Source organism: Apis mellifera, linkage group LG13 (genome assembly GCF_003254395.2).
Source record: "Apis mellifera strain DH4 linkage group LG13, Amel_HAv3.1, whole genome shotgun sequence".
Classification (NCBI taxonomy): domain Eukaryota; kingdom Metazoa; phylum Arthropoda; class Insecta; order Hymenoptera; family Apidae; genus Apis; species Apis mellifera.
Genome location: NC_037650.1, coordinates 5,805,192 through 5,949,370, shown reverse-complemented (window position 1 = coordinate 5,949,370; position 144,179 = coordinate 5,805,192). Strand labels below are relative to the sequence as shown.

The following is a 144,179-nucleotide window of genomic DNA, read 5'->3' as shown; positions in this document are numbered from 1 at the left end:
GGATAACTCGGATCGTGTAGTTTTTCATAAAGCAATTAGAACGTTGATTTTCCGTGGCGATTTTTCGTCTTTCGTCACGTTCACGGGAACAAACGCATCGTTTCCGCTCCGTGTCTAATTGATTTCCAGCCCGTGAACCGGGGGGGAGGGAGGGAGCTGCGCCACGACCGTGTCGGGGGTGACCGTTTCGGGCGAACCACCCCTTTGCATTATGGATGCACCTGATTTCACACTTGTTCGTTCGCAAACTCCTCCGCCTCCGTCGTAACGTCTCCATCCGATATAAACGGTCCGCAATTTGCCGGCCCATTGTAAACCATCCCCTTCTCGATTCATGGGTGTAATAAATCCTGGTTCCGGGATATACGGCGAATTTATGTTTACGAAAGCGGAGGGAGAAACGCCAGCGGCTACCACCACTGTATAGTCTGTCGTAATCGTCCACGGGATATTTTTATGGATTTTTCGGATCGGATTTAAACGAGGAAAACGAAAGAAAAAGAAAAAAAAGAAAGGAAACAATTACGTTTTTAAAATTTCGATTACTTTTTTCGAAAGGAAGTTTACGATAATAATAATAATAATGGAGGGTTTGATTTTTAACGATTACGCGTGTCGCGTTTTGACGTTGGATCGAACATCGATCGAAATTGCGACGTGTAATCCGTGACACGTGTCGCGAGCGATTGATGCGAGGCCAGAAGCTTCTACAACCCTCGAATCTACGACCCTACGCGTCTTTTCCGCTCCCGCAAAAGGAAAAAAAGAAGTCCACTTGAACAACTGGTTAGATCATCTACATTCGCTCGTTACTAATCATTCAAACGTTCAATTTGTCCAGTTACCGAGATTAGAAAGCGACTTGAAAGCGATGCTAATTCCGCCCCGCCGCTTTCTAATTTCGAATTCACCCTCCTCTCGACCCCGAACTTATTATTCCTCTATATCCCGCTTTATACAACGAGCACGATTATACATCGATCTCGATTTTCCTCGGAGATCGGAACGATGGAAGGAGGAGAATCGCGAAATCTTGATGTCGCGCTCGGTGAATCTGCTCGCCTCTGAAATCCCCGCCGAGGCGAAGCGGAGAGCAAGTGGTTGGCAGAGGGAGGGGGCAAGGCGAAAACGGTGAAAAAGACATCCGTGGTCTGACATATGGCTGGCGAAATTGCCGGCGGGGTGGCGGTAACAATATTTACAGAAGGCTCGGCTAACCCTCCCTCCCTCCCTTCCACCCCCGTGTTTTGTTAAGACTGCCACGCTGCCGCAGCCCCGGGGGCAACGGTGTCACTTTACCCCGATAATCCGCCGTAATACTCTTTAGCGATCCACGGTCGCGGAGAGTAATATTAAGTCCCTTACATCCAATTTCTATGGACTTACACCTTGTTCGGGGGCGGCGATTAGCATTTTGATTGCGACCTCCTCCTCGGAATCTCCCTCTTAACCTTTGCGCGTGTTTTCTCGCCCTCTTTAAAAACTTGAGGAAGGAAAAATCAACTCCTACTCCTACTCTACGTATTTATTCTCAAAAAAGGAAAGGAAACTACCATGAAATTGTGTACAATTGATCGATGTTAATCAACGATGAACGACATTCGGAAAATGGAAGAAACGAATATTACAGAGGATGATAGAGCGATGATTTAAAGCACGACCATTTCGAAACACGCACGAACGTCCACTATGACCAACGAGTTTTTCGAATGTTACTCGTCGAAATGGCCGGGATTTTCGTTTCGTTTCGTCGTGGTATACGGGTATACCCAGTGGAATCGCGTGTAATCGGCATACGTGGTGCACGCGTGCACGAAAATTGGGGTCGCGTTCAACGTGCGACTCGCGAAACACGGAACGATCCAGGGGTGGCTGGACTGCCTCCCTCTCTCCCTCCCTCCCTCTCTCTCTCTCTCCACGTATTTGCTTTAGAGCTCGACAATCACGTCGAGGGTGGTCCAAGCCCGCCAACCCGATCCGGATTACCGAGATCATAATCAGCCGATCACTGGTACGTTGCCCGTCGAGGTGTCAAATGTCAACTCCTGCGGGACACGGATTGATTTCTTTCGTTCGATCCTTGGCGAGGGGTCGATCTCGACGAGGTATGTATATATATATATGTATTCGACAATCGATTCTAATAAGATTCCATTCGTTCGAAAGGGAAACGGATAGATTGAATTTGCCTCGGCACGCTCGAAGCTGTCGAGAAGGAGGAAGTTGGACCTTCTAATGCGGCATTAAGTCTGCGGAAGCGGATGCGGAGACAAAGTGGCTCCGCGAGTTACCATTACACCGCCGCAATACCCAGAGTGCCGAGAGTTGGTGGGCATAAAGGAGGCATTCCCTGCACCTGCGAAATCTCTATTTACCTCCCCCTCTAAAAAGACGGATGATGGAAACAAGATTCGCGAGAACGAATTACTATCATTTATTCGCGATATATAAATTCGATGATGACATTCTGTGTGAATATTTCGTCACCATCCATTCCATGGAAACAGCCTGTCAAATTCATTTCTCTCTCTCTCTCTTCTCTCCATCAGCCGCAAAGTTTCATCAAGATCAATGTATAGTCCGCTCGTAAAGTTGCAATTAAGGGCATATAAAACTCCATCCCCCGATCCAAGGACAGCAGATCGTCTCGCGACGACGGTGGTCCGCGCCTCGAGCGAGAGGCTGCAGAAAGAAGGACGATCCGGAGGCGGCGTCGGAGGAAAGTACGCTTGAGATTTGCGCGAAGCGTGAATGGACGAGGGCGTGGGAAACGGCGAACGCGGATAGTGTGGTGACTTGCGACCGGCCCGGTAATTGTCGTAATTGTGCCGAGTGATTCACACATGAGGATCGGCGCGGCCGGCCGCTCCTGTGCTTGCGTGCTCGCGGCGTCACTCGCACGGTATTCGCGCACTCACACAAACCGCTCGCGGGAGGGAGCGAGCGCGAGCGCATCTGCGCGGGATTTCGGAAACAATTGCCGACAATTCTCGCCACTTGACTCGCGGCCAGCGATTGACGTGAGAATCCGCTTAGACGCTCGTACAAACTCCGCTGCGGAGAGTATGAGGTCATCTTCATTAAATCGTTCTCCGCTTAATGACTGATCTAATTTTTTCTTTCTTTCCGTCCCTCGTCGACGGACGGAGGAGTCGTGTCGTCGTGCCGAGTCGGGAGCAGCGCCATCGTCCTCACCTTTTCTCTCTCTCTCTCTCTCTTCTTTTTCTCTTCCCTCCCCCGATCTTCGAGGAACGAAGAATCTCTCATCCCCCGTTCCTTTTCTCTTCCCACGTTCTCGCCACCGTTGGAGAGACGAGATCGTGCAGTATTATACTCTTAATTATCCGTATCCTCTCTCTCTCTCTCTCTCGTGAATATGGTGAAATGGTCGTGCAAATTGGATCGCTGTGTTACGTACGTGCGTTACAATTTCAAGGATATCGATTCGTAACACCTTTTAGGTAGGGCGCATTTCCATTTGGAAGAGGAGAGGGAGAAAAACGGGTTAGAATTAACGAGGTGTCCATGTTATCCCGCGGTGGGATGTGTTCCATCTCCGCGGAATATCGATGGTTCCGGTTTATATGTACGAGGAGAGGGCGGTTGCATACAGGTATTGCGGCGTGCCACCGTAAAATACACGCACGCTGAGAGAGAACGCGGCGCGGCGCGGGGCTCGTAAGCGAGGATGGCTCGTAAGAGGGTTGATAAGGCTATCGCGTACATCGCTCCGCGCGTTTAGCATACATTTGAATAATGGGCAGGCCGGTAATCCTTTAAACCGTTGGGCCCTCATCCCGTAACTAGGTATCCTTTCATCTCTCTGCCTCGAAGCTCGTCCGAGGCCAACCATCCTCCTACTCCTTCTCGACCGCCCCGCACAACCGCGCCGACCAACCTCCCTCCCTCCCTCTCTCGCGTTCGCTTCCCTCCAGGCTTCGAGGGCATGAGGGGATGAGGGGAGGGGAGGGGACGAGAGGAAGGGAAGCGAAAGGGGGGGATTCTCATCCTCCATTTCTCTCTTTCTCCTCGGGGCCGCCGTTTAAAGATATTTCGTTAAAATAACAGTCTCGGCTCGACTGAGTGCCACCCTCCCTCCTCTCTCCCTCGGCTACCCTTATACAGACCGATGGCCGTGGTAAAAAGGGGGTGGCATTTGCAATGCAGAGGTTAAATGGCTGCGGGGGTCGGTCCAGCTCCGGGTACGGGGATGGCACGTTAGGGGGAGGGGGAGGGGGAGGGGGGAGGATAGCACGCAGCCACTGCACAGACTCGATTGGTTTTTTACTTGAGCTCTCGAGCTCCGCTCGTCTCTTTCCCTCCTCCCTTCTCTTCTTCTTGCTCTCGACCCCGTGTTTCGTCCTTCCCCCCTTCTTCTTCAATCCTCCTCCTCCCCTTCTCTACTTCTATATATACACACACACACACACACACATTTTACTAACATCTTTCTCTGTTCCAGTTCTATTCGACCGCCACCTCTTTTTCCACTTCATCGGCCACGCGTTTTCGTGAAGCCACCACGGGCAGAGAGGACGGGGGAGGAGGAGGAGGAGGGGATGGAAAAGCTGAAAAAGAAAGGAGCAGAGGAACAGAGAGAATATTACCCGGGGTGGAGAGAGGGGAGGGGAGGGGTGCGACAAGAGGTGGGCGAGATTAAACATTTATTTAAATGGCAGGCGTGCTTCGGTGCTTCGCGACTAGCACGCATACCGTCAAGTACGTACACGCATTTAATATATGTTCTCTTCTCTGCGGTCTTTCGCGCGCGCGTGTGCGTATACACCGCGTATACACACGTATAGACACGTAGACGCGCGTACACGTCGTTTACGTGTGTGTGTGGAAAAATACAGAGGAGAGGGGGGACGATCGTGCAGGTGGACGATCGCGGATCGCGCGCGTGTACGCGCGTTGAGGGAGGGCGTGGGAGGGTGTAGATATTACGACTACGCGCCGGAGGAAGGAGATTAGTCTGGTGGTTTTCAATCCCATTTTCATCGCGCCTCTACCACCACCCTTTTCCGCGGTGGAACGATATCGTTTGAAGCTTCATTGTGATTGTTCGCCAGCACGCGTGCAAATGGTTCGAGGATAAATCAAAGGTGAATGCGAAATGCGGGGAGGGTGGACCTTCCAATCTTCGTTGGAGAAAAAAAAGGAAAGAAAAAAAAAAAAGAGAGAGAAAAATATGATTCGAGAAACGTGACGAGACATTTTCCGTACTCGCGAATTAATTTTTTCGCGTGTTTCGTCGTAGGTCGAATTACGATCGATCCACGCGTTGTTGTCGTCTTGGACGACAAATGAATTGAAAGTCGGTGGTTGGTTGATCGTTAGCCAGATCGGATTTCGTTAGGCGTTATGGCGGATTTAATGCATGCCAGAAGAAGGAGAGGTCGGGTTAGGTTCCTTTCGATTGAGCTGAACAATCTCTGTCGACCTCGATGAACCCGTGAACGATTGATACTCGTATCGATGTATTTATTGAAGTAGGTCGGGCAATGACCAACAACGGGCAGATATTTGGCATCTCTCAATCACGATGCACCGCGTGACAATAATATACCGCATTGCCGATACGACGGGGATAGTGAAATGCTATCGTGTAAATCTTTATTAACATCATCGTCTATTTGCGTCTTCGTGATCGATGAGACAGCGTTGCAGGTTCTTGAACCTCGTGAACTAGTGTGGTTACAATGTATCAATTCCGAGTAATATAAATGCATCTATTAATGCATACCGATACCCGTCGAATCCTATCCTGTATGATTTCCAACGAGAAATTGATCCGAGAAATTAAAATCCTCGCGCGAAAGGAATAATCTGGATGGATGGTAAAAAAAAAGAAAAAGAAAAAATATGAGGATATACTCGAAATATAATTACACGATATTGCTACGATAGCGAGCTAAGAAGACGATAGCGTGACGGTAATTTAATTTTTCCACCGGACTTTTAATTAATCACGAGGAGAAGAGAAGAAAAAAAGAAGAGAGAAGAAACTATGTCAGTGCTGATCGATGACCACCTCGAGTAAATCACACATCCAGGGGCAACGAGTTACGTCACCGTTTAATTAGCCCTACCGCTTCTGCACGATCAGATTTTAAACAATTAGCCAAGCGTGGGTGTGTTGCCGAGCTTCTCCAGGGACGGGTCGCACCCATATCCAGGTTCGTGTCTCGCGGGACGAGCGTGACTTTCCACGTGGACTTAATACTCGCATGCACCACGTGCCTCGTCCCGATCCGGTGCTTTATATCCTCGTCCTTCGTTCTCGTTACACCCAACCGAGGCAGAGTCTCCAAAGGTCCCGTATATATATATATATATATATATATATATATATATATGTACGTACATACGTATGCGGAACAAATATCCTTGGACGAACTGCCTGCGAACACGCCACACTACGCTGTTGGTCCAATTCGATTCAATTCCACCGCTTCTCTCCCTCTTTGTCTCTCCTTCCCTCCTTCGTCCACCGTACTTTCTTTCTTTCTTTTTTTTTTTTTCACCCGGTCTCCATCTCCGACCTGCACGATCCACTTACTCCCTGGAGAACGATAGATCCTCGGTTGACTTTACTCGGGGTGGTTTCTCTCTCGACGCGGCCTCTATCCTCCCGCTCTCTCCGCTACTCCCCTTTTTCCCCCCCTTTGCTTTTATGCAGCCTGATGAGGGGTCGCGATCATCTCGAATACAATTTCGCCTCCTTTCGAATTATCATTGATTTCGTTTCGCGTTCCTCTTTTCCTTTTTTTTCTCACCGAATATTTTTCAATTCCTCCTCCCTCCTTCTTTCGAATAATCATCGTTTAATTTGATTATTATTATGCCTGGAAGTCGTCGCAAAGTATCCAAGAATTGAAAGGGAAGCAAAATGGTCGATAATTCAATTTCACCAGGCAAGGTTGTTTGTCCAGTGGTCGGTCCAGGTTGCAGGAGAGGTAGGAACGCGCATCGGCCACTCTCTCATCAATCCTTTCGGCAACAGAATTCGGAAGAGGCCGCGTCCGTATCCGGCAGTTTGCGTTCCACCCATCCTGTCCCCCGTGTCTCGTTCATCCTGGTCAGTTAATAACCGTGGTTTGGATCCACCTCGTCCACCGACCACCGTTGCTGACCACCGTTGTCTGGTTTTCGCCCGAATTATGGAAACACGCCGTTATACGATGCGATGATAACAAGAGCGAACCGGCTCGTTCCTCGTTTTAATTAAGCTCCCCTCCCACTCCCATCCCTGTTTCACATTCTCCGCTCCAAGATATCGCGTTGATTCCCTTTTGCAACGAAGGACGCAAGGATGCGAAAACCTCCGACAGCCATGAATTCCAACTTGGGGTTCCACCAACGGTTTACGAGGGGATGAATCCTTTCTGGTTTCCCGTGTCTTCCACAGGAGAACCACAATCGTCCACGAGAAATAGATACGTACATATATATATATATTCGTTCTTTCTCCTCTTGCTCCTCTTGTTCAATTCCTTTCAACCGCGTTTTCCGGGATGCGCGGAATTGAGACACGAGGTTTTTACATGATCCAACAGCGTGGACATGCAACGTCTGGTCAACTCAGAATCCCCCACTAGCTTGGTTTAATTAAGCGTCGTCGTCTAGCTCGACGGGACAAGATATCGGACTCGGACCGGTTTTAATGAAATTTTATCAAGAGAAAGAAATTTTATCCACTCGTGTTATCTTGTTATCTTACTCGAGGAGGAAAGTGCTTTTTTTTTATTACATCATCGATAATCATCGTTCTTGTTAACGCGCGTGAAAATTCGACTCGAGTCGATTCTTCCGATCTGGCATCGAATCATCCTCTTTCACTTTCTTCTTCCACTTGCTCGTATCTCTTACAACGATACAACGGAGACGATATCGATGATACTTTAATACTACAATCGTTCCAATCGATTCCATAATTCTTCCACCGGAAATCGAATCACTATTTTCGGTTCTCAAAAAAGGTATCGATTCGGTGATAAGGGAAATTTGACACAGAAGAGATTAAGCGAGAAAGGGAAAAAAGCGATCTCTCGCGATATTTTCACAAGACAACGTTCTTCTTTTTTTTCCCATTACGATCCCTCTTCCACCGAGTAAGGGAGAAGTAATTAGCCGGTCGAGGCACGGTCGAGTATGGCCGACCAGTAGTAGTCGCGGCAGGATTCATTTACGAAACATCTGGAGCGACGGGATGCATGCAGTTCCGTTTATTCCGGCAATTTCGTTTAAATTAGCTGAACGCGAGCGTTTTTTACGTCGACGCCGACCGGTTCACACGTACCCCTCTTCCCCCTCTTCCTTCTGTTCCCGCGAGTAATCATCCAGATTCGTAAATTACTCGCCCGCCCCCCTCTCCCCCGCGATTCGTGTATCGTTCGTATCCTACAAATCCACTTTGTTTCCGCGCGTTTTGTCCAATTGAAATTAAAAAAAAAGGGCGATACGATTAACCGGATGTTGCGCGCCAGAGGGATCGCGTATACATTTCCGTTCGCTCCTCCGACCAAGCTTTCCTCGAACTCGAATTGTGTCCGCGTTTCAATCTTTCCAACGAATTTTTTAACTAACTTTCGACAAGGAAAATTTAATCGAGCGCGATTGATTTTTTTCTTTTCTTTTGTACAAATAGGACTCGATTCTTCTCTTCCTTTCTTTTTTCTTCCTAATTTTTTTCCCCTCGAGGACAATGAGAAACGGATGAGAGAGAGGGAGGGAGAGGTCAATTTGCGTTAAGTGGTCCATCAAGCGATAATCAGTGCCACGATTTTTCTTCCCTTTTCGCCCCTCCCTTTGCACCCTCCCTTGTCCAGGTGCTCGCTTTTTAATCGACGAGAGCACGCTGGGGAGACATCGTTGTGTGGCGGACGACGAAGTGGAAAACTCGAAAAAGTTAAGTCGTGGTGGGTCGCGTAAGGGCTCGTCAAACTGCGAATTACCAGCCTTATTATTATCGTCCGCGGTCTAACCCCGCCACTTTTTCTTCCTTTTTTCGTTTCTCCCTTCCCTTTGCGCGATGAAAAAAGGATGGAGAGAAGAAGAAGAAGAAGAAGAAGGGGTGAGGGAAGGGAAAGAGGAAACCCTCCCCGAGGATAATAACTCGCGCCCTTTCCATTTATCCAACGGAAGCCAGCAGTTATGAAACGTCTGTATTATTTATCGCGAGCGGGTTTTCGGGAAACGATCGTTTCCCGTTTACCTCGTCCCTTCTTCCTCTTCTTCTTCCTTTTCTTTTTCTTTCCACGAATAAGAGGAGAGAGAGAGGAATTAATTGTTGGCATCGTTAAATGCAAGTAGTTCCCTTTCATAAATTACGCGGACGATTCTATTCTTCGACGAGAAGAACCTCGAAGATTTATATACATATATATATATATATATATATATATATATATATATTCCTCGAGGATTTCTTTATTCTTCCAGTTTATCACGCGAGGCCAGCTAGAACCTGGGGACAAAAAAATTTAATTAAAACCAAAGCTGGAAGAAGGGTGGGATAGAGGAAGGTGGAAATGGATTTGCGAGCTGATGACGAGGAGATGAAGAGTGTACCTTTTTATCTATCTCTAGATAGGATCTTCTCTCTCTCTCTCCCTCTAGATTAATCAGGGACTAATTAAATTAATCAATCGTAACCGAGTGGCGGTGCCCTTCCTATCTTCTTCGTCTTGGACAAAGTATCGCGTCGTCGACGATTCGTCCTCGAATCCCTGGTGTGCTGCACTACGTACCCCCGTCGGGCATAACCGCACCCCTGTTTGCCACTCACTACCCCTGATTAGCTGGACTTCCTGTCCACGAGCCGTCGCAACGATTCTACCACGCGTTTATTCCACGTGTTATATATATATACGTGTATATATACGCGCGTGTACAACGTGACGAACCGGCGTGTAGTGGCGGCGGGTTTATTCATATAACGTGTGCGTTCGTTCGATCCGACCAAGCTTCCAGGGGTTAATGATTGGGCTTGATTGCTCGGCAAACATAGGCGAGCCTCAGGATCACCTCCTCCCTCCTCCTCCTCCTCCCACCCTCGCCCCCCTTTAACGTTCGTTTACGACTTTGCCCGTTTATTCTGTGTGTTCCACGTATCATCTCGGGAGCGTAAAGAGCGTCCCTATTGCGGGCAGTTAATAATGTCGTCTTTCTTCGATCGTACTTTCTGCTCGATCATTTTAACGAATTATACGTATGTGGTCGAGCGACAAGGAATCGGGATTTTAATATTGGTTTCGAATAAACGTCGCTTCTAAAGGTGGATCTATTCTCGTAACTTCATCATTTAGAGAGAGAGAGAGAGAAGAGAAGTATGAAAATTGATAGGATATATGAGTGAATCGTGTTCAAGAAACACGATTGTCCATTTTTAATGAATTTTACAATCGTTATGAGGGTGGGATACGGATGGAAGGATGGATGAAGACATTAATATACCTTGCTACGCCTGGCACGAAAAGTAGCAGGGTCAGTTTAGAGAAATACATTACATCATGGTGACGTTACACGCGCCTTCTTTTCTTCGCGCCGCGTTCGCCTCGCTAAGGCAAAGGCACGACGAAGAGGGAGAGGCGGAACGAAACGAAGTCAACAACAACGACGACGACGACGAAGACGATGACGAGGATGAGTCAGAGTCGAGATTGAGAATAGCGTCGGGGTTAACTGGCGAAGGAAGTCCGACTTGACCGGCGTCGTTTGACCCTCGAGATTAGTCGATCGTCCGGCGGCAACGACCCATTGATCTGCGATCAATCGGATTCATTGACGCGATGTTTCGACCGTCGCCATTTTCGCGGCTCCTAAACATCGACTATCTCTCGAGAGAAATCGAATTCCTTTCATCCAGAGATCCAATCCTGTGTTCGCAGAATCTTGATAATCAGCTGTTTCGAAAGAGAAAAAATAAAATAAAATAAAATATTGCAAGTTACGAGGCAGATTCGTCGTCGGTAAAACTGTTTGGCAAGTCAGAAACTGTAGCAAAGCGGAGCGAATCTTGCAATTAAAGATGGATTTGTCAAAGCGATATATATATAATAATCGATCGATGAAATCTTGGCCGAACAGGTTGGTCCAGTTGGCAATTTTACGCGGCAAGTAAATCTCGAATCCTCCTCGAGGTCATGTTATGAGCGTGTCGGGAGCGGCGCTTTTAGCGGCTCAGGTGGCATCGTCGCTGGATAATATAACGTTATTTTAGTGGAAGCGTTCTGCCAGCTAGACGGCAGAGATTGTAACGTCCGATTCTGGGCGAAACTTGGATAAACAACAACCCTCTTACAGCCACCACCGAGCTCCTTGTCGCATCGAGAGGTCATGAATTTTTTATCGCGATTACGATAAATCATACGTAGCGTGCTGTTGTTGGCGTATACAAGACTGGAACTCTCGTCGCGAATATTTCAAACTAGCCTATCGAATTCGAGGCCTGCTCTCTCTCTCTCTCTTCGAGGAAGATGATCCCTTTTTGGAAATTTTATCTCCCAGATGCGATAAAATTCCGTAAAATTTTTATCAAAGAAGGAAGGAAGAGATGAAATAACAGCGGTTCATCATCGATTTACAACATTTCGATTCCGACAGAGTTGTTCAAGCTGTTGACGCTCGGTTGTGAAATCGTTGGGAAGGAAATTTTCGGCTGTGCGCCCCGCGGGCGAACGGGATGTCAGCTTTCCCACAAGCTCCGCGTATCTCCTCGCGACGGTGATCTTATTTGAATCTAGCCAATCCTCTCCGCCGCTCTTTACCGTTGTCTTTCACTTTAAATACGGGGCTTCCGCCCTCTCTCTCTTGCGGAATAGGTGCAGAGAAGAAGACGTGCGGAGGAGGAGGAGGAGATGGGGGGATGTTAGGAGGGGTGGTGTCTTTGATATGCTGACGTCGATATTATCAATTCAGATGAGGCGCAGGGAGGCAGGAGTCGTTTGGTAAAACTGTGCGTTTGATCTGGTTCACTCTGTGCCACGTGTACGTTCACGGACGGTTTAGTTATATAGATATGTGGTGGGTGTAGCGTAAGACAGCCGTGGGCATTTTGCGCGTCGATTCCGCGACGATTCGAAACTTGCCTGAACCTTTCCTCAGTCTCTTTCGAGCTCATGATCTCGATACTCGTCGCTGAACTTCACTTCTTTACATCCCTTCGAAATTCTTTAACTTTACTCGTAGGTAAAAAGAAATGAAAAAATATACGTGGAGATTCAAATATTACGAATAATTTTTCCCTGAACCTTTCCTCAGTCTCTTTCGAGCTCATGATCTCGATACTCGTCGCTGAACTTCACTTCTTTACATCCCTTCGAAATTCTTTAACTTTACTCGTAGGTAAAAAGAAATAAAAAAATATACGTGGAGATTCAAAATTATGTTATAATTTTTAACTTTAAGAGGACGATAGATTTAGATTTCCAAAGTTTCATAAAAAAAAAAAGAAAACGATCCATGGAATCTATTCATTCATTCGAAAAACTATTTCCAAAATATCGCGTTAATAAAATACTTTGTTCATTCCGTCCTCGCTAAATTCGGCTCGTTTACTTTCGATTATTAGTTTTTCCGGAGGAGGGAGCGAAGTTTCCACGAACGCAGAACGGCCGTGTCGCGACGCTTGCGCTTATAAAAATTAATCGTTTTGCCCGGTTTCCTAATTCCTGCCTCTGCGGGGGTCGGCTCGCGTTCAATTAGTTTGTATGGGCATTGCTCGAGGCTGAGCGGTCCAACGGTCAAAGTGGGTCTTTAGGTGACAGAGGGACTCATGCGGGTTTTTTCTCTTTTCTTTTTTTTCTTTCCACTTGGAGCTTCCTACCGAGCAAGACCTAACCTCCGAGTTGGTTATATATGCTTGGCAACCAATGTACGCTCTCCCCTCCTCTTTGTCCCTCCCTTGTTGGTCGGCCCGCTCCTTCTCTTTCTCCGTTAGTAGTTCATCCCGACTGCCCGTGTATAACCTAATAATCATTTAATTCCGGCAGTCGTACGCGCAGCGCTTGGCGCCAAGTCAATCTAAGCCAACCGGATATGCCTCTCTCGTCTGCCTCGTTGAGCCACTGACGTAATCCCGAAGTTTAGGAGCGTTTTAGGACGACGGATCCCTTTCGCCAATTGTGAACCGTTGTCCCCTTGTCGAAATTTTCGGACTGAGTTGAAATAAATCGAGGAATAGAAGCGATATCTCGCCATCTCGTAACGTCGTCGATCCATAAATTCGGATAAAAATCATAGGAGTTTTTGCACAAGATTTTACGAGCATCGAAAGAGTCGATATAGAAAAAAAAAGAAGAAGAAGAACATCGGATTGATCTCGATTTTAATAAATCTCGAAACGAAGTCTCACGATTAATACTAGGAAATATCTCAATCTGGATCCTCTCTCGGAGAGACGAAATCGTAGATCACCGTATAGGGTGAGCAACGTTTACGGGGGTATTGTGCCACCCCTTTTGAACAGTTATCATCGAGAACGTCAGCCGAACCGTCCCTCTTCATCTTGCAACGCCTCTCCTTCCCTCTTTCGTATCCTGGCGTGAAACTGCTAATGAATATCGGCCCTAAATATCAGTCCGCCGGGGATCGACGACGAGGGGGATGTACTCGCCGGTGCATATGTCTGTATATTACAGGGGATTACATAGCCCGTCGAAATTTACCGTGAAAGTCCCCATACGCGCCCTGCCCCCGCCGACCCTGGTCACGCTCGTTTGTCCCGCGTTAAACGTTCCCCTCTCTCTCTTCCACTCATCATCGATGATCGTTTCCTCGTCCTTTGGATGGATGGATGGAAACAGCGCGCCATTCCGTATACACCATATGCCACGCTCCCATCGTAGTCGTGAGTCAAGGCGCGCCTTCGAAAAGCCCTCTTCCAACGAGAATCTAATCGACCCGCGACTTCGTGGCTCCACGACTTCCTATATCCGTGCAATCGAAAATATGTATGCAATCGCAAGTCTAATCAGTGCAACTTTCCAATGTCGAGAAAAAAGAAAAAAGGGGGGAAACGAACGAGAATAATTGCGCGTGAAATCATTCGATAGATAGTCGATCGTTCGATTGGATTTATCAGGTGGAATAAACTCGTTTGTTTATGCGTTTAACCGGCTAGACGATTGATATGATGATTTTTCGCGTAAAAAAAAGCGGGATGACGCACAAGTTTTGTTCAAACGCGTATCTCGTTTCACAAAGGAAACGAAAAAGCTCGGATCGGTCGAAAGCTCGACGGACTCAGACAGACGCGAGACTGTTTTCGTCTGGGAGGAAGAGAAGAACGGCCTTGCCGTGATCAATGACTCCATCGTTTAATTGATCCCCGTACACGGCTTGTCTGCTCGAGAATGCTCGATCCGCTCGAGGATCCATCGATCCATCTTCGTGGATTTAAATCGCGCCCGTTCTTCATGCTCGAAGATTAGATAAGAGGATTCGAGGAAGCGTCGAGCGCGTTGATACAGTTACTCGTAACGTTGTTAACACTCGTTTCCCTCGTTACGCGCTTACCCTCGATTCGACCATTCGTTAATCGACGATTTCGAGATTACGACGAGTCGATTTTGTCGAGTAATCTAATTACGAAATTTCCACGCGTAAATTTCTCGAAAGATTTAACTTGAACACACACATACCCTTTTATATATTCGAAGGAAGCGAAGGAAGTTTAATCGCGAGGATCCGATTTTCCTTCCTTTTCGAAGGAAACGGAGAAAATTAGACGAAAAAAATATCGAGAGATAATGAGACGGAACGAAATCACCGGCCCGTTCGATCCACGCGCGCGCAAGATTCGTCAAGATCCGGATTAATCGGTTTCAATTAGACCAATTCTTCCCAATTACACCGTATCTGTTTCCAGATAGCGAACAGGCTTACTGTAAAACGATCGTTCGCCTACCCGCAGGGGTATATCGCATCTGCGTGTTTCCATATACCGTTCTCGTCTACGGCTGTGTGCACCGTCCGTCTGCCCACATGCCGGCTCGTGGATGCCTTCTTTTACGAACGAGCATATAATATATCCACGAATTATATATCGTTCGCCGCGCGCTCCACCGCGTATAGTTTTCTGCCCCCGCCGTGGCGATAACCATCACCCACATCCCCCAATTGGTAAAGACAATCGCTAATATGTTTTCTCCTCGATTGAGGAGTGAGTCATTCCTACTGGTACATCATCTCTTTCTTCCTCTCTCTCTTTCTCTCTCCCAGTGTCTGACTCGAGGAGACACGACTTGCTTGCTATAATACCGGCGAAACAATTGTTCGACGGGGACAATCAAGTGTTAAATTCGTGGCGCCAGCCACTACTCGTCTCCTGTATCCGGCGCGTTGAACCACTTTGTCAAGGTAGAAATGCTCGATTCGTTGACAATATTCTTGACTCAGGCTTTTTGAAGAGAGAGAGAATCATCTGAATCGCGCTTCGAAATTTTTTGGAACGGATTCTTTGATAGAAATCGTATCTGGGAATTGAAAAAAGAATCGAAAACCGTGCATGAATTTTTAGAAAAGAAGTGATTGATCACTACGAAATGTTATGGAATACAATGGATGCGTTCGAATTCATTTTTCTTTCATTTCGATTGATTTTGTATGTTGCATATTCTCTACGCATGTAACAAGTATATACTGCGAATCAATTTGATAGATTCAAGGCTGCGCTCGTCTAAAGAGACAAATACATAAATACTTGACGCGATTCGACGGGAGGAGGACGTGACAGTGGTGGACGAGGCGTGTAAGTAAGTAGTGAAAGCTCGTCTCACCGTTGAACCGTTCGTGGATGCCCATTTGTGTGTTGACGGATTAAGTTATCTTACAGCCTGTAAATCACGTCCGGTATATACTTGTACAAACAAACGTATAGGCAGGTTCGGATTGATAGCTATGTGTGTGAAGCGATGAATAAGAAAATCGATAAAGTATCTCGAAACCGATCGATGTTTAATATTCCCTGATATCGAGTACATTTTCGAGTAATACAAATTTAATATCCTCAAATCGTTCTTCAAAATTTCATCACACCTTGTCTCCCTTCGATAAATGTTATATTATGATTATTATTCTTTTTTTTTAATTCGAAACGAAATAGGGGTAAACGAGACGAGGGGTAAAAATTCAATATTAATTTTTAATTAGTTTCATTCAAATTCGATGATCTTTCTTATAAATATCTTCAAAATCATTTTTATAATCTTCCACCTCACTTACAAGACAAGGATACATTTTTCTTTTGAAATCATTCGCGAAATTTTCTTCACGACATCTCTCTTTCTCTTTCTCGTTTTAAATTTTTGAAGACAATTCGTAACTCGCGTGTTCTTTAAGAAACGATTTCCACTTTTACCCATCGCCGACATCCAAGCCTGGCAATTTCGTTTCCGGGGGAACATTTTTACCCCATTTTCCCCTCGTCTCCATTCCATTCCTCGCCCGATTCCTCGAGGCGTGCTGCTCGAGAGGACATGGCTCGTTCTCTCGTCCCGAGGTCGAGAGTTTTCCTATTTTTCGCGGAAAGAGAGTAAGCAATTTTCTTTTCTTGGGCGAAGATAGAACGAGGCTGGGACCACCGTTCGGGGGTGAGGGCGAGATGCGAGTGAGTGAGTGAGTATGATTGATGCGATTTGTCGTTCTCTCTTGACGGTGAACATCTCGTCCCGGCATGATAGCTACGCCCCTGACGATACTTCTTTCGTCTACGTGCGTATCTTGCTTGGTTGGAACGAGCATGGTTTTCACTATGCTAGTTTTCCACGACAATTCGTGGATCGAGTCGAAACAACGTCGAGAATTGGAGATTGTCTTCTTGGCGTCAATGTTGATCTCGTCAGCCAGTTCAGATTCCTCCTGAATAAATTTTAAACAATTTGCCAAATGATAAAAGAAGGAATCTTTCTTTCTTTCTTTTCTTCTTTCGATTATTTGGAAGGATCTTTAATTTCAATCAGGAAATATTTGACGTTTCGTGGAAAAAATTGATTATTCGTGAACGTGAAAAATTCTTTTCTCTCGGATAATTCGTTTTGTAATAATAAAACGCAATAAAAGATGAACGTAATCGCTTAAGCTAAATAATGGATCGTCTCGAAACGGATGAACGTACATTGTGAATCGATGAAATTTTGATAAAAAATGATTTTGCAACTTGTTATGAGAGAGAGAGAGAAAGGAGGGATTTATCAGACAGATCGGTCAAAATTATTTTCCCGAGAAAATCAAATCGCTCGAAATCCTCGGAATCATCGATAATCTTCTTCTTAATGTGTTTTTTTCATTTGTTTGTTTTTCTTTTTTTCTTTTTTCTTTTTTTTTTTTTTTCTCTTATCGAATCGGCCGAAAAATTAATGCGGTGTGATTGATGCAATCGCAACAACGTAGTTTCGTACACGCATTGTTCTCGTTATATCGATGCACCTAAGCACTGATAATACTCGCCTCGTTTAAGAATTCTTTTTTTCACTCTACTTTTAGAAGCTTAAAAAATAAAATACTAAATCTATCGTGCATTCCTTATCAATGACAAAATCCAAGTAAATTATACTCGCATTAAAGTTTTATGCCCTTGTTTATCTCGGAGATAATACAACTGTAAGAAAAAAAAAAAAAAAAAGGAAAAAAAGAAACGAACGAAGATTCCACGAAATCTGCTTTTCGAACAACCTCCCCCTGCACAACTTTATATACAACTATATCGTCTCGCATGTTGTACAATTCGAGAAAAAGGAAATATATAACGAGTCACGAGTCACGATTGGTTGGATGGAGCATCCTGGAAATAAACCTCCTCCTGAATTATCTGTCGTGTTTCGCTTCTGGTCCGATCTTCCCAAGAAAAATACGGCGAAAAATACACACGAGCATTCAGCAAGCGTGTATAGAGGAAACGGACCGTCTACGCGGCGTGCATTCACTTCCGGTTGTGCAGGAACAGGGCGCGCAAATATCAATCAGTAGAGTCAAGAGTGGAATCAGGGTGGCCGAGTGGTTCCACATAATGCTGCAACCGGAGAGGTGAGAGAGCGTTGCACACCTTGTCTCGTGTCCGTTTCCATGCTTCTCTCCACGCACGCACAAGCACACGTACACGCGCGCACGCGCCACCCTTATTCATACGTACAATCGTGGAGATGCATCGTGCACGCAACAGCATCACCATCACACGCGATCACCTGGGAAACGAATAAACGTATCCACCGGTGCTCACGCACCCACACACTCGGCGGAGAATAACGTGTGTTGGTGGTCGGTAGCGTGGCTCGGCATCAGCTCTTGGGAATCGTCGGCTCGCTTATGCGTGTACGCCTCGCGCTGTATCCAAAGCGTGGCTCTGTATTGGTATCAGGGCCATGGTGAGCGGTTTCGTGGGGGTGGAGTAGGGACGTTGGAAGGCGTGCCTCGGAGGCGGAGTCTCCATCGAAAATCCCGGCATGCATCCAACATCTGTGTGGGTGTTCCTTGCTCCGAGTCTCTCTCTCTCTCTCTCTTTCTCTCCCTCTCTCTCCTTCTCTCTCTCTCTTCCTCCACCCGATGGTAGATGATCAAGCCCGTGCGCGCTCTCCCCTCCTCTCTTTCTCTCAGTCTGACTCGCGACTTTCGTCCGTCATCGCATGGGAGTTCCTCCACTATCAGACCCGTTAACAGCAGTCGGCGTCGAGGCACCCGCTATAACGTCTCTCGCATCCCCGGGTGCTGGTGCTCGCCGTTCCTGACCTGTCCGGCCGATGGGCCGCACGGAAATCAGTGTGCCCGACCGATCCAGTTTCCACGCGTAAATATCGTTGTTAAAACCAGGGATCGGCGTTTTAATTGACATTTAAATTCGACAACTTCTCCGAAGATTGAATCTGGAGGAGAGGTGACCGCGCGCGCGCTCTGATCGTGCCTCGAATCAATTTTTTTTCCGAACGGCAGCCGTTGTTGTTAGCCGAGCTTCGTGAAGGATGGAGGAGGGGATGATTCTCGAAGAGGATCGCAGTTGAAGAGGAGTTGAAGGAAGTGAGATTTTTCTAAAAATCCCGAGGGGATTTATTTATAAATCCTGGCGTGTATTGTATTGTTGTTGGTTGGTAATCGACGGCTTCGTGTATGATAAAAAGTAATCGGAGGGTGAACACAACCGGTTGGTTGACACCGTGGTGGTGGAACGGGCTCCTTGAACGAGGGGCGGATGTCGTGTACAGTGGGGGGAGGAGGATTGTTGTAAGAGGAAAGTGATCGAAATTGTTCCGAGCACGATGATGGAAGTGCAGCAGCAACACTCCCCCGTAGGGGTGGGTCCTCTCGACTTTTCGCGCAGAGGTGTCGCGGAGGCGTCCGCTTTCCGCGTCGTCAAACCGAAGCAATCGGCCTCGTCGCTGGTGCACCAGCAAGCGTTGTCACCGGAAACGAATAACAACGAGAATTCGCTTCAAGAGAACCCGCAGATTCCCGTGGAAACCGAAGGTAAGAAGATGATCCGACGAGAGAATTATTCGGAGACTTCTTCGATTTTACGTTATCGATTCGCCCGTATTCGAACAGTGTTATTCGAAAATTGATGATTTTGAACATTGATTGCATTGACAAATAATCGGAAGACCGCGCGGAATAATAATGTCTATCGCGGCTACTGTTTCAATGGACATCAAACCGAATTAGAATTATCGTTTGCGGTTTCAAATCGCAGTTACGTCACAGTTTCCGTCAGACCCCCCGTTCAAATTGGAATTTCTGTTTCTAATCTAGTAACAAACGAGCCTCGTTACACTCTCGTTATCTGTCATCCCCCATGAACTCACAAAGGGTATAATTATCATCGATTCCCAAACGCGAGTTCAATTTCAATTCCAATTCCTATCGCGTTCAAAATTATATCCGATATTATATTCGAGCGAAAATCTACATTTAATCCATTCCACGTGAAAAAAGAAGAAAGAAAGAGAAAAACGAAATTGCATGGAAAAAAAAAGGGAGAAAACGATCCTATCCTGTTTATAGTAATTGGAGAATGGATCGCGAAATTGCATTTCCCTCGTGGAGACGCGTCAAACTCGATCGTTTCTCCATTCCTCTCGCGGATTCGCGCCTCACCCTCTGACATTCATCCCGTTGTCGCCTGTCATCATGCTATCTATTACCTGCCCATTATCCCTGCACCGCGCCGTTTACGCCCTTGAATTCGCGCCGACACCTGAGCTGCCTCCCCGGCGCGTGTGCACGCGTGTGCGAACGTGCGTGCATCGATCCTCGCCATTGGTGAGATGAGATGCACGTACACGCGCACACTCGACTCAAGTCCCGTGTAACCGATCAACAGCTGGTTTCGTGTGTGCGGCTCGCTCGCTCGCTCGCGTGCGTGCGTGCGTGCGTGCGTGCGTGCGTGGGTGCGTGCAGGTGCGTAAAGGGCACGCAAGAACGGTCGTTCAACAGGTGAGAGGGGATGAACGGGCATTAGACGACTACCTATACTAATACCGCTAATCGGGCTAACAGCTAACGCAATAATATCAACCCGGTAGCGCGTAGGAATCGGCTTAAACGGTTTATGCGATAATTGCCAGGTGATGGGCAGGAGAGAGGGTTCCTCCTTGGGGGTGGCTCGGGGTTTCCAAAACTTGGAAGAGATTTGTGAAGATTCGTTCGTTGAATTTATCATTTAAATTTTCATCTCGATCGTGCCGCGGTCGAGAATCTATAGTTCAAGAATATCGTTGTTTCAAACTATTATATTATACTAGTTCGAGTATGATTAGTATAATCGTAGCTTTGATAATGAAACGAGTATCACAAACAGATTCTTCTTGAAAGATGCATCGATGATAGGATGACTTATTATCTCGGGATATTTATTAATTATACTATACGAATACGCATTTTTCTACGAGCGATAAGTCGAAGAATTCCCATTTTCTATCGAACGGATTCCCAAAGAAAAAAAATCCATACCATGCCCTTTTAAGCCAATTTCACGCAAGTTTGCACGCAGGTGGCCCCCGCAAATCTATCGTCCTCGGGATAGGATTTTCGTCCTTCGGAAATCACGCTATAGGATTTACCGTTTATAGATTTACGAGCGAACGATATCGCGAAAGAGGCAACACGCAGGATAAGCGTCGTCGCACTGGCAAACGACGCGATATCGCCGATGCTCACGGGCAACAAACACGCATTACCTGCACCGTGTGTACACACGCCGGTATCGATGCTGGTCTGTACACTTAAAATGTGCGGTCATCTTATCTCGGCCGCGTGGTATGCTCGCTTTATAGGAAAATATGATTTATTTCTGATAATCCTGCGAGAATGAGATAGCCTTTGCGGCATGGCACGCTAATCTCTCGTTGCTATCTCAGATTATCCCGACCAATGCTATATTGCCCGGATTACGGATCTTTCGTTCTTTCTTTCCTCTTTATTTTTTTCTTTCTTCTTTTTTTTTTCCCTCCTCTCTCTCTCTCCCTTCTCGAACATTCTCAATACGCCGACTATCGATCACCATTCATTCCCCTTTTTTAATCAATGGCTATCCGGTTCCAAGAAGACGCGATATAACGGAATCCGAATTTTGATAAAATCGGTCGATCGAAATAACGTTGGATCATCGAATCGATTTCACAGGATTATCCGCGTCGTGTTCGTCGATTGTTTTCTCCTTCCTTCTTTGAAGAGACTCTTTTGACGAATTTCAGATCGAGCTCTGATTCGATCTGATGAGTCTATGAGTCGATAACTCTGCGAGATTGCAGAGTTGTCGCGGGGCGAAATTCGAATTCCGGCGCGCTAGCGATGTCGATCAAAGAGGGCGGAGGGAGAGAACGAATGGCGGACGTTGGTGGATAGGAATGCAGCCACGGAGAAAAGAGAGCGAATAATGGACGGGGCAACGTTGATAAATAGAGGAGGGTCTCCCTTCGTTTCTAATAAAGACGCTCTTGTCGAGGGGTTGATCTTTCGTACGAACAGGGAATACCAAATTTGTCAGGCGGCTCGAGACCTCTCCTCTCTCTCTCTTTTTCTCTCTTCGTGCTGGTCCAAGCGGCAGGCGACGAAGATAATGATGCATGATCGATTCGAAAAAAATATCCTCTCCTCTCCGATATTTTCCTTAGGATTTCACGCAACGTTGGATTTACACGTTTCGAGGACGGATATTTCACACCGATTCTTTCTGCTTTCAGGAGGATGCAACGTTCGTCTAATGTTCCCCAGACTGTGGGCCCCCTTCGGAAACCCTACCGAGGTCACCAGTCTACCACCCTTGCCGAAAAGTCACTCAGGTACTGATCGTTTTTTAATTTCAATTTTCTTTATTTTTCTAAAACGTTTCGTCGAAGAAAATTAGAATATCGAAAGGGATCGAATTGAAATATTTTATCCGAGCAATTTTTAGGCAATTAATTAAAACGCGTATCACTACAACAACGAAACCGAGATAACGAGATTAAACGTTTAAACCTTCTCGATATCGCAACGCGGTCAATAAAACTCGATAATCGTTACTCGAATGCGCTTCAATCCGTAAAAAAAAGAAAGAAAGAAAAGGAAAAAAATAAGTGGTCTCATATTTTATACGGAAATTGAAGAGTTAATGACGTTTTAATGCGCGAAAGAGCGGGGGGCCCGAGGTGGAAGGTGTGGAATGGGCGGCGTGTTGCCCCGCTTCAGCTTCCTCCTCAGCCCGGATGACGAGTAGTTTTTATTTGTCGATCGTTAAGAACGACCGGTCGTCCGATGATTGGGATAAATGGTAGCACGCGTCATACACCGCGGAGAGACATCGGCCCTTCTAACTCCTGCCGTCCCAATTGGAGCAGATTAGAGGCGAAGCACAGGGATTCGGACCGTCGGCTCCTTTGTACTCGTACGTCGGTCGGCGTCTCAGTTCTACCTACCCTGAATTAGTTACATCTTGTCATGTTAAACGCTCGTGCATATAGCTCGCCCTCTCCTCCTCCTCCTCCTCGGCTCCTTGGTGCACGTGGCCATTCATTACGTTGCGTCCACCTAGATAATCTTCGGAGATCTCCTCGTCGATCGTCGTCGTTGATTATTCGGTGTAGAAAGAATCATAATTCTTCTCTTAATTCGTGGATGGAATTTTTTTTTTTTTTTTTTTTTCCTTTAAAGGAGTGGAAATCGAGGGATTTTTCGATCGAAATATCAATCAGATATCATTTCTACGATAACGCGAAATAAATTGTTTTTGACTATGTATTATGGATAAGACATTCGGAATCTTTTATCGAGATATTTCTGCTCGGTTATTAATTCTACATATCGAGAAAAAGATAGATGATTTGATCGATAGAGAAGATCGTGGACGATTACGATGCATGATTAATATTGCGGTCGAACAAGTTCGATGATTTATATCTTACAATCTGAGGCATTTCCTCATTGCATCTTTCATCTCGTTTGTCAGAGATTTTAATCGATTACCCTTATGTATATATATATATATTTTTCTTCACGCGATATATCAAAGTTAAAAGATCTTGGCCACCGAAGATTAGGAGATTATTAAATTTAAATAGATAGTGACACGAGGATGAGAGATCCGTTTTTGAAAACCCACATCTTTCTTTCGGTGTCGTTGATGGCGGCCTTTTTTCTTTTCGCCTCACAAAAGTCGTAGTTTCTTTCGATTCGGCGGCAGGGCAGGACGGAAGGGGTCTGAAAACGGTGAAGTGTGTAACGGCTTTAATAGCGGCAGATCGCTACGCAGTAAACGACTGACGGACGACAGAAGATTAAAGTTGGCCGTTAACTCGATCTAATTGTTCCCCCGGCTTGGCCTTCCTTTATTAATCCACGTCCACAAGCATCTTCGGCATCGCCATCATTGTCATCCCTTGTCACGAGCCTCCTTCTCGATGCTACTTGCGGATCCATCGTTGCGTCTTCTCTAAATTGTCTTGCAACTTCGAGGCAAATCGTGACCGCGGCTAGTACTAACCGGCATCTCAGACGAGGATTGAATTCCTTCCTATAAAATTCGCGATCTTCGTAATAATCGTCATGATTTATCCTCGTGGAACTCGAATTGAACAGAGGAACTCGGTCTTTTCAACAGGCGGTCTGTCTTTTCCATTTGTTCCGAATTTAAAGAAGAATTAAAAGAAAGAAGAAGAAGAAGAAGAAAAAGAAACTGCATATAAAATTATCTCTTTTTTTTAAATTCAAAAGAGAAAAACATTGATCGAAAAAGACTCGTAGATATAGAAATGGATCTCTTCTCGCCGCTATTTGTACATATTCACTATTGTATCATCATCGAACAGAGGATGAAAATTTCAAGAAAATTCCTCGCCAAGCATCCTCTATTCTTTTCTTGAGGCGCGTTATAAAATTGCATATAATTGCATATAAAATTATCTCTTTTTTTTAAATTCAAAAGAGAGAAACATTGATCGAAAAAGATTCGTAGATACAGAAATGGATCTCTGTTCTCATCTCGTCGCTATTTGTACATATTCACTATTGTATCATCATCGAACAGAGGATGAAAATTCTAAGAAAATTCCTCATCATCCTCTATTCTTTCCTTGGGCGCGTTATAAAATTGCATATAACTGCATATAAAATTATCTTTTTAAATTCAAAAGAGAGAAACATTGATCGAAAAAGATATAGAAATGGATCTCTTCTCGCCGCTATTTGTACATATTCATTATTATATCATTATCGAACAGAGGATGAAAATTCCAAGAAAATTCCTCGCCAACCATCCTCTATTCTTTCCTTGGGGGCGCGTTATAAAATTTCGATCAGATAGGCCCTCGTAAAAAAATAATTTCGGGGGACGCGTTTGCAGAATTTTTTCAAGTCTCGCGCGCCGCCCTCGCTCTCGAATAGAAACGTTGCTCTCGGTGGAAACGTGAAGCGAATCCTCCATGACCTCCTCCAGATGTATACGCTCGCGCGGACACGCGTGTACGGGAGCGCATGCAAGTGTATGCAAGCAGTGCCGAACCCGGACCAAAGTAACCCATCTGCCGGACGGTTAGCCCGGTTGGTGACGCTTTTTCTCGCCGGTTTGCACCGTCGGTTTTTACCGCATTCCACCAGGGCCAGACGGTGGCATTTGCGTAAGCAGTTCTTCCTATCTTGGCCGGAGTGTCACATCTGTCCGGACTTCCTCTATCTCCTCTTTCTTTTCGCTTTTGCCCTTCCCTCCTCATCCTCTTCCCCTCCTCTCCTCCTCCTCCGACTCGTGTTCCACCTTTTGCTCGATTATTGCCATCCTCCCTTTCTCGCTTTCCTTTTTTTCTCTCTTTCTTTCTTTTTTTCTCCCCCTCCCCACTTTTTTCCTCCCGTTTTTTCCTCCCCTTTCGTATATCCCGTTGAGATACCGTTCAGACGGATTTTATATATAGATGTAGTCTTGTCTTCGCTCGTGATGATTAGTCCGTTAGTCCGTTACTTGAATTAATATACCGCATCCGAACCGAAGAATTCTTAAACGCGAGTAGTTTCATTCAAGCAAGGAAATTTAATAAATTGATCCGATAATTTAATCTGATTTTGCCAACCGCAACTTCGGCTTTATCGATAAAACAGGATATATTGGATAATCCCTTAAAATAATTGATTTATTTATCATCCGACTCTTATCTAAAACGATGAACTAGCTAAATATCTAGTAATAATCGACAAGTTTTGTCTTTTTTTTTCTTTTTAATATTATCACGTATTTTATATATATATATATACTCGTTCCAATAAAAATTATTATTCGACGCGTATTCGTTCCAACTTTTTCCCGTAGGATCGTGCTATATATTCTACTTCTTCTTCTTCTTCTCTCTCTCTGTTTTTTTTTTTTTTTTTTTTTTTATACCACGACAGACTCGCACGCGTTTCTCATTACATTAGGCTACTCTACCGAGACTCCTGACGTATTTTGATTCGATTGCAACACCATCGGGAGACGCGATAATAATCGGCTGTTGGAGAAGAGGGTGGAGGGTGAGGTTTAAATGCGATTAACCGACACCGGTGTATTATATACCCAGGCACGTGACCGCGTGTCACGCGCACGGATTATAAATATAATATACCGTAGGATGTGCATCGTGCATCCTGCGAGAGTTGGATTGATATTGTTCCCTCGAACTGGTGGAAGGGTGGCGAGAAGGCATGGCTCTCTCCCTCCCCTCCCTCTCGTTCCCCCCTCACAGAAGCAAGCGGTTCACCCGATTTTCTGACCGATGTACCTCGTAAATCACTGCCTTGGAAGATCGTTCACGATTATTAGAAATACCAGACGCTAGGCACCGTTCGATGTTGAAAGCGTCGTGGCTCGATGACTCGATTTCACGCATTGATTTGATTCATGATTCGATGAAACACTCCGCTGATTGACTCCGTTTCGATGATCGATCGGCCATTGTGTTGTGATTTGTAAATTTTCGACCGAGTTGATAATTTATCTCGAGTGCGATCACGAGTATCGATGTATCACGATATCGAATGTATCGCTTTTTATTTCACTTATTTTCACGTTTTTCGATTAATTTCCGGGATTTTTGTAATCCGGAAAAAGTCAAGGTTCGATCAGATAATACTTCGATACGAAGAAAGGAATTAGAAGAATCTAATTCGTTAGATAGGAATCTATGAGGTACAAGGTCTCTTCTAATCCCCCACTTCTCCTATTATATATATCTTCTTTCGATAAGAAAGTAGAGATTTAGAGTATGACTCGAATCACTTTTATCCCATATAGACGATCAGTTGTACGCGGCGATCCTTTCTTTCCTTCGATTCTTCGAAAACGGTAAAAAAAAAAAAAAAAAAAAAAGAAGAAGAATAATCCAAAACGCAAAGAATTCGCTCGTTTTTTCTTTTCCAGAACGACTGTCCTTCGGAGTGGGCCGCCTGGTGGGTTCTCCAGCGACGAGGAGTCCCTCCCCGTCTCACTCGCCCTGTCCCGACTCTCCCCCGTCGGATCGGCGAGACGGCGAGGTGGACGTGGACGTGGAAGAGGAGGAAGTGGACGTAGACGTGGAGGAGGTCGGCGACGAGGACGATCGCGACGCCACGTCGAGCCCACCCCGTTCCTCGACCACCCCCTCGCCGACGAGCGTCGCGATATCGCCCACGTTGAACCCACCCAAGAAATCGGGCGACAGTTTCAGCGTCTCGGCCCTTCTCAGGCCGGATCCACCCTCTGCCCACCTGCAAAACGCGTCCCCCCACAGGGACGCGGCGTCGATCGGCGCCCATCCACCTCCGCCCGGATCCTCCATGCTCTACCCACCCCTTCACCTTCAAGGTGGGCTGTTGCCACCCCATCCTCACCATCCCTTGTCGTACCTGCACCCTCAATTGCTCCCCCATCATTTGTTACCTCCACACTTGCTGCTACGTGGCGTCCATCCGGCCCACCCTGGACTCCACTCCACCCACACGGCGCACGGCCTCCATCATCATCCTCTGGGCGATGTCTACAGTTGCGTCAAGTGCGACAAGATGTTCAGCACGCCTCACGGTCTCGAGGTAGATTAATCAGATAAGAGACAATTTTTTTCTCTCGAATAACTCGTAGATAGAAAGAGAGAGAGAGAGAGAGATAACAGATTTCTTTTTACGAGATAACGGGTTGTCGTAGATCAAGCAGTGAATGAATTGCAAAGATTATATCGTTATCTGTGTCGTCAATTAAAAAACAATTTCGATTTTGTAATTTTTTTCGCTTGCATATTCATGATGACTCGATGAAAATTAATTTTTATTCGTTTATTGTGTAGAGATGCACTTGAGATTTTTCAATTTTGGTCTGTTCGTTCGACGGGGTGTTTCTCACGGGGTGAATATATATATATATATGGTTTTTATAGGTGCACGCGAGGAGATCCCACAATGGGAAGAGACCGTTCGCCTGCGAGCTGTGCAATAAAACGTTCGGCCATGAAATTAGCCTTACGCAACACAGAGCCGTGCATTCCGCGGAGAAGGTGTTCGAGTGCAAGCAGTGTGGCAAGGCATTTAAACGTTCCAGCACTTTAAGCACTCATCTTTTAATCCACTCGGACACGAGACCGTATCCCTGTCAGTTCTGCGGGAAGAGATTCCATCAGAAGAGCGACATGAAGAAGCACACCTACATACACACCGGTGAGCCATCTTTTTTTAAAAGTGATTTTCTTAACAATTAGCAGAATTCGTTGTTGCTACGAATACGAAATTTCCTTTCTTCGGGATTTTTTTCCTTTTTTTTTTTCAATTTGATTGGCCGCGAGATATCGATTCGAAATTCTGAAGAACGAAGCGTAAAACGAAATCTTGATTTCGAGAGCACAAAGCGTGAAAGAAGTTATTCGTATTCGTATTCATCTCTGATATTTATAATCGTGCCACGAGAAATTTCTCGTTTTGGTTGATCGCCAAATGGGGATGCCAGGGATCAATTAGCAGAGCAACTTCGTACGATAAATAATGCAGTTAACCGTCTGGACTGAGTCTTGTCGTAAGCAAGAGGATCCACTCGGATCGTGGCACATGTGGCCAGTGCATTTTAGGGGTGGCCAGCCCCTCATTGCGAGCTTCGCTCGGTAATAATCGTAATGTCTTTCGGGGGTGGCCGTCGTTCTGTCTTCCTCTTTTCTTCCACGACCTACGACCGACACGCTAGATCCCCAATCTTCGAATGGAATTTTTCTATGAACGAAAATTGTTCGTGAAAAATGGGCGAGTTGGTGACGCAACCGCTGATTCTCGAATTCCGTTGGAAAATTAATAATGCCGTTGCGACGATCGAAATAATTTATATTTATGGAAAATTCTTTTAAAAAAGATATCAGAGGTTTGTGTTCACCTTCGTTCGTTTCTCTCCAAAACTTGAGAGGATTCATCGTGAAAGGAGCGTCCCTCAGACGATCTTGGATGGAGTGGACGATGGTGTTGGGACACTCGCCACTTAGGTGTCTCGCTGCTGATGGAGCGATACTCCTTGACGAGAGGAAGGAGCTTCTTCGAAGGAAGCGAGCTGGAGGAACAGGCGTTCCACGGGGTCTTGTATCGTCTCCATGGCAACCCTCCCAATGTCTTATCAAATTATCACCTTGTCCTCCCCCATGCTCCTCCGTCTCCACCTTCTTGTCGCTCCAACTGTCGCCCGCCATTCCTCTCGTTCACCCTCGTCCACCCGACGAAACAACCGAACAAGGACTCGGCGAAAGAGGGTACAAAGCGGTTGGTCACTTCCTGTTCTCTTTCTAACAACCTATGGGACCTCCATGCGCCCATGTGCCGGCCACCTTCACGCACTAGGACTCCTCGAGGGTCGCCACGGAACATTTAATTCATTATTCAAAGGGATGAAAAATTCAGGGGAGGAAAAAGAGAGAGCCGCTGCCCTGTGGCAATTTCCCTCCTCCCTTTACTTTCCTTTACAATTGTTTCATCGTCTTATCTATATCTCCCTCGTGGGAGATGTCCCGATACGAAATTATCGATACACAATCGTCGAACACCCTCGCCAAAAATTCCATTGTTAAACTAATTCGATCTAAATCAATCCCCTTCTTTCTTCAATTCCGTACAATTCTCAAAACAAAATTTCTCACCTCTCTCAGCACGATCTCCACACCACAGAATCTTCCTTCATCAGAATGTTACCGTCGAAATAGTATTCGAAATATTTTTTTTCTTTTTTTTTAAATTCCACGCTCAAGGAAAATTCAATACCGTTAATTCTATGCTCCAATTAAAATTCCATCCCCACGTTTCAATCCTTAAAACGCGAAATCCCTCACGGACATGACCCCGAGGTGGCGTGCGTACGTGCGTCAAACCAGTAAACCGAGGGTGTTCTGGGACTCTGTTGCTAATGATAATCAGTCCTCTCTTTTCCAGTTGCCCCCCCCCTCCCCTCTTCCACTCCTCCACCACCACGTCTATATTCCCTTGGCCGGGCCATGTGCAATAAGGGTGCGGCACCGTCGGATTCCCAGGGGACCGGCATGGCGTAACGTAAAATCATTATTAGGTAGGTAGGTAGGTAGGTGGTTGCTGGTGCACACGAGGGGTGGCGAGAGAAACGCGGGGAGGCTTGGCGGAGCGCGTACACCGAGGGCGAGGGGAGGGTTGAAGGGGCGCTTACGGGGTCGGCAAGTGCGGGAATAAGAGCTCTGCAAATATTGTTGGTGCGCGAGCCAGCGAGCGGAATAGGTGGCGAGGGGGCGCGTTACTTGGCTAGCGTTATCTTCGATGTTGGCTCGTCGCGCCTTTCGGGCCTAGCCGGGTCGAGTGCACCCCGCGAAAGGGGTTGGCGGGAGGCCGATTTGATGGACGAGCCGGTGACAGAACGACAAGTGGCCGCACAGGCGGCAGCCACCGATGAGAAAACATTGAACTTGTCTATTTCTGATCATCCGCCTGAGCTCGGGAAAATATTGCTCTTTTGAAGTTGGCGCCCTCGACGATTTCGCCACGAGTTAGAGAAGCCAATTCGATGTTTTCGAGTCCTCCGGCTCGATATTTCTTTTTTTTCATTTCCTTCAATTTTTTTTCACTTTGGCTACGTTCTCTCAATGACGAGTAATAATGGATTCCGGTGAAAAAAGATTGGAGGAAATTTAGAAAGAATCTAAAGAAAAAGCAAGATTATATATTTTCTTCTTCCTTTTCTTTTTTACTTATTTAAGAAGAAGATTGGATAGTTCGGAAGATCGGTTACAAAAGATGGAAAGTTGGCGAGAGCACGGCTTGTGATTACAGCGAGGAACGTTATCGATCAAAACGTCGCGTCTTTCTGGCATCGGTACAATCAAGTTGCAGAGTGCATGCGCGCTTAAGCACACATGCTTGCCGCCTACGATCGAACCCACAACACAGGGTGGGTGGTCTTGGTGTTTTCACAATAAACACAACCTGTTCATCGTTGGTGCGAAGTCGATGGGGGATGAAGATCGGCGAGGGTTACCGTGACCGCCTGTATACTTTTCGATCTCATCACGTAGACGGGTCGGTATAGACGGATCTCGCGGATGTTTATGCTTCTCGAGATGGTGCGCGCATCGATTCGCAAAGAGATGGCTCCCGTTTTTAGTGGTTCAATCACGCTCCTCGTAAATCGTCATCGATTCCCTTGGACGTTACGTTCCTCCATTTTCATCTCGAGGACCGATTTGATCGATCACGTTCCTCGAAACAAACGACGACGAGACGACCTTCCTCCATTTGAAGAATGGAAAGATGTTAAAAACTTTTCGTATATTCGTAATTCGCCATAAAAATTGTTTATTGGAGGAAAATTTAGAAAAGAATGAAGAATCCTCGCGTATATCGATACTCGATAAAGTTGCTCAATTCTCCCGGAAGTTCGAAAACAGGAGAGTTTGCCGGTTCGCGGTTGGAGGGACGGGCCGGTAACTAAACGAGACAACTCTATAAACATGAAAGAGATACGGACGCGTTATTATGAATTTAGCGGTGGCTCTAATGTAGGGATACCTGGCCGAGCGTCTCCCTCAAACTCACCTCGAGGGTGCGGTTATCGTATACCCGAGGAGATACAATCGAGCGTGTGCGCAATACAACCACACCATAACCCACCTTTTGCGGCCGCCGTTTCGCCTGTGCGCCTGCCGCCTGCGGACTCTATCCCAGACCTTGTCCCCGCGGCTCATCCCTCTCCCCACCTCCCCTCTATGTAGACGAGACAGGGCTATTAGAGGTTTCCGGCTGACTTGCCGCCCCAAGCAAGTCGGGGGGCGCCGCAACATCCCTCTAAGCTGTTTAAACTTCGCGACATGCTCCTGGAGGACCGGCCCTGCCCCCTGCTTCCACGCCTTTCGCTCCATCTTTCCACCCGTTTTCGTCTTTACGCCTCGTTAGCGATCGTATCCCACCCCTCGCGAAATAATAGTTCACGTATACGAGTCGCTGCATTTTTTCCTTTTTCCTTTCCTTTCCTTTTCTTTTTCTTCTTTCTCTTTTTTCTGTCAAAAAAATGGCGTGTTCGGAAAAAAGAAGGGAAAGAGAAATCGGGATTTCTTTTATAGAAACGTATTTCGCCAGGGGGACGAGTCTTTTCTTTTTTGTCAAATATTCGAAGAAAGGGTGAAACGTTTCAACTTCGACGTCTTTCCTGAGACGTGTGAGAATAGAAATAACCTTAAGGTTCGTTAGATCGGGGAGGGGAGGGGTTATACTTAATGTCATGTCGGGGAGGCGGCATAAGCAACCGATACCGCATTAAACATGCAAATTCGCCGGTATAACGTTCCAGGGATCCAAGGCATCATCCATATAGCGGCAAGTGGCGCATAGTGTTCATAGTGAAGCGGCATGATTAAATTTCCAGGGATATCGACATGCCAGAACCGCGTCAACCCCTTCCACTCCCCGCCCCGCCATATCTCGCCACTCATATCCCTCCGCATCTCCTCCTTTTTCGCTTCTCCACCTATCCTAACCCCCCCCCCCCCATCCCCGCGGCTCGAATCCACCAATTCTAGCTTCTGGCCTCGAAATTAACTGAGCCCGGAATGTAGCAGAGTTGCATTCGTACGTATTCCATCATTCCTTTCATCCCTTAAATAATTTTCTTCCCCATCTCGAAAAATGGGAGGATATTCAAATTTCAATCGAAGAACACAAGTTACAGTGAACAAGTTTCAATTTGGTATCCACGATTCGATAATTGATCAGTTATTTCTTCTTTTCTTCTTTCTTTCTTCCTCTACTTTTCGAAACGGAATCTCTTATCTCCACTTTGTTCATCGTGGACGATATAATACCTTTTTATAATACCGATAATTCAAATATATATATATATATATATATATATATATATGTATACGTGATTTGCGACGATAAGGGATCTATTATTAGCTGGTTTCAAAGCCAGAGCGATCTCAATGGGCGGATAAAAGAAAGTCTGTCGTGAGTCACAATTGTCAATTAAGGTGCGCGCATACGGAAACGAGGCCGGTGAAGGGCCTTCGCGCGGCAGATCGGATTTGTCACGATTCCTAATGTTGATCGACGCTGTAATAATTTAATAGCCATACATCCGCCGTGATCGTCCGGGAGAGAGGATTATTATTGCGGATCCCTGCGGTATACCGAAAGCACTAAGGAGCTAACAGACTTAGTAGCTCTCGTATCGTGTTTCTTCCTTCCTCTCCCCCTTCTTGAATCATCGCGATCAACCACCATTGCTGCCGATCAAAACTACCCGATATATTCGTAGTACAATTTCTCCTTTTTACGAGAGAAAAATGAACATTTCAGTTTATTCCTTCCTCGAGTCATTAAAATTCCTTCAACGATCTTCTTGTTCTAATTAACGATTGTAATTATAATATTCTTCATTCTCAATTATAATATTCGAGAAAATTAATTTTATCAAGTAAAAACGTACCGTTATCGTAAACATTTTTCATCGTTCCCTCATCCTCGAGAAATTAAAACGCGGCGATATCGTCTCCGCTCGAATCGACGATATTTTTCATCATTCAGCCGGGAAACCGTGGGCGGCGACGATTTTTTCGTGTTTACCAGGCATTTCGTCGTCAGGCCGGAATATCAGTACCGTGCAAAACATTTCCAGCTGCAGCCCGACAGCCGCAAATTCCCAGGGCTGTGCTCTTGTCATTGGGCGGCCCTGCGTCCACCCACACCCGCCCTGTATCCGTATCGGCCGTGGAAACGATGTAGCCTCGCCGTTAACCGTGGCGGCATGTAAAACGCGCCGCGCACAGCCCTCCACCGATGCCTCCTCGGTTGTAGTTGCGTCGACAACGCGTCCTGTATCGTGTTGCCGTTTTAGCCGGCCACTTCATCCGCTCCCATAGAGTACTCGTGTACCCGTGAAATAGTAAATACAACCGGGTTGTATTTGGATCCCCCGCTGTTGGACCCATGGGACTGCTAACAGTCGTTGACCGAACGCTGTTGGATCAAGCTGTAAAATTGTCGATAAGGAATTTTCCCCGATAAATAGGATTAGGATTAATTTCCTTTAGAAATCATCATCACGAGTCATCACGAGTCATCTCTCAATAACGAACTCGTACACGATCTTTTAATTTCCATATTTTAATATCGCGCCCTTTCGTCGATCCGTATGCGAAGCTTTGAATAAAAAAATCAAAGGAGGATCTTTGGAAGAGAATTTTTAAGTACAGTCCAAAGTACAATCGTAAGGAAAACCGAATATGCGTATATAGAAAATATATCGACGTGGAAAATTCATTTTCAAGAAATAATCGTCGAAATAATATTTTTTGGTCTCGATTAAATCGTGGGAGAAACAAGTTTCAGTCGATGAAGAAAAGAGCAATCAAGTTTGGAGAAAATTTTTATTCAAATTCAATTACATAATATCGTTGCATTTCCGTTGCAATATGGCTCGCTTCGTAATTGAAATTGTATTTGCACCGTACTCGAGATTTATCGGGATAATTTTTTTTCTCCGAGGGCGATCATGGAGGATTCTCGAGCGAGAAATCCCCATTGTTCGGCTCGAGATAAAAGGAGGACGGCGAGGATTCCGATTGAGAGCAGCTGGATTCGATCCCCTGTTTTTCGCGCGACGAAAGAAGCCGGGCCCCGGCTCTGGATGGAAAGAAAGATTCGGTCGCCGGGTAACGCTTACGCGAAGCTTTGCAGACGCGCAAGAAAATCCATGCCGCCCCACCGATATGAAATATGAGATATGGTACTTTCCTTCGATTTTCCTTCTCCCATCTCTCGCGAGGATTTCAGTTAGAGGGTAGGGACGCCCCTAGAGGGTCGGGACGTGGTCGATGAAGACGAGAGGAAATCAATGCCTCGGCCAGAGTCCGGCTCACCTTCGTCTTCTCTCTTCTCCGATTATTCCCTCTTGAAATTCAAACAGGAAAATCGTTGAAATATAAATAGCAACCTGGTCGATAACATTTTTCCAACGTTTTTTGCCAATTTACAAATTCTTCGATCCATCCCCGATATCATATACTTTTAACAGCATCGAGGAGAGGAGATGGATATTTTGCAGAGAGAGCAGTATCGAAGGAATTCTTTCTTCTTTTTCTTCTTCGATCGTTGTTGAATGTAAAATATCGCGGGAAACTTCGTTTTAAAAAGTTCGACAATTCCCTGGAATATCTTCTCCATCATCCTCCATCGTGGCCAATCAAGAAGCAAACAATCTTAACGATCTCGTAATTTTGAAAAACTTTTCTCCACCGTCCATAACGATAAATACGAAAAGAGAAGAGGGAGAGATATCGAGCTGAAACTTCGGTCGAACGCATCGTCGAAAACAAGACTATTCACGAACGAGAGGACGAAGAAAAGTTGCTCGTCCCGATGGAGGAAACGATCAAACTATCGTCTTGGTTTTCCGCTCTCGAGAGTTCCTCGGGGCGAAACGCGGAGGAGGGTCGAAGGATCACGGGGAGGGTGGCAGGGGGAGGGGAATGATGTGGGCACCGTTGGCTAGGGGTAGGCGGAAGGAACGCGAAGAAGGGAGGGAATTAGCGAAGGAGAGAGGACCCTCGCAAGATTTCCGGGAGTTTAATATAGTTTTAGGGGCGTCGGCCGACAGCCTAGGGGTGTAATGGCGTCTTAAACCTCAGGGGCTCTCAGTTTCGACTTGTATCCCTTTTTCCTCCACCTCGTTTCCCGATCCTCCCCGTTTGAAAAATTGAGAGCAAATTGGAATCTCTACCAGCCAGGCAGCCAGTTTAAATCTTTGACCAGATCTCCCTTCGCCTCGCTTCGGGAACACATTTCTCGATTTCTTCGAGAAATTTTCGCCAACGTGTATGTGTGTGTATTCGGTGTACACACATGCTCGATGGTTACACGTTCCTAAGGTAAGAGGATTCGAGTTGCTTGCTGGAGTTGATGTCACGTTGTGAAGCGTGTATCTGTGTGCGAGAAAAAAGCGACGAGCAAAGGGGAACGTAGGATTCACCGTTGCGCATTTACGTTGTAGATACGTTGTGGAGCGACCAGTGGCTGGGTTTTCTCCTCCTCCCTCCTCGCCCTCCCCCTCCCCTTAGATGAAGACGAAAAGGGCAACCTCGGTGCAAAAGCTCCGGCGGTTCTTGATTTTTACGAGCACGTAAATTCCGGAAGACGTCCCTGCTCTCCTAACTTCCTTCCTCCTCTTCTTCCTTTTTCCTTTCCGTGCCGTTCGAGAATTCTTCCGTTCGATGTCCTTCATGCAGAATTGAAATTCGCTCGAGCGAATGATATTTACGGGATTGAAATTTTCTACAGAAACGAAATTTTTATAGTTCGAAATAATTTACGTTTCTTCTTTTTTTTTTTTCGTGTCGTCAATGTTCGTTTCGTTCTTTTATTTTTTTTTCTTCTCTTTTATTTCAATGTGAAATCATATTCTTTTTTTTTTTGGATCTAAGGATAAAGGTATTTAGAAGCGCGGATACTGGTATTTGGAAAGATTTTTCGAAAGAAACCGATTTATATCGAATAGGCAACCTCGGTACGGAAAGTTTTTGATTTTACGACCGCGTAAATTCCAAACGGTACTCCAGACTTCGTTCTCCGCTCTCATTTCTCTCCGGTTTTCCAAGCTGCTCGCTTAACGCCGTGAAAATTCTATTCATCGTGGCGGAGAACTCGGTGGAATTTCATCGAGCGAGGGCCTCGGCGAATTCCAACAGCGTACCCTTGACGATTCACCCTTAACCCTGAATCCTCCCCCTGAATCCCGATTTTAAGTACATCGGAATAATTGCGATCCTTCTTTTTCGGACAACAATCTGGTTATTAACGATTCTCTCGTTTAATGGATTTTCATTTCAATACTTTTCATACTTTACAAATATCATTTCTCCTCTTCAAATTCTCATATCAGATCTATCTAAATTTGTCCCTTCTTTGCTCTCTCGATATTCGATTATTTCATCGATTTTATTTAATCCTATAAAATTTCCATTCCTCGTGATGAATCTCATCTCTCAGCTCGTTAATCGCCATCTTACCAAATCCTTCTCGGGAATATTCGGGTTCTTTACTTTACTTATTTACGGGCCCCGTTGTAAGTAAGAGAAGAGAAATCAAAACTGGTGGCAATTTATCCGAAAAGAAATCAAGATAACGATCGGGTATAATCGCAAAGGTGATCGACGGGTCGGTCGTATCGGCGGGGCGAGATTGAAGGCTCGGCTAACGAGTTGTTTATGGATCCACCCACCACCGCCTCACGGTGATCTCTCGATCGTTGTGTGTGCGTGTATCCACCGGACAAACGTGGTGGAGTGGACGTATGAGCGGATAGGGGTAGTCCATTAACGGGGCTCTCTCTACTGCTCTCTCCTGCCAGGATAGTTCGCATTGCTGGCATCTTCCACCCCTCCTTCCTCTCCTCCGCCTCTGTATTATCCTCTGTCTCCGTCTCGTTCACCAAATTCTTCCTCCTCTCCTCCCTTTCTTCCTTTCTTTTTTTTCTCCTCTCCAACTATCCGATCGAACGTCTCTCTCTCTCTCTCTCTCTCCTCCCTTCCGGCTAAAATCACTCCCTCTTCCTCTTTCCACCGCTCTACCCTCCCTTCCTCCATTGGACGGGCTCTTTCTCGTTCTCCACCACCCTCGTTTGATCTCTCTTTCTCGTTCTTTCACGATCCAACGCCGGGTTATCCCCCGGTAGTCATGGTAACACGGGGGTTGGAGCCGCCCCCGGCCGCCAATCAGAACTCGCGGCCACCACGAGAGAAACGAACCTTCCACCCCACTCCCCCCCTCCCCCCTCCACCGCTTTCATCCACCGCCTGTTCACCGCCTGTTCACCCCCACTCTGCCCACGGTTAACCGAGAGACCCGGCTGCACCCTCCACCACCCCCGAACCACCCTGTCTGCCGCGATCTCTTCCCTCTGCCTCGCCGCCGGGGAGGCTGAGATTCTCGCTTGGGAGGAAATCTTGACCGGGCGTGCCCCGCATCCGTGATACCACCCCCTCCCCTCCGTGGAACACCTCCACAATTTCTCCAGGAATATCCGTCGGCCTTCGTCCCTTCGTCGCCCCTACTGCTCTATCGGCCGGCCAAGGATGCCCGATAGTTTAAGGATCAGTCTCTGTCTAAGAATTAAAAAAACCGCGAGGAATTTCGTTCGATTCGGTCGGAGAGAGCACGAATGGGATTGCACGGTCGCGTAAGTCGAAAAGATCTCGAAAAGATCTCGAGAAGATTCGCGTCGCTGAGTTAGAGTTCGGAGTTGTGGAGTACGATGGGATGGGGTTGGATAGGATGGGAAGTGTAAGCTGTTTTATATTTTATTATGAATTTTATGGGGGATTGTTTACGACGATACTTTTAAATATCTCGTAAAGAGTAGAGATAGAAGAGATATAGATAGAAGGATGCAACGTGTTTTCAGTGATTGGTAATATTTGAATAGCAAGATGTAAATTATTTTTATTTGCGTAAAAAAGATTGGATAAAGATGGCTGTTTTCTCTAACAAGTTTTCGAAATTTGCGTTTCCAGGCGAGAAACCGCACAAGTGTCAAGTATGCGGCAAAGCGTTCTCACAGAGCAGTAACCTGATCACGCATTCGAGGAAGCACACGGGCTTCAAACCGTTTGCCTGCGAGCTTTGCGGCCGGGCATTCCAGCGGAAGGTCGACCTGAGAAGGCATCGAGAGACCCAGCACGCCGATCTGAACACGTCTCAAAGACCGTCGATCGGCTCGATCCCCGGCCAAAACTCTTTGCCTAACGGCAATCCGCCGATGATGCAATGAATAATTCTCAAACGATAATCAAACGGACTGTAAAACTTTTAAATCCTCTGGGAGGAAACGAGGTTGATAACGTTAATCGAAAAAATTCTTTCCGAATGGTGCAATCGAGGGGGGAATCTTGGACGACGCGACGAAACGTTTCTTTTTTTTTTTTTTTTTTTTTTACTTTCCTTCGTCGTCCAAGCAAATGGATCGAAAACTTTTTACATTTTAAGGGAGTATGCACGTTTAACTTGTATATTTAACGGACTATTTATTATTTAATAATTCGAAATGATGATTGACGCGTTTTTTTTTCTTCCTTTTCTTTTCTTTTTTTTTTTTTTTATTTTATTCTTCGAGTGTGAGGGTTTCACCGTGGATTTTAGAATTCACGTGGACTGGAATTCAACCGTGCATTCCGATACGTTATTCCGGGACCGTGGTTGGACACGAACGTGTGTGTGTGTGTATGTGTGTATGTGTGTATGTGCGTGCGTATGTGCAAAGTGATATAACGCGCATTATTGTTACCAAAGCTGTACATTCCATACCGTGGCTCGAACAAGAAAGTACTATTAATAAGAGGTATCGATTTAAATCGATTTTTCTTTTCTTTTCTTTTTTTTTCAAACGAAAAACACTCGATTACTGGAACCGTTTTTTTTTTTTTTAACAGATTCTATCTAGAGATGAAAGGTATCCGGAGAAATCCAGTGAGGTTATTTCTTTGTTTCCAGTCTCGCTACACTCCGTGTGTCGAATCGTTAAGTATTGAGATAATCGTTCACTCTACTTCTCTTATTACGTAGACATTTACACGGCGTTCGTTGCGGCAATTAAACGAGTTTTATTCGATCGACAGTTTAATTTCTGTTTCTGTTTTAATTTCTGTTTCTGATTATTTCTTTAGGATTTAGCATTACCTAAGGAGTAGGTAAATCGCTTGACACCGTGTGCACCTTAATTATTTTAATCCTTTTTTTAAATATAATTTTAACGATAACGCACAATTTTTCTTTTACAGCAATTCACTACGTTAATTTCGACAGAACGAAATTTTGTTTAATAATTATTAACGAAATCAAAATTAATTCTCGTTGATTCGTGTTGTACGTGTATGAAAATAAGAATGGAATGAAATTTATTGCAAAATAAAATTTTCATCCTTCTCGTTTAATCGTCGACAATAGACAACGTATATAAGAAAGTACGAGCAGCGTACTGTATTTTGCATATCTTCAGCACCTATCGTTCAAGGAAGGGCATCACCCACACCCAAAGTTGCAACTGTGACCAAAAAAAGAAGAACTTGTAAATAGCACATAGATCGTATCTCGCCTAGCCTATAAGCGTATAAATATATATAGATATTATAAATACGAGTATAAATAAGGGAAAGAAAAAAAAAGGAAAAAAAGAAGAACACAAAACGAATCGAGGCTATAAATATTATAAATACGAAAAACAGAAAAATGGAACCGATTTATTCCGATCTAGGAGAGGGATGAAACTATCCCTTTATATCCGGGATTTCTCGCCGAGAAAAATAATCGTATTCTTTCTCTCTTCTTCACGCTATTGAAGTTTTTATTAATTGTTGTACCATTCCTATCATTATGTAATTATTGTAATTAGAGAACTCGCTATTAATATTATTGCCATTATTATTATTATTATTATTATTATTATTATTATTATTATTATTATTATTATTAATATTATTATTATTATTATTATTATTATTATTAACAATAAATGCTGTTACCATTTGTAACTTTTTCTCAGTGACACGATCAATCCTTCTCACTCTCTCAAGATATTTCCACGATCGTTCGGCGTACCACTTTCATCGTCAACTTTATATTTCGTCGTTTTACTCGAGAAATAAAAGGGAAGATTTATTTCAAATCCTTAAACACTTTTTCTTCTTTCTTCCCCAGTTTGAATTATCCCTCATCGAAATTTATCGTTCTCTTTTTTTCTTTTTTTTTTTAGAATATAGAAACGAGCGATAGAATACGTCGACGTCGATTGATACGACAAATTCGATCGAAGACAACGAAGAAGAGGAGAATAATGAAAAATCCGTCCGAATTGTAATCATTGGCCGAGGAATCTGGCCAATGATCGTACGAACTTCGTCCGTTTCAACCCGATCCATGGTGTAATTCAGGGTTAAACGGGCCGTGCGCCAATTAGGCGAACTAATCCCCCTTAACGGCGAACCCCTTAACGGCCCAATATGTTTTCCGTCGAGTTTCGTTCGTCGAATATCCGTCCCTTTCCTCCTCCTCCTCCTCCTCCTCCTCCTTCTTCCTTCCGTGCATCCTTCCTCTCGTTATTTCGCAAACCCCTGAAAAACGGGGTATACAACAAGAGGGATGCCGGGTTTCGGACGTGAGATTTTCCCGAAATTCCCTCGTTTTCGAGAGGCCTTTCCACGGGGAGGAGAAGGGGTGGTTCGCGATGGTATTCACGATGGATAAGGAAAGGAGAAGGAAAAACGAGCACGAGAGGAACCGAGACGAGAGAAATACCGAACCCGACGAGGGAGAAGGGGGAGGGGAGGGGTTGAAAGGGGTGGCGGGAGAAAGGAGAGCGTTACAGCAGTGACTGCGCGACACCATGACGCAGCCACGGGGGCAGATTGGACAGTTATTGCATTCTGGGTAAGATTAATTGATATGGGGACTCGCGGGGGTGGCTGGGACACGCCGCCCGCTTAAATCGTGTCTCAGAAATGGGGATGAGAGAGAGCGGTGATTAACCGATTGCAACCGTGAACCGAGCGGAGTGAACCGAAAGCTAAACCCTCCCCTTCCCCTTCCCCTTCTCTCTCTCTCTCTCTCTCATCCCTGTCTGCAACCGTTTCATCCCCGCTTTAATAGCCATTGAGTAATAGAGAGCCCTCTCATTATTAAATAGCGCTAGATGCTGGCCCGTGGGCACATTCGTTCGCCTGTTCCCATAATGACGTGATTACCGGGAGCACCGTGTCGTTGGCCAGATTTATGAAGCCTGTTCATTTCCTCCGGACAGATAGGACCGGGGAATCTTCCTCCGTTCCTCTCTCTCTCTCTCGATCAGTGATGTTAACGAGCGGTTTTCGATGGCGTTTGTCGAGGTATCGTAGATTCATACGTAGTTTGTTGTATGGGTTTTGAGAAGATATCATGACGAATTTACATTTATATTTTATTTATAGGATAGGAAATTCTTTATTTAGAATCTTTTACAAAGTTGTTAACATTACGTGCACGTAACATTTAAATATCTTTCAGAGTTGGTGTACATCGAATCTTTATCGAACTCGGGAGGAAACAATTTAACAGTAAAATTTAACACGCGAAATTTTCACGCTCTTCCCTCGATTGCCTCCGTTCCCTTTCCCGCCGTTTTCACACATCCGAAGTGCGGACGATTCGCGTCGAGCATCAGGAAGATTGCCCGACAAAACCAGACAATTCCGGTGCGAGCACGAGCTGCACCAATTCCCGCTGCATGCGACCTCCACACCGCCACTGCGCCAATTTTCGAGTATCCCTCCCCCCGTATCCCGCAATTTTCCCCGGCATAACCGGGGGGAATACGGCAGGCGAAGGACCTTGTTCGAGGTCCTCGTCATATCCCAACCGGAAAACGGCTGTCCAGGGCCGTATCGTTCCGCGATGAAGATGACTGCGGAAATACGTTCGAATACGTTTAAGAGGCGGGGGAGAAGGGGAGGAGGGGGAGAGGAAGGCGACAACCGGTGTATACCGGCCTCGGTACGGATACATCTTATGACTATTAAGGTATTCACGGCTCCTCGGAGGACGACCCACTTTGAGATATGACATCTCTCGAGTTATCCTCTGCAATCACCCTTTTCCCCCTCCTCTTCTCCCTCTTCAACCACTTTCTACCATCCACGGTTTTACCACCCTCTTTCTCTCTCTCTCTCTGTCTGTCTCTCACCACGCCTGATACTTTTATTTCAGCGTATCTCGGTCTACAGGAATCGTATTCGGAATGCTCGAGGCCTCTTCCCCTCCCTCCTCCCTCCCTCCTCTTATTCCAGCCTGGTTCTCCATATTATTTACAGCCTCGTTCCGCCCGTTATTTCGCAATAACTCGGGAAAAGAGGAGCAGAACGCGACAGTGTCGGCAAATTGGTGGGAACGACAGTAACCTGTCGGGCTTCTGACATCTCTGAGTGATGTACCATCGAGTCGAATCGACATCGCTGCCTATACCGTCTAACGTGGACGAGACGACAATGATAATAATTTTTCGAGTTGATCCGTACGAACGATAGACAGGAGAAATTCTAAAATTTCTCCGATCTAATTTTTGAGAGAAAGACCTACGCAGAGGATTGGATACATGTTAGTCAGTACGAAGAGGTACGAAGAGGTTCGAAAGTTATTCTAAGATATTCTGAGAGAAAAAAAGAATTTGAATGGTTTGATGAAATTTGATGGTCCGGGTGAAATCCCATTTTTCACGAAGCGGGTGTATAATCCATAGCCCACGTAGGAGGATTTTCGCGTCAGTCAAGCGGCCGTACTTCGTTCCCAATTAAAAAACGTCAATTCGTAATTATCGTCCGCGTTACGTTGTTCGAGCAGCACGGTTAATGGAATTTTTGAGAAGGAGATTACACCTCGCGTTTTATCCAATTTGCCACTGTTGCATGCCACCCGCTAATTCCGCGCTTGCCTTCTCCCATAGACTCTCCCTGACATCGTGCTGTATCCTCCTTCGACCGACGCTCCCCGTCCTTTTTATCACATTCGACTTCCACCGTCATCCTCCGATCGAGCAAGCTCCGATATTTATTTAACAACAAGTTGTTTCGCGTTATTACGTTATTTCCATAATTTATATTTTTTTTCCCGAGAAAAAGCTACTATTTTTCTCTTTTCTTTCTTTCTTTCGAGAAAACCTACGACTGACTAGTGGCGACAGACCTGTCAGTAAGCCAGCTCCATTTGTCAGTATAGCTTTTCTAATAACGTTCGACTTTGACTCGGACATGAAGTTTAAACAAATAGGCCAGCAACAGGGCACGAAGAATAAAATAAATGGTGGCAGGGAGAGGAAGAAAGGAGCCGTGTCGCACGCCCCAACGCGATCCATCAGGCGTCTTCGCCTCTCGACTGACTCAATAGACTCGAAGATCGATCGAATTCTTACTTGGCTCGGCTTGAATTTAAAGAAACACGGAACAGTTCCCTCTTCCCCGGTTCCTTCTTTTTCAATCTCGATTAAGACGTGCTCGATAAATAATTCTATCTAATATCAAGAATGTTTCGTAATACACAATCTTCTCACAGATAAATCAAATTTTATTTATAACGAATCTTTTCGAATTCTAAAATCGTAATTGCATTTAACAGAAGAAAATTATTGCATTTTTTGAGGAAGGGGAGAAGGGGAGAAGAAGTATATTTCAAAAAGAATCGTTAGCACGTTCTAAGGTCCCCGAGAGATAAAAGTGGTAAAAGAAGCGAGAAATAGAAGCCACCTATGGATGCCGGTATACGTGGGCGATGACGACGTTCCCAAGAGAGCTCGATTCATTACCGATCTTGAATAAATGATCGCGCGGCATTGCGGGCGATTGGCCGACTCTATATAGGATAGGATAGTGACTTTTCGAAAAGTGATTATTCGTTCGCCGATGTCCCGGCGTTCACGATGAAATCGACCCCCGAGGACAAGCATCGTGGCCGTCATGTATCTCCTTTAGTTGCATCATTGATGATAGAACAGAGATCCTTTGCCGCTACTCTTCTCCACATTTTCACGTCGATACGGTTTAACCTTCGCCTCGGCTGATTAATCCGTAAGCTCACGCGATTCTCAATTTACCAAATTTACGATTAATTCGCGTGTAATTAATTTCTCCAATTTCTCTTTGCTCGACAAAAAAAATAAGAATTTTCTATTTTCCTTTTATTCGACGATCGTAATTTTTTTAAAAACAAATTTTGCAATATCGAAACGGGATTATATTTAACATTCACGAAATATCTTTTCCTTTCATTCGAAATTTCTAAAAAATTCCCGGTTAATATATACGGATAATTCGTCGAAAAAAAAATATATATATAAGGAAGAATGATATCTCGAGATATCTTGGATCGCGTTTCCTTACACCGCGGGATAAAAAAATTGGAAATGGAATCAGCCGATATCATGCCTGTCCCCGTGCATAATTTCGCGAGCGCACTCGCGGACGTATCGAGTGCCTACCTGGACCACGTAGCAGCCGTAACTCAGTTTCGAAATGGATCGCCTCCTAGGAATACTTTATGCGTGCTACACGTCATTCCGATCCGATGGCTGCATGGAGATAGGAGGACAAGGATCTTAGGTATTCCGCGCGTCGTTCAGGCCGAAGCTGCATCTCGAGCTCTCGCACACTTTCGAACCTCTTTCGCGGGAGGAGGAGGATCGGAGCGAGGGAGGGAAAAGTCCAACCCCTGGTTCGCGACCCGTCGACGGGAGAAACTGCGAGCAGGGGGTCTACGGATAATCGTATAAGGATGAGTAGAAGCCGTGGAAGGTGGATGGGTATCAACTTTTGATCCTTCGGTATCTCGTACGATGGCCCCCCTCCCCACCCCTTTTCCCGACGAGATCGTCTCGCTATTCAAACGGATCTAACTCGATATAAGCGGTGCTCCCCAAGGCACCCTTCCACGACACCGACGACGGAGGACACCACCTACTATCCATCCACCCACACCTCCACCTTTCCCTTCAACCGCTCGATTCTTCGGCGAAATAAGAGTATCCTCGCCGCTCGATCGGCGAATTCAATTTGCATCTCGGCTTCTATTTACCGCCTACCTTTATTGTCGTTCGGTCTTGTTGAAGTGGGTGGGGTGGTCTTCGATTTCGATAAAATGCTAAGGTACGCGTTTGGTGTCGTGGGATGGGGAATTAGTTGAGGGAAAATATCTTTTCTACGATAACGGGTTAGTAAGGTAATTATTGTACACGTGATTAAATAAATTTTGATAGTGTAAAATATAATGTAAAATAAATTTTTAAAATTAAAATTACGATTGATTGCGTAAGTATAAGTTTTACGCTATCTACTTTTTTAAAGATAGATTATTGTGGATATTAGATATAAATTAATTAATATTAATTAATATAAATTAATGAATATTTATTAAATTTTATCTTTTTATAAATTTTAGATTTGCTGTATAAAAATATTCTCTATTTTTAACTTATTACGTTCGAAATTGGGGAGACGAAGATTTCTTTTTAACCGATAATCGAATAGGTAAGCATTTAAATTATTAATAGTCGATATTATTTAAATTAATATATTCGATAATTTTTATAAAATAAATATTTTATAAATAAATCTATTTAATTAATGTAATTATTGATATTAGAAAATAGAAATTAATATGGAAAAGAAAAAATACGATCGATAAATTTATTAAATAAATTTTAATATTAATTAATTATTTAATTATTACATTATAATATAAATAAATTAATATATTACATTTATTTCGAAATTCATAGGTACGCAATGTTTACTTATCGATACGGTCGAAGCGCGCGACCTACTATTGCCCGCTGAGCTACGGTTACCGAGTGGGGATGAGTTAATCCAGTTTTGTTTCGACTCTTGTACTCGTCGGACGCGTAGTGATTTACGCATTTTAATTTCGTTTATAATTTAAAATTGTGCGTGAATTTTGCATCCAAGATACGCGCGTATTATTTTTAAGTCTTTATAGTGTATATACGTTCTATTTTTAATACGTTTATTCGCGAAGTGATAGTTTTTTTACATATTTTTCGCGTTTAAAGTATATATCGTTTATCGCGAGTGTTTCGATCGAACGTACGTTTTATTCGAAAGTGTTTTTTCGCGACAATTTCGTGTTTTTTATTCGCGAGTGTTGGTAAATTTCGCCAATTACGATGGATCTATTGATGGATAGAAGGAAAACGTTGAATAAAAGCCACGAACAAGCTGGATAAATGCGTGAAAGCTACGAACGGTAAGTTGCATGTTTTTTTACTGGTGGTGGTATTTTTTATAACATTAGTTTGTACAGAAAGTATAATAATTTCGAATATTTCGATATTCGTGTACATTGATATTTATTTATTACTTATTTCGTAGTTTGATATACGAAATACATTTTTATTTCGCATTTTATAACTACGTATTACAACTATTTCGTATTTAACAACTTCAAAATTTTTTTCTTTCATCCGTTTCTTATATCTTATATTATTCTGCGTATTCTTATATCTGCGTAGAATTTCGTGACTCAGATATAAGCTGGTCCGGCCTTCTATATGTAAACACAACATATCGCGAGGAAAAAATTATTTTTCAACAATACGGAGAATCATCTTGCGAATGTTAAAAACATCTTCCTAAAGATGCTCAAGAGATGGCGCTAAGAGTCAATTTTTCACTCCCTCTATCCTTTTCCTATTGTTTTTTATCCTTTCTTTACGTGTTTCATTTGCGGCACTCTGGAGATGGCGCTGATTTCATCATTTTTACCATATCTCTATCCTTCTCCTCCATTTCTTTTCCTTGTCTATCCTTTAAAAATACCCTAATATCTAATTACAATTAATAATAATTGTATCGTTGTCCAAGATATTGATTAAAAATTAACAAAATTTATCTTAAAATTTGCGTTAAAATTCCTTTCTTATATTTTTAAATATTAAAAATTATTTATTAGATTCTTTAGTGATATCGAAGCTTTAAATATTAGAATCAAATTTTCTTTAGATACAAATTCTTGGGCAACGTATCGGTAATTTCGTCCCCTTTCTTTTAAAAAATCGTGGAATCGTCTTAGGAGATTTAGGAGATTTAGGAATTTAGGAATGTTGTAATAAATGAAACGACGTTGATTTATATTTTATCGTGTTTTAATAGTAGTCATATTCAAGATCATTGCAAGAATCATTCTCCTCGATTACGCCTTAGATTATTATAAAACGATTAGAAGCCACGTATTTATTTTCCCTTCTTTTTTTTTCTCATTTCGAATCGTTACATCTTCCTTGCTAGGGTTTACGCGTTTCTCTCGATCACTCGGAAAAAAAAGATTAATTAATTAATTGCGCTTTTACTTTCGTCGATGAGAGAAAGCCAATTCGACGCGACGATCGCGCAAAACGAACGACCTAGATATCGAATCTGGCTAATTGATATTCAACCGGAAGAGAGGCAGAAATGCGAGGTCTCTCAAATAACAGTATGAAGGAAATAGAACGGGTCTTAATAATTTTTAAATGTAATTATTTTAAGTATATCTCGCGATATAGATAACAGGTTGTTCGTTATAAACGTTTCATTTTCGTAATTACCAGAGATCAGGGATCGTCGATCTTTTTCTCTCCTTTATCTATTATTTACGTATGTAATGTTGAAATGAAAATGCGAACGCGAAAATAAAATCTCGTCGTAAATTCTATTCTATCCGATGAACAGTATCAAACAATTTACAATGCATTTGATGAAAACTTTGACAAAAAATGGCAGCGATAAAAAAGTTCGCAATCCTCCAGAAACTTGGCGGAATCATGGATCAGTAAAATGTGACAGGCTTTCGTCCCTGTTTCGACAGCTTGTCTCGTTGTAAAAAGAGAGCAATCGTGAAACTTTTCCATTTCAACTTGCACACGTTTACAGTAACGTAATAAAAGACGTGAAGGTATAGACTCGTCGTTGGAAGTGTATAAAACTCGATCAGAATCTCTGAAGTTTACGAGAATACTATTACGAGAATGCATTAAATTATTCCATTTTCCATAATTTATTTTATTTCGATATATATTTTTTTAATTGGAAATGAATTAACGAAAATTTTGTTTCGTAAATTTTTTCAAATTTCTTCCGTTTCTCTTGTTAAAAAAAAAAATTTCCATCGCGAATATAATTTCGACGGTATTATTAAATTCAACAGAGAGAAAATTCATTATTTGTGGAATAATTTAATGATTTGATTTTTTTTTTCTTTTTTTTTTTGTTTCCCTTTTATTCGATCGATCTTTATCCCATCGAAAATTCGACAACGCGCCTTGTTTCTTTTTTTTTTTCTTTTTTCTTTTTTTGTTCTTTTTGTAAAAAGGGAAGCACGATGTATTTAATTTTATAGATTTAAAGGATTCGTTCGATAAGACTTATGTGAATATTCAGCCCTATCACCGTATTTTTTAAATCGTATTATAATCTATCGGATAATTTTTAAGAAGAGATTTCGATAGCGAACCACTAAACTTACGAGCGTCGCGAGATTAAACTTTAGTTTGGCACTTGCATTCGTGAACTTGATTTATTTTTCTTTCATTTGTTCTATTTATTTATTTTTTTATTATTTTTTTTTTTTTTTTTTTTTTTACGCGGATTCCGACACACCATAATCACACCTTCATCCTGTTTCTTTTCATTTTTTTTTCTTTTTTTTTTTTCTTTTAATTATAATCACTCGAGGAAATATCCAACTCACTTTTATACTTTCTTACATATATTCATTCTCACTTTTTTTAATCTCTTTCAACCGGTCCACAATTTTACGTAACTCAGGCCTAGCTTCGTTTATCGTCATTTTATATTCACGATTCGTGTGGATCACACATCGACTGTCGCGAATTTTTTCTTTTCTTTTCTCTTTAAGTTTTTTTTTTCTCTTCTAAATTTAAATTTAGAAAATTCGAAATTTAAATTTTTGACGAAATCTCGTCGGAAGTCCAATTTCTTTTCTTTTTTTTTTTTCTTTTTCTTTTTTTTTTTTTTTTCTATATACTAGTTGATTCACGGATTCGTGGAATTTTAATAACGTTTTCGACATTAGGGAAGGCAGGCAGAAGAAATAGTAATTACGTTATAGTTGAAGAAATTTCGAAACGTCATTAAAATTAACGATGCTCTCATCGGCGAGAATTAGAAACGGCAGTCGACGTGTTAATAATTTAACATTTAACAAAAAGGATTATATAAAAAAACTTAATCGGACATAAATATTCGATTTATACGTATTGATCTTGCACGTATAAATTCTACGCATTGCGCTCATTTATATATATTATATATATATATATTTTCGTTTTCATTAATTTTTTTTTTTTTTTCTCAATTCTTTTCAACTATTCCCTGGTTTTTTCATGTTTTTTCTTTTTTTTTTCCTTTTTTTTTTTTGCTTTTCCTCATTTTGGTTTAATTCGTCGAGCTCATAAACGCTTCAACAACGTATCCTACTATACTTAATCGAATTAATGTAATAATAAAACGTGTAGTAAATATAATATATATATATATATAATTCTTACATATCGTGTACGTCGACAAACCATTGAAGTTTTTACCTAATTAACATCTTAATCGTGTTACATCTTCCGACTAGATCGATCATGTCATTATCGTAATTATTATTATTATTATTATTAGGGTTATCGTTTATTAAATGTTAATTATTATTATTATTATTATTATCGTTATCGCTAATTACATTAGAAATTTGGCGCATTTATTTTATTTAATTTAATTTTATTTTATTTTATTTTATTTTACTTTATTTTATTTAATTTAATTTTATTTTACTTTATTTTATTTTATTTTATTTTATTTTTTTCATTTGGCATTTGTTCATTTCGCATCGATAAATAAATTCGTCCAATTTGAGCCAGACGAACGCATTGTAATTATATTTTTTTCGTTTCTCGATACATCATTCATTATATTATTTTATTTCTTTTTCTTTTCTCGAAATTTTAAATGTCGCGTTGAATTTTTCTCTCGTATCAATGATAATATACATATATATATATATATATATAGAAATATTTAATAATGAAAACGTGAAACGATGAGCTTTTTTTTCTGCTTTAATCTTCCTTTTTTTTTTCCTTTTCTTTTTATTTCGTTATCTCGATAATTTTAATTAATTTCGTAACCAGTGCGATTACCGGCAGATTGTTGTACATACAGGGAGCATTTTGTACATAAATATTCCTAGGTACGTAAGCTTGCGTTTTTTTGTTTTTTTTGTTTTTTTTTTTTTTTTCGTTTCATACAAAAAGAGAAGAAACAATCGGAGCAGTGACTTATTCCGTTACATATGTATTGTCCACAAATTATATATTTTATTCTTTCGTTTAATTATCGTTAAATGTTAACCGGTGATCCATCGAGAGGAGGGAACGATGAATTGAACGAACGAATGAATTCTTTGCCGTTCGTTCCTATTCAAAAATAGAAAATTCGCGTTTACATTAATATTGGCAAAACGAAATTCACGCTCAAATAATTTTATCATTTGAAATCAAAATTTGAATACACAAAATTTAATACACGGGTTTTCAACGTTATCATTTCATCGATTCTTATTCACGTGTCGCTCTGTTACATCCTTTAACTAAAAAACTTTTAACAAAGTTGACGAAACTCAATTACAAAGTTTGGAAGAAGAATATTTCGACGCGAAATATCAAGACCTTTGTGCAGATTTTCGGTGCAGCGAATTTCGATTGTTTCGAGTTCCATGAAATAATAAGAATAATATTCGGTAAAAATCAACCGGCGAATTGTTGTCTCGATTCACACGATCTTCTTCTTTAGGATTACGGAGTTTATCGAGATCAAAGTGCACGCCTCGAATATCCCGCACTTGGTCCTTGGATTCCTCGACACCTCGATGACTTCCGGTTCATCAGGTGGCGGTGGTGCAGGAGCCAATGAGACCCAATCGTGCTCGAAACGAGATATTCGGCTGCTACTGTATGGAACACGTCAATGGATGTGTCAAAGCATGGTCCAGTAGAATAGGTGTCCCCGCAGCCAATTCCGTCCTCGCGTCGCCGAAATCGTCATCGCAGTCGAAATAATTACTCTGGAAAAAAGGTGAATGGACAAAGTTAATCAAGTTTGCGCGATATAATTTCCTTTCGTCGATTCATTTTATGAACGATAAAGTACGATTCGAAAATGGGAAAATAATTTGAAATACGAGAGGACGAGAAAAAAGGACGAAACACTTTGCAATTGGAAACTTTGGCATCAAATAAATTTGGGACAGGATAATCGATAATTAATTCGAAAGAATTATTTTTTGAAGTTTCAATCAAGTTAGCTGATTGTTGCAACATTTTAGCGTTGAAAATTTCTCGATGAATTGACATATGAATCCCTTTGACGATTAATTTCCGAGATCAAAGCTTTTTGACATTCAATTTCTCGGATCAAAGTTTTTTTCCACCATCGAACCTCTAATGTCAAAGCTTTTTTGTTATCGGCCTCTCAAGGTCGGGGCTATTAAACACCCTCACAGATACGTGGACCGTTTTCTCTAACGGCCATCCGTTAAAAGGTCGAAGGTTCGAAAGTCGGCGCAAAGGAAAATGCTAACCTTGGGAATTCTATGTCAGCCTTGGGAATGTCGGCCGGCCAGATGTGAAAATCCCGTGACCGTAAACGGGGGCGAGAACGGCCGCTTTTGTCAGAAACACGAGTGACGATACGCGAGTGAATGGAAAACCAAAAGTCTCATTTAACGAGAATTTCGTGGGAAGGAAGAGAGGATAGAGAGAGAGAGAGAGAGAGAGATTTTCTATTCCGTCGTTAATACGGAATACGCCTCTATCCCAGACGATCTCTATTCCACACGCCGTGGACTCGAGAAATCTGTTACTCGATATAAAATTTTTAATTAAATTCCGAGCCGAGTTTCATCCCACCATCGGCTCCATTGGAACCAGCCAGCCCCGCGATCCGGGGCCAAAAACTGGGGCAAAGAAATATTTACGCGCTTGGCCGAGAAAATGGGCAATCAATGGAAACCGCCCCGCCATAATTGGTATACAGGGGGTTGGGCAATTATTCCCGAAATCGAGACAATATCCCTTTAATTTCCAAGATTATTCTCGCCGATTCGAGCTAATTACACGAGACCGTGAATAGATGCAATTACGCCGCTCTATCTTAATCGCGATTACAAAAGGGAAACTGAATTTCTATTTGAAATTTCCCTCCTCGCTCCGAGGATTCATTCCGAGGATCTTCCTTGAATAATTCGGAAAACAACTTTTTTATTAACCGTGGGTTATTTCATCGTAAGTGAATTACTTTTTGACGAGTCATCTAGTTTTTTTAAAGAAACGTGAAAAAGAATTTTCGGTTGTTCAAATCTTTAATTTGCATATTACGTATTACGTATTACGTATTATCGGTATACACGTGGTCATTTCGAATTTTGATCAATTTTTTCGGTATACATGTTAAAATGTTGAAAAACGAGATCAGGAAATCGCAACAAGATTTTTTTTATTAACCGCGGATTATTTCATCGTAAGTGAATTACTTTTTGACGAGTCATCTCATTTTTTTAAAGAAACGTGAAACGTGAAAAAGAATTTTCCGCTTTAATTTGCATATTCGGTATTACGTATTATTGGTATACATAATATACGTGGTCATTTTGAATTTTGATCAATTTTTTTCGGTATAACACGTTAAAAATATATGTTGAAGAACGAGACCAGGAAATCGCAACAAAATTTTTTTTATTAACCGCGGGATATTTCACCGTACGTGAATTACTTTTTGACGAGTCATCTCGTTTTTTTAAAGAAACATGAAACGTGAAAAAGAATTTTCGGCTGTTCGAACCTTTAATTTGCATATTACGTATTACGTATTACGTATTATCGGTATACACGTGGTCATTTTGAATTTTGATTAATTTTTTCGGTATAACATATATTAAAAATACATATTGAAGAACGAGACTAGAAGAATTCGCAACAAGATTTTTATCAACTTTTTTTATTAACCACGAGATATTTCACCGTGCGCAAACTAGTTTTGACGAGTGATTTCTTTTTTTTCAAAGAAACGTGAAACGAACAATTTTAATTTGCATATTTCGGTATCATAGATATACACGTGGCTATCTCGAATTTTGATCAATTTTTTCGGTATAATATCGAATATATTAAAAAAAGGAGAAGGAATTCGCAACGAGACTTTTATACCTGGCAATCGATGCATCGGCAGCTATCGGTCAACGAACAGGTGAGGCCGAGGATCTCGGCGGCTTCTTTGTACAGCTCCGCGCTCGATTTCCGTTGCCTTGGAGGTGTCGCGGGCGCGCTGACTGTACCCGATAGTCTTCTACCTCTCTTCAGCCTCGAAGAGGACTCTCGAGACAAGGAGGAGGTCGACGTCGATCCTCTCCGCCGATTGTCACTGGTAAGTAACGCTCGACCAGCCGGCGAGGCGAACAATTGCAACATGTCCATATCCTGTAACCACACGTTAAATCCACCCTTTTAAACCCTAGAACTAATTGATCCCCATTCTGAATTCTTATTTACACAGATTCACGAACATTTCATTCTCTCTCGTTTAATTTCGTTTATCCCCGCTACGTTCAACTAATTAAATAATAATTTGTATTGTTATAATTAAATAATTTACGGTGAAAATCTTGATGGTCGATTTCCAAGATCAAAATTAATTTCCTCGCGAAGCGTAAGATTAATTCGATTATTATCCGATTATTATTTTGAACCAGGGTGTAAAAATAATTCATGGGAGGAAGGGGGGGAGGGAGTAAATTCGTTATTCGTTCCCATCTCGTTCAAATTCCTCGAATTATCGTTTTAATCGGCCCGCCATCGTCCATCGTTTAATTACAGCTTTATCAAAATATTCGCGCGAGTTATTAAATTATTATCGCGCGGGCGCGTCTACAAAGAGTCCGCTTCAACAAACAATCCCTCCGGAGGGGTTGATTGGCTTTTGTTAAGGGTGTCGGTGGTTGTTTTTTGCGCGTCTGCATCGTTGATACTCGTTAGTCCAGAGTAGTACTCGCCCCCTCCTCTCCCTCCCCCCGGAAAGGGCATTATTCTCTTAACGAGGTAAGACGTACCGTAGGCGGCTAGAGCGCTCTTGTCTCGTTCGTTTCCGTATCGGAAGCCTCCTCCTCTCTTTGAGACTTTTTCACCGCGAGCGCGCCCAAGGCGAAAAAAGAGAGAGAGAGAGAGAAAAAAAGGATTTTTCCAACTATGCGCAGTATCCAAATGTCCGTGCACTCTTTCTTTTTACCACCGACAGAAAAGGAACGGCCGAAAAGAATTCTTTATTCGTTGGTGCATTGTCAAAGGAGGGCGAGACGAGAAGAATACTTGGCTTCTCTTTTAATCCTTTGACACGTCGCATGTTTCGAGGCGATTAATACTGGACAAAAAATAGAGTAATTTTTAATTTTCTTTCTCTCTCTCTCTCTTTCTCTTTTATCTCATTTCTTCATGCGTCACGATAAATTAATTTCGCGAGAGATTCGTGGAATTGTTATTTGCAAAGAAGAGAATTTGCGGAATCTTTTTAAAGAGGTTATGAGATTTAAATAGAACGTTGATTGTTGCAGCGAAAAATCAAGTTCGGTTCGGGCGATATAGATATAAAAAAAAAAAAAATTTACGACTCGTTTAGAGGGATGGAAAAAAAGGAGGAAAGAGAGAAGGAATAGAAAGTTGGTTTTGAAACTCGAAGTGGAAAGGTTGGATTCAAGAATGGGGTAACTTAATCCTCGACTCCTCCTGTTCACTCCGTTAATTAGCAAGCCTCAAAAGGGTGCTCGCGTAATTCTTTGCGCTAATTTGCATAATACCGTACAACAAGCAACCACGGATTTTACCATGGAAATTAGAAATTACAGCCGCTTTAAACCCGTTCTTCTGATGAAAGGGATCCGTGTGATTTTCCGCGCCAACGAAAAATTGAACTTCCAAGAGCCTCGCCTCCTACGGGATACACGAGCCCGCTTTTAAACAAAAGCGCCCTCCACAACCCTCGACAACACAACGAAAACTTGTCCGAAAACTTCTCTCCTGGCCGCTCCCTCTTGATTCGACGCGGTTGATGATCGAATTCCGCCCAGGAAAGGAGGAAGGGTTGGCTCGCTTGATTATCGGATCATTAAAAAACCCAGCCTCCGGTTAATAATCATATCCGACGGAGGGAAACGCGTTATTACAAAGAGCGAGAACTATTTCGCTGGAAGAGAATAATTGGAACTGGATGCCCGACTTACGTGCGAAGGAACTCGTGAAGATTTTCACGCGTCGTGATAATTTGACGTTGATAAGCGAGAAAATTTTCCGATGAAAAATATTTTCCAACTAGGGGGTGGCACGTTAGTTTTATCTCGGGGATATTTCCTTCTGAAAAAATTCAGAGGAGGATGAGGAGACGAGAATATAGGATTACAGAGTCAGAATTATCGGAAATCTTTTTTTTTTTCTTTTTTTCGTTAAGGGTTTAAAATTCGACATCGTGACTTTATTAATTCGGCAACGATAAAATCGATCGTTAAACTTAAGCGCGTCGCGGCTTGGAAAAAGTAAATTTTCTATAAGAAGGAGGCTGCTGAATATTGAAAAGGGCGATAATGAAATTGTTAGAAAATCGTGAATCATCTGGACGTTCCCAAGTAACTTCTTTACCAAGTTTAAACTTGGAAAACGCGTCGTAAAAGCATGGTCGTTTTTTTAAGCATGGAACGTTTTTAACGTTTAGAGAAGATTGCGCGAGTAGTTAAGAGTGCATCGATCGTGCAATTTAAATCTGACTTTATGTTCGGTATAAAATACATTTAAAGGGGAAGAAAATATTTATATCAAAGTGCAAAAAAAAAGAAAAAAAGAAAGTAAGAAAAGAAAAACGCGTGCAAACAAATTTTTGCATCTCTTTCTAATATATAAAATATCTGATAGAAGCACAGTGTTTCATAAAACACGATTCTTTAGAACCAAGATTCTCGATGACGAAGAAGAACAAAGTGACAAATCCCTGTGCAAAAAAAAAAAAAGAAAAAGAGAAGAAAATAATCGAATTTGTTGTAATCATCCAAATGCGAATTCATCTCGACGTTACATCATTATTAAATCCGATATCTGGGATAATTTTGAAGTGAAACCTTTTCGCGCAATTATTTTATCGCGATGATATTTGCATGCGTTATCGAGGCCGGTTCGCGAAATCTCAGTGGAATCGTGCAATCAGGAGAGAGAGAGAGAGAGACAGAGAGCATGGAAAATACACATGGGTTAAAAGCCTTTTTGCCCCGGGGCCCCCCTCCCCCCAAGCTTTCCAACTATTATTAACCATAAACGTTCGGTGAAAGGGGAGAGGATGCGCTTTTAAAGCTCTGGTTCACCGGCGCGGAATCTTCGCTGGAAACGATTCCGCTGTTCCACCAGAAAGAGTTTTAATGCGTTCCCCGCTATTTGCTTTCCAGGAAAGAATCGTAAAAATGATTCGACTCGATCCGCCTCCCGGTTAAGAAGAAGTTTTTCCTCGAAGAAGTAATCTCTTCAACGTTAACGAACGTTAACGATCGTTGAATCGGAGGAGAAAAATCGAGATTCGAATATTTAATTTTTCGCGTTTACTTTGTACTTGTTTATAAACGCGTATAACTTGTTTATAATTCCTCCGATCGACAGAAGATCGATCAAGCTTTTTCTCGTCACAGAAACGTACTTGTCACCTATGGAATGTCGAAGAGGTTTTTTATCGAGGAGATGTTAAAAAATTCGAAAGTTTTCGATAGATCTGTAACGATATTTGATCGTGATTCCGCAATTGACGGGAAGTCAATCATTTATCATGGTAGATTTATCCCTTGTCGTTTCTCTTGTCAATCGCGTGAAATGTATAATAAAAAAACGTTTTATCCTTCACGCGAGAGAATTGAAAAAAAAAGAAGAAATATTCAAATCTTGTATACGATCAGCATATCTACATCTCGTTAATTCTCGAATTGTGAAAAGTAATGGAAAAGATTCAAAGTTTCGATCTTTCCATCTTTTTCGTTTTGTACATTCGCAAGGATACGACGATTGTCTTTGCACGGGGATAAATCTTGATTAAATGATTTTTGCCAGACGGTGGGGCAAACTTTGACTTAAGGCTGCTCGTATTTGAAATGATTCCGGAGGGAAGTTTCTCTTCATCAGGGTGGAAAGAATTCTTCTCTTTGGCCCGCGGTGCAAAGAGTTAATATTTGGCCGGCTGGTCAAAGTTTAAGTCGTTCCGGGAGACTAACTCACGGTAGATTTAAGTTTCGCGAACGGTGTTGGGGGGAGCGGAGATTAGAGCGGAACCCGTTGAAAATACAACGGAAGGGAGGAATGCGAATGCAAATCTGACAGTTTTATTTGTCACCGCGTCAAGGATACCGAAACTTTCCAAACTCGCGAAAATATTCTGGCAACGTTTCGTCGTTCCAACTCCCTTCCAGAAATCTTAAATATCCTTAAGATTGAATTTCCTTTCCTTCGAACGATCGATCTTCATACCCTATTCATCGAATCATTTTTGATCAAACATTGTATACGCGAGAGTTTCGATTAAAATCCTCTAATATTTTCGCGTAAATATTCTCTCTTTCTCGATCAATTCACCTAATATCGAAATCTTCGTCGACTCGCAGAGGAAAAGATTTTCGTAAAAGTAGCGACGTTTTTTCGACGTAATAATAAAAAACAAAAATCAGCGTAAAATCATGAGAAGATTGTTTCACGGCCCGAATGGATCCTTTCTCCCATTCGGGCAATTGGCCGAATCTTTATTTCCTCCGCGACTCGAAAGAAACCCTCGAAGGAAACGTCGTCCCCAGAATCCAGGGGACAAAAGAGCGAGCGAGTGGACAGAAAATGGCAAAGGAATCAAATGCCGGGAGATAACAAGCAGAAAGCTGATTCGATGTACCCGTGTCCTATACCCGGGCCAGGGTCCACGATATTCCACCGGGGAACGTATCCACGTTCTCGTATTTCGTTCCACCGACCTTGCTCACTCGCGCCAACTTTCCCTCCAATCCTTCGCCATTGATAAATAGCTCGGGCGGGAAGGGCGAGTTAACAGGCGGCTACGATCCTTTTTCCACGGAAATTCCTTCCTCCATCCCGATATATACGCGTTTCGAATCGCGAACACCTTGAAATTCACGAGTCACGTTTGATGGAAATTTCGTGTTCACGCGGAAAATCAGATATTCCCCGATTGAAAGCTATAACGTTACCGTTTCAATCAAGCGGAAGGATCGAGTTACGTGACGTTTAACCGCCATTATGGATCGAATTTTTTCTCCAATAGTTTCCTCCCCTCCCCTTCTTTCCCTTTTTTTTTTTCCATTCCATTCCATTCCTGGATGGAAGAAAGGACCGTTGCACGTTTTCCAACGTTTGGATCGAACCGATTCCCTTCGTCTGCTGATATTTCCTTCCCCTCGGGCGGAAATAAGAGGTTTTTTAACGAGAGACGACGTTTACCCGCAGGATCGCGAATCCTATCGTTTCTATAACGGTTACCCAACTGTGCTAAGATGTTTATCAACACGCCTATCCCGGAATGAATTTACTTCCGCCAAGTTTCCAGGCTGCTGCTCTCCGAAAGTTTCTCCGTACGCCGGTGCACACTGTCAATAGGGTTCCGTGTTTGCGAAAGCCCATCGGTAAATATTTCCATCAATCCCCACTCTGTCGATCCTTTTTCTTCTTTTCATTCTTTTTGCTCGGGTCGAGAGAGAAAGATTCTTGGAAACTTTTTAACGTGGGTAGATTTGTACAGGGTGATGCGCGATAAATGCAATTCGTTGGACATTTTCATTTTGTTTCTCGATACACAGCTTGTCACTACAGATTTTCACACATTCAAAGCGTGCAGTGAGATCTATTGCGACGTGAAAAAAAAAAAGAATGAATGTAAACGAGTGTAAAAGAGTTTTCTTTCGCACGTTAACGTTCGAGTACAATATGCGCAGTTGTTTTGGATTTCATTGTGTTTTTCAGTTGTTCCGTTTTACATTTGTTTTCTCTATCAATATATAAAAAAATTCGATACGCGAAATAATTTTTCTTCGATTTAACGTGTTAGTTACAGGCAAAATCATATCAATACTTGAAAACTATGAATATTTACGAATAAACATTTGGGCAGCACGGGGTAAATCGACGAATGTGGTCAACGCATTTATAAATATCGGGCAAGGATCTCTGTTGCGAGTGAAATATTTTTCAAACTTCGGGATAAATTTATTTATACGGTGCGCGAAATATAAACGCAATCCGGATTAAACGACACGGCAAACACTTTACGGCTACAAGCTAATTAACGCGAATACGACTGATTGATCGATTCAATACGGAACGGCGAGATGCCGGAAATTCAATGTCTATGTCACCACGGGATCGAGATCCCACCCCCTCGAGATTCCTGCAAATTACATTCAGTCTTGTGTACACGGTACACGAAACATCGTGTACACCTATCCGTGTACACGGATAACCCAATACACGCGCAAACAGGCGAGCTTCCACGGTTCTGTACTTAAAGTCCGCCATTTACTTACACGTACGCCGCCTTAGTTGGAATATTCCATCTACTCCGTTTCGAGAAATATGAATAATAACGTTTCATCTTGTATCTTGTTACCAATAATGTTGGAATATTTCGATCTCTATAAAGTTTGCACGCGTGCGATTGGATTGGAATTTCCTATTTTAATTGATGACGTCTAATTGATGCGCACGATTGCAACGTCAAATGAATCTTTCCAATAAATTGAAACGCGCGTTTTTCTATTTTGTCAAAATTCGATATTACGTATCATCGAGCGTTGAATAAAAGAGACAGAAGATTCCTCGAGTTAATATTCGCGATTGAGCCTCATTATTCATCGAATAAATTTTTAATAAATTATTTCTCGCGACAAATATAAATTAAAAATATATATATTTCATCGAAATGAGCGATGAAAACAAGAAGGATACCGAACGAAGGCAACGAGAGGAACATTTTTCTTCCCTTTTGTCTTCCACAATCTTGTCGGAAAAAGGGACAATGCCACGATTACAGGTCATCTCCACCCTTCTCCCTAATTTCGACCGCGCGTGCCTCCTAATAAAGATCTTCCCCGTCGATCCTCCACCCTTAATTACCATCCTTAACACTTCCACGATCCTCTCTTCTTCTCGATGCCACATCCTCAAATTCCAAGCGAGCTCGAAGCGTTTCGCGTTATCGTTCGCGATTAGGAAATTATTTCTCCGATAACAGATTCAGAGAATGAAATCGAACGAAACAAGGCCACCACATTCGATACTTTTTTCAACTCTCATTCACGCACACGAGAGAACCACCACTCGATCCACATCGTTAATTCAACTTGTTAACCCACCCTCCCCAAACCCCTCCGCGCCGAGGGAAACCGAAATCGACTGGCGCTAACGAGCAGGCTTCATTTGTTCGACGACTAATTAACTTAATTCATAAACCCCCGCCGTGTTTCGCTCCGAGGATTTCGGATATTTTTCTGTAACCCGGCAGATGTTGCGGATAATTGAGTGGCCTGTTTCGTTCGATGGACAATGATATGCGCATACCGTGCACGATTTAACAGGTGATTAATCTCGAATAGTAAAATGGATCGCGTCGGACGGAACGAAACTGTGCGCGTGAAATTGACACGTGTATTTTTTTTTCTTCTTCTTTTTTTTTCTTTTATGCAATTATCCGCATAGGAAGAGCGGATTAACCAACGTGACCGGTTCAATTAATTAGTTAATTTACTCGACAGAAATGACGTGTGTCACGCATCATCGGATTTCTTATTTTAGCCGAGAGAAATTTTTTCCTTTTTTTTTCCCCTCAAGAAATATATGAAAAATGGAAAAGGTTTTTTTCTTTTTTTTACTATTTCATATCTGGATTTTTTTTTTTCGTGTAACAAGCGTTCGATACAATCGTTGCCTATGTGAAATTGAAACAGCTATTTTAAATTTCATTGCACTTTTCGTATCACTCTTTTTCTGTCTAAATAAAAAATTTATATTAGCATTTGTTTTGATTTTTCAAATTTAAATTAATAGTATTAATAGTATTTATTAGTTGCAAGTGTTTCAAAGAAGTTTTTTTTAAATAAATCATCATTGCAAAAAATTACGAAGGGAAGGGAATATTTGTACGTTAATTGACTATACACGTGGAATGTTAAAAGACTAATATCTTAGCTAACGAGAGGAAGAAATTTTGATCGGTTCACTGACGAGGATAATTAAGGCGCTCGCGTCAGAGTTGGTACCTCTCCCGTGAATAGAATATTTCATGCTCTTTCAATTATGGAAACGATATAAATTCTTTCTCTCTCTCTCTTTTTCATCGTTAACCCGGAACAAAGGGGATAGCTGCAATTTATCCGAAAAGTGGAGTGCACTATATATATATATATATATATATATTCTCGTTACGTTCCTCTTGCAGTTCACACCTCGTTAATATTACAACCGGTATCGATTCAATTTATTCACGAAATTTACGCGTTCTCGTTGTTTCATCCCAATTGTCGCGAGAAAATTCCCCACCGCCGCGCGAGCGTGCCCGATTATTATTAAATTCGACTGTTAATCAAAATACGCGGTCTGCGAGTTTTAATTGGAAACAAAGTCGAACGATCCGGTATCGTCGAATTTAATTAAATTCCCGGCGAATCGTTCGATTTTCCGCTCGTGTTTCCGCGATAAACGCGAATCGAAGATAACGCTTGTTTCTGACTTTTCTGGCTTCTATCGGCGGACTCATCAATCAAACAATTTGTACAATCTTCGTGAAACTAGTTTCGAAGGTCGAACGAATTTTATTCAACTTCCTAGCTACCCCGTACAATTGGAAATTTTACTCGAATATTACAAGTAGCACCTTTGTGCAAAATTTAACCACGGAACACAACGAGGAAAGAAAGCATTAATATGTAAGCAGATTCGAAGAGCGAGATTCGAAAACTCTATTTCCTCGTAAAGATTTTATATTGCAAACAGTTGTTCAGTTTTAATCGCAAGCTACTGATAAAATTCTCAAAGCTTGCCAAATTGTAAAAGGGGAACGTGTGACCTACAATTCGTGACTATTGGTTTAATTGAAATTATTATGCAAGGGATGGGCATTACCTTTGGGATGGAAATTAATATCGCGAAAGGTTAAATTATTTTGTATCGTAGGGACCGCGTAAATTAATTGGCGGCGTGCGTGTCGTTGCCAATTTTAAAATTTTCCAAATTAAATTACATCACGCGTTTCGAGATTGAAAATTTGTGCCCACTTTTGTCGATCGATTATTTCCACCTTGGCCGCGCATTCCAATCGGACGTCAAAGCGGGTCGTCGAATCGATCTTTCCTCCTCCTCCTCCTCCCCTCCCCCCCCGCGTTGCGTGTTCAACAACCGTATTAATTTCGAAACCGTGAAACGCAATTATGATACTAGCCGGCAGCAATCGACTTAAACGAACGAGCACAAGGGAGGTCGAATAGGAGGGTAACAACGGCGACTAACTGGCTTGCTCGAAATCGTACTCACCGGCAGCGATTCAGGAGTGTGGTCCAGCACATATATGTTGTTCGTGTATCCATATAACATCGTGTCCAGATCTGAAATCCAAGGAGCGAGCAGAACATTAAATTGGATCCAAGCATTGGCGACCGCGGAATACTAACGCTATGCATAGTTAGCCAACTGTGCCACTACGCCCAATGTTCCAATTACCGGCGAAACCTACCTGAAAAGGGTTCTTATCAAACGTGTCTCCTGTTTCCGCGGGAATAAATGGGAAGGACGATCCAGTAAAATTGGATCCAGCGTTGTTTCATAGTTTCTATAGTATTGGAAATGCGGTATCTAAGATCGGTATCGCGATATCGTCGTCGATTCGTGAGATAAAGGTAAGAGATACCAGTGGATAATGGATTCGATCGATATTTTTCTCTATTTTTCTTTTTTTATCATCGCGTCGATAATTGGATAAACTTTTTCAAGATTGATTCAAAGTCGATGGGTTCGTTAATAAGTTCGGCCGTTGCATAGCGAAGATAAAAACTAATTTCACGTTTAGCGGCCGGTTGGCTGCTACCAACTCCTACGTTAATGCGAATTTTTTAAAAACTTTAACGAACTTTCTTCCCTGGGAGAAACCCGCTTAGAAGGGGCGACCGGGTTTATCGATGGAAACATAATTAGGTGTGGACCACGGGCTTTGATAAAACTTTGTCGCGATCACGGACATCGATCGAGCTTGAAAATACCGAGCTTCGAAAAAAAAAGAAAAAAGAAAAAAGGGAAATTAATTTCGGGGAAAAAAGAGAAGAAACTCGATTAAGATGCAAAACGTTAAATCGTATAGTAGGATGGACTGTGAAAATAAGGGAGTGGGAGGGATGTATCGTCATAGGCGGCGAACGGAAAAGCCATTCTGTATCAATACTTGGAGAATATACGATCCTAATGCCTCTCAGGGAACACTTGCAAACACCGATATATCACGTGGGATCGAGGAACGAGGGCGATTTATGCGCTGAAATCTCAGACCGTGAGCTCAGGGAACGGAACAATTTTTCAGAATTATTACCCAGGGTATGCGGCTGTCTGTCGATGAACGAGAGCCACTTCGGCCTCGATCGCGATTCATTTCCATGCGAAAGGTCTTTTGTCCCACTCCCACAGCCAACGTTATATTCCGCCACGCACACCAACGTCCAATGAATATTCCGTCCGAGGAATCAATCGGATTCGAAGGCCATCGGTGGTATATCGCCCGATATTTCGTTCATTGTTCACGCTTAGAAGTGACACTCGATTTTCCATGTGCCGTGTACCGATCGTTCGAAACCAGCCTCGATAATTTTACCAAGGGCCAATACCTGATTTATATATATATATATATATATATATATATATATCCCGTCCTACGCGCCACGAAATTCGGATTTGATAAAATCGATGAAAAAGTTTGTCGATATTTGATGAATGGTGCACGCATGAAACGCATGCCAAATACATTTCCACAACGCCTTAATGTATTATATATGATGTATATATATATATGATTGTGTTAATGATCGTAGTTTAATGGCATTCCAGCTGTCTGATCGCGTATCGCGTTATCTTGCCAACGAAACATCGTATAAAATATTCTGGACAAATAAATCGCTGGTGTTCCCGTTGTTTGACGCGTTCCTATTTCACTCCCTCTGTCAAATATTGGTATGCTATTATTAACGTTACGACAAATATTAATTTCTTTTTTTTTTTTCAGAATAATATATAAGCAATATATAAATTCGATGAATACGAGGGCCGGTAATAAATATTCACGATATCATTTTTGCATCGTCACAGGAACCATCCCATTCGTCCTAGTTTCAGAGTGACGTCGTAAGATACGATTAATCAACGATTTTAACACCGTTTCAGAAATTTTCACGCACCACCGTAGTGAATCATGGCATAAATTTCCATTAATCAAACGCGTCGTTCGTTTTCGAGGAAACGAAAAAAAAAAGGGGGATGAGGAGGGAGCAGGAGAAGGGAAGGAAGGAAGGGAAAAAAAAATAGAGAATTCGAATAATTATTGTTTCCACGTTTCACAATTAAACGAGCATTCCCTGTGAAATTTTTTCGTGACGCGTTACGGGGGACCAGGTTTCCGGTTAGCTAATTCCAGGTGCAGCTTTTGACCGAGGGCAGCACAATCGAGCCGGAAATAACGAATGAATTTATCCTGGCGACTGTTGTGCACCATCCTCTTCCTCCTCCTCCTCCCCCGAACGCTCACGTACGCGCTGTACGTAACGTTATTACTCGTAATTCTTTTTTTTTTCTTTCCTCCTTCTATTCTCTGTCCGCTCCTCTCCCTCCTCCCCTCCCCTTCTTCCTCCCCGATTCTCTCTGGTTTCATAACGAACCGTTAATTATCGTTCGAAAATTTATCGCTCCTCGCTTTTCGATATTACCGATTTCGTTCATTCGATCGACCTCGTTCGACCCGTTATACACATAAAAAAAGATGAGAAAGAGATGATCATCGGATCGGAGTTTCGAATTTTACGGAAGAGGGGAAATTCTAATTTCAAATCGGAGTTGATAAGAAACTCGAAGGAAAATCGGGACTTGGTTTTGCAGATCGAATGATAGTCATCAAGAGAGGAGAAAAGTTTGAACTCTCTTTGAACTTTGGGAGCAAGAGTTGAGGCGATAATCCTCGATCGAATAAGCGCACGGTCGATAAGAAAGTTGGAAGAAGATTGGAAGATGTTGGGAACGATAATCATTGGTTTGGATAGAAGTTGATATATGATTAATAAGATCGGTGAGAGAAAATTGTACTAGTTTTTAAATTTTTAAATGAAATTTAGATCGTAATTTTCTCGCTTTCTTTTCTTCGATTCGATCTAATTCGGAGGAGAGGGGAAATGGGGGCGATAGAAAATGTTTCCAAATGATGCGCGACGATTCACAGATAGATTTTTGCTTTGATGGAAAGCGTAACTTGGGGATCGAAAGAGGGGATTTGTGGATCTGGAAAACCAACGTGAACGATCATGGATGCAATAGCATTCGAGTTCAGTCACCGGATAAGGTTGTGCGGCATGCGAATGCATAGCAGGAACTTGGAGCAGTGCTGAGCCAAGCTTGATAAATCTTCCAGTATTACGTGCCAGTCGACGAATATATATGTATATATGGGGTAAAGTCAATTCTCTTTATTCAGTTGTACGTGTTAAACGTTATTTTACAAGGCGAAAACATATATTCTTTGGTATCGGAATCGGCTTTAAACGATGTAATACGTTCGATACAAATCCTCTTTGATATCTCTCGTTCGATTATTTAAGCTTTACTCCACCATATTTCTTCCACTTTGGATAAATGCTCCATTAAAAATCCAAGGGTATTGTGCTATGTACGAGCCTGAAAAAAAAAGCTTCTTCTAATCATAAATCTATCTATTTAATATTAGAATATAGATAATTGATATTCAATTATCTATATACAATTTATATTAATATCACGGCGATGGATTTTTAATATATCCCTTTCTTCTATCAATTATCTCCTAAAACTTCTACCTTTCCTTTCTTCCTCAAATCTCGCATTTCAAAAATTCAATAATCAAAAATTTCACTCTCCACAATTATTTTTACGTTTTACTGGCTTTTAATATTAATTAAAAGTCACAAACGACGAACTTTTTTATCCCGTAAAAATGCATACGAGACTTATTCACAATAACGTGCTCCCTCTGCGTCTTCCTTTTCAATCTCCCTTTTTCTCTTTCCTTTGAACCTCGCCTCATCTTCGTCGTTGCGTTTCGTCGTAACGACGAAAGGGGCCGGTTCCACGCGTTACCCATGGCCGCGTAAAGAAAAAGAAGGTGCGCAAAGACCTCGAGAATTTATTGCTAATTACTTTTCTATGCTGAGCTATTCACTTTCATTCTACCTGTTCCGCTCCCGTCGAGATTTATGACCATTATTTTTCCTTCCCCGTGACGTCCGCCGGCAAAATATGCGCGGATCTTCGAACAATCGCGATACCGCGCGCGAAAATGAGATTTATCGTCTCGAATCGTTGCCACGGTGCGACATTTATGTAAAGAGCACGATAAAAAGCACGCGAATGACGAACAGTTATCGCGACAAATCTCTCCCTCTATCTATTCTTTTATTGTGATTCCTGATCAATTTCCAACCTCTTCAAGTCATTCCGTGATAAAATTTATCAGCAGGAATTATTTTAATTTTATTTTATTTTAAATCTAAAATGCAATTCTTGGAAGAGATTCTGATATCGGTGATTCCTAATCAATTTCCAATCTCTTCAAATCGTTTCGTGATAAAATTATCAGCACGAATTATTTTAATTTTATTCTATTTTAAAATAGAAAGAGTTGGAAAGAAGAGAACTCCAATTGTGCGCGACAGAACACAGTCTTTTTTTCCTCAACTCACTCTTTTCAAACTTGCTTGTTTTAGAAACTCTAGGGTAGGACTGTTTCGCATTTGTTTCATCATATTTTCCTCCTTTCACGGTTTCACTTTCTCTTCGATCGATCTTCGTAGAATTCTTTCAGCGTTCTAACTTCTAAATTCCCGAAACTTTTCTTTCGTTTCTTATTTCCTCCTTCGTCTTTTTACGACAAGTAGACACGCGTTAAACGGAAGGATACATAATAGCCCAATTAACGTGAATGAACGTGGATTTTCGAAACGATAATTGGCGGCGCGGTTACATGCTGATCGCGGGCCAATGCATCGAGCGCAAGTAAATTGTTCCAAGACGCGATCCAAGAGGGGATGAATTAATATTGTAACGACGTCCCCGATGCAAAGTATTCGGGATGATGGAATCCGGCATCCCGGGCTCCCCTCCCCCTCCCCCAATTTAATGCCCTCGCAAGGCATCCGCTCCGCTGATCCGCAAATTCGTCCAATTATTTGCGGTTCTAACGGTAACTAACCACCGACCATAATTGCGAACCTAGCCGTAGCACCTTGCTAATAGCAATCACACCGCTCGTTCATGGGTAATTTATCGTTGCCGTGACGTGATGACGGCCGAAACCTTCGATCTTCTTCCTCCGCAGACAAGTTTGGTCCTTGATAATTTTGCAACGATCGACTTTTGACGAGATTTCAAGGAATTGGGATAAGATTTGAAATTGGCGATTTAATCAGAGAAGAGGAAGAAGAAGAAGAATTCGGGCAGAGTTGAGATGTTTGTGTCATCCGTGCTCGCGTTTACTTTAGCTTGCAGTCTCGATAGCTGGTTGTAGATTCGCCGTGTGGATGCAAATTTTATGCAGTCGTCTGTGAGTTCCTTCGAGTTTCGCGTCTGCATATTAATTGGCTCGCTCCACTGGCGGAAAATTCGACGATAGTTTCGACCGTGGCGATGCCTATAGAACTTTTTCTCTCTCTTTCTCTCCCTCCTCCTCCGCGGTCGATTTCTTTTATTGGAAATAACAAAGTTTTTTAATAGCAATTCGCGATATTAGGAGCGGGTGGACGATAATTGTCTTTCTTTCACGTTTCCTTCGATTTATTATTCCATTTCTTTATCGGTTGGGAAAATTAATAGAAAGAGGGGAATAATCTCGTAAAGTGAGGTGAACGTTAAAAGAAATTTGTTTTCTCGTCTCTTTTTCTTTTTTTCTTTTCCCTTCGGAAGAGGCGGAAGCGAGAGCAGCAAGCTTCTTATTACAGCAGACTTCATTAGTTTCCCCTTAATGATAAAATCTTTCACGCCGTCATCCCTCCCCCCCCCCCGTTTTATTAAAACGTTAACCAACGATAATACGAATATTATCTAACGAATTAATCAATCTGGGAACTGGCTCGTGCTTATCCGTACTTTCTGCCCGATGTGTTTCGTATAGATTACGATGAACGTCAACCAAACTGAGAGTTAAGAACGTAAATAAACCGGAAATGTAAACAAGTAAACATTGAACGCGTAAACAACAAATAAACAAAGGAAATAAACAAAATAAACAGAGGAGGTGAATGAACCCGAATTTCAATTTAATTATAAAATACACTTTTACAAATTTATTTTTCACCGCCCGCCTCGTAAATAAATGAATATTCTCAACGTCCTCGATTAGAGCTTTCGAATTCGTTTCATCGCCTTCATCCCGTGGCCTGGAAAATAAAATAATAATCGATCGAGAAAATCGAATCAAAAATTAATTAGAAAATATCGAATTCCAAAGGATCGCCAATTCTTCGACGTTATTCCACGAGTATCATCGAATCGTATATATAAAAAATCGAATATACAGTATTTCCCCGTGTAAAAGATGGATACATCCTCATCCAAAGCAGGGTATAATGCACGTAAATATCGGATAGCAGTACGAATTAGCGCGCGTCGCGTTCTAACGAAGCATGGATCGAGGAAATCAAGCTCGTGCGTAGGTAGGTCGTCTAGTCGACGCAATTTCCATGCAATCAAATAGCAAACAGTGCGACACGCCGCGTCACGACGCCTCCACCGTGATCGGACCGTTCCCGCGGCCCGTGTAGTTCCATATGCAAATTGCGCGCTACGACCTAGCACGTCGTGGCAGCGAAATCGAATCAATATTGCATTAGAAAGGCCGGATGCTACCACGATCCGAGCATGGCTCCTCCTGCCATCCTGAATAAATTATGCCGAAACGAGAAGGGGAGGGGGGCCGCTCTTGATAAACGTGTCTCGTGCCCGTCTCGTGTCGCCACACCTCAAATTTCTTTTACAATTACGTTAACCACGGTTCGCAAAATATAATAAAATTTTATGGATCAACTGGCCACCTCTGTCTTCGACGTGAAAGATATAATCTTGTCGTGGAACGAGGGGTAATTAATTTAATTCGATGGTGGTTTAAACTTCCTTGGGTTTAAAATGGGTTAAGTTGTTGGATTAATACAAATTTTTACTCTGAAAATGTTCGTTCTCGATTTGTAAAACTATAGTTTCTTTTTAAGGGAAAATAATATTTTCGTAATTTCATCGTCGCAGAAGTGGAAAAGTTTTCTCACATGCTTTTCCTTTTTGTCAAACGAGATTGTAGATCGTAAGATACGCGCTTTATTTTTCAATTAAATAGCAAATATTTTGAACGGGGAAGATTAAAATTACGAGATCGCAGATACAATTTTCCTTTGTTGTGTACACGTGTGTAACTTGCCACGAGAGTTTATCCACGAGAGTTGAATGTTTATAGACACCTGATTAGTTTATCTGCGCGTTAAGAACGCTGGGAATTCTCATTCCGGCCAAATAATTATACGCTATAGCCACGATACGAAACATTCATTCCGATTCGTAACCGAAGATAGTTCTATTTCAATTTATTCGCCGCGAGGGAAATATCAAAACCGCGGAAACCGCGACTCCACTCGCTCGAGTGAATCCGTGTACGCTTCCTGTTACGCGCGATAAACACGATTTCACAGTTGGTGTGGCCGATCGCGAAAAAAGATGAACGGAACCGTCTTAGATTCGTTCCAGAAACCACCTGTTTCTTTTTTTCAACCGCCAACCGTTTTCGTGACATCCAATTTTCTTCTTATTCGGCGTTTACGGGATTACGGGATTCGCTTCTGGATTCCTCCGGTTTAAACGTATCCAAGTGAACCAGAAGAATCTTTCCACGAGCGTGGAAAAAATTATGAAAGAGGAGGAAAAAAAAAAGAAGAAGAAGAAGAAGAAAAAAACTTGAGAAGCACTCTTTCACGGTCCATTACACGAGTATAACTCAAAACCGAGGTTCGAAGATTGATTTTGTCGGAGGCAACAGAGCGTGGCAAGTTGTGGCGTTTGATATAGAGGGAAGCGATAGGTCAAGGGTTGACGTCACTCGAGATTCCTCGATAGTTTGCAATCTACGCATTATGCTTGATATTCTCGTTATTAAAGTATGAGAGGGAGAGAGAGAATAGTGGTTTCTAGATAGTTCTCCGTTCGACGGATATTTTCGAGGAACAAATTTCCCTCGAATTTTCTTTACGATTTCTTCGCTCCATCTATTATTCCAACGAAACAGTTCAGACAAATCACTCGAAACGTCGAAACGGTCAATGTTTCAAGCATGGAATAATAAGTTGGAACCCGATCTCGATTCAAGTGAATTGAAAATGGAGCGAAATGAAGCTAGTTATAGATATCTGACACGGGGGTGAAATGAAGCGAGCTCCACGAATGCTACGAAGCCCTTGGTTTGAGGGTAAATACACGGAGGGCCACTTGGCTAACGCTAAATAATTCATAGAACAGGTTGGACCCTCTTTATATATACATATACATGTGTATATATATATATATATATATATATATATATATATATATATATATATATATCGATGCTGTGTCAATAACTATTGGACCGTTCATCAGGGACTATTGATTGGGCTTCCTCCAAGCTTTCCCATCCCGATTTCCTTCTCGCGCCACTCTCCAACTTCCTCGATGCAATCAGCGACGACGTATGACATTTACCAATCCCAAACGGAAGCAACGAGTAGAGTCGTGCCTTCGCCTCGATATAGCCAGCCGTGCCAACCGGTGGTTACCATATCCTGATGAATCATTCATAGTTTGCTCCTACTGTGTCTTCCCCTTTTCTCCGTCTTACGGAAACACAAAATCTTGAGACTCTTCCCTTCCCTTTCATGCCTTCGAGCCCCGTATAAGGCGACTCGTATCTTCGCTCAAAGGAAGATAAATATCAGAAATTTCCTTTTTACAAACTTGGCCCATGCTACGATTCTTTCTCTCTTTTTTTTAATATCAAGATTTATCTCTCTCTTTTTCTCTCCGTCGCATTTATCAAGGGGGATGAAATATGCAGACGCTCGCGACAATTTCTGAGTCACGGATGATCCTCGGGCTTTTTCGTCAAACTTGAACCGCGGAGAGCTTCCAAACTTGTACACGCCTACGTAACTGTCAACAGTTACAAGAAACGGGGAGCGTTTTACTCCACGATGTCGGGTGAAACGCTTTCGTTCTACTTCGAGAACTCCTCGACTTGGAATGCGTCTCTGGCACGAGTCTTTGACGCGTGATAAGCTTTCAACGATCTCTCATTAACGAGGCCTGCTCTTTTCTTCCAGATCACGTATGTCGAACGTTGTACGTTCATCCAAACTTCATCGATTCATTCTTCTCTGATCGACTTTTATCGTCTCTGTCTCGAGCAATCGCCACGAGGATAACGGCGGAAATTAGAAGAGAGAGGGAGAGAAAGAGGAGGGGACGAGGATGTGGAAACTGCTTCTGTTTCTGGTCGACGAATCTGGCCAACTCTCTAACTCCAGTACGTGGGTGAAAGTTGAAGAAGCGCCGACTTAGTTTTAACAAGGAGCCGGTATTCGTCAACCCAAGTGTCGCCTAATTGGATTCTGTTATCTCGCGTTGCTCGGACGATACGTTTCTCCTAGAAGAGGATGTGTCGGCCAACGACACTGTCAATTAACTGATTTGAACATTTGGCGTACGTTTTTGTTTTCATCTTTGAGAAACATGATCTTTCGATCTATTTTTTATGGAGCATTTTTTTTCGCCACGAAACACGATCGTTTTTGATCGAATTTATTTCTTTGAAGCGTATCGGTTACAGATATGTTTAATTCGGTTCATTGAAGATAGACAAGCTTTGCATAATAAGTGTGCAGCTTGCGCGCTTTCGGTTAATTTCTTTGGCTTTTTTTTTTTTTTTTTTTTTTAAAAAACTTCTCGCAAAAACCAACACCAACTAAATTATCGTATTCAAGCGCTTTATTAAACACACCGATATAAACCGTTACTGCCGCTCAACCTCATTTAATAAACTCGGCCATTATTAATTCAACGTTGGAGGTTTATGATAGCTTGCAAAGCCACGTAGAACTTTCCATAACCGCACATAACATCGGTTTTTATGCGCCATCACGTAAACAGAATAAAATCATAATTTCCATTCTTCCCTTTGAAAATTACTTCCATTCTTTTTTCGCAAAACATAATTCTGCGATATGATGAACGAGTGATATTCCTTGTGATATTATTCTCGCGTAAAAGAAAAAAAGAAAAGAAAGGATAGTTAAATTTATTTACAGAATGTCTACATTTTTCAAAATTTATCCACACTGTCATATATCCTAGGAAAAAGATCGGATATCCATTCGATGCCGTTTGAACCGTGCCCAAAAACCTGCCCCATGGTTTATTCTCATGGGATTCTAACGCGAGATTTCCATTTTCCAACCATAAATCAAAATGTCGTCGATTCGATGTCGCGCGAATCCAAACCTACTCTTCTTCGATCTTGCGTCGAACCCATTCTCGTTCGTGGAAAAAGTAAATAAATTAGGATAAGATCGATTAGGATAATAGTGTAGGTAGGGGGCGAATTTCGAAATAAAAAATGGCGGGTCTTGAAAAGTTTGGAACAGTTCTGGTTCCACCCCACCGTTTCCTCCGTCCGTTCTTCCCCATTGGCTTCCGTGGGATTCGTGGCCGCAGGCGAAACTTGGGCAATTACGCGGAATTAAACTCCTTAAAATTTACAAGGACGAGCCGATTTGACACACAGCCGTGAAACTGGGATAGGCGAGAGCCGTTCTTCGGCCAATTTCTTGCCTCCTTAATGGGCCATCGAGAGTCGTGTAATTGTGAATTATAAAGTAATTGCACACATTGACCCATGGTATTACGTTAACGTTACTTTCAATTATTAATGGCTGTGATATCGAACGGTCTTTTATCGTATCGATACGATTTCAAGCGATCATCGTTGTTCAATTAAATTTTCAAACTTTCAAGATTTTCAAGTACTTTTTATTATCATTCCTATATAGAAAAATATATGATAAAATTTTTGACAGGTGTCATTCCATCTTTGAAATTCGTCACATCTCTCGATGTCTGTCGCTTGTCTCATCTACGAAACGTTTTACAGATATAAAAAATGGATAAAGAAGCAACTTTGACCAATTATAACTTTTGAACTAATTTAACTTCTTAAAAAAAAAAAAAAAGAAGAGTAAAGTTGCTCGGTTCAATTTTAAAAAAGTTATTCTATTTTAAAGGATGATCAGATCAGATTTTGTAATACCGATGGATCATAATGATCAGCAAAAAATGTTCCCAATTTTATTTAACCTTATTTTAAGACCGAAATAGCCCCCTTTATTCCCCCGTTACTGTCACTTGCACAACTTTTTATATTCAGCGAACTTTTCTAATATCTTGAGTGGGAACATCGAAAGTCTCTAAAGAAAATTACAGTGTCGCTTACACGAAAGTTGGTACTTTTATTTCGAGGATAGTTCTTCCCTTTTATACCCTTGCAAACCGTAACAGGGGTTTCGAATCGAATCGATCGATTTTAAATGATCGACGCTATCGAATCGAAGGGAAGATTTATCCTCCTCGTTGAGGAGGATCGATTTTTTTTACGAACGATCCAGGCAACGCGTGAGAACGTGTACGTTGCAAAAGTGAAATCCATCGATACACGCGCAAATCCTCGAACGCGTTAATATATCAACCTTTGGCAGCAGGAATTGGAATTTTCGTTGCGCAGAGCTCACGGAACAGCCGATGGAAACGCGCATATGCAATATGCAATCTCCCTTCTGATCGTCCAAATTAATAATACAACAGGGTTGAATCTTTTATAACTTAAAACTGGCCTGGTTATCGATCAACAACTGCGCTAACTTTTTCTTCCGTAAAATCATCAACGATCTCTTTTCCAGACACATCTCGATCGATGCACGAGTAAAATTTGCGTACGATGCTTTCAATTTTCGAGATGGACGGATAAGATTGTGGAGTTAGATTTTCCACGATTTTCGGATCAAGTTACCGCTCGATCTCGATGATAGATTGGACAATGGCTGCCCCAGTATGGAAATTGTCCTTCTCTCGATATTTATTGGACGCGCGCGCGCGTTGTTAATTCGCGTGTTCGGCCGTGATTTATCGGGTAATAATCGAGGGATCGGATTGTACCGTGTATTGTTTCTGCCCCGTTCCTTTACGGGATATTATCGCGTTTATTGATTACAACCGTGTAATGTACTACTCGTTCCAATTATGCCAATTAGAGAGAGAGAGAGGAAAGAATCGGCTCGAGGATCGGACAAATTCGTGGGAGGAAATGGGCTCGTTTTGGCTGTCCATCATTGTGTTAACAAGGTATAAATGATAATCGTCCTCGATAAACAGCACGCAGTTCGCCGCTATTTGAGGAATATTCCCAGAATTACGTGTAACGTGACATCGTTGCATTACCATTTAACGTTGATTGAAAAAAAAGAAAAAAGAAACGGGGATATAAACTGATACAAGAATCTTCTTAATTTTGAATCCACTTACACATCGACGAATCAAATTGAATATCGATTCTCGCGAGAAAAAAGCGAAAAAATGAGAAATATATTAGATTTTGGAAAATATAATCATTCAATTGTACCAATTCTTATACCACTTTCGAGGACGAAATCACAGACAATTATCTACTCTTAACTCTCCAGATAGAAGATAATCCGATAAACTGCATTGTCGAATCGGTTGATTGCAAATCAATTCTTTCAATATTGAAAACTTATCACGATGGCTACGCAAGAAGATTGCTCGTTCTCAATCAAATACGGTTGACGAGAAAACAAGGCGAAGGCAGATGAGAATGATACTATCGTAAGATGGAAGATCGAAAGTGGTGTCATCAATGACATCAACCTACACCGATCGAACTCCCTTCCTCCCCAAGGAAAGGGGAAACTGGAAGATCGAGGGGGATGGAGGTTGGAGCTATTTCAGGAAGCCGTAGTGATCACGCTTCGGTCGCCAATCAGAGCTTATCTCGCCGCCTTGTAAAGAACATACGTATATACATATATATACGGTGGCCATTACTGTCTATGCTCTCCTTCGGCAAGCAAGCATCCTTTTACCTTGGCTAAACGCCGCCAAGATAAGTTATTACACGGTGAAAATAAGGAGAAAATTGGAAAGCCGTGGTTTTAACCGTGAAAGTGGTGTCAATTACCGTTTCGATACCTCAAGCTGGACCGGTATCTTTCAGATACCGTCCCTCGATCAAAGGATTTCAACCGATGCATCTGGTTGGCCTCTCTTTCACGATCTCTCGATTCGAAGAGGAATCGGGTTACTTTCTCGCGATAAGAGGAATCGCGAGCGATGCTGGTAATTAATGGTTTTCGCGAAAGGCGAAAGAAAGGATGTCAAGGGAGGGGGAAATGAGTTGCGAGATGGAAGCTTTTTTCTTGAGAAAGATGAGAAAAGAAAAGAAGGATAATAATTTGCAACGCGCGTTTGATAAATCGACAAGAGTTTATCAAACTTTCAGCGCGTCGGGGGGATTGATGTTTTCCGGTTATAAATAACGGGGGAGGGATGGGGGAAACACGGCACGAGCCGTGTCTGACCGAGCCGCTCTCCTTCCTCTCCACCGCATCCAACAGATCGAGCTTGGTTACGAAGATGTCGAACGCGGTTTTTTCGCTTCCATTGCATCCTCTGTAACGTCTAAAATTACAAGGGGGAAAGGTTGCCTTATTTTTAGACCCTTCACGCTTGCCCTTGAACCTAATAATATGTCCTCGAAACCGTACATGTTTTTCCAGGGGGCTTTTTCTTGCCCCCTTTTCGTTTTTTTTCTTTCTTTTATTTCTTCTTCTTTTTTATTTATAATCCATCGTGTTTCGTTATATCCGTAGGGTGGACGAGCCCAAGTTCGGGGTTCTCAACTCTGAAACTCTGAAACTCTTGCACGGGTTTGACGAGAGCCGGATAAGATCTCGATAAAAAGTATCTGCCCCACACAAAGTCAGAGACCGTAGATCATCGTGAGACACTGAGACGCTCCATCGGGATAAAAAAGACCCTCCCTCTATTAGATTATTGCGGGGATAATAATGCCGACGGGAAGTGTGAGTATCATCGATCGTGTTCTTCCTTTCATTCAAAGCTTCGTCGTCGGTTTTTATTCTAACCTGAGGATAAGGGATAAAGTCGGTCGAATGGAACCTGAAATGGGACCGTTTCTCGAACGATTTTTCCTTCGATTCGATTCGATTCTTGGATGCGATTCGTGACTCTCGGCATCGAGGATATACTTGGGACGAAAGTTAATAAACTCGATGCAATCCCAAAAAATGTTTTTCGCGTGCACCTGTTGTCCCACGCGAAATAACCGAACCCCATTCGACCGATGATCCTTTCCGGCCAATCGCGGTTCTCGATTGTTCGTCAACCTTATTCCCCCGATCCGAAGACTCTCTCTCCCCATTTGCCGCTTTCATTTAGCAAATGGTCGGTTGGTTTCTCATTTCGAGATTGCTCGTTAGGAACGGGGGAATGTATCGTGAGGAAATGTGTTTCCGGAAACGTGATTTCTCCCCGGGATACGAGGGAGAATTTAATTTTCTGGAAATTCGTGGAAAGAAAAAAAAAATTTCGTCGACCTATTTTTATACTCGTATTATAACTCGGTGGATTCATTGTTTCGGGTTACGGAGGAATATTTTTGCGTTAACGCGTGACCCAAAATGCGTTGGGGAAAAAAAAAAGAGGGGAAGGAAAAATATACTCGATGGGGAAAAAGAAAAAAAAATTGGGAAAAAAATAAATACAAAAATATCCAGGAAAAAGAAGATTTAATTTTTTTTTTCTCTTTCTCTCTCTGTCCGCGAGGGTGTTGGGACGCGCTGTTTTTTGCATTCGGATGTACACGCGGCCTAAAGTTTAATTACGGTGCGCGAACTGGGTTAATCACTCGCGATTCAGAAGGTTTTTCAGGTCCGGTTAGCCACGCATCGAACATTTTTCCCTCTATTCAACCCCGGAAACGACATCTGTCCCGCTTTAACGATCGGCTCGAACCTGGAATTACCGTAGACCGGTAGATAAAGATTGAAATTTACCGACCCGGTTGTGGAAGCTACCAACTCCGTAATCCTCGAAATTGATACGAATGAAAATGCACACACGCTGCCAATAATTCCGGGCGAAACTATGGCAACGGTACGGTATCGTGCTACTTTTACCACTTTCATTATTTATTCGTCGAATTTACAACTCGTGTCGAAACTTTTGAATACCGGTGTCCATTTAAAGTTTATGATAAACACCAACTCGATATTTTATCCCGAAATAATACCTTTCTAAAATCGAACGTTTATTCGTTCTTTAATTTAACTTTTATCCTCACGATATTTCGACATTCCTTTTTCATTCGTGTACGCGATATTCGTCGCTTGATTCGCGAGTCTTAAGATGTTTTATAATCGAACGTGTCTTTCCTGATAATTCGATACTTTTATCCTCACGATATTTCGATATCGTTTTTTAAATTAATTAATTAAAATGGTTTAGCGTGATAGTCGAATTAATCTTCTTTAAATGTTCGTTTAAACTTTTGAATAAAATTTCTAACCTGTAGGTGTGCAAGGTGTTCTTGCCGCCTCGACGAGGTCCTCGCGACTTCCGGGCGGTGCTTCCAGCATCGTGCCGCTGCCGGAGAATTTTTTTACACATAGCAGGCTCAACGCTGAAAAAAAGGGGGGGAGGGAAGGAAATTAAAATTGTTAGAAATAAGTAACATCGAGAGAATCAAAGTAGTGAAAAATTTCTGGGATTATTTTTCATCGAGCATCGTTCTAATTAAATTTCAAAGTATTTTTCGAATTAATAAAATGCTGTTTCGCATAAAGGATAAATTATATCCACCCTGTACATGGTTGATCCATTAATCAGCTTTGATATAACATTTTCGTTATAATATTTTCATCTACGTGTCACGTGTTTTTCCATGAAATTATGACAAATGAATACCACTCAGAGCCAATAAATTATCATTAACGCTCTTCAACGCTCGTTTCTTTATCTCTCGTGTTATTCCATATTGTAGTGCACGGTTATTAAATATATATCTATTCCTTCAAGTGTGGAATATTTTTCTTCCGTGATAATCCGCTGTGGTAATAATCCATCGGCGGAGAAAGAGAGAGAGAAAAATATTTATTATTACGGAAGTTGAAACAAAATTTTTAGATTATACAATTTTCTTTCCACTTTCCGCGAAATTCCACCATCCAACTCGAATATATGCGTATATTCAGAAATTATTATTCAGAGTTTAACAATTCTCATTTAACATCGTTCAGCTCCTCTTTCATCAAGCGCTACGTCTTTTAGAACTGTTTTAACTTCAAGTAGATACTAGCAAGATCTTTCATTATACAATTTCTCAAAACAATTACGCAGCAATATTGTTCGTAAAATATTCCAAATAAGGCTAAATATGAATACAATCCATATTGTTCTTCTTCTCACGACACTATTCCACGACACTATTTCCACGATTCTTTTCCCTGCAATTTACCAAAGTGAAAGGAGAACACGTCGTCGTGGCGAGATCTTGTCAAGTTATGCGCGTTGTCCGGCGCAAGAACTCGCGTCGAGACGCGTTTTAATTAAATTTTCACGAGCACAAGGTCATCACGAGGAATTCTGCCACACGTTCCACACGTACGATAATACGTGCATTTCTCGCGTGCACACACCCACGCGACCGTATTATGCTCGCGATCGTATGTACGTATAAAAAGGCAGGCTGGTATTGGAAGCATCGTACGTGCTAATGCTGTTTCCAACCTTTGTGCTTGGACGCATGCCAGAAAGAGTATTAACAATACCAGCCAGTGTTGAAGCTTAGGGAACGCCTCGCATGATTAATTTTCGAACATCAGGTGTTTGGAAACTTTATTTTTTTTTTCTTTCTTTTTTTACAACCGTTCTATTTATTCTACCGGAAATTTTAAATCCGTGGAGGCAAAATTTCTAAAGTTTCGCGGTTGGAAATATTTTAAAGGACACTTGATCGTTTTAATTTTTCAATTCGATCGATCGTCGCATCAATGTGCAATTAGAGGAGTGATAGTGTGAAAAATTAGAATGGAGAATCATCGAAAAAGTTATTCCTCTCTTTTCACTGTCTTTTCACTATTTTATCACTCTTCTTGTTTATAGCGTTCATAAAGAGGACTTTTTCTTTATCTTATCCTTCCAAGAAGAACGAAGAAACTTTCGAGGCATGGTTCGAAAGCCAAGCGACGTGGAACGGTATTACAGCCATTCTTCTGTCCGAAGAAAAAAACCTCCCCCTTTTATCTCCTCGATCATTGCCACTGGCACCGTCCTATAATTATAATGTTTCACGAGTATATTCCGCTTACATCGTTCACTTCATTAAAACGCGATTTCCCATTACGTTGTTTTCTCGTTAAACGAGAAGAAACTTCCCTTCATCCGACGTACCTTCATGACGTAGCTCGATCGAAAACAAGCCGGAAGCCAATCTCTCGAAAGACTTACGATTAATCCAATATCTGTACTTCACCGTGCTTCTTTATTTCCCAACTTTCAAGATATAATTTCAACATTGACAATTCTCTCGAAGATCGATGTCATCCCTTCCTCTTCTTTTTTTCTTCTTCTTCTTCTTCTTCTTTTTTACTCGCGACATTCTTCCCTTTCACGACGGGAGAAAAATTCACGGCGGTCGGAACTTTCCACAATCTCGGTTCTACGTTCCTGCAGCTTCCTGTTGGTTCAATTTTCGTCCTTTGACGATGGCCAAAAGGCAAGGAGCATCAAGCATCGAGAATCGGTGGTGGCAGCCACCGAACCAACCCCTTTGTCTCCTTCTATTTTCCAATAGTTCTTTCCTTCCTTCCTTCCTTCTTCCCTTCTTCTCTCCCTCTCTCCTTCCTTCCCCCCGCGCTTTCTCCGCCTCGCGGATCCTTTTGTGCCGACCAGATCGAGCGGATCCGCTTTTTCCACCAAGCGAAGCCACCCACCGGCCTCTAATCTTCCACTAGCGCTCGTTCTGTCGCCTCTCTGTCGACGAGTTTGCGGATACTTTGAAAGCAAATTCGCGCATCCGCAATTCCGGATAGAATTGCGCCTTTCACGGGGGAAGAGAGGAAGAAGAACTCGCGAAAGAATCTCGAATTGTATTCGTGGCGCATTGTCACTCTCCCTCCCCCTCTCTTCTCCATTCTCTGTCTGGAACCGCAAAGAAAATCGAATCACAAAGGGGAGAAAAATGCCTTTCCTTCCACCGATCGTTTCCGAACTTTTCACCCCTTTCCACGGCTATTTCCTCCTTCTTCGATCTTTCGATCCTCCTCCTCCTCCTCCTCCTCCCTCCCTCTGTTTATGACAGAGTTTTGCCTCGAGGCATCCTCGAATGGATTTGTTTTATATAGCTCGGGGCTTGTTTTCGATCGTGGCAACGTTACGAATCCATTACGTCGACGATCAAGGGGGAGAGGAGGGGGTGTATTGAAGGATCTTGTATTATTTTGGAAATCTATTGCATACGATCGAGGGTGGATTCGAATGTATGGACGCATCGGTTAGCCAGGAATCCCACGATTCACGACTCGCCGTACAAATTATTCACATTCTCCGACAACAAACGGATTCCGCATTCCGCGCGACTGTTACCAAGCGGAACGAATTTCGCGAATAATCGACGAGACTGCGACGTTTTCTTTTTTTTCACTTTTTTTTACTTTTTCCTCTCTCTTTCTCTCTCTCTCTTTACATCGATCCCATTTTTGACGAGAGACAGCTACTCGTCAAAACGATGTCCTTCCCCCGGTCACTGTGCTTTCTATTCTTTATTCGTGGTCTCTCTGTTAAGATACGTGAGCCGAAATCCAACGGTGCACACACGGCCGGTTAAAACGAGAAAATTCCAAGCTCGATGGAACAGCCGGGGGAATTTTATTTATCCGAATGCCGTTGGTCGTTTATCTCCACTCTCTCGAGCTACAACCGACCGATAGCCCCTGGCCAACTTTTGTCCCAGAATCCAATTTTTTTTCGCGACACGAATCTGGCTAATGTACCGTCTAAGATGTATGGCCCGTGATTCTGGTATATTTCGCCCCTCTTAACCGCTTAAAGATTAATAAAGTGCAGTCCTCGATTCAGTTTCCTCTGAACATATTCTCTTCCACTTTTTTTCCCTCCTTGTCGTTTTCTTTCTTCTTGTTCTTCCATTTTATTATACGATTTACATTAGCAATTTTTGCAATGGATAGTTCGATTCGAAACCTTATTTAAAAAAAGATATTAAAGATTTCAAGAATTTGTTAATAATTTTTCTTTTCGAGTTGAAAAAGTCTTATATATCTTATTTTGAAAATTAAGTTTGTTTTTTTAATCTATAATAGCAATATTGGATTCATAGTTAGGAGAATCGATTGGCCGCAAAAGAGTTAAAGATGTAAACTCACCCCGCTTCACGTCTCGCCACGTGTTCGTGATTTCGTCCAGCCTTCCTTGCTCGTTTGGCGTTCACCCATATATTCCTCTCACATCGTTCTAACCGCTAACACTCTACTGAATCTGTAACATGGTATAACAAATGATCAAAGGTTTCGTTTCGATCACTGTTTCCCTATCTATTATAACATCGTTTGCGCAATCCACGCTCCAATTACAACGCCACCAATAACGTTTCATATATTATATTACGATAAATAGGGATCGACGATGTTAATTATAGTTTCGATGCAAAATGTGCCCCGAATTACAATAATCGTGAAATAATTCACGATTAATCTTCCTTCTTATTTCTACTCGTTCAAATCTCAAGTTCTTTTCTATTCGTCCCAAAACTCGACTTCTTTCCATCTAAATCTATCCTATTCCCAAATCAAGAATATTTTTCTACTTTCTACTCTTGTCTTATGTATCTTATGTTTATTTTTGCGAAAGGAAGAAATTCTAAATGAAAAATAAAAGGTAACGCATAATATTGCATTGTACTAGGATCATCTGTATTAGGATCTTTAAATTATTAACGCTATCCAAAGTATTTAATTTCGTTTACCCATCGAATCGATCAGGTCGAGCCGGTCATTAGGTTAAGGCAGAGCACACATGCGACAAATGCATAATGCTGTCCCGGGGTTGCAGGCTGTGTGCACATGCGGGCGCATGTGGCGGGACGTGTGCGCCGCAGACCACGCAAGAGCAAATAAGAGAGGGTAGTATGCGCGGCTTATGCGAAATGCTACGAAATTGGGGATGGTAAAATTCCCTCGTTCAACTATGGTTTATTCGTTTTAATTCGTCCAATCAGTTTTAATCGATCGAACGATCGGGGGAATGTTTATCGAGGGGAGGAAAAAAATGAATTTTTTTTTTTCACAAAGATATTTACTTTGTTATTTTGTAGTTTTTTTTTTTTTTTTTTTTAAATTTCTCTTTGATTCCTCTTATCTCTCGAAAAAATTATATATATTTGTTTTGCCAACCGGTTCGACGAATCGATGAAAATATCGAATTGCGAAATTTGATATTTTATCGGCAAATTGTATGATCTTTGTATTTCGTACGGATGTGTTTTTTTTTCTTTTTTTTTTTTTTTTTTTTCATTTGGCGTGTAATTGGATATTTTAAGGATAATAGATTACAACGATATATAGAATTTCCCGGACTGGATTGACGTAATTAACGTCCCAAATCGAGTGGGAAGTTCTCGAAAGCGTAGCAAGCATCCATAAATACTTCCACGAAACGAAATTGCTCGTAAATTTTCTGCACGAGGAATCTTTTATCTCTTAATGTTCTCCCTTTCCTCTTTACGGCCACAAGTACAAGATAAGGGATGCTCGTCCCCTTCCTTAATCTCCTCTTCTTCACCTCGTTCAACCGCTTTGCTTTTGTCCGATTCTTTAATCGTATCTCCCGTTGCTCACCTAAATTCCATCCAAATTCCATCCGAATTCTCGATCGCTTATTGTTGAAATAAGTTTGACATCAAAAGAATAGAACAATAAAAAAAGCACAATTAATGGTACAAAATTAATAACATCACTTCATCTAATTTCAATTATTTAATAATTGAAGAAATCACAATTTTTACGAGGAAAATTTAAAAAAAAATAAAACTGAAATATCCGTCTCATTCTTAAAAATATCGTGCAAAAAATTTCCCTAGGCTTTCATGTGTTTAAATATAAATAAACAACATTTTTACTAACATTACATATTCGTTTTCTGTTTCAGACTCTGTCAAAGATGTCGCGATACATTAACAATCTCCTCAATATAGATAGATACATTCTCCAAATGAATTTAGCAGAGAATCGTGGAGGAGTAATTAATGGGGGAGAATTTTCGTTTCGTTATTCAGTTGGGCCGACGCGGAAAGACAGGGTACAGGTGTTGCCTGTGTCAGATAATGGTTCGGCTATCTGCTAATTCGGGATAGGAGTTCGCCGGCAAAATCCTGACAGCAGGGAGTTTTGGCCAGGAGTGGTCGCCATAGAGAAAGAGAGAAAGAGAGAGAGAGAGAGGGAGAGAGAGAGAAGTGGTAATTGGTGTCTGAAAGCTGTTTTCACCCGGAAACCAATCGTCCTCCTCTTCGACGAAACTTTCGCAGCGGAGTTTCCAGATGTAGACCATCCACCGGTGTAACCAATCGTCGAAACCGTGCCACCCAGCAACCAACCCGTGGAAGAAAAATTGCGGCCGGTGAAGCGCGAAAACTGTGCAGGGAACACGTGGAAAAGTTTCGTGGCCGTGGTTGGCTAGCGTGAAACCGCATCACTTTTCTGATCGCCGATATCACGGGAATACCTTTTGCCTCTGATTGAACCGTTACGGAAACGGGTGGAGAAAAAAAAAAAAAAAATCCTTTTGGTAAGCGAGATTTTTCTAATTCATATTATTCTTGCTTCTCTTTTATGATCAATTTGATAATACGTTATTCCTTTCAAATATTTTTTTTCCTCCTTTCTTTTCTTTTCTGGTTCAAATAGAAGAGATTTAATAATAATTGTATTAATGAAATTGAATTGCTTTCGAGCGGAAGCATTTATTTCATTTCCGTAGATACAGGAATAAATTTAATTAAGAGAAGGAGGTACCTTTGCGGTATCTGTTTTCCTTTTAAAGGTATTTCTCGTTAAGGTATGGCGCGTCGTTCGAGAGATCGGTTGATTTGATAAACGCGCGAAATTTCTTCTTCGATGGAAGAAGAAGAGTGAAGGAGAATCGAGCGAAATCGCGCCCCTGAAAAAAACGGGAAAACGAGGTTATTTCCTATATCACGCAACCGATGTTACTTTCGCGTGCTGTCTACAGATTATTCCAGAGAAAAAGGGGGAAAAATACTAATGGAAATATATTTAAGTATACGTAAAATTTACCATCAAGTCTCGATTCTCTATTAGCAATCTTGGAGAGTTTTATTCTCAAATGTAACACATTTTCGCTCAACGAAATTAATCATTTGGAAGCGTGCAACGTCGATGATCGATTCATGCAAGTATCGAAGTATCGTTACGTGCTAACATTATATTTTGTTGTGCAGGGATCAAAATCCAGAGCAGCACAACTGACCACAGCCCTAGCTTCGTAGATACACGAAACGAGCCGGCCGCATTCACGAGCGACGACTCCCAGGAGTCGTATAGTTGGTGACTAGTAATTAGCTGGACGAGTGACAGTATCTCCTTTATCACTCCCCGTGGGTACAACGAGCACGCGATATCCTAGCTCAGGCCTCGTATCTCAACATTCGTTTCCTATAATTTAATGTACAGTATAATTCCTTGTTATCGGATCAATCATAACGTATAATTCACTAATAGGTATTCGTTTCAACGGATAGTCGAGTATGAACGACGGGATCCTTGGGATCATCGTTGGAAGATCGGAGGAAGATCTTGTTTCGAGATCGAACGAGACCCGTTCTCATCTTTTCTCATCTTTCATTCTTCATTTTCATTCGAAGAAGAATCTGGCTAGAAGAGAGCCGTGGCTGGTTGGCGAATCTTCTTCTCCAATGCAATTCCATCCACCATACCTTCCATACCCTTTTTATCCTTGCTCGCTCTTGTGTATCCAGGTAGATTTGTACATATACCCTCCATCTCCGAACACTCCCATCCCTTCTTCCGGTTTTCATTCCCCGCGTGTCTTTCCCAGTTGCCGAGGCGTTTATCCGGATGCTTTTCAGCTACGTGCACACCTGGAAGATGTTCCACGGGAAAAAAGGACGAGTTCATAACCCGGGATACAGACGAGAATATAAAGCAGACAGCACCATCTTATAACCTTTTCCTCCCAACATCCTCAACATTTTTCTTCGTTTCCCCTCCTTCGTTTCTCGCTGTAACTACAGTTTTTCCACCTTTAAAAGGATCATTTTAGCAGCGAATGTTTACGGCTACCCAAACGAAATTTCGCGAAAATACATAGTTTTAGATCTATCAAAGGAAAAACGAAGGAATACGGAGAGATAATAATAAATAAAAAATTAGAAACATCGTGTAATGAAGATCTAACGATGAATATTTTTTCAATTCAATAAATCGTGGATTATTATTCTAACACGTAAACGAAAAAGGATATTTATAAATAATTCAAGAAGGTTTCATTTTTATTCGCTCAACCGACGATTCCGCTGAAAATTGACAATCATCGTAATCGTTTCACCCTGGCGGATAATTCATCACGAGTTTTCAACGGCATTTTCTCGTCGATCAGCATTCCTGATACGAGGTTTCCACTCCCTAGCCATCCACCCAGACCGACCGAAATGCGTATAATCCCTCGAATTTCGATCGCACAATAAATGACTAATCACGTGGAATGCGATTAATTAAACGATCCCCCTCCGTTAACCGACGTATTATTAATCACGAGGCTGAATGTTTCAACGGGTTTGCACCGATTTAATTAACATCGATCAACGCACGGATTAAAAATTAACATCGCTTCCGCCCTTTTCAAACTTTCAGCCTAATTAACTTCGACCCCTCCCCCACGTACATCCGGCGGGAAGGAATGGAAAATGAAAATTGAAGGCAAATTATCGGTTCCGTGGCGTGATGAAGCCCGATAAAGGGTTGGGAGAGACGTTGAAAGCGACAACTTATGAACAATCTTGCGTTGTATGTAACAGGTCCCTTATGCCATCGGGGACATCGTGCTCGCAACCATCCCCTATCCACTCCCCTCCCTTGTCTATAGGACGTTGTAAACTTGCTATATATATCTCGATATCTCGACGTAACATCGCGGCTCGTAATTTAGCCAACAGATTGCCCCGTTCTCTGACGCTCGCTGTTATATAAGCTCTGTCTCCGATTAAAACGAAACGTGGAAACGCGTTCAATCATTTTCGAAAATTTGTGCGATTGGCCTCGATTCGATCTACTCTACCCTACCCCCTTGATTTGCGATTCAAACGAAGTGGAGTGAAATTTCGAGAATGGAATAAAGGATAATAAATTATTTCTCGAGGAGAGAGGGATCGCTTCCTCGAAAGGATATTTCTGGATTAAACGGACGACTCTTGGAGGATTTCAATATAAATCAACGGCTTATGAATATTAACAAGTTTAAGTTTCTTGTTGACTTGTTGTTCTCTCGCAATGCTGAAGGCATTCTCGATCTCTCGTACGTGAAACTTCCTGTATTTACGGGACAATTTTTACTCGATGGTAAGGTTATGCTTCTTTTCGTTTTATACAATTTTTGGAAGGAATGAAAAATTCTTTATGCAAATGTCTTAGAAGAGATATATTATTCAGGTTGAAAAATGTTTCAAAGAAATGTGCTTGTGGAGGATCGAGAACGAATTTATTAGAGCAATACAGTAATGGATATATCATATCGTATCGATCCGAAGTGGAAAATTATACGATTCGTGTTAGGCTATTATTTATTGCCTAGAATCTAGTCCTCGGCAACGTTTATAGTCTTCCCTGGGTCGGAACGTTAGATAACGCGTAATGCACGCGAAATGCCCGATGCAATTAAACCGTATTTACGACTCCGCGTCTCGGTGGCGAACTTCGTTCATTGACAATAAAGCGAAAATGGATGTGCATTAACACTATTTTCGCGTGTTCATTCAGCGTCAAGCGGCTTAGCAGCCTCGACAACCGAGCGAATCCTCCGAGCGAAACCTCGTTTCTCGCAAATGATCGATAAAACCTAAAAACCCTGTTCGATTTTCCAATCGAATTTCGAAAAATACATCGATCTCTTCGCAAATATTTCCATTCCTCTCGTTCATATTTCTTGCCAATTCTAGAGGATTGTACAAATTCTGTCGCACGAGTGCAATTTCTAATTTCTTCTAAAAAAGAAAAGAAAAAAAAAAGGAGAAAGGAAAAAGAAAGAATCAATTCCATTAGTTAAACTTTAAATCGAAAGGGAAAAGAGATACTTATTTTTAAATAACGAGTTAACGACCTCCTCCTCCCTCCCCTCCCTTTCTCTCGGTGAAAATAAAATATAAAAGTACGACGTGGAAACGATGGTGGGCGTAATTTTTTTCGAATAAACAGCGCGACCGTAGTGTAATTCCGTTAGATACGATCTTCCGGCACAATGGAGCTGCGCCCGATTCAGCTTGGATAAATCAAAGCGGCGGCCACGATAAAACCTCGGGACTTTTCTTCCCAGACAGGGATAAACTCGAGAGCAAGTTTTCCAGGCCGAGGCAATAACCGCGCGACGTCGCGACGCCCCCGCAATCGTATTCATTCCGCTCGCTTTTTTATTTATTTGTTACCTCTTTTTTTTCCTTTTTTTTTTTTTTTAGCTCTCTTTCTCTCTTTCAATTTTTTAGTCGAATTAATTAACTCCATACACTCGCTAATACGGGATACGCCATCGCCTCGTTTGTCCTAGACTCGTTTGTCGTTCCACTAGCAAAGAAATCTTCTTTTGTGCCCGCTGAAAAAGAAACGACGAGGGTGACATGGTCACGTAGGGGTTTTAAACGATGTCTCTGTGTGTATCATTTTATGTCTTTTTTTCTCTTTCTTTTTTCTCCCCTCCCCCCTTCCTGTACCGAAGTAGTCTTCTCGTTTTCCCTTTCTTCTTTGAGAAGTCTCTTTCTCTCTCTCTCTCACTCAACTGGGTCCTCCTCGTGGTCGCCCTCGAGCGTCTCGAGAGTGGTTTCGTTTTCCTCGAAGTGACGCGCTTCGAGGTTGACTGAGGGGCTTGTACGAGGCCCAACGCCTCGGTTTAATGGGCTTGATGCATCGTGAGGGGTGGATAACCTTTGAGGACGGAGGTTGCTTAGAATTTTCGGTCGAAAGCTTTCGGTTCCCTTTGTTTCAAAGTTTCTTTTTGATTCACTTCGGCATTAAAATCCAAATACCGCTGATGCATTATAGAAAAAAAAAGTGCATGCTCTCTTTGCATGCACTCTCTCTTCCAAAATTCGTGATACATTTCCTGGAAATATCATAGATTCTTTTTTAAGAATCTTTTGAAAGAATACAAAATAACCATCGATTTCGAATTATTATTTTTTATACACGAGACAAGCATCAACTCTTATTTTTGAAACGTATCTTACCCTGTACAATGGAAAATTGAAAATATCCCTGAATGGAATTAATAAATCAAAAGGTTGATCCATCCCATAAAATCCAAATACCGCTGATGCATTATAGAAAAAAAAATGCACTCTTTACATTCGTGATACATTTCCTGGAGATATCATAGATTCTTTTCTAAAGATTCTTTTTCAAGAATCTTTTGAAAGAATACAAAATATTCCACGAAATAACCATCGAATTATTATTTTTCATACACGAGACAAGCATCAACTCTTATTTTTGAAACATATCTTACCTTGTACAATGGAAAATTGAAAATATCTCGGAATGGAATTAATAAATCAAAAGGTCGATCCAACCCCATCGTGAATCAATCCCAGCGAAACGTTCCATTCCAAATCCAACCATCCGCCGCCATTCATATCACGTAAAGCGGTATCCGGCGAATGATCCTACGTCAGAATCCGGACAGATTTATTAAGAACGATCCACGACGGCTATGTACGATCGTGTGTATATACACGATGGTTGATACACGCGATAAGCGGCGCGTCCCCACACCCCCGCGCTATATTTAAATCACGAGTTTACGCCGCGAAACCTTTGGCCGGAGTTAAGCGCGCGGATAATTGCCTCAGACGACAAAGTTCGGCTCGTGTTAGTTGGGGGGAGAGGGGAGGGAGAAAATTTGCTGACGGATGATTCACCATCGGCTCTCGAGTTTTGTATCACTTGGAAAGAAGACCCAAGGGGAAAATCGGGTCACTCGTCCGTCGAGAGGCATCGATTTACCGATGAATTCTAATTAGACCGGATGGAGAGCTCTTGGAGAGTTTAAAAAAAGGACACGTAGACACGGTCTTTCTTGAATGGGCGGGCGCGCGCGCGCGTGTGCCTAGTCAGAGGTTTATATTGTTCTCGCCCTGAGTGAAAAGGTGTATTCATCTCCGCGTAGAACGGATGCACGTGCGCATTGCGAAATAACCAATGGTGATAATGAATCGAGGAGGGGGGAGGAGGGATTATTTTTAAGCCCCCTCCCACAGTTTGTAATCTGAACGAGAAGAGATTAAATTTCCTTCGCGATGCGCTATTGGAATATACAGTTGTGTGTGTTTATAATATAAGCCGCGTATATCTATCGAGATATATTCCGATGTATTCTGATGCACAACGTTCGAGTTAATTCGAAAGGGAACGAGATGAAGGCAAGTAGAAGAGGATTGTTTGTTATTAGTTATAAATAATATCGAATTAGATAGCCCCAATAGCTTCGTTCATCGAATGCATATATAAATTATATAAGTTTGATAAATAGACGTCTATGAATATATCTTTTGCGCACGTTACGATTAAAATCGATTAAAATTGTATCAGAAACGTGATCCACGTGCCATGATTTATGACAAAACAGTTTCGATTCAATTTGGATCATATATAATCCCCTTGACACGGTATAAATTGGATAATAATTTGTGAAACGATGCAATTAAGATATATATATATATATATCCGCGTGTAAATTGAATTATTCAACTGGTTGTCCTTAAATCTTACTTACGTTACATTCGTCCGTTCGAATTTCACTCAAGTTGATTCATCAACGAAAGAAACACGAGGGAGGAATCGCGTTGAAAAATTGGCGGAACGAAATTCTTTCTACAAATTTCTTTCCAACGGCATTGAATCAGATTTCACGCTCTCTCGATGTTTTCCTCCGGCTTGTCGTACAGCTAACCAAGCTTAAGCTGCTTAGAACTTCGTAACCTCTCTCTCTCTCTTTCTCTCTCTCTCTCTCTCTCCCGTTTCGGAGATGTACACACAGGGCTCCACACCGCCCACGCGACAATGGCTGGGCTACGAATTTGAAGCAATAGCGCCATTGGTGGTCGGCGTAACTCTGATGTATCGGCGGATTAGGCAAGCAACCACGCCATTTCAGTCGGATTTTCCTTCGACCTCGATACTCACTCGCTCTCCTTACTCTCCCCCTGTGCAAATGGTATTCCGTCGAAGATACCGGTCGTAAAACGTCAACCAATTTGCCGGATGATCCCTGGCATCATCTCGTTCCTACGCCACGCTATACTCTTTAGTATTCATGGAATACCTTCCCATTACTTTAATCAGTGTTTCTAATTAGAACTTATTCCTGGATAATATTTCTCCTCGTCTCGGACGAGATTTAGTTCAGTTTTATTTCGGGATGGAGAGAGAGGGAGAGAGAGTGAGAGAGATGGCCTCTTTCGGTCGTAATAAAAATAATTTCTTTCGGGGGAGGAGGATTCTTTGGGTGGATCGTTTAATCTCGGTAAAAGGGAGTATTCGGGAAAATGAAATGTGTATACGTAAAAAAGTAACACTTGTTTATTTTTTTATATATATAGAATAATATGGAGTAACAAGGAATTTAAATAAATATATTCATTGTCGCGAGTTTCAAGAGTTTCGCAAACAGAGTTTCTTTGAAAGAAATAGCTCTTCGAATTTGTGTGAAAAGAAAAGGGATATTAAAAGAATCTTTGAAATTCTCTTTCTCGTAATCGTGGCATTGAAAAAATAATTGGCCCATAAAGAAAAATCAATTTCAACAACGCTTCCATTCTGAACCATGATTGCAAATATAATATACAGGGACTCGAGACGTTTTCGCGCGAAGGATTAAATAAATTTAAAAAAGAGAGAGAGAGAAAAAAAGAAGAAACGCGATTCTTTTGTGCATGTTTCGAGAGCGGTCGACCACGACGTTGGTCGTCCCTTGTACGTCTCTGATAAACGTGCAAGTTCGGCCACGAGGAAGGGATGCGCCATAATGGCGCAGGAGTGGTAGCCCATTGTCGTGTACACAATGAATCTCTCGTTTGAGCATTCCTAAGGAGAACGTCTCTGGCAGTTCCGGGATAAATGCCGCGAAGCATCGTTGTCAAACAACTTTACCTTACCGATCCATTGCCCACTCAAATACTTGGACTAATCTTCATACTAAACTAGGAGAATCCTGGGAGAAATTTCGTTCCCCAAATTTTATCGAACTTTGGATTGGATAAAATTCGAAATTCGAGTAAAAATATTTCGGATCGCTCGAGCGCTGCAATTCCCCAACACCGATTCCAAAATACAATTGAACACGTTGGAAATTTTTGAAATTTAATACGCGATTGTTTGCGGCCGGCACAAAGGGACGACGTTTAACCATTTCAATTTCCATTATGCGGGAATATTCGTTTCGAAAAAATAAAATTCATCACGGGATCTCGATTAACCAGCCACGATGTGGCCGGTTAACGCATTCGCGTTGCCATTCCCTGCCCGTTGGGGCGGGAAAATATCAGAGATCGATCGGTTTACACCGTGTTCACAAGGGCACACCGAGGGAAACAACGTTGGAACAATGGAGTTGGCCGCTTCGATACACATCCTTCAGACGTAAATTCCCTTGCGCTTGGTCGACATCTTACATCCCCTCGAATATTCCGCCATTATTCACTTCCTTTTCCTTCCTCCCCGGGCTCCATCCATCCGAGCACAAAGAGAATTCGCGATAACGGGATACATCGTTTCCTGGATATCCTCTCGACGACGGTGATCTCGCTGTTCGAGAGGAGGAGGACTCTCTTGTTGGCCCATCGCGTCGACCGATAAATTAAACGACTTCCGTAGTGAGAGGGATCACCCAGAGGCCGAAACTTGGAAAACGTTGAAGATGGCTCCTTAATGGGTAAAGTTCCGTTGACGAAACAATCTATCCGGCCCGTGTGTCGAGGAACACACACGGACGATAGAGAGATTCGAGAGAGGATGATTAGCAGAGGAAGCTTTCGTAAGCTTTTCTTCAATCGTTGTTGTCGCTCGAATTTTAAAATACGAGAGCGCGTTTCATATCTCGTATAATAATAAATTGTACGATAAAATAGCAGGAAAATTTTTCTCGATTCGAGATAATAACGAAAAATAGTTTCCAATAGGCATTTCCATGGATTTAAACCCGCGCCCTTTGTCACCGAATTTCACCCGGCGAATAAAACGTAATTCGTGTCCCGACGCTGACAAATTTACTTTTCCACATACGAGGCAATGTACTATGAAACGGGACAATACACGTTCCCATTGCCTCCATTGTTCCCCGCTAAATGGAGGCAACGATAGAGAGAGAAGGAAAGATGAGAGGGAGAAGAGAGGGGGAGAAAGATGATGGGGAAAAAAAAGAGAAAAGAAAAAAAAATTCCGCGAGAGTTCCTCATCAACGGTTCTCGTAATAACTCTCGGTGCATCCCCCTCCATTTTGTCGCGCGTTATTAATTCCTCGATCGTCGTCCAACCGACGACCTAGCGTATTCGTCTGTGCCAAAAATAAAATTGTTCCGGTCCCATTTACACCCATTCCACATTTGCACACATTTCCATCATTCTCAATGTTGTGCACAAAAGTTAAAACGGAATCTCGCGGATACTTTGAGAATCGGGCTATGTATACCGGCCAGCCTCTGGATACCGAAACGATCCGTCCCGATTCTCCACTGTCTTTATTTAGCGGTTAAATCTTAAATCCGAGGCAAAGGGGAATCGGGCCAAATATACCTTCTCCGCTTCCTAACGCAACGTTGCGGGAAAAAATGCATTCGAATCGAGAGCGAATATATTGCGAATATTCTCCAAATTTTCAAGATATTAAAATTGGCCGGTATATATCTGTCGCGCGATCAATTTGAAGACGAAAGGCGAAGATCGAAATTGAAATTCGAATACATGACCTCTCGCGCGAATTATACGCGAGTTCGATCGAGTTGGAGTGGTTCAAACACTTGGAGGGTTGAATCACTTTGCATGGAGGATTAACGAAGCCTTGGCTCACGCGTCGACACGTTGTCGCTTTCGAATCAGATTAAACGCGATGCAAACCTTCGCGATATGATCCTCTTTACGATGATAATCTGTGTCTCGGTTAATTCGCTGTGCAAATAATGATCGGAATATTGTCGCGCGCAATTTCGTAGGAATGGTATATAGGGAGGACGAGGAAAGGCGAGATAAATTAATTATAGGACGTATATAAATAATCGTTTTCGTTCTTTTTCCAGAGCTAATCTCTCTGGGGTGACGTTTCCATTCGCGAATTTACGCGCCAACTTCTCCTTCTCTCCGGTCTCTTGAGAATTCAACAACTTTCCTTTTACCTCCTATCGAGCAAAGAGAGGGGTCGGCCTGAAGCGCATCGTCTCGCATTGGCGAGAAACGTGAAAGGCGAAAAGGAAGGAGAGAAAGGAAGGAGAAATTTCGAACATGCAAAAATTCGTCGACCGAAAAGTCGAAGAGGAGAAGGAAATTTTAGAAATGTGGGGATGGAAGAAAGGGGTGGCGTGGCGAGAAGAAAACGCCAAGGATGAAAGAAACGAGAGAAATGGGAAAGAAGGGAGGATCTTTTGGAGAAATGGAAGGAAAGATAGCAGGTGGAAAAACCGCGAAGAAATTCGAAATGTAAATAGAAAGGGTTGGAATCAGACCAGTCAACATCCTCGCCTAGTGCATGCATGCATCTATATTCAACGTTATCCTTAACTCGTAAAGTAAACGTTCACGGAAGAGCATCGTGGCACAAAATATAAGCATTGAGATTCTACGCGGAGCCCAGAAACTACATCACGAAATTAAAATTCCTTCGAAATATGCGTGTGTTTATTCCATCGTGATAACACCGAACCAGATCCAATTGTCTGTACAATTCTCCATTATATATATTCCCGATTCACGATTTAAAATACGTTAACCCGTTCCATGTCGCGTAAATTTTTCACACACAAACAGGTACACCTCGTTATTATCCCGCTCATTAATTAATACAAATTTTCGTATATCGAATTTAATGAACGACACTGTGCACGCGATTATTTTACGCGCACTCGGATTTCGAACAGCATTGTTTCTAAATTATTAATTAAAACGGCGAGATAAATAAGAAAGTTGTAATCTTCCGACTTGTTATGGAAAAAACAACGCTCAATAAAAATGAAAAGAAAAATATTCGAACGATGTATTTTAGAAAAAAAAAAATATTTCTGGAAATATTTTTACCTAAATTTCGATTGTACTTAAATTGTACCTCGAGATTAAAAAATTACTCGCCGACTGTTATTGAAAAAGGAATAATTGTTGTGCACATTCTTGAATTAAAAGACATAAGAAAGGAAGCTTCTTCCTTTTTTCTTTCCTTCTAACCGAGTTTTACTCGGAGGATAACTGATTTGTAGCCGTGTACCGATTCAATCGCATAAATCTTCTTCCCACCCCTTTCTGTCCATTCTTTCTCTCGAGCCTGGCCTCGTTTACACTCACGAGTGCGAGTGTGGCGCGCGTTAACTTCACCGTTTCACTTAAAGAGTTGGTGCGCGTTTCCACTATTTGACATCCGACTACTGTCGCAATAATATCCTTCGCTCCTTCGCTCTGTGATTTATCCTTTCGAAACCCACGTCGCGATGCGAGGAGAGTTATTATATTAGATCTTCGAGAAGAGAAGAGTACGCATTTACGCGTAATTGCGAGACAATTTGAAACAACTTTTCGAGATCTTATTAGAGAGACGAGATTACATTAAATTCGTGGATTTCACGCATAGTTCGTATTCGTTTAAATTTAAATTAATCCGGAATAGGAATAGGATTAGAATAATGATTCTCTCCGGTAAAAAAAGATTTGTAAATAGTTTGGATTTAATTAAGTTACAAATTAATATTGCGGGAGTTAAAAGGTTTGTCGAGAGGTGTGCGAGGATTTTAATCAGGTTAAGAGGAATATGGAATTAAATTATATGAGTTTTTTTTAAAGCGTCTCTCGATGGGGGAAAAGTTTTGAATAATTTTATGATTCGATAAATTTGTCGATCGAGTGTGCGTTGAAAAATTGAGGGAAATAGAGAAGGAGCGTGCAATGAAGTTTATACAAAGTTGGACCTGCGTTGTGATGAATTAAATTTTATAGAAAGTAGTTTCGAGTAATTGAATTTTCAATCGAAATTTAAACAAAATTTATATAATTAAGGGTGGAGGGGTGCGGATATATCTTATAAGAAGGATATATAGAAGGAGAGGATAACTCTAGCGAAAGTTTTTAACTAGAAAAATAAGAAATGAGTTTCGCAAATATTGAACTATCAAATTGCCCTACCAAATTGAATTCGATTGCAATTTTTTACAGAAAAATTCTTCTTAAAAAATCTTCTAAATCTCTCGATTCTTCTCGAAGGGATGAAATTTCTTCGTCAAATTGATTCCTTTGTTTCGTAAACTAAAATATATATTATACGTTCTCTTTAATTTTTCATGGATATTCGCCAAAACATTTCGTTTAAAAACATTTCGAAACAGAATCCTGTATAAACAAATATTAATATTCGCAAATTGTTCTAGAAGAGGAGAATAGAGTTATAAAAAAATGAAACAAGGGGGAAGGGGGATAGTTTCTAATGCTGAAAATTGAAATTTTAAAGCAAATAAATGAAAAAAACGAGATACAAAAGAGAGAAGAAAAAAAAATATCAAAAAACATTGAAAAATTCGAACAAACGTTCGAACAAATGTTCAAAAAAAAAAAAAAAGATACAAAGAATGCATTAAAAGCATGGAATGGAATAAAAAAAATTGATAAAAATTTTAAAAAACTCAATGGAAAAAATTAATTGTTCTCCCATTTCAATTTGTAATCTTTCAAGACATTAGATTACAAAATTACATCTTGTTTTTGAGAAGAAAATTTATTAAGAGCAACATCAATTTTCACCAACGACAGAGCTCGTCACTCCATTCACTGGTGAATGCAAAATAATCTGCGATGCTTCTTAATCGGTGATGCCGATCTCCTTGTCTCCGCGTTAAAATCGAGTGATATACGCGACAAGTCATTGTCCACGTTCATAACATCCTGTCCCGACTACGTTAGTTTCTATTCACAACGAACGCACGGTCACGCTCCTCCCTTCGCCACCCTTCGCCACCCTTGGCGCTTGTGATTTATAACCATGCGTGTCACATTGTGTACCACCGATCGCTGCGCGTCGCGTTAACAATCTAAATGAATTGACGACGATTATACGGCAGCGAGTCGTCGTTTACAACTCCTGCAACCGTGTTACCACGGTGTGTGCACCGCGTATTCGCATCAACCATTAAAAAATCGAACGCAGAAATGCTAAATCACCGCTAAACCGATATAGCACGTTGATCGTTTCGTGCACGGGATGCCGTCTTTTTGTACTTTCAGTTTTTCCTTTTTCATTTTTTCTTTTTCATTTTTCTTTCCGATCTTTCTCGTTCTTGGCGCGAAAATAAAAAGCGGCTTAATCACTCACAGTGAAATCTTGGCGCAATTGTTTCGTTCGCGTTACGGGAGAGGGATTAAGTCGTTCGAAATCAAAAAATCGTGGATATCGATCTTTTGATACCGTGCAAAAGCAATTGTAAAACGACTATGCATACTAATGGGAATGGCTCTCGTGCCGAGAGCTATTGCGCAAAGGGATATTTGAATATTCGAAAACTCTTTTGCATCTTTTACATTTTTTGTTTCTTTTTTGGAAGAGAAGCACACGGTCGTCCATTTTCCCCCCATAAGATTGTGGAAATTCTTCTCGACGATTATTATTTAAAGATTAATCATTCGAGTATTTTAAATTTTCATTCGATTAAACGATCAGATGGATTTTTAGAAGAAGAAAATATTTAGATTATTTCTTTCTAGGACAATTTTCCTAGAAAAATCTTTCTTAAACGAGATCCATAAACGATTAATTCTTAATTAACCGGGTATTAAGCGAAACGAGCGATTTATTATGGGGGGAAAGGACGGAAACTATCGAATTACTCGGCATAAAAGCTACTTTTTATGAGCGGCACGCATACGGTCCAAAGTGCTCGGTCATAAAACGCACAATTAACTACAATCAACGGGCCTGAAAGTTCAATAATCGAGTTCTCGTGTAATTGGCTCTGATTCCGTAACAACGCGGCCTCTGTTAACGTGCGTAAGTCCATTTCGCGAGCCTTGGGAAGCTTGGACCGTTCGAAATCAACCGATGAACATCCTTTTATCCTTGATGATTTTTTTAATCCTTGATCGTGTTGAGTAAAAGTATATTAAAAGATATATATATATATATTTCACGTAAAAATATCCATTCTTCGTTGATACAACGACGAACATAAAAATTAATATCACGAGTCGCGAATAAATAATAGAATTTTACGTAAAATTCTCCCATTTTTGTCCCCTTTATAATCGGATTATTATTTCCTCGTTTAATTTGAAAAAAAATATATATGAAATAATAATTGATATTTTTCACCAAAATATAGCGGAATTATATATAGGAAATAAATATGGATAATCGTAACAGGTTCAATTCCGAGTCGCACATCGCGATGTCTATAGATTAATTGAAACTGAAAATTGAAGATTGCAAATATTCTCCGCACAGATGCGAGGGAGTGGTGCGCTCAACAATGGTCATTACATTAAGAGATTCCTTACGTTACGAGTGTTTAAGGAAAAATAACGAGAAAACAGGCGTACAAGTGTTGAGGAAACAATCGTTTCATCATTGTAATTAGCATGTTTTACGATCCCGGTGCACGAAAAGGAAGTGCAGTGAGCTAATTTCTCGAGAAAAAAAAAAAAAGAAATTTAGGATGATGCGAAATTTACGAAGCGTTTTTGAATTTCACGATTCGAATGTATCGCTTTTAATATCGTCGCAATCCATGGAAATATATCGTTCGAAATGATGGAAAAAAATATCGAATGGCGAATGAGAATCATCGTATTTAACACGCGATAGACGCGCGACTAATTTTCGACGACCCAAATTCCGTGATCGAATTCGGCCGCAATTACCTGCCGATTCCCCGAACGAAAGGAATTGTCGCACGCGTCCACGCACTTCCTGATTAATGTTACGCCCCGTTTATTATCGGGTGATTTTACGTGGACGACATGGGGCTCATCTAATCGTAATTGGACGTTAATTATAATGCGCATAACGGGGATAAACAAGCTAATCGAATCATCGAGTGATCGATCGGAACGAGTCAATTGAATATCAACGCAAGAGCACGTGAAAATACGCGAAAAAATCTTGAAGAACACTGACCCGATACGAGAATCGTGAAAACTTGTTGAAAACTCGTATAGGATGAATCAAACAACTTCGAATGAAAAAATCCCCTCGAGGGGATGAAAAAGATTTTTAAGAGTCAATTACACCCTCTGAAAAGTAGATACTCTATCAAAAAAGAATCTCACAAATATACGTATAATTTATTTCCATTATCCAAGATTACAAGATTTTATTATAAATTTTCATTGAGTTTGAATAATTCAACTCATTAATGGGGACACTTTTATAACATCGACGGATATTTTACCGGAAGAGAATCGATCGTTGCAAACGTAGATATCGATACAAAGATCGTTGTAACATTTTTCGTGTATTATTTATTCCTTCGAGTTTCTTTCTGGACGCAATTTAATACGCGTCTAGAACTGGACGTCATAAGAACGTTAATGTACGTTTCACGTTTCAGATCATAATTCAAAAAGATAACGGGGAAACTTTTGATAAAAGCCACGTAGAATTGTAAAAGGGATATTACGGTTATAACCAACGATACACCACGCGGAATTCTAATTACGTCAAACTCGCGAGAACGCTCTTTACACCGCGAGCGAAACAAAACGTTTCCGACTCGCTCACTTTTTTTCCAACTTTCCATTCCCTCTCCTCTCTTCCCTTTGTTCCCTTTTTAGTCCTCGACATCGAGAGAGTATCGCGTTGCTACGTAGAATTTCCCTACGATCCTTGAAATAAAAAGAAAAGAAAAAAAAAGGAAGAAGAGAAACACGAGAGTCGATAAAGGAAGAAATTTAAAAATGGGTCGACGTTTGGCCAATCGAGGGGGAGAAAAATTTCGCCTCTCGCGGAAGCAAATTTGTTTCCCCGAGTGTTGTGAAGTTTTTTTCATAGGTTCCTCGATACACCATGGCGACCATAGTGTACGTTGCTCGCCACTATCGGCGATAAGGGACGAAAGTTCGGGAGGATCCTGATAAAATGAGCGTGTTTCGTTTACCCAGCTGGATGGCCGGGTTTGCCTCAAATTCTCGTAAATATTCCCCGTTGAATCTCCCAATATTTCACCAGAAGTTTCTTCCTCCATTAAATTAAAAATTCCAAGTGACCGCGCTGTAGGAAAATAACGATGTCGTCGCGATTGTCATCTTTAAACTTTGGAAAGAATATCTCGCGACTGCCAAGATAAATTTGCGAATATGTTAACGAGAATTCGGCAATTTGAAAATCTTCCCTTTTGAGAAAACCGATTATGGGATACCGTGCATCGTGTGAAGAGAAATCGACGTTAAGGGGATGAAATTTCGAATCCCTTTTGAAAATTTCCATCAGGATTATTCGTAAATTAATTACCCCGTTCGTGAATTGGAGCGAAAGAACGCGCGACCAAGTCGAACAAAGAATCTCGATCCGATTTGAATTCCGATCAGGGCTCGAAGATTCCCTTCAAGCTTCATGCCAGAACGCGGTCTTGAGCTCTAACCAATAATTAGATTATCCTCGACACCGTTCCGCCATCTCTCTCTCTCTCTCTCTCTCTCACTTCACATAGAAATGAAGTGATGGGATCGCGGGCGCCACTTGTGCCAAACATCCAGGGAACTGCTTCAACTGCTAATGGCCCTAATCCCTCGATATCCCTCGCTTTTCGCGTCACCGGTCACCAATTAGCGCGCTCGACTTTATCTTCTTCTCTTCAATTAATTCGGGGAGAATGTGGAATGGAGGAGGGGGATGAGTCGAGAATGGAAACGAATCGTTGGAGAGTTCACCGCGTCACAACCTTGTATTCGTGGATGAAACAAGCGGCTCGGCTCTAATACCGATTCGACGAGCATACCGGTTCCGGCTGATAGGATTACGTTCAATGAGCATTGCATCCTGGTAATTCGAATTATTCCAACGAGGGCACGTCGAAGATTGGACGGCAAGCAAAAACGAACGCTCGAGTCCGAACCCTTCGAATGGAAATTCGCACGCTCGGCCAATAGCGTCTTTCCTCCTTGGAAACTGTGGCCTTGAAAAGGGAGGAGGAAAGGAAAAATTATTCCGTGGGAATTCTCGATAGGCAGTTTCTTCGTCCGTAGTTCCTGGATATTTTATCCTTTTGGCCGCGGGCGTTAATTACTCTCCACTCCAATGGAAAATATTCAATCGAAACTGGATCGATCGATCCCTGCCATTGTTTCGCGCAGTCCCTTGTTAAGCATGGAACCGCGATAATTACTCATTCCGAGGAAGTCGTGCCTCTGGCTACGAATCGTTTTCTTCTTTTTTCTCTCTCTCTCTCTCTTCTCTCCCCTCCCTCATTTTTGCCGACCACCATTTAATGCAAAGTGGAACTTTTAACGAGGTTGATGGAACGAGGACTCGCGTCAAAAACTATTTTCCAAGGTTCGTCGCGTACGTGGCTATTATCAAAATTACCACCGATTTGTAGGGTTCTCTGGGCGGCTTACGCCCTTATGACGTAATCTGTGACGGAGTAGAGCAAATCGAGGGAAACTATTTCCCCTCAAGCTCCCGCCCGCGTTTCTCCCTTGCTTAATTTTCTCGTTTAATTTCCGATTCCGATCTCTTCGGGAGGGGGACGGTTTTACGGGTCGTTTTACAAATCCCTATTTATCATTCCCGATATATCGTACCATACTTTGCTCACTGACATCCTGATTTGAAATCTATCTTAAATTTATCGAATCTAAACTTTGGAAAATATTAAATATTTCCGAAGCTTTCCGATACTTGTTCATTAAAAATCCTATCTTCTTCGAAACGATCAAAATCCTATAATTTCCCGTCCAATTCCCGACCACGAGACGTTTATTTCCATGATTCGTTTAAATTTTAACGAGGAACCGTGGCAAGAAGCGGCGTTGTAAAGTCTTACTCTCCCCCGCGCCAAGGAGATCATCCCAACCGTAATGGGGCACTATTTATTTAGAAGAAACTTGTGTAAAAGGAAAAAAAGAAAAAGAAAAAGTAGCCTGTGAACGACGTAGCCTCGACTCGAGGCAAGAGTTGTGGAAGAATTTTTCTCGCGAACGGCCACTACACGTTTCATCCCCCCGTTTAAAACATTCTTGCCATTCCGATCGATGCGCGAATTTTTCCTCGCCACTTGCATCTTTTTATCGCGATCAAATTCGTCCAGTGAATTTTCCGCTCCGTCCGTTTATCAACGACCAATTTGAAAATTTTCCAACTCGAAGAAACGGAGTTGCGCGCATTCGAAACGTTTTAAGATGGAAGAAAAAAGAAAAAAAACCTATCCTCGAAGTTATTTTCCCGTGATGCGATCCATGTTTAACGATAAACGTAACAAAATGGCGAGTCCTCCGAAAAATAATTCAAAATTATGGCATAGAGTTTCGTGCAGCAACCTCGTGGAGTACAGCACAGTCTTTATTTTTCTTGGGATAACGATGCTCGTAGGAGAAACATTCGTCCTTCGAGAAGAAAGTAGAAGAAAGAAGGGGGAGGGGAACCGGGAATATGAAAATTTTGAGGTGAATCTCGAAATATGAAAGGAGTGTATCAAGTCAGAATCTTACGGCAGAAATTCTCAGACAAATACATTCTATTCTATGAAATCCAGACCTCTTTTCTTCCATTATTTCGCGGGATTCTTTGTCCCATTCCTTTTCGTAAAACCTTCGAAATTGTTATACAATGTAACAAGAATCTCAAGATAAATTATACGAAAGAAAAAAAGAAGAAACTTCTTTCGATCGATTAAATCGACAGGTTGCCCAGATATATATATATATGTAATATGGATATTTTGTCCGTGGTATTTTTCTATTCAGACGGTTGGATACCTCGCTCTGGGGAAAAATATACGCTAGATAGATGCATCGAATGAATTTAAACAAGAGGCAAGAGAATACGCTCTGTAACAAGATGAATGCGAAGGGGAGAAGTTCTCTTTTACGAGCGATTTTTTCCTATCACGCGATGCTTTCTTGAATGCTCGGATAAAAAATTAAGGCGCATGAATTTATAAAGAGCATCAAGATCATCGAGGGGGAGATGGAATTGTGGAACGTTGGCTTCGAGATCTCTGAGGCTAATTTTGAACCCGGAATGAAATCGGAAACGACGACGAGGTAAAAGACAAGAAAAAAAAAAGAGAAAAAAGAAAAGAAAGGAAGAAAGAAAAATCATACCGGCAGAAATTAGGGGAAGCTCGTGCGATAATTCGGTTTCGCGTTTCCGGTCATTCCTCATTCTTCTCCTCGCTCACGAATTTTTCATGGATTTCCGGCGTGAAATAGAGAACTCCTGCCACGTGAAAATATCTGCCGTTCCATTGTTTGAAAGTAAAGTTTAAAAATTTCATCGGTAGTATTTTCCACAATCGTTCGCGAGGTTTCGAATATCACGAATATCACTTTTTCATAAAAATTAAAATACAAGTACAAAAATTATTAAATCTCGCGTGATTTGGACATAGAGGGGAGGGAAAAAAAGTAGACTATTTTTAATCGATAAAAATAAAATTTATTAATCTCACAGGAAAGAATAATAACTTTTCTTTCTTTTCTTTTTTACAAAAATTCTTTCAAAATTGCCCATTCTTGATATTCTCTCTCTCTCTCTCTCTTTTTCTCATTCCAAACACATTCTTCTCGTTCACTCGATATAAACTCGTATACGCATTTATCTCAAATACTTCATAATTCATAAATTCATTCTAATCATTTCTGTGCATTTCAAATATTATTTAAAAGGAAAGAAAAAAAATTACCACTTTTATTTACAATTTTTCACAAATCACACTTCACGCGTTAAAATCGCGTAGAATTAGAATGCAGAAGTTGACGTACGAAATCGAAACGAACCGATTTTACCATACATATACATATATATATATACACTCATATCGAGGGCGCGTAATTAAAATGATCGGTCGGCCGCGTTTTATCGGGTAGTATGGCAATTGGTGCGGTTTAATAGGAGCGGGTCGAATATCAGGGGGCAGGGGACCGAGCGAGATTAAATCAGCTCGCGTTGCAAATTAAATTCGAATGATGCGCCGCCCGTTTATCTTGTTATACCTCGGCTCGGCCCGCGTTTCCTAATAATTGAAATTTCGGCGGGGCGAGTGAAAAGCCTGCGCGATATGCCTCCCCGTGGTGCGTTTGGGGAGGAAGAGCGGGGTTTTACGGCGGTGTGCGTGGATAGGCCTTATTCGGTTAATTCCGAATTGGAACGAGTGGAGGTTCACAACGATCCACACTTGCGGTTGGCCGAAACGTTAAGCACCGATTGGACTTGGTGGTATTGATTCGATGGCGTGCCGGTGACATGGTTGGTTACCTTGGATCCTGTTCGAGGACAACTGCGTTGTCAGCTGTTTCCTCGGGAACACGAGAAACCTCGCGATTGTCGGGATTCGGTCAAGTCTGTGTCCATACACGGCGGGACAGCCGGGTGACGAAAATTTTGGTAATAGGAAATTCGAGGATTTTCACCACTTCGAGTACGGGTGAGTACAGGGTATTCGAAAGCGAAATTTTTTAGGAGGAATATTTTATTAAGATTTCTTTTTTTTAGGAGGTGAATATTTTAGAATTTTGTTATTATGATATCGCCGTTCAGGAAAATTCTGATTCCTGAAGGTAATTCGATAAAATGAGAAATTGATAACGTTATTTATCATTGGTGGATAAAAGCGTTATTATGGATTAAATTGTTACAACGAATTATTTATTCGAATTTCGTCATCATCGTTCCGGTATTGTTCCATCGAGACGTATTACGAAATTGCCTCTGTTGGTTGGAAATCTTGTATTAACAAAACGTATCGTAATTACACAACGAATTCGTTTTGTATGCAACGGGGCAACAATGAAGATTTACCGTGTTCGTGTATTTTGCGATACAGTCCCGGCCGAAAGTAGCAGCGGGGATTATTCAACTCGGAGCCACGGTTTTATTGTACAACCGTCAATTTATTTCTTACGCTCGTCGCCGTTTTCCAGCTTGGAAAAAATCTTCAACCGTGGTGTACATACTGTAATCCTTTATATAACACATTTAATGCGACGCAGAAACTTTTTCGTCAAAGACAGGCTGGTGGATAAAATGCTCGTGAAACGTCACGTAAGGGTAAATCGTTACACCGTTTACCAATTATTTATATATCTTTGAGGTAAAAAGATAAAACGTTTTCTATTTTTTTTTACTTCTTTTTTTTTGCCAATATAAAATCCAGCACCCGTACAATCCAATTATCTGTTAATTAAATCATTCTCGTTCGACATTTATTTTGCAGACGTCGACACCAATTTTTCTTCATCCACCGACAGAATCGTAATTAAACAATTTTCCGGAACGATAAAATTCTACGTTGACGTTATTCGAAACTCCATCGAATCTTCGTAAACGATTTCGAACTTTTGCCCGGCATTGTATCGCGAAATCGATTGTCCATGGAGGCGGGTGGAAATTTCCATGGGGAAAAAAAAAAAAAAAAAAAGAGGGAAGGAAGGGAAAAAAAAAATCGGTGACATTGCAAAATTGCAACGTTCGTTCACTCGTATCGATGTTAATCCCGATCTATGTGTTGTTAAATGCGGAAAAATTTCACAGCGATAACGAAAAAGTACGGCGAGCGTGTCGAGCCAACACGGTTTCCTCCACCGCGAAAACGTCAATAGCAAGTGTGTTGACCGAGTCGTGGAACGTTTCCACGCCGATACGAGTCGATCGCCTGATATTTCCCCAGTGGTGCAACAACGTGGCGACCAACCCATTCACGAATCGAAACGCGTGGCGTACACACACGGGGCGAAAAGCGTATCGCGAGTGCTCTTCCTCGATCGAATTTAAACGCGATAACAAAGTGCAATCGAGTCGAGACGAGAAGGAAAGTGGCTCTGAATGAAGCCAAACGGTCGGCTAATTGAACGCCCGATAGTTTCTTCCCTCCCACTATTTACAGTGGAAATATTTGGATTGAGAATTCTCCGTGTTGATCGATGATTAATTCTCCGACAGTACGTTTGGAAATTGTGGAATAATAGAGAGAGATAGAGAGAGAACGTAGAAGTCTGAAACGTTTGTATTGCATTTAGAGTACTTTCTTCGAAGGGGAAATTCTGTTTCATCGAATTAAAATTTCGTGCCAACTTTAAATTGGAGAATATATAAGGGGAATGTCGACTCGTTGGTAAGAAAGAATAAAGTTTCCAAAAGGATTAGAATAATCGGGGGAGATAAGATCGTTTAGAAAGATGATAATTACCTTCTCTTCTCTATCATTTCATCCTGACATTTCGAACGACCAATTTCGATCGCGCCGAAAACGTTTCCGACGAATTCACGCGCTTCGATTTCGCGAAAAATCCGGACAATTATCGGCGTTCACGGAATACGGAATTCCTCGACGCGGAGTTTCAATCCCAGCCGACACATACGAATCGCGATAATAGAAAATCATTTCGAACTTTCGCTCTCTCCTTCCCCTCCGCCTCATAATCCCCGCAAAATTCTCTTCCGGGTGGGGAAAAAATCTTATCATCGAAGTGATTCTCAGAGAAGACAAAACGAACGCAAAATAAACCCGTCTCCCCGGAGAAATTACCCAAAGTGGCCATCCGTATTCGACGCGCGGTATTTCCATCGATAGAAAGGATAAACTCGATACCTGCTGCCGATTTTTCTTTCCGATTAAACGATGCAAACGATGAGCGCCAAGTTGAATTCCTCGAAGAAAGATTTTGGAAAAGTGATGGTAAAAAAATATGGAAACTCTGGTTCATTTACCCCTCCCCGGTGCGTTCGCGGTTTCGAGTTTGTTGCGACGAAACGAGGATAATCCTTGATGGCGTGGGCGCATCGAGGGGATCAAAGTGCGCGCGTTAAATCGGTGGCGTCACGAAAGACGGGGGTGGGAGGGTGGGAGGGGGTTTGGCGAATTCTCTGCCAAACCGCTTTGAATACCCGGGACACGGGCCGTGCGCATTCGAACGCGTCAACGCAACATTCCAGAGACCGCCTCGCTAACAAGGACAGACACTTCGACCCATTGACGTCACGCCGCGTTTCTGATCACGTTGCATCACGTTCCATCCACACGCGTTTACGAGATAAGCGGAATACCTGCGCGGGTTACGCACGTTCGACTTCTTTTTTTTTTTAATATGTTGATGTTGCTCTTTCGTTCCAGAGATTTTTCAACGTGGATAATTAATCGTACGTTGATTTAGTATGCAACATTTTTCTTTAGTAACCTCTGGATGGAATATTTTTCAACGATGGATGGATACAGTACCGTTGGAAACGAAAGAAAATAGTGTAAAAGAAAGCTTGCGTGAAGAAAGCGTTTTTAAATTTTTAATTGCGCGTCGAGCATGATTTTTTATTTAAAAAAACGATTCTCGAAAACCGCGTGTACCATTTGTTCTTGCGAACGTGGATAAAGTTAAATGGAGAAAGGAGATTTTTTTTCTTTTTTAGAGAAATATTTCTCTTGAATTAAATATTTGTTTTCGGATGGAGATGCTACAAGCGATAATACGATTTGGAATTTGAATGAGGCGTGTTTAAGTCACGTAGGAAGCTCGGGAGAAAGAGAGAGAGCATTTTCTTTATGAAAATATCCAAGAACGTGGAAGAGATTTTGCAATGACTCGACAGAGAGGAGGAGCGCATAAGGAAAGAGAATGATTTCGTAGGATGTCATTTAAAAAAAATAAAAGGGAAGGAAGAAAAGAAGGTAGATACTTGGAGTTGACTTTTCTCAGCCTTCTTAATGATCATTAGAGTGAGACAAGTGCAATGATATACTCGCTGGTTTATTACGCAAGGAACGGTGTCACGTTTGAAACAAGTCTTAAATTCATCTTCTCGATGAGACTGTCTTCTCAGACAATGCAAATATAAGATCATTTCCGACGCTTTTATCTACGTATGTATCTATATTTCTTTACAATGTTATTAACATTGTTAATTCATTGTAGATCGAACGCAACATTGTGTTATCATTTCTTTCAATTTATATCTATTATTTGATTAAAGTTATAAAAGAGGATTTCAAAGATTTTTTTATCGAGGAGTGAAATATACAGGATTTAAAATATCCGAATGTTTAAAAAGTAAAATGAATTATTTGTGACTATGAATTAATTAAGAATTATTTATGACTGTTTCAGATATAAATGTTGGATAATATATCTTGTAACGAGTTTGTACGAATTATTATCACAATGCACGAAATATATAATATTATCACATAATACACGAAAAATATTTTTAAAAAAAATCTTGTATCATAATGGAAGTATTTGAACAGTCCAAAGTTACGTAAACATAAAATATGGTTATTAAAATATGTATTACAGGGAATAAAAAAATCTTTTTGTTTGGAAAAAAATTTGCAACAACGAATTCGTTCCATTTTCAATGATAAATGCAAAAATAATTTTCACATTAATAATATTTATTACTAATATTCATATATATAATAAAATAATATTTACTATTAAATTAAATTATTACAATCTATCCATTTAAAATTAATTTTTTTAATAAATATTCGTAATAAAAAAGAAATCATTCGTAGTAAAAAATACAATAGTAGAATCGGGTAATTTTATTTCTTTTTTCTCTTGGAAACCCTGCTCACTTCCGAGTGGATTTTCTTCACTTCCGGAAACGGTTCGTGAGTAGGCTTTATTTTATGTTGTGGAAAACCTACGCGAACAAACGGATCGTTATCAATAGTGAAATTAGAGACTCGTGATTTGATAAACGATCAAAAGATGGAAAGATATTGAATAAAGAAAAAATAATGAACGATTCACAATTTCTTTACGAGAGATCGGTTGATCTCGAACGAGATGATTAACCTCGTTTCACGAATCCATCCCATAAATCTTATTATACCCGTTATATATTAATTAAACAAAAGTTTCACGAGTGGATCAAATTTTAATAACTCTACGTCGAGCGTAGAACGTTCGGTGACAAAAGCGTAAACTGGAAGAATATAATATTACTCGTGATGAAAAGTGAAGAATGTTTCATTTTTCGATTTTGCACTACGAGAAAAAAAAAAGAAAAGAAAAGAAAATTGGAACTTGACGAAAATAATAAAGAAAAACGCGAGAAACGTGGACGGTAATTACCTTCTTTGGAATAATATTTCAATGGGGAAAAATATTGGAATGCTTTTCAGAAGCGGGAAAAATGAAGGAGGAAATATATGTCTCGTCAGTGAAGGGAAATGGGAAAAATTAGCTCTTTAATCAGCCCTATGAAAACCGATGGCACGAAAGAAGAAATCACCGATCTGAAAGGATGATGGAACAAAGAATACCAATTCCCTGGACGGGACGAAGGAAAAGCGAAGCACTTGGAATAAAGTCCCTGGTTGAAAAGCGAGGGGAATTCTTCGGTGGCGGTGGCCTTTCGCGTGGTAAAAAGCTTCAATGAAAGGTAAACAATTAAACTCGGCATCGGGCCGTGGAACGTGACGATGTCACAATCCACGGTGAATTAACCATGTAAGTAAACGCAATTAAACGGCTGTAAACAGGGGACTCGAACTGCAACTCGTCGCCGTTAAGCCGATCTCTCTGAATTTGTGTACCCTCTTCCTCCATTTCCTTTTTCTTCCTCCTTTCATCTCTTCCCCTCCCCCCCTTCCCCTCTTTTTCATCGTTCACTTATTTTCACCACTCCGTTTAATCTTTGTCCTTTTTTCCCTCCCCCTCCCTCCTCCTCTCTCGCCTTTATCTCGTTAACGACTCTCTGACCGAGGACCAATTATATCGGTCGGTCACGCGCACGCTGGCAGAATATATTAACTATATTAAGACCGAATGCAACAACCAGAAAAATGGTACTCGTTGTAACAAACGATTGAACTCCACTTCTGGCTGATTGCGGAGAATTCGATTTCGTACGTGCAACACCGATACAATTTCGAAGTGTTTGAGTGGTTGTTGGCTGAGTAATAAACGAGATACTTTTGGTTTCGAGTGGGACAATCGAATTGGGGAAAGTTGGAAAATTTCGATTCCACTCACGGAGATGAATTTTTCGTTTCGAATCTCTGTATCTGTGAGAATATATATGTTTGATAAGATACGGGAAATATAATTGGGGAGTATAAAGATGGTTGAACAAAGATGGTTGCATAAGAAAGTTTCTTCTTCTATTTATAGAGATAAATAAATTTTTCATTAATATTAAAAATTGTTAGCCTCGTTTAATTTCAATTAAAAAAGGATATTTCTCGTTTAATGGAAACGAATGTTGTTAAACAGGATTTTTTTCTATACAGATAATTATTATTTTCTAATTGATCAACTCACCTTTCATTAAAATCTTCATCTTCCTGTCGTTCTCTTGTAACTCGCGACCGTATAATGTCGGTGTCTTCTCGAATAAATAACGAAAAGGGGCGGCAGGATCATCGTCATAAATATCTTTTAAAATAGACATTGCGCACTGAAACGCAAATTTCACATTTTTTATTATCGATAATCGTACGTATGATTTGTGGTGGACAGAATATATGTATATTTAACAAAATTTTTGTATCTATAAACCTGCAATATCTCGATATCGGACAATATGAAAAACGTCGACGAACTTTTGTCGGTAAAATCAGTTTCGTACATTTCATACATTTCATTATCGCTGTTATTAGTTTTCTCGAAATCGATACTTTTCGATTTCACAACTTGATTGTTAGTGTCGTTCAACAAATGGAGGATAACTTCGTCTACAACCACGTACAGGCTGCATAAAGGAAATTTCACGTAAAATTAATATCGATACACGTGAAAAATGTTCACGAGTCATTTTCGTTTCGTCTCATACAAAGCCTCGCGTCAGATATCGTGATTCTTCTAAGAAAGATTTTCTAAGCTAAATTTTTATTACATCGCGTGTAAGTTTGTTAATCGAACGAAGATGCTCGAATCCAACAAGTCGATTAAAATAAACTGTGCTTACTGTGGATCGTATATCAATTCGAGGCCTCCTTTATAGCTGAGAAAGTTGTAAATGCCAATGTAGCTTCGGCTCGCGATCCGGCAATAAACTCTGAACGGTAGCTCGTCGCAGGTCGTGGCCAGCTGTTCGAAAACGCGTCACGTAAAGGGTGAAATTTTATGAAACGTTTAATTCTCTCCGCGTGCTCATTTTCACTGAATTTTCTCAGTGACGAAGCGCAAAGCGAATCGTGTTGAATTACGGTAAAAAAAAAAAAAAAAAAAAAAAGAAAAAGAAGAGAAGTGAAACCATTCAACGATTGATCCAATTCTTCTCCATATAAATATATATTGAACACGATATGACTCGATTATTGATCGTAATACGGTTAAATGTCAAGTTTATTGCGTTAAATTCGAATATCGATTATCACGGGGGACGGTTGAATGGTGGAAAAAGAAGTGAAAGAAAAGAGAAAGAGATTTTTATCCACAATCGCGGAAGCTTTTGCATTGTGTATCGATGTACACGGATATTCCTTGTTACTTTTTTTCCTTTTTTTTTTTAAATATTTTTATACGTTCACTCGGGCGTAACGTCGAGATAAATCGTTGCCAGATCGGAAATTTTCCATTTATGAAACGGTTAGAAGGTATAATGAAAGCGGCTCGCTACCGCGATTAATATTAAGTGGATTAAACATTGAATGCGCATTAAATTAAATTGCCTTCGATCAGTCGTGGATGTGAAATAATTCACGCCGCAGGAAATACCTTCGAAAACGGCCGTGTCGATAATATTCACGAACGGTTTATATTCAAAAATATAATTGAAGATATCTTTCTTTCCATTTTCATCCCCACGCATCCATTTGAAATTCTATCAATCTTTGCTTTATCGAACGAAGAATTTATCATTCTTTCCCCTAAATTTGATGTTTTGTCGTTTCCATAATTATGAAGAAAGAAACAAATTTTCTAATAAAATTCCATAAATTGAAAAAAAAAAAACACGAAATATACAGAATCGCTCAAGGTATCGAAGGTATTTCAGCGTTCAATCGGAAATTAGAAGGTAGAAAATAATGAGATACGTCATTGAAGAGATCGTGGATGGATGGGAACTCTTCATTTTTCAAGGTTATACTCGATTTCTGTATGGTTAAACTGGGATTTCGCACAATGGTCACTTCAAGTTCGACAATCCGACGTAACACCATCATGTAAATTTTAGATTTTATTTTTTTCCCAAAAAAAATTTCTTTTCATAAAAATTTTAAATTATACATTTTTATAAAAACATTTTTTTAAAAACTTTTTTTTTGCGCATAATGAACATATCAAGAACATGAAAAATTGAATAAGAACGAAGTTGAAATTGCATGCTTCGAGATTCGAGAATAGATATCGATTTTAACAACGGTTCGAATGAATATATATATTTATATTTATATATAAATCGACGAATATCAGGAGAAAAATCATTTTATCAAGAAATTTCTCGTTTGTTTCCCCCTTTTGTTGGTCGGTCCTCGCGGATTTTCGCAATTCGTATTCGTGGGGTAGAAAAATCGAAATCTCAACACGAAAGGAAAGGGAGAAATACTCTCTGACCAAACGAAGGCCCATTGATTCCGCGTTACGATTTCGAGAGGGGTCGCGACAATCCCACATAACTCATGCCCTTTTTTTCCTCCCCCCAATCTTTTCCACGACCGTATATTCCATCATTGGTGACCATACAGAACCATTCTGGATGGAACTCGAACGTTTTATAGAACGGGTAACACGTCCCCTCCGGGATAATCCGATCTTTTGATAAATCATCCACCGTTTCCTTCGAATCTTTTTCGAAGGAAGCTCGTCCCTCCCCTCCTCCTCCTCCGTGTTACCTTCCATTCTGATAGGAAAGGATCCAGGATAGCTGCAGAAAGATCTCGCGAATCGGGTCGAGTAATGCGAATTAATTGTCACGCACTAATCGAAATTTAGGATAGGAATTAGAAGGAAATCCCTTAATTGCTCTATGTATATAATTTTCCCAAGGTATCTCGCGTTTCGAACGAGTTTTCGTACTTAACCAACTGGCTGGAAAACACTGAGTAACGGGGAGTAAGAGGGCCGTATATTTCCTGCATACGCGTTCAGGTTGGGAAGAAACACAAGATTATGTAAACGTTCTGAAACCGGGAAAGAGACTGGGAAATTCAATTTAAAGAATTCCTTAAACAAGTCTCGAAACGGCGGTTCATTTCGATGTTGTTCCGTTGCCCTACTTATAGAATCGAGCAAACGACGAAAACCGTGGAAACAATTCGATATCGCGAGTTCTTTATCTCATTACCGGAGGATAGCCGAGTATACTGGCTCGAATTCTTATCTCCTCTTTCCAGTTTATGGAAGTTGTAAGAAGCGTTATTAAAAAATGAAACTTTATCGAGTCAAGATAAATCCTACTATCTCCCGTTCTCTAAGAATTCTTTTCTCTCTCTCTCTTGCTAAATTTTACGAGATAAATATAATATTACTTATAAATAATCGAATCTTTAAAATAATAAGTAACTCGGAAGATTACTTTTTTTTTTTTAGAAAAGATCCATAGGTATCGAAAGAAACTTTCCAACATTTTTATAAAAGGATTAATCGAAAGCATCTCTCTTCCTCAACCAAAAAAAAAAAAAAAAAAAAAAATTCCAAGATCGTCTTAATTTCAAGTTTCCCCATTTTCCATAAACCCTTCACTCGCCACTCGACGAATTGATCCGGCACCTGAGCTCAAGGGGTACGGAAGTTCTAGACCCTCGAATGAATATCCCGAACGAGGACCGTCGTCGATGACCCCCTTTTTCCATCCCATACATATTCGAGTGGTGTCCTCGCGTCCTTGATCCATCGAAACCGTGGTTTTTGTCATGGAAATGTCCCCTCCCGATTCTCCAACGAAAAAGAGAAGCAATATGCTGTTCCCTCTTCGTCGAAACACCGGATCGAGCCTCGATCTCTTAACAGCCTGGTAGCATTTAATTGCAGCGATTGCGTAAACCGCTTGGTAAATAATTGTCGCGGCAAGATCGTGCACCCTTCGAGGGTGTCGCGAACGGATCGTTGCTTCCCTTGGAAAATTGAAAATTAAAACAGAGACAGAGAGTCGAAGATGGCTTGCCTCAGTGTCGAGAAAGATTCCTCCCCTACTCTGTTCCTGGGGAAAATTACTTATTGGGGTGGAGGACGAGATATCTAATATGATTCCTCTCTTTTGCGAAATGAATCGAAATTAATTCATTGTGGAAATTGTAATTGTAATTTTAATCTAGAGATAATCTTTCGATTTTTTTCGTTATTCTCGAGAGTATTAAAAAGTAATATTTAGTTAGATACGCGTTGGCAAGTATTGATAAAAAGTTTCAGTTCGGTTTAGTTTTTTAATTTAATTTCTCGCAAAGTCTTCTTGGATTTGTGGACTTCTTAGCCAGTTTCGAGGTTTTCAATTTTTTTTTTTTTTTTTTTTGATATTATCGGTACAAAACTTGTTAGAGAAAGAAAAGAAAATGGTTTTGAAAGGGATGAACAGCGGGGAAAGTTTCGTTTTCATTGGCCTTGAAGCATACAAATTAATCGAACTCGGTTTCGAGAAAGAAAGAACGAGCATCGGGGATGCTTTTTCTTCGTTCAATTAAATTGTAAATTATCCCTGGCGGACAAACGTTTTATTCCAGTTTTTATTTTTACTTTTGCATTTTTCTTGCAAAAGAATTCCAATTTTCTCGAACAAACGGTGAAACATGTTCGCTCCAGTTTTCGTTGCTAATTTTTTTCTGGAGACTGCGACTCAACGAATCGTAAAAAAAATCTTTTCATCCCGGAATAGAAGATGTTGGTTTTGTACTCTTCTATCAACAAATAGTATTGCAATATTCTTTTATCTCGTCATTTTCGATACAATTATTGTAAAAACATATTTTTTATACAATGTCACGTTGTGTTTTACAATTTATCATTTTCCTTTTCGCATTTATACTTTTATCGAGAAATCTGGAAATATGACTAAAAAAAATGAAACATATAATTGCTTGGAGAAAATTTTTAACTTAAAATTTCTGAAGATTCTGTATTGTCTATCGTTTTTCGTCTCGTTAAATTTTCCGACGAGCTGCAGAGAAAACCATTTTTCAAACGGACTTGCGAATATTTATTCAATAATATCGTACAATAATATCGATCCCGTAACGGCGTGCTCTCGTTATTTCACAACTTCTCAACAATTTTCCAATTCGCGAAAATCGATGGATGTGGAAACAAAACTCTGAACAATGTTCAACCTGTAGAAATATCGAACGCGTCCGTTAATTCGATAATGTAATGATCTTTCTCACAATTTTATCAGAAAAATTTCACGTTCATTAAAAATATTATTTTGCGAATACTTTTCTTCTATCCTCCTTTCTTTTTATACTTGGAAAGTTTGTTCCAGTAGGAGCACGTAAAACTTCGATAAACTTCAACATATTTTTCGAAGCTTTAAGGATAAATGGATTCTTAGGAATTCTGTTAAATTTATCTCACCAAACACTCGAAAGAATCGTGGAAAATTCGCGGAGAAACGGGGCTCGAGCAGTCCTTTGTACGAAAAGAAATATTTTTCTCGACAACGGGTGCCGATCCAGCAGCTGAACGTGCTCGTCACTTCCACTCAACAAGAGCCTTAATTACTCCCGCTGCAAATATTTGCATTTCAAGTGGCTTTCGCTTGCCTGCATAATGTTTGACACAGTTGCAGCAACGGAGATGGGCCTGTCTGCTCGAGAATGCCTCCAAGTGCCACGAGTGGCCACTTTGTAACCGCATCACGCACGTGGTCGCCGAATAAAAAGAAAAAAAAAAAAAAAAGAAAAAAAAGTGTGCAACAACAACGATTCGCATCATATCGAAGCGAGACGAAATTTTTTTCGAAAAAAAGAGAAAGATCTGATCACAGATTTTCACTGCGCGACTTTTCGATAATCCAATCTATCAAGTTCGTTTCGTTACGTAATTTTGTCCCTGAAAATGTTTCCAATTTTCAATGATATGACTTCCCTCGAATCTGTTCGAAGCAGCATGAAATCCCTTCGAATAATTTCCAAGGGAAACGAATTCGCTTTTGACGAGTTCCGATGGTATAAAGTACGATCGAAACGGCATTTCAACTTCTTAGAGATTTCCATAGAGACGTGTATACGTTCCAAGTGTGGCGGCACATTCCCTCGTGGAAATGGAGCGCTGCCTCGTTCGACTGCGATTAAACTTACAAACTCGTGGTCCCATGCTCGTTGTTATCAATCGCAACGAGTCGTTGAAACGGATCTTTGTCTTTTCACACGCTCGTGCGTCCAAGTATTTTACGATTCCCCGATAATAGACGTATCTCGACTGAAAGTAGGGCGAAATTCGGGAAAACAGGCGTTATCGGTATCGGCCGTCCCATTTGTAATGACTGTATATCTGCCTATCGATCCGTGTTTCCCGATAAAACGCATTTGGTTTGTGGATCCACCATTCGCTACGTGGCCAAATCAATGTTGGATTAAATTAATTTGTTGGAAATCGTATATATATATCTTCTATATGGCGTAAATCGACCAGAAAGCTTCGTCGAACATTTCGAGGAAATTTGTTTAAAACATCGGTTCGACGAGTAAATTTAAAATCAAACTTGAAGTTTCGTCTTGAAACTCTCGATTGGACGTGGCCGGTTTGTCGCATTGTTCGCAAAGAGGAAATGGGAAGGGGCACATTTTTTCGCTCGCAGGGATGAAAACTCTGGTCGCGATCAGTGGAGGACATCGCGTCGAGCAAATATCGCCGCAACAACTTTTGAAAAAAATTTATTCCGCGCTTGGAAAGGGTTTTTTTTTTTTTATACATATACGGCGAGCTTTCACGAGCAATTTCCCGTGGGTGAGCGAATAACTGCGTATATCCCATAGGTGTGGGCTCTAACGTTGTTTTAACGACGCGCCGCTGTCGGGAGAGTTATGCGGACCAACGATGGGAAACAAGATTTTCGTTCGATGATATAAAAATAAAACTGCATGGAACATTGGCGATATTTCTTTCCTGGCAATCCTTCTTTTGTAAAGTGACGTTCAATATCTGAACGAAGGATCAATTAAATTACAATCCTTTCAAAAGGGTTTCGATTACGTTTCAAAATAATATGGTAAATTTTAATGGGAAATACATCGGGAAAAAGTGGAAAGTTTTGAGAGAAAATATGTTGGAGCGATAACAGAATGTGCAACTTTTAAAACGCGCTTTGTTTCATTTTAATATCTCAATTGGTTGCCGAGATATAACGTTTTAAAGTTACGGCAACGAATTCTGCAATTCTGGAATGCAGTGACCTACTTTTTTTTTTTCCTTCTGTTCGTGCGTACGTTTTTCCAGGAATCTTGAAAAAAAAACTGCTTACTCGCGTCTGTCACTGACCACCGCACGTGGCGCTAAGTTGAGATAGGTGAGAGTGAGCCTAAGGAGCGAGAGGATCGAGTGTGCGATAGGGACAGAAAAAAAAAGGGGAAAAATTAGGTTTATCTTCGAACGACGATATCTCGGAAACGGGAAGTCGAATCGAGATCAAACAAAAAGCGTTTTAAAGAGGAAGAATTCGCGCTTCCAACGATCTTAATTTGATCGATAAAAAGTGGCTAGATTCCAAGTTACAGTAGTTTAAAGTTTTGCTAATTTTAATAGGATTTGTTGCAGTGTTTAAGAATGATATGGTCTTTATGGTTCTTTTACGAATAATTTCGATCGAAATAATGATACTTGGCGTAACGAATGTAGAAACAATTATTTCTAGAAATAATTCTTTGAATTTCTGAACAAACAATTTCGATTTCGATAAGAAATTTAAGCTTTTTCCGTACAATTCGAAGGGACGAAACGACAGTTTGATACGACAGATAGGAGCCAAGGGAAGTGATCCTTGTATCGAATTGTCATTTAATATCACATTCGTGACAAGACGGAAAATAGAATTTCATTCTCAGAGCAATCATAAATAGCGGAAAATAAATTTGCAAAGAAATAATCTCAGACGAGAACTTTGCTAATAAAATGATAAAAATAGACTCGGATGGAAAAGTCAGACGAAAGATACGATTTTATTAGCCATATCATTCACTCGTATAATTTTGTTAGAATTAGCATCCGCTCTCTCTCGTCGATTTATTTCGTCTGGAAACTTTTCGTATCTCTGTCTAGCATATTTCACTGAATAATTTCTAGATTTATGAGTGATATTTCCTTTTAAAAAGCCACTCGTAAAACGAACCCTAGTCATTTGGAGGATAAGTTGAAAGAAGGGCTTATATTTGAAGTTCAATATTTTGAGAAATTTTTTGGAAAACTTTTTAATTTTATCTTTAACGTTCTAAACAAGTTACGAAAATAGTTATATATAAAAAAATTTTATACGAGAATTTTCATATGTTCTTTTACTTTCACGTTATTATTACAATCAATCGTTTCTTCTCTGCTCTCGGTTTTTTATCAAGCAAGCTAACTATCATCTGGATAGAACTTTAAAAACAAACAAAGAGCAAAGTATAACAGCGGATCATCTGTTGCACGCGAAGGATTAATTTCTAGTGGCGACAACAAGATCTTGTTTGCAATTTCTTGCCCCTCGGGTATTAGTTCGACGAAATCTTCAGGTCTGAAATTTCGCTCCGGCTTAATTCGCATACACATACACAAACACAGGTATATCTATGACACGCGGGCCTTGTGACTCCAGGGAATCCCAACTTCTGTTATTTCCTTATCTATATATACATATATACATAAATCCTTCGGAACTAACAATACAACAAATTTATAATAAAATGTTTTCCCCGTTAACAATACTCCTTTAGTTTTTCCCTTACATAAGGCATCGTAATATCCAATATATCACTGAAAATGTAAATTTTCAAAAAGAAATACTTTGACCCAAAAGAAATTTTTTTATCCAAAACTTAAAATTGTAAAATTTCGACCAAAGTATCGATTAAAAAAAAACGAAGAATTTAAATTTAAAAATATTCAATTTAAAATTCCTCCCCTTTCATGTCAAGAAAGTTTCCCTCCTCTAAATTATTCCGAATGTTTCACAACAATATTGCCCGATATAAAAGCGTGATGAAACGACGCAAGTTTGTCAGCATGGAAAGTGAGGAATCCCGAGTATCAAAATTTAATAACCGACCTCCCCCTTGAGATCCTCTGAGCGAAAGCTCGACACCGCAGTTCAACCCTTCGAGGGGTTACCTCATGGAACTTTCAGAATTAATCCGAGTTAACTCGGAAACGACTCTGTTTCTGCTTAGACGAACTTGAAATGCCGTCACCGCCGTGCTATCTGACCCCAAGGCTCTCCAGGATTTCCAGGGCAAGCCACCCCAGTCGCGTCTACTCCGTGTCCCCTCCCTTCCCTGTTCTCTTTTCTCTCTTCTTTTCTTTTTTCTTTCTTTTCTCTTTTTTTTTCTTTTACCTCATTTAAGGTTACCGTCCCGCGAGTGAGTTACACTGGATCTCGTTCAAACTTTCTTGAAAAATCGGCGAGTCGAAATTAATTAGCAACAGGGACAACGATCACGGGCCTCCTTTCGCTCGCAATCGAAATTTATTTGCAACTTCTCTCTGTAGAAGTATTTCCTCTCCCTCTTCGGAGAAGTTGAAAGAAATTAGCGAAAAAGAGAAAGTTTTAGCCAACGCAGCGGTGGTCGAGGTAAAGGAAATAGCAGTAGCTAATTGTAGACCAGAGGCAGCGTAATTTGCCGGTCAAGATTTTTACTTTGATCAAATAAAATTGAACTCGGTTGAATTTACCTCCCCTTCCAGTCCAGCTTTGGATCGAAGCTTTGATGCCGGTTCATAAAGCTGCCTTTAATTTTAATACGTTCGTCCGGTAAAGAAATTGAATAACAAAATCTCTCTTCTTCTTTCAAAAAAAACTTTCAAAATTCGTAAGGATTCGTAATAGTGACGTTAGGAAAGAGATTAATTGTATCTTGGAGAGGGTGGAAGAAAGAAAGAAAGAAAGAAAAAAGGAGAAATGAAAAATTTCGAATCGAACGATGGGAGAGACTCACCTTGACCCAGAATTTCTGTTTAAGTTCCCACGGTTATTCAATCACGCTCCCCTGCTCCGTTCTGGACTTCCCCTTCTGTTTCCACCTTGAATCGCGTTGTCCCCAAGGGTGTTCAGCCACTTCCTGCAAAAGTCGAAAACGCAAATCCCTATCAATCTCCCCGAGCATAAACGAGAATTGCGCGTTTTAAACGGGAACCGATATTGCCGATAGCTTTTTAAACGCAGCCATTCAATGGTTCACCCACACTCGAGTGCAATATCGTTCCCCCTGCTCTTTATCTAATTAATCTGTCCCTTTAAAAGGAACATTAAAGACTATATCCTTTCACGATAAAGTAAAGGCATATTTTATCTTCCAATTTAATGACGATATTTTTCCCATTTCTTTTCCTTTTTTTCTCTTCTTAAATTACTTAACTTATCATTGTTCTCGTTTACCAATTCCCCCTCGTTTAGTTTCTGTACATGATATCAACGCTCGCTATTCTAAACCAAGATAACGAGCGTTTAAACGAATCGTTTAAAATAAATTAATATTATTTATTCCACGATAAATATAATAACAATATTATCACAAGTTAGAATGTTTATCGGTGATAATTGTCGCGTATTTAATATCATTGTTCATTGGAAATATCATTATTTAATTCTATATATATAAATGGAAAGGTGGAACGCGTGCAAGAACTACATTACACGGCGCGATATCGGGATAACAAATTTCTCTAATTCAGTTAGGATGTGGGGAAATAAAAGTGGTATGCGCGCATGAATGAAGTGATACCCAATTAACACGGGCTGTGCTGGTTTCGCGCGAAACTTTCGGCAGTGTCGAGTTGCGAATAACAAACTAATAAGCCTATTAGAGCGGAGAAAACGGCGGAAACGCGGTGCGGTGGCCGACGCGAGTGCGAAGCTAACTCGCATAATTAAATTCTATCTTGAAGCCGGGCGGCGTCGAGCACCGAATATTTCAACCAACGAAAATTAATCGAGCAACGTTCAATTTGACGGGACTGACTGACTGCAGCTTAATTGCGTGCAAATTTTCCTGGAAGGAGGAGGAGGAAAAAACCATTCATTTCCCTCCATTATGGCTACGCGATAAAGTTATCAATGCTTCCGGAAATCGACACGATCTTAATCAATTTTAAATTAGTTCAAATTAAAGTTTGAATCATATAATGATTTATTTAGTTTCTTTTTAGTTACTTTTTAAGAAGTTTTCAGTTTTTTTTTTCAATCTTGCAAACACATGAGTTGCGAATACAAAAATAAAAATTCGAGTAATTCTGTTAATACATGCATAACAAATTTCGAATTTTCTTTTTTATCTACATCCAAAGCATAAAAGTTCTCGTCATTAAGTACAAGTTAAAGAGCTAACAAATTTATATATTTTCGATTTCAGGTAAATCTCGAAGAGAAATGGCACGGTAGTCTGTGAAAGAAGGCAATCTCGATGATAAAAAAAGAAAAAAGAAATTGATCTTCGAAACTGTCTCTCTGAGTCTAGAAACAAGTCTCGGAATCGTTTTATGTCCATTCGCTGTGTGTAAGAATCAGTGGAGGAATTTAGAAACGAGTCAGCTCCGGCAAACTACAATTTTCCAGGACGTCAACCATATCGACGAAATGATCTCGACCTTTCGGCATTCCCCTGCTGTCATAGCACGCGACATCGGGCGTCGTATGCATGGCTCGTGCCAGTTGGTAACCCCGGTGTAATTCTTTTTTCGGCGGAGAATCGGTTCTCAGGAGATTGGAAAGGTGGAAATGAGATTTCCAGGGGCAATTTGAAGCGAGTTTGTGCCGGTAAAAAGGTCGAGATGAAGGGAGAGGAGGAGGAGGAGAGGGCGTCTCGTGACGAAGAAGAGGAGGAAGTCGAGACGGGGTCGAGGGCTGACTAGCGCGAGATGAGGAGACGGATACACACGGGTAAGAGGGGAGGGAAAAAAGAAAAGGGAGGAGAGCGCGGAATGAGCTGCTTTATTATGTCTTGGTGGAGAAAATTTATCAGTCATCTTCTCCCTTTGATCTATCCCTTCCCACGCGGCTTAACGTGGTACGATTTCTTCTTCGTGGAGAAATTAAAAGGAACGAGGTATATATAGTGATTAAGATAGACGTGATCGTGTAGAGTTACTACAGATCGTTACTACAGAAGATGATATTGAAAGGTTTTTTTTCAATGTAATACGATAAATCGATATATACATATATGTATATAATACAACGAGATGGAACGAGAAGTTTGATGGAATTCACTGTTGCCGTGGGTGTTGGGATTCCAAGAGTATGGATTGAACGTTACAGATTCAATTATAGTTACGAACACAAATTTCCACGGGATCAGACCGGTTTACCTACCGAGTTTGTTCCATTTTCCGGATAAGGGATTACCGGGAGAAATGTGGTTGGATTATTTTAAGACGTGCAACGTTAACTCACAAGAAGTTTCCTGGCCGACTTCAAACACATTTTGGAGACTTAACAGGGCTTAAATCGTTCCAATGCCTGGGGAATAATTTACTTTGGACCGGTATACGAGGTCTAACGAATTAGCCATTCAAAGGGATAATAATTTAATAATAACAATTTTCCATTGTAAACAATTTTTTATTCGTGATTATAAGATAATTAAACGTTTGTTATTTTAATCTGTTTAAGATAAAGATTACTTTCTCTCTCTCTCTCTTTTTCGTTTCCCTCTCTACCTTTCTTTTTTTGAGATCGAGAAGTGTCGCGTGATTTCCAAGAGGATCAAGGAAGGAGATTCCCCTGTTGTCAGCGGAAAGTTTCCGCGTCTCGCATAAATTCTGTGGGAACTATGAAGAAAAAGAAAATGGAGGGAAAGTTGGTGAGAATTTCGCATCCGTTACCTTGGCATTATTGGACGAATCTGAACGTCCAAAGGAAAAAATCCACCTGTATTTTCCACCATAACGCGGAAATACGTTTCAATTACTGTCAAAGTCACTATGAAATTTCTTGGAAATATCCCTTCTTCCTGATCTCTCTCTCTAAATTATTTCCCTCCCCCCTAAAATGATTTTCGACGCCTTTTTTTCGCGCTTCTCTCTGATCTCTACTTATCTATAAGTTTAAGAGGTTTAAATGGAAAAGTTTAAAAATTAAAAATCTGGAAATCCGTCTAGAAGTTTGATAAAAACCGAGAATTTTAAAGTAAAATCTCTAATTAACGATCGAAGAGAAGAAGGAAGAAACGAGCAAAAGCTTTCAAACGAAACTCGACATCGGGAGAGTCTCGCCGTTCTCGCCACTCGTATCCTCCACTTTCTACGATCTACGACCATTTCATTCAACGACTTTTCGTGCGCGAAAACAAAACGCGCTGGACCGTCAATCGTCGCGATTCATCGTTATTTCTTTTTTTTTTTTTTTTTTTTTTCATACAGACGAACCTCTCGACCCCCGTCGAGGAAACAACGGTTGAAAAAACTTTGCTAGAAGAATCGACACTCCCTTCTCGCGATTCTTCGCGTCTCCTTTGAGGCCCTTCTTCATCTCCCATTCAATATTTCCTCGACAATTTTCCTCGCTTCTCATTTTTTCGCAATTCCCTCTTTGTTCTCGCGGATTGTGTTGTCGATTTATTCGCGTATTTTTAAATAGTCGAACATAGCAGGTTGATTGAGCTCTTTTTAATTAACTTTGACCGATGAAATAAAGGAGGTCCGCGGTCGTTTTTATTTATACTTCCTTACAACAGGATACAACAGGGGAATTTTTCCAGAATATTAAAAACTCTTCATCATTGTCGAGATGCTTATTTTTTTCCCCCTCTCTGATATTATCAAGAAATTCGAACATCTTTCTCTCTTTCTCATACAACTTTAGAAATTTCTGTTTCAAAGACAGTTCTTTAGAGAAAATTGCTTCCATCCTCTCGAGATGTTAAATGTTTCTTTCTTCGCATAAAATAGGAACAAAGGGAAGATCGTAAAGATGGTATATTTGACCATTGTAGAAGAATGATTTTTAATTTCTCTCGAGGGAAAAAACGAATTCTGATCGTTCGATTCTTAATCGTATTTCTTTTCTTTTCTTTTTTTTTTTTTTTTTTTTGATAATTGAAACTTCCAAGACTGATCCTTTCCTTTTTCCTTTCCAGCTCCCAAGAGAAACTTCTCAGTTTCAATTCGCAAGTTTCGAGATATTCCAATCAATTTCCCGAACGCGAAATTGCTAAGCGGCGAACTTTCACTGCCCCGAAAGTTTTCGTACGAGTGGCTACAGTGATTCGCGCGAAACTTTCAGACGAAGAAATTAAGCTCCTTCGGAATTACTAATTATATTTCTCTTTTGTCGTCGAGGAGTCGTGCCTCAATTTATGGCCACGATCAATCGTCTTTTATCATTCGTTATTTCTCGATTTATTTGTATCTTCCGAGCTCAGATACATCTATCATCTAAAGTTAACAATTGTATTATATAATTTCTGTACTTTGTCATTATTTGTTATATAAAATTATTTATTCTTTGTACAGAGTAGGGATAATAAATTTTAATAACATAAAATGCAAATGAAATATTTAATTTAAATATCAAATTAGGAAATTATGTATTTAAGTTGATTGAAAATAATTTGCATGGTAAAATTATAAAAAGGAGAATTATTAATATAATTGTAAAGACAGTGAAATCGAATTGTTTTCCTCGTTTCAACAAGACATGTATTCCAACAATGAAGTGACGCATCCTATACAATCGCAGATAATTATACAAATGAGTGATGTGAATGATACGTTAATATCCAATTCTATCCAGTCTCCTTGCACAGTTCCTATACATTACAATATTATACAATCATTCACCTGTTCCTCGAAGATTAAATCTGGCCTTGTATTAAATTATGTTTGACCCTGCTAATTTAAATCGAGCAACGAATCGAGCCGCACTGGACACGTATTCACACATCTATAGTTGATCTATCTCTTAATTAATAAATCCATACGATAATTTTGCACTTGGCTCATTGATGATCAATTAATTAATATGGTAGGATAAGCGGGAAAGATATCGATATCTGAAATGTAATACAAGTATACAGTTTAATTATATTGAAACTTTTTATTAAAAGCTTCATCGATGCCAGTTGCATAATTAATTACTTATATAGTACACAATAATTACACATATTGATTGTACATTATTTATAGATATTATTTTCAGAGATAAATAAATCTTTGAACTTCATCGAAAATCAATTTATATTGGGAAAAAAAAAACGACGACAGAAATATCAAATCATATCTAGTTTCTTAAATATTCTCATTGATTCACGAATGAATCGAAACTAAAGGAAACGAACTTGAAGTAATAATTCTAAAAATGGATTAATCGTAAAATTATCGATAAGCCTATTCATCTACAGTTTCTCACACGACACTTTCACTTCCCATCTTTTTGATGAGTAAGTATAGTAATAAGTATTTATTATTTTTAAAATTCTTGAAGAAACGAAATTTTCAATCAATTTTTCGACTTTGTTTCAGGAGAACATAAATTTGAAGAAGATTGTTCAAACAAATTCAATCATCTGGAGAACAAGATCGACCACCAACATGATTTTTAAGCAGATTCATTTATCAACAAGTCTTTACTTCGCTGCCATCACTTAAACGAGATGCAGTATCTTCCAGTTAAAACTGAATCACTGCAAGTACCAAGACAATGTATAAATATAAATTATGTAATGTATATGTAATATAAATTTATTATTTAATAAACATATATTGTATATATATTTTTTGTCTTCTTCTTTTTCACCTTATTCCTCTTTTCCTAAAAATATAATCTAAAAGCGTCAGTTTAAAAAAAATAAATATAATAAATAAATAAATAAATAAATAAATAAATTAAATTTTATAATTACTTATAAAATATTTTAATTTAAATACACAAAGTAAAAAAAAAAATTAAAAAATGTACTACTAGAAGCCATATCTAAAGAAATAAGTATAAAAAATTCGAAATGATGTCAAATTCCTGGAATCATCAAAATTTTTGGTCACTATTCGAATTTGTATTAGGAGCATATAAGTTGAAAAGAGGTCTCTCCAGAAACTATTCCAAGAATTATCGAATACTTCACACAAAATTTGCGCAAAAGACGGGAATCCCGAGTATCAAAATTTAATAACCGACCTCCCCCTTGAGATCCTCTGAGCGAAAGCTCGAAACCGCAGTTCAACCCTTCGAGGGGTTACCTCAGGAACTTTCAGAATTAATCCGAGTTAACTCGGAAACGACTCTGTTTCTGCTTAGACGAACTTGAAATGCCGTCACCGCCGTGCTATCTGACCCCAAGGCTCTCCAGGATTTCCAGGGCAAGCCACCCCAGTCGCGTCTACTCCGTGTCCCCTCCCTCCCTGTTCTCTTTTCTCTCTTCTTTTCTTTTTTCTTTCTTTTCTCTTTTTTTTTCTTTACCTCATTTAAGGTTACCGTCCGCGAGTGAGTTACACTGGATCTCGTTCAAACTTTCTTGAAAAATCGGCGAGTCGAAATTAATTAGCAACAGGGACAACGATCACGGGCCTCCTTTCGCTCGCAATCGAAATTTATTTGCAACTTCTCTCTGTAGAAGTATTTCCTCTCCCTCTTCGGAGAAGTTGAAAGAAATTAGCGAAAAAGAGAAAGTTTAGCCAACGCAGCGGTGGTCGAGGAAGGAAATAGCAGTAGCTAATTGTAGCCAGAGGCAGCGTAATTTGCCGGTCAAGATTTTTACTTTGATCAAATAAAATTGAACTCGGTTGAATTTACCTCCCCTTCCAGTCCAGCTTTGGATCGAAGCTTTGATGCCGGTTCATAAAGCTGCCTTTAATTTTAATACGTTCGTCCGGTAAAGAAATTGAATAACAAAATCTCTCTTCTTCTTTCAAAAAAAACTTTCAAAATTCGTAAGGATTCGTAATAGTGACGTTAGGAAAGAGATTAATTGTATCTTGGAGAGGTGGAAGAAAGAAAGAAAGAAAGAAAAAGAGAGAAATGAAAAATTTCGAATCGAACGATGGGAGAGACTCACCTTGACCCAGAATTTCTGTTTAAGTTCCCACGGTTATTCAATCACGCTCCCCTGCTCCGTTCTGGACTTCCCCTTCTGTTTCCACCTTGAATCGCGTTGTCCCCAAGGGTGTTCAGCCACTTCCTGCAAAAGTCGAAAACGCAAATCCCTATCAATCTCCCCGAGCATAAACGAGAATTGCGCGTTTTAACGGGAACCGATATTGCCGATAGCTTTTTAACGCAGCCATTCAATGGTTCACCCACACTCGAGTGCAATATCGTTCCCCCTGCTCTTTATCTAAAATCTGTCCCTTTAAAAGGAACATTAAAGACTATATCCTTTCACGATAAAGTAAAGGCATATTTTATCTTCCAATTTAATGACGATATTTTTCCCATTTCTTTTCCTTTTTTTCTCTTCTTAAATTACTTAACTTATCATTGTTCTCGTTTACCAATTCCCCCTCGTTTAGTTTCTGTACATGATATCAACGCTCGCTATTCTAAACCAAGATAACGAGCGTTTAAACGAATCGTTTAAAATAAATTAATATTATTTATTCCACGATAAATATAATAACAATATTATCACAAGTTAGAATGTTTATCGGTGATAATTGTCGCGTATTTAATATCATTGTTCATTGGAAATATCATTATTTAATTCTATATATATAAATGGAAAGGTGGAACGCGTGCAGAACTACATTACACGGCGCGATATCGGGATAACAAATTTCTCTAATTCAGTTAGGATGTGGGGAAATAAAAGTGGTATGCGCGCATGAATGAAGTGATACCCAATTAACACGGGCTGTGCTGGTTTCGCGCGAAACTTTCGGCAGTGTCGAGTTGCGAATAACAAACTAATAAGCCTATTAGAGCGGAGAAAACGGCGGAAACGCGGTGCGGTGGCCGACGCGAGTGCGAAGCTAACTCGCATAATTAAATCTATCTTGAAGCCGGGCGCGTCGAGCACCGAATATTTCAACCAACGAAAATTAATCGAGCAACGTTCAATTTGACGGGACTGACTGACTGCAGCTTAATTGCGTGCAAATTTTCCTGGAAGGAGGAGGAGGAAAAAACCATTCATTTCCCTCCATTATGGCTACGCGATAAAGTTATCAATGCTTCCGGAAATCGACACGATCTTAATCAATTTAAATTAGTTCAAATTAAAGTTTGAATCATATAATGATTTATTTAGTTTCTTTTTAGTTACTTTTTAAGAAGTTTTCAGTTTTTTTTTTCAATCTTGCAAACACATGAGTTGCGAATACAAAAATAAAAATTCGAGTAATTCTGTTAATACATGCATAACAAATTTCGAATTTTCTTTTATCTACATCCAAAGCATAAAAGTTCTCGTCATAAGTACAAGTTAAAGAGCTAACAAATTTATATATTTTCGATTTCAGGTAAATCTCGAAGAGAAATGGCACGGTAGTCTGTGAAAGAAGGCAATCTCGTGATAAAAAAAGAAAAAAGAAATTGATCTTCGAAACTGTCTCTCTGAGTCTAGAAACAAGTCTCGGAATCGTTTTATGTCCATTCGCTGTGTGTAAGAATCAGTGGAGGAATTTAGAAACGAGTCAGCTCCGGCAAACTACAATTTTCCAGGACGTCAACCATATCGACGAAATGATCTCGACCTTTCGGCATTCCCCTGCTGTCATAGCACGCGACATCGGGCGTCGTATGCATGGCTCGTGCCAGTTGGTAACCCCGGTGTAATTCTTTTTTCGGCGGAGAATCGGTTCTCAGGAGATTGGAAAGGTGGAAATGAGATTTCCAGGGGCAATTTGAAGCGAGTTTGTGCCGGTAAAAAGGTCGAGATGAAGGGAGAGGAGGAGGAGGAGAGGGGCGTTCGTGACGAAGAAGAGGAGGAAGTCGAGACGGGGTCGAGGGCTGACTAGCGCGAGATGAGGAGACGGATACACACGGGTAAGAGGGGAGGGAAAAAAGAAAAGGAGGGAGACGCGGAATGAGCTGCTTTATTATGTCTTGGTGGAGAAAATTTATCAGTCATCTTCTCCCTTTGATCTATCCCTCCCACGCGGCTTAACGTGGTACGATTTCTTCTTCGTGGAGAAATTAAAAGGAACGAGGTATATATAGTGATTAAGATAGACGTGATCGTGTAGAGTTACTACAGATCGTTACTACAGAAGATGATATTGAAAGGTTTTTTTTCAATGTAATACGATAAATCGATATATACATATATGTATATAATACAACGAGATGGAACGAGAAGTTTGATGGAATTCACTAGCGTCATAATATAGCCCTTTCGAAACCAATCAACTTTTATTTGAAACATTTTTTAATATTCTGAATAATAAGCGAGATATTAAAAAAAAGGTGTGAACGTCGAAATTTCGGCGACCGAAGAAAAATTTTTGGCCAAAAACTCGATTTTTATTAGGAGAACATGATATGACAGGAGGTCGACCTCCTACAAATTTTTAATTTTTGCTATATCTTTAAACTATTGGTTTTTCGCTATAAGTGGGTTAATACTTTTTATAGGAAATTTTACGCTCTATCGATTGGCGCTTTAAAAAATACATGTTATCAGTAAAAAAAACAATGTTGTGCTAAAAAAGCTCCTTATTGGTCAACCTACTAAAAAACTGAGAGCGTCATAATATAGCCCTTTCGAAACCAATCAACTTTTATTTGAAACATTTTTTAATATTCTGAATAATAAGCGAGATATTAAAAAAAAGGTGTGAACGTCGAAATTTCGGCGACCGAAGAAAAATTTTTGGCCAAAAACTCGATTTTGTATTAGGAGAACATGATATGACAGGAGGTCGACCTCCTACAAATTTTTAATTTTTGCTATATCTTTTAAACTATTGGTTTTTCGCTATAAGTGGGTTAATACTTTTTTATAGGAAATTTTACGCTCTATCGATTGGCGCTTTAAAAAATACATGTTATCAGTAAAAAAAACAATGTTGTGCTAAAAAAGCTCCTTATTGGTCAACCTACTAAAAAACTGAGAGCGTCATAATATAGCCCTTTCGAAACCAATCAACTTTTATTTGAAACATTTTTTAATATTCTGAATAATAAGCGAGATATTAAAAAAAGGTGTGAACGTCGAAATTTCGGCGACCGAAGAAAAATTTTTGGCCAAAAACTCGATTTTGTATTAGGAGAACATGATATGACAGGAGGTCGACCTCCTACAAATTTTTAATTTTTGCTATATCTTTTAAACTATTGGTTTTTCGCTATAAGTGGGTTAATACTTTTTTATAGGAAATTTTACGCTCTATCGATTGGCGCTTTAAAAAATACATGTTATCAGTAAAAAAAACAATGTTTTGCTAAAAAAGCTCCTTATTGGTCAACCTACTAAAAAACTGAGAGCGTCATAATATAGCCCTTTCGAAACCAATCAACTTTTGTTTGAAACATTTTTTAATATTCTGAATAATAAGCGAGATATTAAAAAAAAGGTGTGAACGTCGAAATTTCGGCGACCGAAGAAAAATTTTTGGCCAAAAACTCGATTTTGTATTAGGAGAACATGATATGACAGGAGGTCGACCTCCTACAAATTTTTAATTTTTGCTATATCTTTTAAACTATTGGTTTTTCGCTATAAGTGGGTTAATACTTTTTTATAGGAAATTTTACGCTCTATCGATTGGCGCTTTAAAAAATACATGTTATCAGTAAAAAAAACAATGTTGTGCTAAAAAAGCTCCTTATTGGTCAACCTACTAAAAAACTGAGAGCGTCATAATATAGCCCTTTCGAAACCAATCAACTTTTATTTGAAACATTTTTTAATATTCTGAATAATAAGCGAGATATTAAAAAAAGGTGTGAACGTCGAAATTTCGGCGACCGAAGAAAAATTTTTGGCCAAAAACTCGATTTTGTATTAGGAGAACATGATATGACAGGAGGTCGACCTCCTACAAATTTTTAATTTTTGCTATATCTTTTAAACTATTGGTTTTTCGCTATAAGTGGGTTAATACTTTTTTATAGGAAATTTTACGCTCTATCGATTGGCGCTTTAAAAAATACATGTTATCAGTAAAAAAAACAATGTTGTGCTAAAAAAGCTCCTTATTGGTCAACCTACTAAAAAACTGAGAGCGTCATAATATAGCCCTTTCGAAACCAATCAACTTTTATTTGAAACATTTTTTAATATTCTGAATAATAAGCGAGATATTAAAAAAAAGGTGTGAACGTCGAAATTTCGGCGACCGAAGAAAAATTTTGGCCAAAAACTCGATTTTCTATTAGGAGAACATGATATGACAGGAGGTCGACCTCCTACAAATTTTTAATTTTTGCTATATCACTTAAACTATTGGTTTTTCGCTATAAGTGGGTTAATACTTTTTTATAGGAAATTTTACGCTCTATCGATTGGCGCTTTAAGAAATACATGTTATCAGTAAAAAAAACAATGTTGTGCTAAAAAAGCTCCTTATTGGTCAACCTACTAAAAAACTGAGAGCGTCATAATATAGCCTTTCGAAACCAATCAACTTTTATTTGAAACATTTTTAATATTCTGAATAATAAGCGAGATATTAAAAAAAAGGTGTGAACGTCGAAATTTCGGCGACCGAAGAAAAATTTTTGGCCAAAAACTCGATTTTGTATTAGGAGAACATGATATGACAGGAGGTCGACCTCCTACAAATTTTTAATTTTTGCTATATCTTTTAAACTATTGGTTTTTCGCTATAAGTGGGTTAATACTTTTTTATAGGAAATTTTACGCTCTATCGATTGGCGCTTTAAAAAATACATGTTATCAGTAAAAAAAACAATGTTGTGCTAAAAAAGCTCCTTATTGGTCAACCTACTAAAAAACTGAGAGCGTCATAATATAGCCCTTTCGAAACCAATCAACTTTTCTTTGAAACATTTTTTAATATTCTGAATAATAAGCGAGATATTAAAAAAAAGGTGTGAACGTCGAAATTTCGGCGACCGAAGAAAAATTTTTGGCCAAAAACTCGATTTTGTATTAGGAGAACATGATATGACAGGAGGTCGACCTCCTACAAATTTTTAATTTTTGCTATATCTTTTAAACTATTGGTTTTTCGCTATAAGTGGGTTAATACTTTTTTATAGGAAATTTTACGCTCTATCGATTGGCGCTTTAAAAAATACATGTTATCAGTAAAAAAACAATGTTGTGCTAAAAAAGCTCCTTATTGGTCAACCTACTAAAAAACTGAGAGCGTCATAATATAGCCCTTTCGAAACCAATCAACTTTTATTTGAAACATTTTTTAATATTCTGAATAATAAGCGAGATATTAAAAAAAAGGTGTGAACGTCGAAATTTCGGCGACCGAAGAAAAATTTTTGGCCAAAAACTCGATTTTGTATTAGGAGAACATGATATGACAGGAGGTCGACCTCCTACAAATTTTTAATTTTTGCTATATCTTTTAAACTATTGGCTTTTCGCTATAAGTGGGTTAATACTTTTTTATAGGAAATTTTACGCTCTATCGATTGGCGCTTTAAAAAATACATGTTATCAGTAAAAAAAACAATGTTGTGCTAAAAAAGCTCCTTATTGGTCAACCTACTAAAAAACTGAGAGCGTCATAATATAGCCCTTTCGAAACCAATCAACTTTTATTTGAAACATTTTTTAATATTCTGAATAATAAGCGAGATATTGAAAAAAAGGTGTGAACGTCGAAATTTCGGCGACCGAAGAAAAATTTTTGGTCAAAAACTCGATTTTGTATTAGGAGAACATGATATGACAGGAGGTCGACCTCCTACAAATTTTTAATTTTTGCTATATCTTTTAAACTATTGGTTTTTCGCTATAAGTGGGTTAATACTTTTTTATAGGAAATTTTACGCTCTATCGATTGGCGCTTTAAAAAATACATGTTATCAGTAAAAAAAACAATGTTGCGCTAAAAAAGCTCCTTATTGGTCAACCTACTAAAAAACTGAGAGCGTCATAATATAGCCCTTTCGAAACCAATCAACTTTTGTTTGAAACATTTTTTAATATTCTGAATAATAAGCGAGATATTAAAAAAAAGGTGTGAACGTCGAAATTTCGGCGACCGAAGAAAAATTTTTGGCCAAAAACTCGATTTTGTGTTAGGAGAACATGATATGACAGGAGGTCGACCTCCTACAAATTTTTAATTTTTGCTATATCATTTAAACTCTTGGTTTTTCGCTATAAGTAGGTTAATACTTTTTTATAGGAAATTTTACGCTCTATCGATTGGCGCTTTAAAAAATACATGTTATCAGTAAAAAAAACAATGTTGTGCTAAAAAAGCTCCTTATTGGTCAACCTACTAAAAAACTGAGAGCGTCATAATATAGCCCTTTCGAAACCAATCAACTTTTATTTGAAACATTTTTTAATATTCTGAATAATAAGCGAGATATTAAAAAAAAGGTGTGAACGTCGAAATTTCGGCGACCGAAGAAAAATTTTTGGCCAAAAACTCGATTTTGTATTAGGAGAACATGATATGACAGGAGGTCGACCTCCTACAAATTTTTAATTTTTGCTATATCTTTTAAACTATTGGTTTTTCGCTATAAGTGGGTTAATACTTTTTTATAGGAAATTTTACGCTCTATCGATTGGCGCTTTAAAAAATACATGTTATCAGTAAAAAAAACAATGTTTTGCTAAAAAAGCTCCTTATTGGTCAACCTACTAAAAAACTGAGAGCGTCATAATATAGCCCTTTCGAAACCAATCAACTTTTGTTTGAAACATTTTTTAATATTCTGAATAATAAGCGAGATATTAAAAAAAAGGTGTGAACGTCGAAATTTCGGCGACCGAAGAAAAATTTTTGGCCAAAAACTCGATTTTGTATTAGGAGAACATGATATGACAGGAGGTCGACCTCCTACAAATTTTTAATTTTTGCTATATCATTTAAACTCTTGGTTTTTCGCTATAAGTGGGTTAATACTTTTTTATAGGAAATTTTACGCTCTATCGATTGGCGCTTTAAAAAATACATGTTATCAGTAAAAAAAACAATGTTGTGCTAAAAAAGCTCCTTATTGGTCAACCTACTAAAAAACTGAGAGCGTCATAATATAGCCCTTTCGAAACCAATCAACTTTTATTTGAAACATTTTTTAATATTCTGAATAATAAGCGAGATATTAAAAAAAAGGTGTGAACGTCGAAATTTCGGCGACCGAAGAAAAATTTTTGGCCAAAAACTCGATTTTGTATTAGGAGAACATGATATGACAGGAGGTCGACCTCCTACAAATTTTTAATTTTTGCTATATCTTTTAAACTATTGGTTTTTCGCTATAAGTGGGTTAATACTTTTTTATAGGAAATTTTACGCTCTATCGATTGGCGCTTTAAAAAATACATGTTATCAGTAAAAAAAACAATGTTGCGCTAAAAAAGCTCCTTATTGGTCAACCTACTAAAAAACTGAGAGCGTCATAATATAGCCCTTTCGAAACCAATCAACTTTTATTTGAAACATTTTTTAATATTCTGAATAATAAGCGAGATATTAAAAAAAAGGTGTGAACGTCGAAATTTCGGCGACCGAAGAAAAATTTTTGGCCAAAAACTCGATTTTGTATTAGGAGAACATGATATGACAGGAGGTCGACCTCCTACAAATTTTTAATTTTTGCTATATCTTTTAAACTATTGGTTTTTCGGTATTAGTTTGTTAATACTTATTTTAAAAAATTTTTCTAGTTTCCAAAATTCCTTTTATTATATTTGCCTATATTTTCCTTTATTAATTTTTTATTTACTTATCTTTTACAGCTACTATTTTTTAGTAATATATTTTTTGACAGTTTTCTTAATTCTAAAAATACTTACCTTTTATTTAGTTATTATGATTTTTATTAATTTCTCGACTTTGTATTAGTAGAATGGAAAGTTGAAAGGAGGTCTTTCGAGAATTTTTCCAGCGAATTTTAGTAATTCTTGGAAATGACATTATATTCCAATAATTTCTAAAATTTTTAAAGAAACGAAAATTTTTGACCAATTTTTCGACTTTATATTAGAAAAATATAAGTTAGTTGTATGTTGCTCGAGAAATTTTTTCTTGAATTTTAGCCATATTTGGATATGATGTCATATTCCAAGTACTGAAATATCTGAAATTCGAAAATTTCACAAATTTTGGGAGTAGGGAAATAAATAAAAACTTCGGTTTATTGACAAAAAATAATATGTTTATTTGTATTTTTAATGTTACATTCACATTTGTGGTTTGTGTATTTACATTTTCAATATTTATTTACAATTTTTGAAATTATCCAAACTCTTGTGCGCACTGAAGATTTTGCCAATTTTTCGACTTTGTATTAGGAGAATATAAGTTGACTGAAGCTCGCTGTTTTTCCAAGAATTTGGGTAATTCATGGATGTGACACGAAACTCTTGAATTATCTGAAATTCAGAAAATTTACTTATATACTTATAAATAATTGTCTTAATTTGTTATTTTATTTACTTACCTTTTTGCTGCTATTTTAATATTGAAACTTAAATGTTTTTCAACAGTTATGCACCAGACATCTTTTTTTTTTTACTGCAATTGATGTAATCAGCTAATAATAGTAATAATATAATTTATTCTTTGTAAAAGAATATTAAACTATATAAATTAAAAAATTAATACTTTTATATGTTTGTATCTTTGTATCTTTGTATCGTTTTTTTTTTACATATGAAATATTTTGTTAATCATTTTATTTTATTCGTATAGTAGTATAATATATAATATAGGATAATATTTATACAAAAATTTACATATTTCTTTTTATTTTTTTGTAATAATTGTACATATATTTGCGGTAATATATAGATTATTTATTGTTTCAAGTGTTTTAAAAAGAATTAAAATATGAATTATATTATAAAGGTATGTTAAATCAATTGTATTATGATAAATATTTAATTTTAATCAATTAAATAAATGTTTTTTTTTTAACAAAGATTTCTTATCCTATTTTTAATTCTACAGACTTTAAACATAAAATATTCAATGTACTATTGTTAGATCATACTTACTTATTAGATTAATGGCACGAGACAATTGTGATCACGATATAAGATTCGAAATTTTAACTTCGTTCGATATTTTATATAAATAATCGACAATAAAATATCGATTTCATACTCTTTCAATTACTTTTCACGGAAAAAGAAACAGAGTCTTTAATAAAATCCTCTTTCCTTTTGTTTCTCTCACGAAACAAGGGAATCATAGTCGGATGAATGATGGAGAACAAACGAAGAGTAGATTAGACGAAGTCAGTAAAAGCGATCTAGGTTGCCAGGTTGACAAGCTGGCAATGACTGATTGGCGCAGGTTGCTACCATCCACGACGCGTCATTCCTCTTTGTCACGGTCATTGTTCGCGGACTAATTAGATTCTCCTTAGAGATTAATCGCGAAATTCGCCTAGCTCCGATAGATTCAACCTACGAAGCCTCGAACCACCGCCGATTATTATTGTCTATCGGAATAATCAGTTCAAAGTTCCGACAAGCGGAATGTAATTAACAAGAACCGCTAAATCACGGCTGAATTCAAACGTGTCTGACAATGAATCCTCGTTAGGCTTTCTGTTATGCTAATGATACGCATCTAGGTGAGATCTCGATCTCTCGGACTAGAAACGTTCCAATTCCACGAGAAACGAGAAATTTCATCGAATAGGATGGAATAATAATCCAGTGAGATATGATTTGAGAAATAAATTTTTAAAAATCTTTATCGTATTATTCTTTATCGAGGAAGAATTTCTTCGGGGGGGAAAAGGGAAACGTATCCATAGGTAACGTCTCAGATCTGTGACAATGAACAATCATGCGACGAAATGACAGACAGATTCAAATATCTAGTAGATTGCAGCAGTAAACTCGATTTCGTCGCCACGGTGTTCCTCGGAGACGTTAATGAATCGCGGGAACAGAAGCTTTCCTTAATCTCGTCTTGGGGTCTTGAACCGACGTGTTTGCATTAGTAACGCTTCACACGACGACAAATCGTGCATACACTCTCGAAATATCGATCCCCCGTCACTCGAGCAACGAGGGGAGAACGTGAAATATAAAAATCGGCCAAACACGATTCCATCCCGTAAAATCTTTTCAACCTAAATTCCACTTCAATCCTGCACTTTCTGCCAATCGAAAATAACGAAGCAATTCGTTCGACAAAGCGAAAACTCTCCGCTCTTTCTCTCTTTGTTCCCCTTGTCTTTTTTTTCTCCCCCTCCCTCCCTCTCTCTCTCTCTCTCTTCCCCTCTCTCTTCTTACAAAAGCGGTCCTTTGTATCGTTCGAAATAAAAAAAAGAGAGGAAGAGGGGGGAGAAATAAAGGGGAAAATAAAGGGGAGAAAAAGATAAAGAATATAAAGAGAGAAAGAGAGACGAATTGATCGATAATTAATCGAACGGAAGTGGCAGAAGTCTTCCGCGGGAGCGAAGACACAATCGACTGCTGCTTTTGCTCGATCGACAAGAAAAAGTTGGCAGAGCCGACGCAGAGCGTTTCGAACGATAAAAGCTTCCGGGTGAACAGCGAAGGGAACACCTCACCAGTGTCTTTCAACACTTCCGCCACATGTGTCCGACAACTTTGCACTCGGTTTCGCACTTTTACCCCCTCTCCACCTTCCTCCTCCATTTCGCGCGCCTCTCAAACTTTTGCCATCTCGATTCGCACTATAATCGACCCCCTTTATCCTATATTTCCTCCCTCGACCACCGCACCGACACGTGCGATCGATGGCGCGGAGGATGGCCATCGTAAAAATCGTCTGGAATTTCGTCCCTTTCGATTGTCTACCTCGATCTCGATACCAATCCCCCCTTTCCGCCCCCGCGCGAAACCAATCGAACGATTTAACACGCGAGGGTCAACGCGCCTCTCCCGAACGTGTTACCACGTTCTTCCATTCCCGATCAAAGATTTATCCCCCGTGTTTGATGGAGGTTGGAGGTGGAGCAATAATAAATTCGTCGACACGTAGAGACTGTTAAAGGGAATCGTGATATCGAGGTGAATTTAATAGGGGTAGGGGAAGGATCGAGTGAAACTAGATGTTATTGGAAAGGTTGATCCTTGAGGATTTGTAGTGAATAATTATTTAGGTTTTGACGCGAGGAGGAGATTTCGTAATGGACGTGGAAAGCTCCTCGAGCTCCTCGAGGAGCTGGAACTTACCGCTACGAGGAGAATGTGGCGTTGAGTGGATTTGTTGAATCCATTTTATTTTCAGCGAAATTGAGGGAAGAAAAATTGGGTATAATCACTTTGTCTAGGGACGCCGAGTATATTTTTTTCCCTCCGTCATCTTTCAATCTTTTAACATCTTCCCTTTAACCTTCCCTCTCTTTATATCCCCGACCAATCACGTATTTTTTGATAATCAAAGAATGGAAAGAGCTCGAATTTATAGATGGACAAGAAAATAAAATAGTAGTAACTCTATGTCCTGTGTGAAAACTGTTTCAATTAATCATCGCCGCACGAATTGACAAAGCGCTCTCAGTCACTAGCGCTATTGAAAAATTCGTGACACTTTTCGATCAGGAAAAAAAAAAAAAGAAAAAAGAATCACTATTGGACACATACTCGATTTCTACTCGAGTATGAATTCTACGAATTTCATTGAATATGCTCGTTCAATAAGATAATTCTGTAATTATATCTATTTAAATTGAATTCATTTGCTCGGAAAGGATAAATACATAAAGATTATTACAAATAAAACAGATGAACAATCCGTGAAAATTCGGCGTTTAATCCGAACTCGGAAATCGTGTTTGTTCCACGAAATGGCGAAATGGCGTCGTTAATAATTCCTCTGTCTCTTTTCTGCCCTTTCGCAGCTGATAGCGTGACACGCAAAAGCCTGCTCAACGTAAGGGCCCCCAATTAACCACGGCGATTAATCATTTTATCTCGCTTCTGAATTGTCCCGCTTTTCCTCGTCTTTTCGCGAGTTCGCGCCACGCCACGTTGAAATAAACGAACCGTTAATCGATTCCTGATGCGTACCGAACTTAAAGGGGGAATATTCACGCGATGGATCGCGTTGATCCTTTCTTTTTTTCTTTTTTTTTACTCGCGCATTTAACTCCACCACTCGTCGATTACCACCCTTTTTCCCTTTCTTTTTTCGTATTCGTTCGTTTTCGTATCGTACTCGTTTTGTAAAGGACCTGGTCAACCTCGAATATTGATCTGTACCACTTAATATTCTCTTAACAGGGATGGTGCGATCAGCTGCCTGATCTTCTTTATTTCTTTATTTTAAAATATAATAATCTTCCGAGGATTGGAAGTAGAGATCGTGCATAATTATCGCTCATTGTCGCGGAAAGATACGCGATTTCAAACGTCACTGAGTTGGAAATTACTCGATAATTTTATCTCGTAATAATCCCACGAGCAGATAGGTTAAATTTGGAGAAAATAAATTTAAATTTATAAATATACGATTATCATTATTATATATCGATATATAATTTTAATAATATTAATCATCTCAAAGGGCTTCATTCGAACCTCGTCGATTCCATTAATCTTCCCTTCCCCTCCCTCACATCGATACGTAATGTCGAACCCAACTTTCGCAGACTGCATTCAACGCTGCTGCTCACATTCACTCTCTCCTCGATTCGATTAAGTGGACGTCGTATCGAGGAGTGGAAAAAGGAAACGTAGGGAAGCGCGACGAAAAATTTATTCCAGCTAAATCGAGGGTCGTCCAACGTTAAACGAGAGATCGGGTTCACGGCCGATCAAATTTCCAACCGGCTAGCGTAAACCGTGGAAATTTTTATCAAGTTTAACGCCACTGTGGATAGAGAGAGAGAGAGGGAGAAAGAGAGAGAGAGGAGAAGAGTGGAATAAACGTTGAAAAAAGACGAGGCAAGAGAGATGAAGGGTGTAAAACGACGCTTCAATAACAAGCAAAAGCAAGCGTGAAGAGAAGTGCCGCCGCGAAATTTTACACGAAAATTCACCGTAAGCCTTAAGTTCAAGTATAACGTGTTGGCGCGTATATAAAAATGTCGTTTCCTCGGATGAAATTTCTCCTCGAAACATCCATCCGCACGTTTAATCGATACAGTTTTCAACCCGATTTTACATATTTTTCCCGGGGACAAAATTTAATGGGTGATATTAATCCATCGATATTTCAATTTCATCGTGCAATTTTATACGCGCCAGCGTATATGATGATCTCATGACAAGAGAAATTTCACGTGAAATGACCCTCTGATGAAAAAAAAAAAAAAAAAAAGAAAAAGATATAATCGTACCTGAAAAACTTGTTACATCATATCTGAGATCTAAAAATTATTAGCAAGAATCACATTCGATTCTTTTAAGTCGTTAAGCTCGAATTGAATCGATGGTAGTGGAAAAAGGTATCGGAAAGTCGGACGTAGAATCGCATCGAGGAAGGAGGGGGAGGGAGAGGGAAAAAACTGGGTGAACGAGAAATCGATCCCAGCTTCCATTCTATCGAAGTGTGATCACAGGAATGGCTGGGTAATAATTCCGTAATTACCATTTGGTAAATATTCTTGTAAAAAGGAATATCCAGGATATCCAGCGACTTTGCATTTTCACGAAACATTAGAATGAACACCCTTTCGATTTCAGATTCGACTGTCCCTTCTATTGTCCTCGAACAAACGAAACTACCATTTTCTTCGTATTCGCGATGCTCTCTTCTCTGGCAAGCTCGCGTTTTCCCTTCCTTTTTGATTTCATTTTTTATCATTTCCTTCACGCGGTTCCTATAAAGGATTTACCTTTATAGAGATAAAGATTTTTTTTCTCGATTCTCTCGCGATTCTATTCTTCCATCCGAGGCAAAACTACATCTTTCCGTCTACGTCTCTTATTGAATTATTCGAAATTTATTCGTGGAGTGAGATCTGATATCAAATAAGATTCTCTATAAGGGAGAAGGGGGCTAAAGATAGGAGTGAAATTTTATTAGTAATTATAATTCGATAAATAAGAGATGGATGTTAATTTAATCGGGCAAGTTTGGCGAGTTTAAGCTTCCCGCGAATCTCGAGGGAGGAGGAAAAAAATATTCTTCACGGTCGAAAAGATCGGTTCCCTTTCGAGGGAACAGGCCAAAATGGTACCTTCTTAAGTTTAAACAGTCGTTCAATCTCTCCGCCACTTCGCTGAATATTTATCAAGGGCTCAGTTCGCCTTGAACAATCTAATCCCCTCCCCACGTCGCCGAATATCTATCCCTGGACAGAATGGCGCCCGTTTAATTACTTTCTTCGGTACAAGGGACTATTGCGAGGGGGCGGGCGGAAGTTCCTTTTCTTGGGACTTTTATCGCGCGAAAGAAATTGCGCGAAAAAGCCAAAAGGCTCGAATAAATTTGCATTGTCATAATTAAAAGGGGAGGGATGGGGGTAGGTAGGGGAAGTTGCGGATGGAGAGATACCGAACAAGGCGTTCGGCGAAACAAGGCGTTGCAAAAGTTTACCGAAACTCCACTCTTCCTCTTTCCCTTCGTCCCTTTCTTTCGTGTCGCTCGCGTGCAACGAGAATTAATTATAATTTCGCGTTTCGACGTTCGAATTGAAAGGAAACGACACTGCATTAACGAAATCAGAAACGAAAAATGATTGAACATTAAACTTGAATTCCCGTTCAATCTTTTATCTCTTCTATTATTAGTTTTTATCCTTTTTTTTTCTTGCGCGTCGCAGTATCCATTCGTTCTCTCTTTTTTTTCCTTTTTATCTTCGCGCATTCCCCATCTATCACCCTATCTATCAATCCAACAACACGAGAAAAACACGTCATCCCTTTCCTTTGTTCCCGTTCATCCGCTTCCTTCTCCTATTCTCCCCTCTTTTCTCATTCTTCCCCTCCCTCCATTTTCCACGAACGTTTCCTCCATCCATTTTCGAGACCGCACTTGTCGCAATTGCACTTTTTACTCCACCATAAATATTTCTCGATGGTAATCGATCCCCCCGTTACGCGTATGTAATATAAAACTGCTACGACCCTCTTACATTTACGAAACGAGCAGGAGGAAAATGCAATTTTCCTCCTCTCTCTCTCTCTTTTTCCTCTCCTCCCTCTCCACAATTCTCTAAATTAACAACAAAATGTACGCGAGAAATCATATTGCTCATATTATAGAGCAATCTCTAACGATCTAATTTGTATTTGTATCGACGCATCACGAACGTTAATTCATTACGATAATTCGTAATCAGGAAATTACATGGCGCATAAGCGATTGGATTAATTCGTGCGATTGGAACGAATCGGTAGTGGCGATAATCAGAAACCGGTATAATAATATCTGCAAGGCGTGGATCATATTTGTCAATGGGCGACATCCCAATGTCCATTATCCCGCGAAGGACAACTTCGCGCCCGAGTTTGATATTTGGACAGGGAAAATTTCCCCCCCCGGAATGTCCACGTCCAATCCGAGATAAAATGCACTTTACGTAAGTGCATGCATATATTGCAAGTCTTCCGGTGCAAATTCGCCGCTAAATTGCGGACCCGATATTTATAGGGAAATTATGCGGACACAGCCGCTGCCCCGATAACCGGCCCCTTGCTCCTCCCTCTCTCCCTCCCTACACTTGCGAATCCATTCGTACTGTCGTTTCACTCGAGGGCTTTTGTCCGCCCGATTTATTGATACGTTGGAGGAGTGCAATTTTCTCCTAGAAACGAAATTTTCTCCTAGCCTCACACCCTTGAAAAACGAACGATTTGTTAATTTCTCTCGATTTATTGATTTACTGGGACGAGCAATTGCAGTTTATAAATTAATTAATACCGCGATATATTTTGGGAATCGATAATAATAAAAAAATTCCACGGGATTATTGAAATTCGTGCTAAAAAATTAATATCGAAATCTTATCGATTTTTAATCCCTTTCAAATCCCCTCCCCTTCGTGGAATTAACGATGAATCCAATGATGGTGAGAAATTCACGAGAGATCATGAATATTCGAACGATTTGTTTTCACGGGATCATCATTATTGGCCAATGAATATTAAAAATCCATGACGTCAAACGAAATATATTCTCCCCGGCAATGGGGAAATTTATAAAATTTGCATCCTTTTCTTTCTTCTTTTTTTTTTTTTTTTTTTTTTGCTCCTCTTCACGAGCAATTTGTCGTTCGATACCGAAAGGCTAAAGGTTAAACTTACGTAGCAGTCTGAGAAACTACGGAGGAACTCCTCCAAACGTGAAGAATACATGAAGAATCGGGTAGAAAGGGTGGAAAATTTTCTCGCGTTCCATTTGTCCATTCGAAGGAGTTACAAGGAGAAATGGGAAAAAACGAGGATTCGACTAGGCGTCGCGTCTATAAAAGTTGTAATATCGAGGAAAAATGCCACGAATGGTGGCTCCATTTCCCGCGAATAAAATACACGTGGCACGGCGTTAAACCCACTACCCACCAT

The 144,179-nt window shown here is 40.5% G+C and overlaps 2 protein-coding genes and 3 long non-coding RNA genes across 12 annotated transcripts; 3 read left to right on the top strand and 2 right to left on the bottom strand.

Moving 5' to 3' along the window:
- The first annotated feature begins 18,376 nt into the window (after positions 1 to 18,376).
- On the top strand, positions 18,377 to 40,117 carry LOC100577543 (fez family zinc finger protein 1). 2 transcript variants are annotated; one of them, XR_003305961.1, is made up of 6 exons: positions 18,377 to 19,458; positions 22,173 to 22,271; positions 26,849 to 27,495; positions 27,837 to 28,113; positions 38,448 to 39,271; positions 39,363 to 40,117. XR_003305961.1 is itself a non-coding variant. In XM_003249629.4 (5 exons), the coding sequence occupies exons 1-5, from the start codon at positions 19,251 to 19,253 to the stop codon at positions 38,702 to 38,704; spliced, it is 1,488 nt and encodes a 495-aa protein (XP_003249677.2). In that variant the 5' UTR covers positions 18,377 to 19,250; the 3' UTR covers positions 38,705 to 40,117. The 2 variants fall into 2 exon arrangements, 1 of the variants encoding a protein (XP_003249677.2); XM_003249629.4 differs by having other exon boundaries at positions 38,448 to 40,117.
- A 6,131-nt stretch (positions 40,118 to 46,248) lies between these two features.
- LOC102654051 lies at positions 46,249 to 126,395 on the top strand. Of its 6 annotated transcripts, XR_003306007.1 has the most exons (7): positions 46,299 to 46,707; positions 72,172 to 72,551; positions 84,158 to 84,793; positions 94,539 to 94,935; positions 122,055 to 122,581; positions 125,840 to 126,080; positions 126,163 to 126,393. It is a non-coding gene; the product is annotated as an uncharacterized LOC102654051 (long non-coding RNA). The 6 variants fall into 6 exon arrangements; XR_003306005.1 differs by lacking the exon at positions 72,172 to 72,551 and having other exon boundaries at positions 46,249 to 46,707; positions 85,467 to 94,935; positions 126,163 to 126,395; XR_003306004.1 differs by lacking the exon at positions 72,172 to 72,551 and having other exon boundaries at positions 46,302 to 46,707; positions 126,163 to 126,392.
- LOC100578957 lies at positions 50,574 to 120,996 on the bottom strand. 2 transcript variants are annotated; one of them, XM_026444853.1, is made up of 7 exons: positions 120,642 to 120,996; positions 110,902 to 111,037; positions 82,378 to 82,489; positions 78,504 to 78,617; positions 63,095 to 63,165; positions 53,708 to 53,977; positions 50,574 to 51,567 (listed from the first exon to the last, which is right to left on the bottom strand). In XM_026444853.1, the coding sequence occupies exons 4-7, from the start codon at positions 78,571 to 78,573 to the stop codon at positions 51,451 to 51,453; spliced, it is 528 nt and encodes a 175-aa protein (XP_026300638.1). In that variant the 5' UTR covers positions 78,574 to 78,617; positions 82,378 to 82,489; positions 110,902 to 111,037; positions 120,642 to 120,996; the 3' UTR covers positions 50,574 to 51,450. The 2 variants fall into 2 exon arrangements, with proteins under 2 accessions (XP_026300638.1, XP_026300637.1); XM_026444852.1 differs by lacking the exon at positions 110,902 to 111,037.
- On the bottom strand, positions 66,252 to 71,363 carry LOC107965414. Its single transcript, XR_003306009.1, has 2 exons — positions 67,013 to 71,363; positions 66,252 to 66,481 (listed from the first exon to the last, which is right to left on the bottom strand). It is a non-coding gene; the product is annotated as an uncharacterized LOC107965414 (long non-coding RNA).
- Positions 104,120 to 108,962, top strand: LOC100578992. The gene is made up of 3 exons (XR_408716.3): positions 104,120 to 105,065; positions 105,134 to 108,491; positions 108,736 to 108,962. It is a non-coding gene; the product is annotated as an uncharacterized LOC100578992 (long non-coding RNA).
- Positions 126,396 to 144,179: the final 17,784 nt, after the last annotated feature.

Coding starts and splice junctions, on each gene's coding strand:
- LOC100577543 (XM_003249629.4), top strand. CDS start 19,251: ATGATGGAAGTGCAGCAGCAACACTCCCCCGTAGGGGTGGGTCCTCTC. Junction 19,459..22,172: donor GATTCCCGTGGAAACCGAAG/GTAAGAAGATGA, acceptor TTCTGCTTTCAG/GAGGATGCAACGTTCGTCTA. Junction 28,114..38,447: donor GCACACCTACATACACACCG/GTGAGCCATCTT, acceptor TTGCGTTTCCAG/GCGAGAAACCGCACAAGTGT.
- LOC100578957 (XM_026444853.1), bottom strand. CDS start 78,573: ATGCTGGAAGCACCGCCCGGAAGTCGCGAGGACCTCGTCGAGGCGGCA. Junction 53,978..63,094: donor ACACTCCTGAATCGCTGCCG/GTGAGTACGATT, acceptor GTGTGGTTACAG/GATATGGACATGTTGCAATT. Junction 51,568..53,707: donor GCCGATGCATCGATTGCCAG/GTATAAAAGTCT, acceptor CCTTTTTTCCAG/AGTAATTATTTCGACTGCGA.